This window comes from Candoia aspera, chromosome 14, assembly GCF_035149785.1.
Source record: "Candoia aspera isolate rCanAsp1 chromosome 14, rCanAsp1.hap2, whole genome shotgun sequence".
Taxonomy (NCBI): Eukaryota; Metazoa; Chordata; class Lepidosauria; order Squamata; family Boidae; genus Candoia; species Candoia aspera.
Window position 1 is genome coordinate 5163695 of NC_086166.1, and position 115892 is coordinate 5279586.

Below are 115892 nucleotides of genomic sequence, written 5' to 3' on the forward strand. Positions count from 1 at the left end.
TAATTTACAGATAGTTTGAATTCTCACAAATGGTTACTTCAAAGCCTGTGGTTTTCTTTAAACAATCAGCAGAGGCCTGTCAACGTTTGAGACTTACCAGAATCCTGCTGTCCTCAATTTTGAAAGAGAAGCAGGTCTCAACCTCTACAGATACCGATCCCTCTATTTATCATCCTTTGGCAGTTCAGATGATCGTATCACTGGGAACTTTTTTTGGAGACTGCTGGTACTGACATTGTAAAGGCTTGAGTTTCTATTTTCACAGCCTCCACACTGAAAGCTATTCATATTTTTTTACAAGCAAATGCAGACCATCTTATCAGCTTTTCCCCTTCCCATCATTATCAGCTGTGCTTGCATTCAGGTATGGTTTTAAATCTTTGCAGAATGCAAAGCAAGGAAAATACGTCCATATAGGAAAAGAAAAAAAATGTCAAAAGAGAACTTGTAAGTACCTAGCAACACCTCATGGCCTCATCTTGATACAGAGAAATGTACTGATATTTTAAATGCTTAGAAATCTCTTGCATTTAAAATACTCCCATCTTCACTGGGTTCTGAATGCCTGGTTTGAAATCCAGTTGCTACTGACAAGGCAGAAGCCAAAATCTCTTCCCTCCATCCCTGAGACGTATTTTATGCAGACGCAAGATTTCATCACAAAATAGAAAGATGTATTAAGAAACCTAACAGCAACATTCAAAATGTCATAAAACGAAGAACACGAATTAAAATTAGAGCAATTAGTGAAAACACAACCAGCAAACAGCTCATTTTATAAAGGCACACAGGGAGAAGCTACTAACTTCATTAATCCATTTGAAACGTCTTAAAACCTTTTTTAGATCAAGTTTTTATAACACAACACCGCTCTTTTTCCATCATAATCCAAGGTACTATAAAAACACATGCTCAAGATAGTGTCTAGAAAGTGTTTCTCAACCTTGGTCACTTTAAGATGTGTGGACTTCAACTCCCAGGATTCTGGGAGTTGAAGTCCACATATCTTAAAGTGGCCATGGTTGAGAAACACCGGTCTAAATAATTGATATGCAACATGAATTCAAGGCAGAGAGACTAGTTCCCTGCTTTTCACTTCTGTGGCTGAATAGTATCACATATTGGAAATGGTTCCAATCCAGACTCATTACTGATAATTTAATAAAAACCATCCATTTTAAAAGCATCTGTAGAATAAAAGAGCTTTCATTCTGTTAGAAGTGGATCTTTCAAGCTTTACACTAGTTTGAATGAGCACAGTGCCATTTTGTTATTGACACTTAACAACAAGTGTTTGTTTCAGAATCTGCAACAATAAATATTGTAGATGTAAGATTTTTTGCAGCATGCGTGTGGGTGAAGGGTGGGAGAGAGGGGAGGATATGAATTTTATCCTATTCCAGCTTAAATGTCTCAGTTCATTGAAGTACCACTTTTCTGGGGTACAAATGGGAATATTCCCATTTTTAATTAAGGCACAAATTGCGCAAATGCCATTGAGGCATTTATGACTCAGAATAGCTCCAACCAGTTGATTCAAGGTGCAGAAGCAGCTGGTCACAGTAGACTGGGGTACGATGTTTGTGTACAACTGCTTCAATTTCCTTTGCCAAGCTGTCTGGATAGAGAACACCTCCTTCTTTCAAAGTATCTGCAAAACAGAAGTGGCTAGAGTTATGAAAATGGCTTGGCCTTCACTTGCCGCCCTTTTTCCAAAACGCAGGTTTACCCCCAACAGTCTTCAAAAACCATTTCAGAACACCAATGAGCCGTAACTATTTCATGGAAGTGTGCCGTTAGGAAGTTTGAAGAGATTACCAACATACATAGAAACGGCCATCCTTCTCACAGAATAATTTCTCAGAAGTGTTTCGGATATTTCACAAGAATGTCCTGACACAGTAAAGAAACTCTTCTTTCATTTGCTATGCTGGACTGCAGCACCAGAAATAGGTGCTTCACTGTATTTTATTAGCCTGACTTATAACGATTCCCTTTAATATGTGGGAGGGGGTTGTACCATTTTAATTTTGAAAATTGTCTAGAGAAGACTATACACTTAAAAGACATGAAAAGCAAGACATGGATTAACTTAAATTTTATTTTAAAATCTCGGAAAATAATAGCTTGTTGAACAGCAAAACTACCTAAAACAGCAGATTGGATGTTCTGGTCAGGATCATCCAGGTGAACTAACAGGTCTTGATAGAGAACCTCGATGTTGGTTTTCAGGAGGGCTTTTGTCTCCGGATCGTTCACACATTTGAACCAACTGGTCAAGGCATTAGCGGCTGCCAACCGGACGTCATGCGAGACATCATCCAACCGCTTTAAGAGTTCTGAAAAAGAAGCGGCAACGCAATTGCCTGGACTTCATGACCAGGGCAATTTCCACGTGGCAAAGAAATCGCTTCACGCTACAGCAGCACAGAGAAATAAGATATCTTCAAAGTTCCTTGCATTAATTTACCTGAGTTTTACTTCTTTCCTTTTCTAAAACTGCCTAACTTAAAAAAAAGAGAGAAAAGATTATGCCAACCACCGTGACTCTTAGCTGAAAAGTGTTTTCTTGACCCAGCTTTAACAGAATAATTTTCTGTTAAACGATACATTACATTTCTCGCATACGTAGGAACTAGTTGCTGCCTTTCCGCACGTGATCCTTCATACAGAGGAAATTAAACCAAAAAAACCTGAGTTATCAAAAGCTATGGTGGGTGCCGCATAGATTCCCTGATACTTTTGGCTATGACAACACCAGGCATTCTCTCCATTTAGCCTCACCTACGTTTTGTTGTTACTTCTTCCACAATTTAGCAGACCAGAAGGAGAAAAAAAAACCACACACATCAAAGAACTGGACTAGCTCTAAATCTGTGTTTTTCAAACTTGGCAACTTTTAGATGTGTGGACCACCTCCCAGCTGGCTGGGGAATTCTGGGAGTTGAAGTCCACACATCTTCAAGTTGTCAAGTTTGACAAATCCTGCTCTAAACGGTCAGGTCCCCATTCTAGGGAAAGGCAAAAAGTCAGACCTTGTCTCTGCCATTCGTCCCTGTAAGATACCTGGGTAAATTTTGCTGAGTTCAGACTGTTTTCTGCAGTCGTCTAAAATAGTTCTGACAATTTGGCAAGACATCAAACGGGTCATTTTGGAGTCTTCCTCCAGTGTCACAATGATATGAGGCATCAGGGCATCTTCAACATTTTGGAACTGAAAGCAAGAAAAGAAATCACCAGATTTAGGAAAAGGACCTGTGGCAAATAATCGGCTTTTGGCCTTTGACTCATTATCTCAGATAAAATCTATTATGGAGAGAACCCATCAGATCCAGCTAAAAGTTAAGAGTTGGGGCAAATGTTAACCAGGCAGATATTTAAAGCGAAGCATCCTTCCAGCAGTCATCTAACTGTGGTTTTATTTCTGTATTATATATTTGTCGTGAATGGGCAAGAGAGGCAAGATGTGGCAGTATATAAGTTTGTAAGTTCCTCCTCCTTGTTTTAACCACTGTTGAGCAAAAAGTTCCTTGTTTTCACTGGAGGGGAAGAGATTTGCTAAGGGTACAAGAAACAAAATGGAGAAGCGTGCGAATTGGTTTGCTTGTTCCTGATTTTTACTTGGAAGTTTGTTGCACTGGGTGCCCCCTACCACTTTTTTTTCCCCTTCTAGTTTGTTTAATAGCTGTAGAAAATTCATCTGTGAAATTACACAGCAAAGTCAAAAGCACTGCACAGCCCCAAGAGAGGGACTTCTGAGAAATTATGTTTCTCAGACTGCAGCAATCATGTGTTGCAAGATGAAGACTGAAGCAGAGAGTTTTAAAAACAGTTTGCGATGTTGTGTCAGAAGGAAAGACAAAAATAAAATTCCAATACAGGCAAGGTCTTTGGTGTGCCTAAAGCAACGCGTGGGATCCCAGACACTCTTTATGGGCCAGAATCATTCTGAAGAGCTGCCATTTCTGCATTCTGAAATCCAGAACACATTCATTTCAGAAGATAGTGCATATATTTTGGAAATGAAAGCAGCTAATTTAATAAGCATCTTACCCCACTGCCCATTAGACATGTTTGGAAAGGGTGACTAATTTGTTAAAGTTAGCATTTCTTTATTACTCCAGAAGATGGTGCTCATGTCCAAATTTCTGTTCAATATCCCATCTCAGTCTTGTCTTGCAAACATTAGTAATCAAATCTATACCTGCATTTCTCCTTTCTCTTGCCTCCCACCCATCTATATTCTACCTACTTTGTGTTAAAAATTTCTGAGTAAGAAACAGAAAATTTGCATCTCATGGAAAACCAGAAGGCCATGTACACCTTGTGAGGATTCTGTGCCTAATCTTCCAGTGATTTAGCCTGACAGTTAAGTCAATATTATTGTCTTGGCTGTAAGCAGCCACAATATCCAAATCTAAACAGCAACACTAAGTTCTTCTACAACAGACCACCCAAATCATGAAGGAGAAACGTAGAGTTTTTTGCCCCTCCACATACTTTCCACTGGAGACGAAGGATTGGTGAAACAGTTTCAATAACAGCTATTTGCAAACCTAATCTCTCTTCAGACTTGTCCAATCTTCTTTTATAGCCATCAAAAAACCCAGAAAGAACACTGTCAGTGTTTTCATCCCTGCCTGCTGAGATCTGGATTTGAAGGGCAAAATGTGATTTGGGGCATGCAACTAGGAACACCTCAAACCAGTGTTTTTGAAACTTGGCAACTTTCAGATGTGTGGATTTGAACTCCCAGAATTGCTGGCTGGGGAATTCTGGGAGTTGACGTCCACACATCTTAAAGTTGCCAAGTTTTGAAAACCCTGCCTTGAACTAACAGGATCTTTTTCTGGGATTTCAGAACTGTGATGGTGGATAGGAGGTTGGCACATAGCCATACTGAAAAAACCCATGTGCTCAGAGACTGGGACGTAGCCATAGACTGATTTGAAGATCAATGTCCCTGATTAAAAATACTCCAGGCATTTTCAAAGCCCAAAGGGCAGTCTCTCCAGTAAGAATCCTACGGACTGAGGCTTGCCAATATTTTTTTAAAACCAGGTTGACTTAAAGTTTAACCAGGCTGTCTTAAAGCTTGCCTACTGTAAATCACATTTTGTCCTTTGAATCTGGATCTCTGAGCAGTCCACTTCTGTTTCATCTCTCCTGTGTTAAAAGATCATTTTCAGCTGTTTTTAGTTTTAAAATACTGGAATTTTCAGAGGATTTAATTGGACAAGAGGTGTATCAGTCAGCCTAATGGTTTGGACTCATTTCCCAAGATGATGAAAAGTAAGAGCAGGTTGACTTCTCCCTGAACAATTGGATAGAACCAGCATGTGCCTTTGAAGTTAAAAGGAGATTAGAAGCTTGCCTTTTTTGAAAAAATGCTCAGATTTCAAACAAACTCCCCCACTCAGCTCTACACATCTGGAGGGTTTCAGATTGGGGGAGTTAAGACACCATTATTTTCTTGCTGGCTCACGGCTGACTCCTTTCTACCTATAGCACAGCTTTTATTTTCGGGCAGAATCACAGCCCAACCTCTCCTTTCTAAGCACTGTTCTGGCAAGGGTTTAAAACTATTTTAATTTAATTTCATAAGCTCATATGCTGCCCGGTTCATTGTAGATTCCAGGGGGCTTATATCCAGCACAAAAATAAACAAACGTATAACTAAACAAACAAATAAAAGCAGTCACAATAACTTAAAACCTCACCTCAACCCTAGAGGGCCAACCCCCACTTGGCACCTGCTTGGCACCCCTGCACCGGAGGCTCTTTGGAAGGGCACAGTTTTAATGCTCCTCTGGAACAACAGTAGGAAAAGGGCCGAAGTCACCAGGCAGGTGACTATGGTGATCAGAGCGAGGGAGCCGTGGTCAAGAAAGCCCGCTTCTAGGCCCCCTCTCCCTCCACAGCCTGAAGCTGGGGGCTCTGCAGCATTCCCTCCCAGCTCCAATATACTGGATGGGTGGATTCCACTGTGGAACTAAGACTAAAGCATAGATAGCTGTAACCTGCATTTCTAGGTGACAATATTTCTTCCTGGGTTTTCACTGGGGCCGATATGATGTGGTGTTTACCTCTGCTGGAGAAAGAAGTTCACTGTAAATCAGAGCCCAGAGGCAAGCTACAGCCGTGGTGCGGATGGCAGCTGCTGTTCTTCCAGCTTGCCACTGAAGATTAGGAGACAGGATGTCTTTTATCACAATCTCAAGGTAGTTACAGAACTGCCTGGAGCCAAAAACAAAGAGGAGCCAAATAAAAAGCTTTGTGCAAACGTGCTGGAATGGCTGGGAGGATGAAAAGGCACATTTTTAGACTTGAAAACAAGATAGCCCGAACAGGAAGAACGGTGCATGAACGAGGGGGGGGGAGCCTAATTGATGACAGAGTACGTTAACAATATTTCATTACTTCACATTTCTTTCGAGGGGAGATAAGTGGACTTTGTATAAGCAACATTTCTCGAAGAGCAGGAGAAGGAAGGGACCTGTTCCCCGCCCTCTTCCTAGGCCCCTCACTCTCAGGTTGAACCCAGCCCAGGTTAACCTGAAGCAGTTTCTGTGCAAAAGGATCTAACCGGAGGGGGTCCCAGGGCTGCCTGCAGCAAACTATACTTTTGAATAGCAAAGGAAGGCAAGATTATTAATAAGGAGTGCAATCACATTAATGGCATTTACGGAAATTGTCATGGGATAAATAAAAGTAAATAAATTTTTGTCTTGAGCTTGCCTATAATTGGCAGTGGGACCACCATGTGCCGCTTAAGGGCCGGCTTGGCTGGCCTCCACCACCTGTGCCATATGTGCCTGCCGCTCTGTTAAAGACCAAAATACCATTTGCTGCAGGTAAAGTTCACTTCTGATGAACCAGCGAAGCTTGCAAAGTTTTCTGTGGGGCACGAATCAGTAAGAAGCAGAACCTTTCCAATGTTCCAACATAAATGAGGGCAGACTCGTTCTTATTGTGCCCTCAGTCTTAGAAGGACATTGAGAGAAAATTCCAAATATGGAGATAAGAAATATAGCATTTGAAGCTGAACAATATCAATGTTCAGCTGACCAAATTAAACTGGATGTTCTTTCTTGCCACACTGATGATGACATTCCTATTTTCCTAGGACACAAGGTCACTATTCAGATCCTCTCCCCCCACTCCATCCCCACAGGATAATTTCAGCCTTGATCACAGGAAAAAAACACTGAAGTCAATACTCAGACAGTGGGAATGATGTAATAAATCTCCTTATTTTGACAAGAGTTTGTACAAGACACATTATTTATTCATTATACAGAATATCTAGTTTCTAAAATAGTCCCAGGAATATATGTAAATAATTTATAATGCAAGTTTGCTCAGGTCCTCAAAGAAGTTCTTTGAGCATCGCCATTTTTAAACTGCTACCTTTGGTTAAATAAGGCGGCTTTTCAAAGCTCAAGCTGTTTTCATTTTGAACAGATTCTGATCTCTATTACCAACTGATTTCTTGACTGCCGTTTGATTAAGAACCCAATCAAACAGTACCTGGATGCATGATTTTGCTTGTCTTCTGCTACCCAAGTGTTGTGTGATTGGCCACTGTTTTGGATTCTGGCAGTAAATTAATGTGAAGTAAGCAATTGGCTTTGTAAGAGAGTCCCCAGCATACTCGTACATGAAGTGTGTCCATTGGTCACAAAATTGGGGACCCCTGTTGTACATGCTCCTTCCTCCAGCAGGTGGCATGTAAGAACCAGCTGCCGAAAGGCTGACAGGTCTACACTCAATAAAGTCAGAGCATAAAGGCAGCCTGGTCCAGTGCTTTGCTCCCAGAATGGCTGAGTGCCTCTCAGAAGTCATTGTTCTGTATGTTTGGTGAAAAACATTAAGGGCAGGAGAAAGAATTTGCAAAGGAGAGGTAGTAGGACAGCTAGCTTATTTCGTGTACAGTATTCCTGTATAAAAACTGCTCCATACAGCATTGCTTTCCGGCCCGCTGACAGACAGTCTGATTTATGGGAGATGTTGCAACTCTTGGTGGAAACCCGCTGGATTTAGTGATTGGTTTTCAAGCATCCTGCAAATATTGCAAGGATATTCTGTGCAAAGAATTAGTTCAACTTTCTTGCTATCCAATGTAGAGGAATACAGAGATGACCCTGAAGAAGGAATTGAACACCGGTTTAACCTGGAAAGGGGAGAGGGGGTGAGAAAGGAACTCAGGACTGTCCTGCCTTGATTCTCTTTAGCATTGTAGTTCCAGGATTCACTGTGGTGTCTGTTTCCTGACTCGGCCTATTGTGAAGAGCTGACATCCAATTGCCCCAGTTGCTTTCCTAGGTCTGATGTACATAAAGTTGTTTAATTTGGGGGGGCTAAATATTATCATTTTACAAAGTCCCATCCTGCCCTCCTCATTATATCCTTGTATGATTTTTGCAAACTTATTTTCCTCATTTGGACAGAGTTTCCATTTCCTCAGGGAACCTTATATTCGCTAATAATGTCCTTGCCCCTGTTCATTAACTGTGATGCTGATCTGCATTTCGATGTCTCTCTCCTAATCTGCATTATCTAACATGTATTTGCCTTTGACTAATGCTTGTCCTTTAAAAAGAAAAATTCCACACACAAATTAACATATATTTGCTGATCCTTCTAGCTAGAAGTGAATACTTAGGATTTCAAATTTAAATACATTTAAGATTCACCTGGGCTGTGGCAGCTTCTTGAAGCAGCTATACAGCCCTTATGATGTAAGGGATTTTTTTTTTGCAGGCTATGAAAATGTATTCATATTCTTTTTCCTATATGGCATGCAAAATGCAAGTACACAAAATGTTGTATAACAATGCCAGTTTTTAGCCAGATAGCTATGGAGCAAAGAGTGACTGTGCTTTGCAATCTCCCCAAAGAACAACCACACAGACTGTCATGTAATCAACCTGAACCAACTTTTCAAAAAGACTATTTTACTGCAATTATATTATTATTATTATTATTATTATTATTCACCATTAAAAACAACAGAGCTGTTTCTTCTTTCAGGTGACTGTTTGGCTTCAAGGTGGTCTAGGCTAAATGACCCATGGGAACTCTCACATTTTCAGTAATGGCTTATTTTAATCCCTTAAATAAAATGTGTCAAAGCCACAAAAGGTAGGCTTTAGCAGAGCCACTTACTCCCCTGCCTTGGAATGTCTTCCAGGGAGGTGAGTAACATTTAAAAACATGCCATTTTTAATATTTCTGAAGTAAAATGGGAATAGCACCGGCAAATGGTCCAACAAAATGAGACATCTGTTCAAGAGCTGTCTTAACAAGGGATTCTGGAGCCTGCCAGTTTGGACCATTAGCACAGTACACCCAAACTGTTGCCAGGTAATAGGCCTATTGTATGGCTCAAAACAATATATATACCTGTTTAAAAAGATGCAGCAGTCATTCAAACCTGGCAATCTGACTACTACTCAAAATGAAATTTAAATGGCACCTTTCTTCTCTCTGCCACGGACCTGGGCTGGACCCAATATTAGTAACTACTGATAAAGCCACATTACTGAGCTTGCAACAACAAAAGAGGGGATGAACAATTTTAAACGGTTACGTTTCAAAAGCAGAAGGTGGGGGGAATTCTTTGCATGTGAGTTCATGAAATAAACTAAAGACCAAACAAGAGGAGCAGCGAAGTTACAGCCTTCAAGGTAGTGCTTGAAAATACAAGGTAGCAAATTTTGCAAATTCCACTGGAACACCAACCAAGACCCAGAAAGAGTCGTTGCCACAGCTTTCTTGTGTCATTCATAACCTTCATCTTAAAGACGTAATGACCGTTTGTTGCACCGATAAGGGAAAGGGTAGCCATCTGACTCTAAACCAGGGCTCATTTGACTTGCAGAAACGTTCTGAAGCCATGCTGATCTAAAGCGAGTAAGACATACTAACTCTCTTTCAAGAAAACAGAGGAGAGGGAAGTCTGTTCCTCTTAATAAAATTCGTAATCCACACAGGTCCTGTTTAAGCCGAGACTCAACTTCACCCGTTAATATCATGGGGATTTTTGTTTCATAATTATTTCTCTGGGTCCAACGAAATCTGTTCTATGCTCTTTCATCCTCAGGGCCAGCAGGGTGATTCTGACTGATCAGGGGCATGCACATACTTCAACCCTCTTGACTTTTCTGTCCTGCCTGCAGACGCCTCTGGGTTTTCTTAGGATTCTTCCCTTACTGGAACCCAAAAGCCCAAAAGAAATCAAGGCACCCCCCCCACAGTGCCCCCCAAGCCCGCTGAGGCTGCACTAGTTAGGGTTATGATGCCGGAACAGCTGCTTGTCAAGAGACTGGCAGGCCTGAGATTTGCTTCTGGCTCCACCCCAAGGGCTTGGAGATTCCGCTAAATGTCCACATCTTCATAGAGGGCTGAGAGCAGAAGAGCGTCTTCTGAAAATGCTTCCCCCATCTTTTGTCTTTCTCCAGAGCCACGTCCACCCCATTTCAGATTTATCTCCCTTTGCCTCCCCCACCCCCACCATTGCTTCATCCTACATCCAGCACACAACTGAATTTACTGCCAGAAAGAAACTGCGTCTCCCTAAGCAGTAAGGCTGCAACGTGTGGGTGCCTCGGGTCAAACAAGGGCCAGGGCTCTTTGGCCGAGGCCAGCTGAGAGCACCGCTGCTTTCTTTGATTTGAGCCGGACTCTAGAGAGGAAATGTTTCTGGAGGGAAAAATCTCCCACCAAAGCTGAACGTTTTAGGGGCAACTTTTCTACGTAGAAAGCTTCTCGGCTTGCACCATCGCACGCACAGTTCTAAAACCATAAACACAAGTTGGGTGGCAAAATCAACGTAAGTGGAGGTCTGTTGACAAGCTTTGGACCGTGCTTACTTCTGTCCTCTCATTAAGCCAACCCCATTTTGTTCCGGTACAATTTTCCCGTCTCTGTTAGGGTGCCTTCTTGGCCTCCTCCAACTGGGCCTTTATCCTCTACCTGAGAACTGTTGTAACTCTGAGAGAACCAAATCACATCGCGTCTTTAGACATCAGATGCAAAGGCCAAGGGGGCAAGATATCTAAAGGACATGGAATCAGGCTTACCCTTTTGAATTGACCGTCTCGCTTGGTTTCTGAAGCAGCTGAGATAACACAGAAAATAGCTTCAGACGCATCCGAGGGTCCCTGGAAGTCTGAAGGCACGTTTTGAGAACGAAAACAAAATCCTCAAGAACGTCGGCAATCACAGGGCCTAGGAAGAGAAAGTGGAAGTCGTTGTTCAAATTAGCATCTTAAAGAAGCAAACCCCTAAAGCAGTGTTTCTCAACCTTGGCAACTTTAAGGCGTGTGGACTTCAACTCCCAGAGTTCTCCAGCCAGCAAGGGGAACAAGCTAGGCTGGCTGGGGAACTCTGGGAGTTGAAGTCCACACGCCTTAAAGCTGCCAAGGTTGAGAAACACTGCTCTACAGTGTTTCTTTTTTATTTATTTGGACATGGAACAAAAAGCTTCAAGAGAGAAAGAGGCAAGATAGAAGTGGAGCCAATTCTGGCAATCGAAACTCAGTTTAATAAGCTGAATTGTGGACAAATGGCTGGATGTGCAGCCCTGCTGGGACTGTGAATAAAACATCGTCTGTCCCCATTTCATCTGGAATAGAACATTTTAGCAAATGGCGTCGGAACAAGCCAGGTACTTCAAACCTGCCTTCACAGCACGTGTTCAATGGATTCCAGAGCAGAGACGTTCCCGCTCTGCCTGCTTCCCATCTTCTCACCTGAGTGCGTGGCAATTACATCCAGTTGCAGTAGTTCCGGTGAGTAGCAGCTCCAGCGATCATGAGCTGAGGACACCCATTCCATGAGCTGAGGTATGTGCTGCTTGTACAAGCCAGTAACACCCTGTACGTGCTGGACCTCGGCCAATGCAGTCATTGCCTCCTCTAACTGTTGGATGGGGCAGAGACAGGAAGAATTGAAGAAAAATGGAATAGATGGATCGACACAGACACTGGGGCTGTGCAGTGCTTTGGATCTCAAAGGGAAAGGGCTTGGGGAGCATGGCAGGTGCTTGTGGGGCATCTGTGGGTAGTTCCTTAAAGCAGCTGCATCTTTTCCTCGGCTTCTGCAGCTGCTGCGCTGCAGTCCTGGGAAAATACACATTTGCATTACGGAGTTAGCCACAGGCGCAACTTGCATCTCCACCTGCACTCTGAAGCACCTCCTCCCCCTTCAGATCCAAAGCACCGTACAGATAGAGCCCACTCAGGTAGACCAGAGCAGGACATCAACTCTGCAGGAAGGCTAAAACTATGTTTATTAAGATTGGCTGTAACAACCGAATCTTGCAAGTCGGATTACGCTGGACCTCTTCCTCCTTTTTACACTTCAGTGAATGTTACCTTATTGCTCTAGACTTAAAAAATGTTTCAGCCCCTTTTGCCTAGGTAACGGCTCCTGCATATCTCCAAGGTCCAGGTCAGCTTTTTCAACGGCCATTTTTGCTGGCAACCAATTCCTCAGCTTTAGTGTGCACAGTTCCTTGTTCCTGCAATCTGGCCTTCTTCGTTTTCTGCACCTCACTCAGTATGCTCCCTGGCCTGTGAAGTAATTGTGTAGTCTCACATCTCTATGGCCCAACTGCCATTCCATGTGAGCTGCTTGATCCCAACCAAATTGCCTTTCCCCTCCTGCTGCTCTTAGTGATCAATTTCTGGACCCACTTGGGCAAAACCAGACTGTCCCTTCCTCTCTGTTGCACAACTCTGTGTTGGGACGATAAGCAACAACCACCACTAGAATGTTGAATGACTGTAGTTAAAGACTGTTCAAGATATGCAGCAGCCATTGACATCTGACCTTATAGAATGTTACACATTTCTTTAAATGTTTTGAACTATTTGATTTGCAATGATTTGAACTAGAAACTTACATCTGATGGATTAAAACACACTCCTCTCTCTCTCCAAAGAGGCTTGACAAGGAAACGTAAAATACAAAGCACGCACGCCCCTAAACATTCCAGCATTAATGAAAAACATACCATTAACCTCCAAAGACAAAACAACAGCAGCAAATAAAATACAAGATAACAAAGGAAAAGAAAAGCGGAGATGCTCATGGTACTAATAAATGTATTGGTCATCAGGACCAAAAAAACTGAATCTTTTTGTTCTTTCAGGTGAATGCCTATTTGAATCCTCTTAGCAATTTAAGACTTGCCTAATTAGCTTCCTTTTCTTTAAAACATATCTATCCAGGAATCTATTATTTTTTTAAAAAATCATTATCCCAAGACTAAATGCTTAGGTTCTCTTGTTCTTGGACAAGTCTAGGCACCCTGATTCCAGAAGTCAAAAGTATTCTTCTGACCTTTTTGTGCATACACTGCTGTAATGTTAACCTGCATTCAATTTACAGTTTTAAACTTAAGTTTCAAAATTATTACTTTGGGGGGAAATTGCCTGTCAGTGGCAAAGGGCTGTAAATTTCCGTGTCGTTTATCGTGCCTAGAAGCAACTGAACAGGAAGCCAAATAGCCATTAATTGAAGGAGTGAGTCTGGCACTGAAGTTTGCATAGGCCACCAAAGAGTTGTATGAAAAGATGGCAGCCTGATTTACTTGGAATTTGACTGGAGAAGAAAGTGATTTACGGTGGCATGATAGCCATAAAAAAAGGGGGGGGCAGCCATTATCAGAAGCATCTCAGGCGGTGGCCTCTGATTTTAAAGGATGCCTAAAACATTTTAAAGCTTAGCACGGGGGTGGAGGTGAAAAGGACAGCTACTGAAGAAAATTCTGCTGTACCACATCCTGAGACTTAGCCTGGAAAGGGACAAGAAGCTTGAGAGACAGTAAGGATTTATTTGTAAGTAGGATCAAAATACCAATATAAATTGCAGCTGATTTGCTTATGATTTTGTAGGCATGATACACCCGGGCTACACTGTTTCATTCATCAATACTCAGGGACTTGCTCTAACTTTGAGATGCTGCTTTGGTTCGTGCTATGACCACCCCTACTCTGTGTCAGTTTGGGGGGTAACTTCCGAAGTCCTGCCATAAGACATGATCCAGTGCATAATTAGCACTGATAATGACTCTATTCTTGATGTTCAGCTTTTTATCTGACAGCTTATAGGAATGCCAAAGCTCAAGGGTAAAACGCATGCTTCGCACGAAGGAAAAAAAACACCTAATTCTGCGCTTGGCATCCCTGTTGCAAAAATGTCAGGGGGCCAGATCCAGCCAAGGACGTGACTGAAAGTGTTATTAGCCGCTGTCCATTAGGCAAGATCACAGAATTATTGGTCTGATTTATTAGAAGATTTGTGGTTTAAAGAAACACTTTATAGGGCCAGGTATAGGACGCGGACTGAGCATTGCCAATTCTGTACTTTGTGCATCTGTGGTGTGTTTTGTTTTTTTAAGTAGCTTCTGTTAGTCAATTTTGGAATTGTGAAAATGTGTAGATTAACATTAACAGCTTGTTCTCGGTGCTGAATCGCATTCTGCTTAACACGACAAAAGAACCCAACAGCAGGTATTCAGGGCTGTTACCTTTACATGTAAACATCCAGCACTTGGCATTGCTATGATGGTCACCAGAACCTTGGTGAGTTGGAGGCTTATTTCTTTGCAGTCTTCTTGGCACAGCTCAGTTAGAGCTTCCACACAGCAAAGCAGCTGCTCTAAATAAAAGACCTACCAAAACACCAAAAAGAAGTTATTTTTCCACCCTTCCCAGAAGACCATGGAATTACTTTCACTCCCTGCTTTGTTCTGCTTTAGTCAAGCCATCTGATGTGTGCTGTTTCCCATGAACATTCTTGGCCATGAAAGCTCACCTGCCTCTTCCTCCCCCATCTCCAAAGGGACAGACTAACAATGTACCCACAGATGTCAAAGCACCTGTCATACCTACAGAGAGCTCCCTGGACACAACCATTACATAAAAAAATATTTTTTTTAATAGATCAACTCCCACAAGGTACCCTAAATCTTGTGAGATGTTAGTGTTCTCACATAAGATTTCGGGATGAGATTGTGACATCTCCCAAGATCTGGAGATCTCATAAAATTCAGGCATCACAAGATGGTGGTGCCCACTGCTTGAAAAGTGGCTGACCCCTGACCTGACTGTGCTACTAAGTATTGGGACAGTTGATCCCAGTGGGAGCATAGAGGTCACACTCGGTGTCAGAAATGCTGCCCCCAACCTGGCTGTGCATTTAAGTCATGCAGAATTCCCCAAAGGGGGAAAAGGTCCTTTGGATCTGATTTTGATGCACTTGGACTGTGCGTGCATCTGAAGCCAAAGGCGTGAACCCGGAGAAGATGTCTATGGACTGAAAAGATCGCAACGTGTGTTTAGTTGCAGGTTATTCGGGTTTCCCCTTACCTCTTCAGTCCGTTGACTGACTTCAGGGCTGCAGAGCGTGTTTCCGAGGGGCACCAAATGAGGTTGCAAGACTTTCCGGGAAGAGCCTTGGATAACTGCTGCCAGGATCATGAGGTAAAATGCTATCGCTGCTCTTTCGAGATCAGACAGGATTAATTTCAGAGAGACTGCTGGGCTGACAAAGGCTCCAATTAGTTTTGCTGCTTTCAGACACTGTTTAAAAAAAAAAAAAGGAACAAAAAAGCCGGCCATGTTATAAGATGCTAAAGACCACATGAACTAAACGGATCTATTTTTCAAAAAAAGAATGGAGGATGACGACTGTTTTCTTTCTTTTCTCATGCTTGAGAAATGGCCTTTCCGGGCCTTCTGCTCCTTCCCTCATTCACAATTATATGCACGTGGAGACGGTTTCATTCAGGTGTACCAAGAAAACTCAAAATGAGCACTCTTATGCCTTCTTTCAGCACAACCTCTCAAACTTCTCCAAGAATTAACAGAACTTCTCAGCCCCTGTCAGGCAGAGGCCCACAGAATTTACGGTATCCCTTTCACAGAGCTGTTCCTCTGCCAGCTTTGAACATAGAAAAGATTCTCCCTTAAAATGGTTGGTTATAGGGCCTAAACTGTGCTTGCAGGACTATGCCTTATGTCCTTTTCTTTCAAAGAGGAAGAGAAATGGCAGAGCAGCCCAAGACCGAACAAGAGGGAAGAGGTATCTTCCTTCTGGCTGTTAACAAGGGTCCCGAAGAACATGCATCTTAGGCATCTGCATCTTGGATCCTGGTTTGATAGAAGCCAAGATTTATTCACAGCTCACAGTTTAGCCTATCGTTATGTGACAGGGATAGGGGAAGCTGTCTAACAGGGAGTCATTCTCAGCATTGTCCCCACTCACCTGGAAGTGTTCTCCAAGGATTCAGAGAAGAATTTTTTTTACTAGCTCCTACCTGGAGATGCTTAGGAGTTGAACAAACAGAATATACAACTCAGGCTTAAAAGTTTGGCCTCTTCTTACCTATAATGGCCAACAGATGCCTCCAGTTATATAATTCTGCTGTTGTTAGTCTCACATCATTTCTACTGACAGATACAGTGTCTCCAGAAAGCTACGAGCCTGTCCTAAGGATGAATCGTTGACAGCCTTTTCTGAAATCCCAGATGGCTCATGAAAATCCACATTCAATTTTTTTCCAGAAGCGAATGGCTGCTAGATTCCCTTGCAGTCCACTTAACCATTTACCACAATGTTAGAAAATGGACAATAGGTCCTCTCTTTCTTTGGGCTTTGCTCTTTTTCCCCTAGAGCAATCCCCCTTCTTACTACCAATAAGTATTGTGAAACCAAAATATACCATTATTAAAATTGGGGTTTCATTTTAAATATATATCTGCTGCAAATAACAAAAGGAACTCCTGTTTCTTCAACACAGACAAGGAAACCAGCAGGCTGGGCGCATGTAATCCTCCTGCTTCTGAATCTTCATCAGAGCTATCACATACACATACCTTAATACTGTGGGAGGATTACAGGCAGAGAAGGAGAAAGAGATAATATGGTGAAATTAAGTAGAAAGGTTGTGAACCATGCATAACTTGCAAATGGAATTTATCCCCCAAAGGCATTTACACTTTAATCTCCTGCTTATGATTTTTAAGAGGCTCTTAATACTCTACCTTGGCCAGCACCACAGGTGAAGCACAATTTGTACAATCTCATCACTGATCGGTACAATAATCAAACAGGGCCCGTGTGAAGTTTCTCATATGCCTTGACCCAGCAAAGATGATTAAAAAATTAACGGCATTGGGGATATCAGCCCCCATGCATTCTAAAAGCAGGTGGGGCAAAAGGGGGTTGTGGAATTTGGATCCAGAAGGTTTTATTATCAGCCATGAGCCTACTGATACTGTGGGATGGAAAATTCTCTGGAAGGGAAAGCCTTCAAGAAACAAGTTGGCTCCACACCTCTTTGTTCCTGCTTCTGTGCGTAATCTATGATAAAATTAATAATCACAGCTCAGGTCAAACCATGATGGGCACCACAGTCAGCGTTAAACATTGTGTTGGACTGGTACTGGAGAAGCCTAGCTTCAGTCTGCCCAGAGCCATGGAAACTTGGAAGGTGACTTTGGGCCAGTAACTCTCTTTCAGCCCAGCCTATCTCACCAGCTAATTGTATGAAAAATGGGAGAAGAGAGGATTTTGCATGCCCCCCACTTACTGAAGGAAAGTGGTGGGGGTGGGGATATAGATCTAACAACCAGGCAAATAATAGACAATTTCTCTTCCCCAGGGATGTTTGTCTCTCAAGCAAACATGTTTATGCATTTTATTTGAGTATGGAAAATTTAGCCATACAATATTTCAGTACCATTACTTTTCCACTTAAAAGCTAAATAACACAAGGGAAGTGCATGCCATTGGGTTGTCCTGTCTTAAAATCCTTTAAATTTAAACCACTCTAAATGTGGTTTACTGCATTTTCCTGTCTGTGGCAGAGGGTTGAAGAACTATTTAGCTATTTAATCAAGTTATATGGCGTGCAAGATGTCACCATTTGTTTATTATATATACTTGCTAAATCAAATCTCTTGTCAATTTTAGGGTGGCGGAACATCCTTTCCCTGGCACAGCAGATTTGAAAGGGGCAAACTTACATTGCTAACCACGCTACTTTCCTCATTGGCGCACACGCGGTACAACGTCCGCAGGAGGAGTTCCATGTGCTGTGTGATGTGGTCCTCTGCATGCTGTAACAGTATAAACAGGAGCTGAGATGCCTTTACTCTGGTGCCTTTGACCCAGTCGGTTATATCATGGCAGAGGGCTGGAAGGATTTTGAAGATGTTTCGGGTTACCAGCTCTCGACATCCCAGTTCTGGACGAGTTACTAGGTGAAAAAGAAAGGATGAGAGAATTCAGGGAGAGGCAATGGCGTGTAAAAATATGTCAAGCTCTTCTAATATTCTTGATTTTGCATCTGAACAGGAGGGAGGTAGCTGGGTAACCAGTACGAAGGCTTGGGGATATTCCATGCCAATGAATTCCTGCCCCCAAATTTCACCCTAAATTGTAGATACCGGTTTAAAACCAGTTAACAAAGCAACAGTTTTTACTGACCCAAGGATGAAATATACTGATTTCATCAGCTGAAAACTGTTACATGAGGAGTTTCATTGATTACTATATCTGAAGTTGCTGTTCTCTTTTTAATTCTGTTTTTATTGTTCTGGTTCATCGTTTCCATTTGTTTCTACTATTCTGTACCACTTTGGAGATATTCTCGCTTTCCCCCTCTTACAGACACACACAAATATGGAGATGCATGGAAGATACACATTTTGGAAGTGAAAATAAATGAAGTTTTAATACTAGAAGTGGTTTTTTTTTTTTTGGTAAAATGATGCTGCCTCAAGAAAGAAGATGATCTAAGAAAAAAAGCCTTGGAGCATCTCAGTCTTGCCTGTGGCTCTCTGCTTGTGTGGCTATACATTTTTTTTTTAATGAAGCAAAAGTTAAAACAGGATACAAAAACACAGGGGTGTTTGCGAAGCATCTACTTAAAGGGAGGAATCTTCAAAGGCACTCTGAGCTACGATTTCTCTTTGTCATGGAAGAAAGCATTCGGATTATAGAAATTGACAGCCAACAACAAAGAGGTCAAAGGCAGAAATCTTGCTGAGAAGATGAAGATGGAGAATGGCGTCCTATTTGACCAGAGGCGCTGGTTTTTTCAAATGATTTTGACTGGCCCTTTTCAACAGTTCCCTTCATTTCTGATGCACAAATACAGCTATTTCATCGCATATCTCACTGCTGTCAAAAGCTTCTTTCTCTCCACCTTTCCTTAACTTGTCTGCACCCATAGCTCAAGGCAACGGTTTTTCCCTCCCCCCTTTCCATAGAAAGTCGGTCTATTGTTAGGATGGCTTTGAGTTTTCTTTCCTTCTCCCACTGACCTGCAATCTCTGTCAAACAGAGATCAAAGAACAAAAAGACAGAAGTGTCAGGTTCATTAGCTTGAAGCTAGAAGGACTGGGGTGAAAGAGAATCCTTAGAGGAGAAGCAGGGATGGAGAAGGAAACTGACAGGTGTGCCTTTTAGAGGTAAAGGAGTTCACTGTTCCCAAACCATTAAACAAACAACAGATATTAATATATGTTGTTTAAAGACAAATGTTGGAAATCAAATTGGAACTGTAGGGCAGAAAAATTAGCCCAAATGACATCAATAGGCCAGTTAAGTTGCATCTGAATTTCTGTGCATGTCAGTGAAATTATTATTATTTTTTTGTACTGGACCAAAACAAGGAGAATGGAAGATGAATTGGTAGTCTTAATATGGGTAAAGCTGCTAAGCTTTAAGTTTCATTTCTGAACTTCCCCATGCATCTTCAAAGCCATGAACTAGACAATAAGTGAACACAAACACACTCTCACATCCGATTCTGTGCATCCTCTGACTGCATGAGAAAATATGTGAAATGGAATCCTAATCCCCCATCCTCCCTTAGAGGTCTTTGTCCTTCTCCAGTTACTTAAAGAAAAGGAAGTGCTCTTTCTCAGTTTCCCAACTCAGACTGGGATGAATGCATAGGGACCCTAACAACAGCAGAAATACAAGTTGAATTTAAAAGATCTTGAACGTGGAAGAAGATGTTGTCTTAGGATTCAGCTTCTTGCTGAACTTTGCCACTCCTGCCTCCATTAGAGATCACACAGCCTAAGTAAGAGCACAGGCTGTTCAGACTGAGACTGAAATGTGATATGATTTAATTCATCATTGTTAGAACTACTTCAATGATTTCTCTGTAACTTGATAAAAGAAATCTGAGTAAGAAGAGTAAATTTATGCTCAGGCAGAGGGATTCCCCTGTGCTCTTCTCACCTTTGGACACCCCCAAGCTACTATGAAGGCTTCTCTAAATCTCCAGGAGATGTATGGTCCATGGGGAATAGGAGAATAGCAGAGAGAATGACTGGTTACAGCCCTTGTTTTTAGAATATGGGATATTCTAATGTGTCTTAGTTTACTACATTGGATTAACCTTTCGATGGAACATTTATTTGGGCTATAAACTATCGCAAATATTTTCTCAATTGGCTGTTTTCAGAAAATGTTGAAACAAACTTTTACCAAAATTAGGAATCCGGAAGATGTCCAAAATTCAAAGTAATTTATGGCTATCGCTGGAGAGATGCACTGGAATGTCAATAGCCAATCTGTGGCATAGATCTCACACACTGGCATCAGCAAAAGGATTGCAGGCTTGGTGATGCCTACCTACTCAGCTCTCCTGCTCCCAAGTTCAGTTAATTACAGCAAAATTGCACCAGAACATGCTTACATACTGCAGTGACCACGAGAGCAATATTCTTTCACATTTAGCCTTGCACTGCGGCGCATTTGCCAAAACGACTGCCCACTGCTTACGCCCCACATGTTTAAATTTAGCAGAGAGAACAAGAACCACAGCAGAAAACAATTTGAAACTTCTTAAGGGAAGGGGTATAAATTTACTCGGTCAAATTCTAAAAGGTCACACAATTAGCTGTTAACTTTTTTTTACCAGAGAGGTAATCCGAAAATGTCACAATGCTTCTAAACCAGGGAGATGCCAACGTCAATAATAAACAGGTTGAAAATTAGCAGGCCGTACCAAGACTTGTTCTTTAACAGTAGCGGTATGCCAATCTGCTGATCAATCTGCTAGAAAGCTGTGGCACTTCTGGTTAGGAGCTGGGGCAAATACAAGCTTTCAGAAAGCGCATCGCATAAAAAGCCTGCTCAGTTAGGCAGACTTTAGATTACACTTATGGAAACTGACAGGGCTATCTTAAGGAAAGAGCTAACCACTGTCCATTTGGAAATGTAGTAACAAACCCCCCCAAAAAGTGCTTCTATTTGTATCTTACTTCGTTTTTTCCCTTTGAGGAACAGTGTTCCACATACCTTATCTTAAAAAGGTATACATTAAAACCTTGGGGAAATAGTTTGCAAAAAAGTCAATTTGCACTGTGAGCATTTTACATTATACTCACATCCTGGAGGATAGTAAGAAGGCACAGCATAAAAATCAAGTTTATCCTTAATATCGTCTTCATTTTCTTTTTCCCACTGCAACCCAACTTTCTTCCAGTAGGTTAAAGCCAGCTCCCTAAACACAAAGGAAAATAATCACAAGTGTTGTCAATTCTATGCAAAATACACACGTTTAAAAAAAAGTTGCTTAAGAAACTGGACCTGCAACAATTAAAAAAAAACAAAAAACCACTCCTTGGAGGTAATGTCTAACTAAAGCGCCATTCCTAAAATCATGATGATGTGTGAGGCATATCAGGTAATAGTTTGAATATCTGGATAAACCCAAACGGATTAATGAGCAGACATGGATTTTCATACCGACTGCAGTTAATTCAAATGCCACATTTATCAGAAGAAAACAAGAGTTCACCCATTCAGCTGACTTGTCCAGCTCACTTGAATATGGGAATGGGGTCGTGTAACTCCCCAGCACATACTTCCCCAGCAATGATCTGCCACACCTGCCTGCCCTCCCCTCTACATGTCTGCAAACGGGAAGCCGTTCAGCATACAAGAATGCTTCTTCACTACCATGCAGGTTTTCTGAGGGTACGGAAGCTTCCATGCGGAAATGTTTCCTCTTTGTCGATGTCAGTTAGACCAGGCTGAGTGACATGTAATGCCAGGAGTACCCAGCTCTTTGCTCAATGTAAGAGCTCTACCATCTGCATGCAAGTTTAATTTCACATACATGATAACAGCCAGTCTGGTCATGCTAAGAATTCTGGGAGTTGCTATCTAAGACACCCAGAAAAAAAACTGGTGTACGGGTGTGTTTGCCGAGGTGGTCAGTGATATCAAAATGGCAGATGCAACAGAGCGATCAAAGCCTGATCCCTTTTCACAGGCATGCAATGTGGCACATGTAAAACAAGGGGTGGGAATTCAGTTGCCCGGCTGTGCTCAACCCTTTGAGGTCACTGACTGTCCCCGTGGACACCCCTGCTAGTGACAACTATGCAGTCTGAATTTGACTTACTTATTCTCATGCATTTCATCAGTCAGGCCACTGAGTAAGAGAGGGATTAACTTATGAAAACACGAATAGCGATCCCGCAGGTGCAACAGCCATTCCCCAACAACGCTAATAACAGCCTCTCGGACCTGAACAAAAGACAAGGCGGGGGGTGGGGGAGCAGAAACCTGCATCATGTATTCCGCTTGCAATTTCAACCAAATCAAACTAACGATTTTGTAGCAAAAGACGCTGACAAAAAACGTATACAGCCACTCCTGATTTTGGGGGCTACCTCATTTAGCGAGAGTAATGATAAAAAAAATCATTTTCTGAGCAATACACGCATTTACTACCGAATTTTGTGTGCCCCCACAACAAAAGCCTTTGGTATGAAACTGATTAAGGTCTGGTCAGTTTCAGGCAGCCAGAGGATTCTAATCAGTTAATTAAGGTCACAGAGTTGACCTTGTTAACTTGTGGTTGGCACTTTTTAGGCAAGCACTAAAAGCAGCTCAGGTTGTTTAAGCCACCTCCCTGCCCTGTGAGGAGACAAAAAAGGGGCGAAAAAAGGGGTCAGCCACAGGACACTGTACCTGAGAAATTTATCTAAATGAGATGGCAGGAACCAGTGAACTTTGTAGCATCTCTCTCTCTGTCATGTGTTCACTTAGTGACCATTTTGCTTCCGATTTAAGGAATGGATTGCAGTTGCTAAACGAGGAGAGGATGTACTGGGAGTAGAATTGTCAGATCAACTAGGGCTGGGCAGAGTGTCAGAAATAATTCAGAAAAGGTGTTTTAGAGTGTGCAGGAACACGAATGTGACCTGTGCCTTCCACTCTTCAAGGAGTGGTATGAGATACGACTGCTTTAAAAAGTTGCAAGCAGGTTTGTTTGCTCTTTGAAGCCCTTATTTGGAATCTGCAGCAGTGCACAATTATATCTGCCAGCTCTACAATCTATGGACTCATTCCTCAGGATTTGCAAATGCTTCTTGGCTGGCTGACCAAAACAAAATGAACAAGCTGTAAACATCGCGTACATTATCTCTAACGAAGAACTGGATTGCTCAAATCTTTGCAGACCGTCTGACATTGTGGCCAACTACTGATTCAAAACACACTTCTCTCCATAATCAAAGAAAAGCAATCCATGAATTTAAGGCTTTTGTTACAAAATTAATGAATTAAAATCTCGCCAAATATTACCTGTGGAATGTCATCAAAACACCGCTGGGCTAGATGTGAAAGCACATCATCCAGAGATTTCACATTGCCAAATTGTATCACGGCTCCTGTGGCATGAATGACAGCAACCCGGACCTTGTAGTGTTGATGGGAAATTGCTTGCATTAAAGGATTGATCAAGCTTTCTGACTGCATGTGAAAATGATCTGGAAGGGGGAAATGTTTTAGTTACATCACAGCTGCGGCTGGAAATGCTAGAGAAGAGCCCGCTAAATGCAAGGGTGGGGGTAAAGAGCCATCATAACTACTTCGGGGTCTGGTCCGCAAATTGTTCTAAGCCATGCTTGGTTCTAACTAAGGCTACCACCACTCAAAACAAGGATTACCTTGAACTGCCCTAAATCTACTAAATGCTTTCCCAAATGGGGCATACTTGCGATGTACTGATTTGTAACTCCCATCCTCCTCCAACAGCATGGCCATTGGTCACTAGATTATAAAGAACACATCTGGAGGCCTTCCTCTGAGGAAGACTAGCAGAGCTTGCCCTTTACTTTCCACCCTTCTCCTTAGTGAGGAAGATTCAGAGTCTTCCCCAACCCGTCACCCTCCTCAATACCGGCAGGAGACTCTGAGTGCTGCAGTGTTCCCCCCCACCCCCCAGCGGAGATCTACCTCCCATCCTCCAAATTACACGGCAATTTCGAGATTCAAGACTCTCCAGCAAACTTGTAGCTCGCAATTTGGAAAGTTGCAGCTCATACATCTCTATAGAGAGCCAGTTTGGTGTTGTACTGGAGGTGCTGGCCCAGAAACCAGGAAACTGTAAGTTCCAGGCCTCCCTTTGGCATGAAAGCGGCCTGGGTGACTTTGGGCCAGTCCCTCTCTCTCAGCCCAATCCACCTTACAGGGTTGTTGTGGTGGGGAAAAGAGGCAGCAAGAGCATTAGGTATGTTCACCGCCTTGAGTTGACCTATATGTATTATATATTTGCGCCTTCAAGGCAGTCTTGACTCCTGGCAAACACCTGGACAAATCCCAGTTTTCTTGGCAAGATTTTCAGAAGTGTTTTACCCTTGCCTCCTTCCTAGGGCTGAGAGAGAGGGACTGGCCCAGGGGCACCCAGATGGCTTCGTGCCTAAGGCTGAGTGAGAGCTCAGTCTGTCTCTAGCCTGGTGCCTTAACCATTAAACCAAACTGGTTCTCTCTATATTATTCATACATACATATTATTTATTTATATATATATATATACACACACACACACAGACACACACACACCTACATATACATAGTATATATACTATATAGTGAACCATACGTACATAATATATATGTATTGACCCACATGTACATTATATTACATATACTGACCCATATGCGCATAATATAAATTGTCACACACGCACATGTATGTACATATGTCCTATCTATCGATCGATCGCAGAATAAAAATCTTGTAATAATAATCCCCAAGGGAAGGCCGGCCTCTTCCAGAGGGCTGGGGGGGTCCCAACTCCCCCGATCCCACCCCTCCAGCAGGGCCCCCCGGGGCATCTCCGGGGGCTGGGAGATGCGGCGGCGGGGCGCACCTGGCAAGGCGGCGGCGGCGGCGGCGGCCGCCTGGCAGCCCTCGCGCTTGGCCGGTGGGAAGGGGTCGAGCAGGGCGCCGCGGAGGACGCCCACCGTCTCGGGCAGGTAGGGCGCCAGGGCGCGTCCGTCGCAGCGGCGCAGCAGGTCGGTGAGCAGCTGCAGCAGCCCGAGGCGCAGCTCCTCACAGGCTTCGCCGTCGCCGCGGGGCAGGCCGAGCCGCTGCGCCAGCGTCGGCATCAGCACGGGCAGCGCCTCGGCCGGGTCGGCGCCCTGGCCCAGCCCGTGGCGGAGCAGCTCCAGCGCCAGCTCGCGGCACCGCTCGGCCGGGTCGGCCACCAGGCAGCGCGCCAGCGGCCGCAGCAGCGCCGGCCCGAAGACCTCCCGCAGCGCGGGCGGCGGCGGCGGCCGCTCCACCAGCAGGGCCCGCAGCTCGCCCAGCGCCCGCAGCCGCGCCGCCCGCGACTCCTCCTGCAGGCCGCCCAGGTGCCGCGAGACCGCCTGGCCGAGCTCGGCCGCCGACGCGCCGCGGGCCTCTTCCCCCGGCTCGGCCATGCTGCCGGGCCGCGTTGCCGGGAGACGGGGCCGCCGGGGCCCGTTGCTAAGCTCCCGCGCGGCGCTTCGCGGCAGCCGCCGCGCTTGACGGCGCGCTTGACGGCGGGGCCGGAAGGCCGGGCGAGCTTCTCCCTCTGGCTTCCTCTGCGGGGAACTTCAACTCCCAGAATTCTCCAGCACGGCTGGGAATTCTGGGAGATGACTACTGTATGTGCATTTCTATCCTCATAGGCCGTTTATGGGGAATGTGCTCCTCAGTTTTGACCTTGCAACAAGACGCTTATGAGGTTACTCACAGGGAGGCAGGCAACTTAGCAAACACTCTATGCTCAAATCAGTGTTCAAGGCACCAGCAGATTCAAGAAACTGTTTGCAAAAATGCCTCCTTCCATCCTGCTTTTTTGCAGTATTTGAATGACATTTTTAAAAAAAATAATTACTATCATGCTGCTTACCTGAATGACTCGTTTATGGATTGCAGATGTGTTCTTTGGCATAATTACTGCTGCAAAATACACATTTTAAAAAAAACTTTAACGGTGATACAGTGTATACAAATATAAATAGATACATTCATTTTCCTCTTTTAAGAAGTATATCAAAAGTACTCTGTGTTTATGTTTTTATTTCGCCTTATTATAATCCTTTTATTTAAAACAAAGGTATATATTAAAAAAAGGTATTATCTTTGAATGAATTACTGAGGTGGTGCAATTTACTCAATAGGACATTAGTAAGGATTCCAAGCAGAGTCTATTCAGTTATTTTTATGATACTAAAAAAGTATAAATTTTTGAGTTTAATGCCAAAATCTCCACTATGTTATTGTTTATAAATGTTTAAAAAAAGAAAAACATAAAAATAATATAGGTAAATATTTGATTTTTGACTTCCCCTTCTTTGTCTTTCAACCAACTTGCAGTGCCTGTTGATGGAAGCTTTAAAATCCAAACTCTAAATGTTTGTATCTACCTGTTGTGTAATATGTAATATACATGGAAGCCAGTCTTGCTTAAATTTACACACACAGACAGACATGCTGTTAGTTTTGCCATAGCTGTGTATTCTCCATGGTTAACTTTTCAATCTGACTTTTTTTCAAGACTGCAAAGTTTATCCTCACAGATGTGAGATCTTAATAAATTATGGTATTTTTATAATATGTTCTGGAATTATACCTAATAAAAGAAATTGTGGTTTCATTTCCGATTTGATCCCCAAAATTGTCTGGATCGTGCTATGGGGAGTTCTGGGAGTTGAAGTCCACACAAGCCGGCTAGGGAATTCTGGGAGTTGAAGTCCACACATCTTCAAGTTGCCAAGGTTGAGAAACATTGTTCTAGAACAGTGGTTCTCAACTGATGTGCCGTGGCCTGCAGGTGTGCCATGGGCTTGTTTCTAATGTGCCACAAGACTTTTGCCTTATGCTATTTTTTAATTTTGTGTGTGTGTATTACAGTATGTATATTCTGTATAACATGTATATTCATGCATACCAGGAATGAGAAGACTTCAGTAAAGAAAGACAGGTGTGGTTGGGAAAGTGAGAGTGAAAAAAGGGGCAGAAGGGGATGGCACTGAAGGATGCGGGATGCAGGAAGATTGAGAAAGAGAAGTGTTTAGTGCAAAGGGAGAGAATGAACAGGATGAATGGGTAGGGGTTGCAAGAGGTGGGTCAAGGGAGGGAGTGAAAAGGAGCACAGAAAGAAGGTGCTGGTTTCATTGGAGCTTCTTCCAGAAGATCTCAGGGTGTTTATAAATCAATAAGCTGGTGCTTCTCTGTTGGGAATGGATGATAGCTAGAGAGCATTCCATTCAACTGCACCCTTGGGGCTTTGTTGTCTTCTCATAAATAGACCATGTTGTCCCAAGAAGGTAAGCATAAACAACTTTTCACACATGGCTTGGCTCCCTGGTAGACTTCAATGAGTGCTCTAGGTCACTGCTCCTCAAACTTGGCCACTTTAAGATATGTGGACTTCAACTTCCAGAATTCCCCAGCCAGCCATGCTGGCTGGGGAATTCTGGGAGTTGAAGTCCACACATTTTGAAGTTCCCAAGGTTGAGAAAGTCTGCTTTATATGTTTTAGACAATTTAGCTGGTGTCATATACCAGACACTTCAGGCAAAACCAGTTCTTTCATTGGGGAACAAGGGACTTGTCCAGCTCCCACCTGCACACCCCTGGACCTTAATTTCACCCCCTCAAGGGATGCGATTCCCCCCAGTTGGGAATCCCCAGCCTGGCAGCCTCCAACTGAATGCTGGTTCCTTTCCAGCCTGGTTGTTTTCTCCCTGCAGGAAAAAGAGGCTGAGCTTGGTGTGACAGACAACTTCCTGCGCAGGGAATGGTGGTTTGAGCCAGAGACTTTTAACGCTTTGTGTGCAAGGGTGGGGGGTGTACATTCGGAGGGGGAGGGGGAGGGGGGAAGATAGGCAGTGAGATCATCTAAGGACGGGGGTGACTGCCTGACTCCATTGTCTTTTTTGCTGGGGATTTTCCCGAGAACACATCCGGAACATTGGGGGGAGGGGGAAATCCCCCCCCCAAAGCTACCTAGCAGCTGGAAGAGATTTCTACTGCGAATAACGGGGAGCTGGAAGAAACTGCTGTCTGAGCCAGATACCAGGTATTTATATACTCCTTGCCCATCCAAGCCTGCCCTTACTCCCCCCACCAAAAAAACCCTTCTCTCTTGCATATATTTGCATTCTCTCTTTCCATCCATCCTTCTTCCCTTGTTTCCCCAGCAACAATGGCTGAGATTTAATTCTGCACAAAAGAGCTGTTGCTGATGGAGGCAAAGAACGAAAGGTGGGGGGGGGGGAGGCTGAAGATTCTTCTCCCCCTCCATCCAGTTAACAAGGGAGAGAGGCAAGCATGCTGCGGGGGGGTGGGGGGGAGCTTCCTTGCCCCAGCATTTAAAAAAAATAATCAGGGTTGACAGTCCTGGGTTGCTCTTCCTAATGCCATAGCTGTGGCTTGGGATGATGAGAAAAAGGGGTTTTTTTTCCTTCTGTTTTTGCAAAAAAGGGAAGTAGGGATCTCCCTACTCTGCCCTCTTTGAAGACAGTAGAATACTCTGGATCGGATTGGATCCAAAATTTAATTCCGATCCTGCCCACTAAGATTCTGTTGAAGGCACCGGGTAGTTTCTGAGTGGGGAGGATGCATTTGGCTTTTAGAAGCCTTGTAGATCGTCTTCCAAAGATGGCTAATTTTAGCCCACCAGAGGGGTACCTGGTGGGGGGAGGCGAAAGTGTTTTGAATATCGGACTCCAAATCCATGAATGAATGATGTTAGAGAATCTGCTTTTCCTCCCTTGCACATTCCAGGGAATGTCACAGAACCTTTCTTTCGGATGAGCTTGGCATCCAAAACACCCAGAAGGGTAGACATCATTTGTGTAAACAAATGTGAGAAATTCAGCTTGTTGGTTTCAGTGAAAAAGATGTGTCTTTCTCTCATGTGAGTTTATTACTGAAGTAACCATGCTTTCTCAGGAGTTGACAACATCCAGGACTATACAGAAAGGTCTGGGGGTTTTGGGTCTGCCCACCACTTATGCTGGGGGATATTTATAAACTGTTTAGAATTTGACAACGGTGCAGCCATTTGAACAATATGGTAGATTTTGAGGCCACAAAGGGGGGAAAAAATCCAATTTCTATGAGCCAAAGTCCCAATATTCTTATATTCCCCAATTTTGAATGGCAAGCCTGTCTCTCACGAGCCTGCAAAAGCTGTGGGTTTTGGGTTCCAGGCTGCACAAGTAGGACTGGCTTGGATAAATAGAGGCTGCATTTTCAGTAAATCTCTGATAAAGAGCTCATGGCTTGTAACCCATGGGGCCTTTGCAATGTGACCACCTTGGTGCTCAAGAGGTTTGAATGATATCACGCCCTATATGCTCCAGATGATTTCAGAGGGCTGAACGTGGGTGGCTGTTTGGTCGGAGGAAAAGGCTCCGTCTCCATGAAGAATTTGGAGATGGATGTCGTTCCTCCTCTCAAGTCCCACCACCTCCTCATCCAGGGTTGTCGTCAGTTGACCCTTACAAAGATGGCGGCCGCTTCCTCCTCCTGCAATGGAGAAGAAGACGAGAGCTTAAAGGGATGTGAGATCTACGTTCAGAAACACAACATCCAGCAAATCCTGAAGGAGTGCATCGTGAACCTCTGCATTGCTAAACCCGATCGGCCGATGAAGTTCTTGCGGGAACATTTTGAAAAGCTGGAAAAGGTGAGTGGCTCTCAAGCATGGGCAGGGGGTCAATGGGCTGCTTTTTTAAAAAAAAGAAGAGTAAAACTTTTCTGACATTTAGAAGCTGCTTCATATTGAGTCAGATTCTAACTCAGCTGGCCCAAGGAGGCTGCTTTCTAGGCAGGACCTGTTCCAGCCGTAACCGGAGATGCCAAGATTTGAACTAGGGACCTTCTGTAGGCAGAATGGAATTGTTCTCCTTTGCTTATCTAATCTCTGTCACCAACACTGACTGGCAGCTGCTCCCATGATTTCAGCAAGGATTTTTTTCAGCCTCACAAGCATGTCAAGGATCAAGCTAGGATCCTTCATTAGGTAAACAGTAAACAGGAATTTGCCCTCTACTGAATCTGATCTAGTCCATTTAGCTTCTGTTGCAGACGCTGACTGGCAGCACCTGAAATGCTACAGTTCAAACTAGGATCCTTCTATAAGGAAAGCGGAGACTATTTTATACCTTGGCTATTTAACTCAGTATTACCAGTACTGGCTGGCAGATGCTTTCAAGCTCTCCTGACAACAATTTTTCCTAGTGGGAGATGCCAAAGGTTGAACATGAGATTTCTATAGGCAACAGACCTCGTACTGTATTGAAGCAGGCCATATCACCTCTATTGCTGACACTGACTGGCAGCAGCTGTCCAATGTTTCAAGTAGGAGGTCTTTCTAACTCTCTCTGGAGGTGTCAGGGATTAAACCTAGCACCTTCAAAATGCAAAATGTCACTGAGATGGGGTCCTTTCCTTAAGGAGAAAATAAAGGTACCTGTTGGCATCTCCAAACGGGATGTGACAAGCACCCCATGCAAAAATTAGGCTGTTTGCCCCCTCCCCCCACTCCAGAAGTGCTTGGGGACCACTTACAACTCCTTGGTGGCCAGTTGCCAGTTCCAGATATTTCTTCTGGTCCTTGGTCTTTAAAGACTGTTCTAAACTTGGAAAGAACAAGGGGCAGGAGAAGTTCCTGATAGTTGGCTAATGATCAGGTTGTTAAAGCAGATGAAGTACCAATATTTGGAGGCCCATCCTATATTACAGAGCAAAGACTCTGGGGCAGTGTTTCTCAACTTTGGCCACTTTAAGATGTGTGGACTTCAACTCCCAGAATTCTGGGAGTTGAAGTCCACAAGTCTTAAAGTGGCCAAGGTTGAGAAACACTGCTCTGGGGCATGAATATTGAGAGCAGAGTTTGAACTACAGTATCCCTCTTTCGTCAATCTCTGGTTAGCTAAATATAACCTATGCCGTGCCAATGGGCAAGTCTTTTGTAAATAACGCATATTAATAACAGTCTACACTGTGTGTTGTATTTCCAAAAGAGCCTTTGAAGAAATGCCCAAGGTAGGAGTAACTTCAGTCCATGGGAAAACAGCTTAATTTCCTAATGTTGGGATAGCTTTCTAATCAGAAATCTGCTTAGATCAGCAAAACGAATATATGTGTATTTATATCCACACACATGCATACACATGCACAGACACACTTTCCTTCTGGCTTTAGTTTTGAGTCTCTTCTGAAAAAAAGGTTCAGTAGCAACTAAAAAAAGAAAACAAGCACGAGAGTTTAATAGTAGAGAGAGAGAGAGATAAACAGTGACTGCGTCAACATTGTTTCCATTGTTTGTCAGTTGTATAGATCCCTCAGTAGGTGGAGAACATGAATAGATCCCTCAGTAGGTGGAGAACATGAATAGATCCCTCAGTAGGTGGAGAACATGAATAGATCCCTCAGTAGGTAGAGAACATGAATAGATCCCTCAGTAGGTGGAGAACATGAATAGATCCCTCAGTAGGTAGAGAACATGAATAGATCCCTCAGTAGGTAGAGAACATGAATAGATCCCTCAGTAGGTGGAGAACATGAATAGATCCCTCAGTAGGTGGAGAACATGAATAGATCCCTCAGTAGGTGGAGAACATGAATAGATCCCTCAGTAGGTGGAGAACATGAATAGATCCCTCAGTAGGTGGAGAACATGAATAGATCCCTCAGTAGGTAGAGAACATGAATAGATCCCTCAGTAGGTGGAGAACATGAATAGATCCCTCAGTAGGTGGAGAACATGAATAGATCCCTCAGTAGGTAGAGAACATGAATAGATCCCTCAGTAGGTGGAGAACATGAATAGATCCCTCAGTAGGTAGAGAACATGAATAGATCCCTCAGTAGGTGGAGAACATGAATAGATCCCTCAGTAGGTGGAGAACATGAATAGATCCCTCAGTAGGTAGAGAACATGAATAGATCCCTCAGTAGGTGGAGAACATGAATAGATCCCTCAGTAGGTGGAGAACATGAATAGATCCCTCAGTAGGTGGAGAACATGAATAGATCCCTCAGTAGGTGGAGAACATGAATAGATCCCTCAGTAGGTAGAGAACATGAATAGATCCCTCAGTAGGTAGAGAACATGAATAGATCCCTCAGTAGGTGGAGAACATGAATAGATCCCTCAGTAGGTAGAGAACATGAATAGATCCCTCAGTAGGTGGAGAACATGAATAGATCCCTCAGTAGGTGGAGAACATGAATAGATCCCTCAGTAGGTAGAGAACATGAATAGATCCCTCAGTAGGTGGAGAACATGAATAGATCCCTCAGTAGGTAGAGAACATGAATAGATCCCTCAGTAGGTGGAGAACATGAATAGATCCCTCAGTAGGTGGAGAACATGAATAGATCCCTCAGTAGGTAGAGAACATGAATAGATCCCTCAGTAGGTGGAGAACATGAATAGATCCCTCAGTAGGTGGAGAACATGAATAGATCCCTCAGTAGGTAGAGAACATGAATAGATCCCTCAGTAGGTGGAGAACATGAATAGATCCCTCAGTAGGTGGAGAACATGAATAGATCCCTCAGTAGGTGGAGAACATGAATAGATCCCTCAGTAGGTAGAGAACATGAATAGATCCCTCAGTAGGTGGAGAACATGAATAGATCCCTCAGTAGGTGGAGAACATGAATAGATCCCTCAGTAGGTAAAGAACATGAATAGATCCCTCAGTAGATAGAGAACATGAATAGATCCTTCAGTAGGTGGAGAACATGTATAGATCCCTCAGTAGGTGGAGAACATGTATAGATCCCTCAGTAGGTGGAGAACATGAATAGATCCCTCAGTAGGTGGAGAACATGAATAGATCCCTCAGTAGGTAGAGAACATGAATAGATCCCTCAGTAGGTGGAGAACATGTATAGATCCCTCAGTAGGTGGAGAACATGAATAGATCCCTCAGTAGGTGGAGAACATGAATAGATCCCTCAGTAGGTGGAGAACATGAATAGATCCCTCAGTAGGTAGAGAACATGAATAGATCCCTCAGTAGGTGGAGAACATGAATAGATCCCTCAGTAGGTGGAGAACATGAATAGATCCCTCAGTAGGTGGAGAACATGAATAGATCCCTCAGTAGGTGGAGAACATGAATAGATCCCTCAGTAGGTGGAGAACATGAATAGATCCCTCAGTAGGTAAAGAACATGAATAGATCCCTCAGTAGGTGGAGAACATGTATAGATCCTTCAGTAGGTGGAGAACATGTATAGATCCCTCAGTAGGTGGAGAACATGTATAGATCCCTCAGTAGGTGGAGAACATGAATAGATCCCTCAGTAGGTGGAGAACATGAATAGATCCCTCAGTAGGTAGAGAACATGTATAGATCCCTCAGTAGGTAGAGAACATGAATAGATCCCTCAGTAGGTAGAGAACATGTATAGATCCCTCAGTAGGTGGAGAACATGAATAGATCCCTCAGTAGGTGGAGAACATGAATAGATCCCTCAGTAGGTGGAGAACATGAATAGATCCCTCAGTAGGTGGAGAACATGAATAGATCCCTCAGTAGGTGGAGAACATGAATAGATCCCTCAGTAGGTGGAGAACATGTATAGATCCCTCAGTAGGTGGAGAACATGTAAAGATCCCTCAGTAGGTGGAGAACATGAATAGATCCCTCAGTAGGTGGAGAACATGAATAGATCCCTCAGTAGGTAGAGAACATGTATAGATCCCTCAGTAGGTAGAGAACATGAATAGATCCCTCAGTAGGTGGAGAACATGAATAGATCCCTCAGTAGGTGGAGAACATGTATAGATCCCTCAGTAGGTGGAGAACATGAATAGATCCCTCAGTAGGTAGAGAACATGAATAGATCCCTCAGTAGGTAGAGAACATGAATAGATCCCTCAGTAGGTGGAGAACATGAATAGATCCCTCAGTAGGTGGAGAACATGAATAGATCCCTCAGTAGGTGGAGAACATGTATAGATCCCTCAGTAGGTGGAGAACATGAATAGATCCCTCAGTAGGTAAAGAACATGAATAGATCCCTCAGTAGATAGAGAACATGAATAGATCCTTCAGTAGGTGGAGAACATGTATAGATCCCTCAGTAGGTGGAGAACATGTATAGATCCCTCAGTAGGTGGAGAACATGAATAGATCCCTCAGTAGGTGGAGAACATGTATAGATCCCTCAGTAGGTGGAGAACATGAATAGATCCCTCAGTAGGTAGAGAACATGAATAGATCCCTCAGTAGGTGGAGAACATGAATAGATCCCTCAGTAGGTAGAGAACATGAATAGATCCCTCAGTAGGTGGAGAACATGAATAGATCCCTCAGTAGGTGGAGAACATGAATAGATCCCTCAGTAGGTAGAGAACATGAATAGATCCCTCAGTAGGTGGAGAACATGAATAGATCCCTCAGTAGGTAGAGAACATGTATAGATCCCTCAGTAGGTGGAGAACATGAATAGATCCCTCAGTAGGTGGAGAACATGAATAGATCCCTCAGTAGGTGGAGAACATGAATAGATCCCTCAGTAGGTAGAGAACATGAATAGATCCCTCAGTAGGTGGAGAACATGAATAGATCCCTCAGTAGGTAGAGAACATGAATAGATCCCTCAGTAGGTGGAGAACATGAATAGATCCCTCAGTAGGTAGAGAACATGAATAGATCCCTCAGTAGGTGGAGAACATGAATAGATCCCTCAGTAGGTAGAGAACATGAATAGATCCCTCAGTAGGTGGAGAACATGAATAGATCCCTCAGTAGGTGGAGAACATGAATAGATCCCTCAGTAGGTGGAGAACATGAATAGATCCCTCAGTAGGTAAAGAACATGAATAGATCCCTCAGTAGGTGGAGAACATGTATAGATCCTTCAGTAGGTGGAGAACATGTATAGATCCCTCAGTAGGTGGAGAACATGTATAGATCCCTCAGTAGGTGGAGAACATGAATAGATCCCTCAGTAGGTGGAGAACATGAATAGATCCCTCAGTAGGTAGAGAACATGTATAGATCCCTCAGTAGGTAGAGAACATGAATAGATCCCTCAGTAGGTAGAGAACATGTATAGATCCCTCAGTAGGTGGAGAACATGAATAGATCCCTCAGTAGGTGGAGAACATGAATAGATCCCTCAGTAGGTGGAGAACATGAATAGATCCCTCAGTAGGTGGAGAACATGAATAGATCCCTCAGTAGGTGGAGAACATGAATAGATCCCTCAGTAGGTGGAGAACATGAATAGATCCCTCAGTAGGTAGAGAACATGTATAGATCCCTCAGTAGGTGGAGAACATGAATAGATCCCTCAGTAGGTGGAGAACATGAATAGATCCCTCAGTAGGTGGAGAACATGAATAGATCCCTCAGTAGGTAGAGAACATGAATAGATCCCTCAGTAGGTGGAGAACATGAATAGATCCCTCAGTAGGTGGAGAACATGAATAGATCCCTCAGTAGGTAAAGAACATGAATAGATCCCTCAGTAGATAGAGAACATGAATAGATCCTTCAGTAGGTGGAGAACATGTATAGATCCCTCAGTAGGTGGAGAACATGTATAGATCCCTCAGTAGGTGGAGAACATGAATAGATCCCTCAGTAGGTGGAGAACATGAATAGATCCCTCAGTAGGTAGAGAACATGAATAGATCCCTCAGTAGGTGGAGAACATGTATAGATCCCTCAGTAGGTGGAGAACATGAATAGATCCCTCAGTAGGTAGAGAACATGAATAGATCCCTCAGTAGGTGGAGAACATGAATAGATCCCTCAGTAGGTAGAGAACATGAATAGATCCCTCAGTAGGTGGAGAACATGTATAGATCCCTCAGTAGGTGGAGAACATGAATAGATCCCTCAGTAGGTGGAGAACATGAATAGATCCCTCAGTAGGTAGAGAACATGAATAGATCCCTCAGTAGGTGGAGAACATGTATAGATCCCTCAGTAGGTGGAGAACATGAATAGATCCCTCAGTAGGTAGAGAACATGAATAGATCCCTCAGTAGGTGGAGAACATGAATAGATCCCTCAGTAGGTAGAGAACATGAATAGATCCCTCAGTAGGTGGAGAACATGAATAGATCCCTCAGTAGGTGGAGAACATGAATAGATCCCTCAGTAGGTAGAGAACATGAATAGATCCCTCAGTAGGTGGAGAACATGAATAGATCCCTCAGTAGGTGGAGAACATGAATAGATCCCTCAGTAGGTAAAGAACATGAATAGATCCCTCAGTAGGTGGAGAACATGTATAGATCCTTCAGTAGGTGGAGAACATGTATAGATCCCTCAGTAGGTGGAGAACATGTATAGATCCCTCAGTAGGTGGAGAACATGAATAGATCCCTCAGTAGGTGGAGAACATGAATAGATCCCTCAGTAGGTAGAGAACATGTATAGATCCCTCAGTAGGTAGAGAACATGAATAGATCCCTCAGTAGGTAGAGAACATGTATAGATCCCTCAGTAGGTGGAGAACATGAATAGATCCCTCAGTAGGTGGAGAACATGAATAGATCCCTCAGTAGGTGGAGAACATGAATAGATCCCTCAGTAGGTGGAGAACATGTATAGATCCCTCAGTAGGTGGAGAACATGTAAAGATCCCTCAGTAGGTGGAGAACATGAATAGATCCCTCAGTAGGTGGAGAACATGAATAGATCCCTCAGTAGGTAGAGAACATGTATAGATCCCTCAGTAGGTAGAGAACATGAATAGATCCCTCAGTAGGTGGAGAACATGAATAGATCCCTCAGTAGGTGGAGAACATGAATAGATCCCTCAGTAGGTAGAGAACATGAATAGATCCCTCAGTAGGTGGAGAACATGAATAGATCCCTCAGTAGGTGGAGAACATGAATAGATCCCTCAGTAGGTGGAGAACATGAATAGATCCCTCAGTAGGTGGAGAACATGAATAGATCCCTCAGTAGGTAGAGAACATGAATAGATCCCTCAGTAGATAGAGAACATGAATAGATCCTTCAGTAGGTAGAGAACATGTAAAGATCCCTCAGTAGGTGGAGAACATGTATAGATCCTTCAGTAGGTGGAGAACATGAATAGATCCCTCAGTAGGTGGAGAACATGAATAGATCCCTCAGTAGGTAGAGAACATGTATAGATCCCTCAGTAGGTGGAGAACATGAATAGATCCCTCAGTAGGTGGAGAACATGAATAGATCCCTCAGTAGGTGGAGAACATGAATAGATCCCTCAGTAGGTAGAGAACATGAATAGATCCCTCAGTAGGTGGAGAACATGAATAGATCCCTCAGTAGGTAGAGAACATGAATAGATCCCTCAGTAGGTGGAGAACATGAATAGATCCCTCAGTAGGTAGAGAACATGAATAGATCCCTCAGTAGATAGAGAACATGAATAGATCCTTCAGTAGGTAGAGAACATGTAAAGATCCCTCAGTAGGTGGAGAACATGTATAGATCCTTCAGTAGGTGGAGAACATGTATAGATCCCTCAGTAGGTGGAGAACATATATAGATCCCTCAGTAGGTGGAGAACATGAATAGATCCCTCAGTAGGTAGAGAACATGAATAGATCCCTCAGTAGATAGAGAACATGAATAGATCCTTCAGTAGGTAGAGAACATGTAAAGATCCCTCAGTAGGTGGAGAACATGTATAGATCCTTCAGTAGATGGAGAACATGAATAGATCCCTCAGTAGGTAGAGAACATGAATAGATCCTTCAGTAGGTGGAGAACATGTATAGATCCCTCAGTAGGTAGAGAACATGAATAGATCCCTCAGTAGGTAGAGAACATGAATAGATCCCTCAGTAGGTGGAGAACATGTATAGATCCCTCAGTAGGTGGAGAACATGTATAGATCCCTCAGTAGGTGGAGAACATGAATAGATCCCTCAGTAGGTAGAGAACATGAATAGATCCCTCAGTAGGTAGAGAACATGAATAGATCCTTCAGTAGGTAGAGAACATGTAAAGATCCCTCAGTAGGTGGAGAACATGTATAGATCCTTCAGTAGGTGGAGAACATGAATAGATCCCTCAGTAGGTGGAGAACATGAATAGATCCCTCAGTAGGTAGAGAACATGAATAGATCCCTCAGTAGGTGGAGAACATGAATAGATCCCTCAGTAGGTGGAGAACATGAATAGATCCCTCAGTAGGTGGAGAACATGAATAGATCCCTCAGTAGGTGGAGAACATGAATAGATCCCTCAGTAGGTAGAGAACATGAATAGATCCCTCAGTAGATAGAGAACATGAATAGATCCTTCAGTAGGTAGAGAACATGTAAAGATCCCTCAGTAGGTGGAGAACATGTATAGATCCTTCAGTAGGTGGAGAACATGTATAGATCCCTCAGTAGGTGGAGAACATGTATAGATCCCTCAGTAGGTGGAGAACATGAATAGATCCCTCAGTAGGTAGAGAACATGAATAGATCCCTCAGTAGATAGAGAACATGAATAGATCCTTCAGTAGGTAGAGAACATGTAAAGATCCCTCAGTAGGTGGAGAACATGTATAGATCCTTCAGTAGGTGGAGAACATGAATAGATCCCTCAGTAGGTAGAGAACATGAATAGATCCTTCAGTAGGTGGAGAACATGTATAGATCCCTCAGTAGGTAGAGAACATGAATAGATCCCTCAGTAGGTAGAGAACATGAATAGATCCCTCAGTAGGTGGAGAACATGTATAGATCCCTCAGTAGGTGGAGAACATGTATAGATCCCTCAGTAGGTGGAGAACATGAATAGATCCCTCAGTAGGTAGAGAACATGAATAGATCCCTCAGTAGGTAGAGAACATGAATAGATCCTTCAGTAGGTAGAGAACATGTAAAGATCCCTCAGTAGGTGGAGAACATGTATAGATCCTTCAGTAGGTGGAGAACATGTATAGATCCCTCAGTAGATAGAGAACATTAATAGATCCCTCAGTAGGTAGAGAACATGAATAGATCCTTCAGTAGGTGGAGAACATGTATAGATCCCTCAGTAGGTAGAGAACATGAATAGATCCCTCAGTAGGTGGAGAACATGAATAGATCCCTCAGTAGGTAGAGAACATGTATAGATCCCTCAGTAGGTGGAGAACATGAATAGATCCTTCAGTAGGTAGAGAACATGTATAGATCCTTCAGTAGGTGGAGAACATGAATAGATCCCTCAGTAGGTAGAGAACATGTAAAGATCCCTCAGTAGGTGGAGAACATGTACTGGAATGCTTAAAATGTCATGTGCTCAACTACTCTACTATCCTCAGAATGCTAAACCCAAAACACATTCAACCATGGCCACCAGTTATGGTCAGGTGCCACTATAACATCTTAATTTTGGCTTTTCGGGCACTGCAATGTGGTCTTGCTTTCTACTGATCTTCATTCCGGAGCAGGCCTATCCCCACCAGGTAATGGCGATCGTTAATCCCCAAACCCATGGTGGAAGAGGAAGTGGAAATCAGGTGACCCATGTGACATCCCACAAGCACAATAGAGATGCGTTTACTACAGAACGCCCCCCCCCCCTTTTATGCTTATGAGACAATGCTGAGTTGACCCCCTGGTAATTCCAACAATTATTGTGGGTAATAATAAATAAACAACGGAGGAAGTAGTGTTAAAAATGTCACCCTGAGCTGTTGGAGCAACAGTGAGATATCACTCTAACAAAGAAAAAAAATCTGATTGGTTTGTTTAGCTTTTGAGGTTTGGAAATTATAGTATGTGATTGACGTGGTTCTTGATGCATATCCTGATATGTGATCACTATTATTTTTTTCAAAGCAGCAACTGCAGAGGGAATCTTACTGTTCTTTCTCCATCTAAGACAACTGGTGAAGTTGTCTTTACACCTGTACAATTCAGGGTGGCCCCCTGCTAAAGAAGTGGATTGAGTGAATGAGGTTCAATGGTGCATACGCAACAATTTAAATGGTTAAATTGTGCATACGCAAGGCTGGCTGGGGAATTCTGGGAGTTGAAGTCCACATATCTTAAAGTTGCTGAGGTTGAGAAACCCTGCCATTGAGGAATCTAATTGGTTTATGGATTGTGAGACAAGCAGTGAGCTGATTGTGAGCTGAATGTTCATATAGGACACCTTCAACCAATCAAGCTCCAGGCCCATCTGGCTCCATTAGGACTCTGTGGAGGTTTGTGGGCGGATGTCTTGGACTGCGTGACCTCATAAGGCAAGAACATCTGCCTGAAACATCACAAAAAGAACTGTACTCAAGAGTCCAGGGTGTTATGGTAACTGAGGATTGGACAAACCAAGAAGTGGTTGGGTTCCGTTAGGCAGGGATGAATGAAACCGACAGGAGTACCTCCCCTCTCCTCTGCCATATAGGATGGGGTTCAAGTGTCCCCTTTCACGTGGGCACCTTTGTAATGCACCATGCTTACACACCCTTTTGCCCTCTTCCTCTGAGCGACTCTGCAAATCAGCCTTTGAGCTGATCAGCTTTGCCAGCAAGAATCAGGCTGCTTGGTAGCACCAACACGTTTTCTACCAACCAGTCGATTGGGGGGGAAATGTGCAGAGGTCCTGTCCCTACAGGCTGTGCATTCTTACAGCTGAGGACTGTACAAAGCCTTCTGGCTGGCAGGTGAAAAGGTTGTAGGAAAGAAAGTGGAACTATTAGAAAGAGATTAGGCAATGGGTGAGGAGTAGCAGTACCTCAACCCAGAAGTCTGTAGGTTGAGTCATGGCAGCTGGATTTCTTTCTTTTTGGTAGAAACGTTTTGCTGCTTGTCCAAGCAGCTTCTTCAGGGACTTCTGACTGAAGAAGCTGCTTGGACAAGCAGTGAAACATTTCTACCAAAAAGAAAGAAATCCAGCTGCCATGACTCAACCTACAGACAATTCCACCTGGGTGACTGAGAATCTTCATCAACCTCAACCCAGAAGGCTTCTCTTTTGTGAAGACTCTCATCCATCTGACAATCAGAGCCTGGAATTTAGGGTTCAAATCTGTGTCAAGACAGTACAGCTAGTTCTCAGCAAAACCAAGGTCAGAGTTCAGGAGCCTGTTGAGATAAGGAAACATCAAGGAAGTAAGTTGTAAAAGGAATCCAGGGAAAACTCAGAGATCAAGGTACTCACTGCTAGCTTCTGATGCTGACTGAGCAACCAACTTCACCTGGAGGAGTTTTATCTGCTGAACTCTCAGAGCCCCATCCAAAAGTCGGCTGCAGTTAATCTATGTTCCTGTAAACCCGGCTCCCAAGGACAGATATTACTCTACAGTAGAGTCAGCCTCCTATTCCCAAGAAAACCTTTGCTTCTGATCCCTTAGACAGGCCCACCTATACTGAAAGGCCACTGAGGTTGCACCTGCTGCTGCTGGTGCTTCCTAACATGGAGGGTTGGTTTGGATCCTTCCTCTGTGTCAGAGAGAAGATCTTTGCATCTAGAAGAACAGTTCCTGAAGATTACAGCTTCCTCTGGTGAAGTCTTCTTGGTCAGCCCCAGATTCTTTCTTGGGTTCTCTTGGTTTGGAGGGACCCAAATCTTCTTGAAATCCTCCAGGGAGAGTAGGGGAGAAGAAGCCCTAGGTCCTTGGAGAGCTCTCTTATGGGTCTCTTAACCCAGTAAGACAGGGTTAGTGGCACTATTGGCTGGACCTTTCTTTCACCAGGAAAGACTTTCTAAATCCTCTGCCCATCCAGGCTGACTAGGGTTGAAGTCCAACGCATCTTGAAGGGCATCACATTGGGGAGTCCTGGATTAGAGTGAAAAGGAAGGGCTGTACTACAGCATCTCTTGTTGAGATGCAGATGAGTTACAGGCTGCCCTTAGCCTGCCCTGGGGGGTGGGGCAAGCAAACCATACAGCCCCTCCATCTGGGTTTGTTGTTCAAGGTTTAGCTCTTTTTTTCCAAGCGAGATGCCAGCCTAGCATTGCAGAAAGCCAACTCTGGTACCCAAGATGTATGTTTTGAGATTCCTCTCTCTTCTTCTCCTCCTCCTTTTATTCCTCTTTGTCTCTCTTTGTTGCACTGTATGCATGTGTTGTGTCTGTGTGCGTATTTGTTCCTGGGAATGTCAAGTCTTGAAACTCCACGCACCAGCATGAAAAAGAAGGAAGGATGTTGAAAACTAAGTCCAGGGGGGTAACTGCCAAGCCGAGTGAAGACAGTGAGAATATGGTTGAGGGTTCCATGCAGGTCAGTGGAGCAGCCTCTGATGACCCAGGAAACACAGTCATGGGCTCCATGAACATCCGAGGGCCAGCCAGCAGCTATGCAGGAAAGTCAGTGATGGGTTCCATGAACATCAGAGGAGGCAAGTCGCTGATGGGTTCTATGCATATCAAAGGACCAACAAGTGCCCTCCCAGGTTCATCGCTGACAGGTTCCATGAAGGTCAAAGGACTGGCAAGTTGTCCTACAGTGCAGGACACAAGAAAGCATGTAAGTGTGGTGCAGCAGTGGGAAGTAAAAACAGAGGGGTTTGTTCGTGGCCCATCTCACCCTAGTTGGAAAATCACATATTGCCTGTGTATTGATAAATACACTTAAAGACTTGTTTTGCCCTGCAGTTGACTCACCTCCTAAATTACAGCCTGGCTTATGAGCAAGAAGGATCAAAAACTGCAGGCCAAGAGGTAGAAGCCACAAGGATGCCATGCACGCCGTGATGCCATTGAGCAAAGGACAGAATTTGCACGATGATGCCGTGATGTGCATGACCTCACTTGCCCCTTGCCTCCACCTGATAGATGCCCAAGTTTCCTCCCTTAAGTGGTACCCCAAAGGGGCAAGCACTTGCTGATTCAGTCCACTGGGAAAAAAAAAAACTGGGAATGTTTCTTGGGAATTGGTTTGGTGTGTTGCAATTGCTAAAGCCTATCTTGAGGGGTGGGGGGCTGGGGGGAGACAAAGGTGGTATTTAATAGCTAGCATTCCCTTTTGAAGTTCTTCCAGGACTGATGCAGAGGGGGAAAAATCCATAGTGTTAATGTTGATTTCTAGAGTTTGCACAGTGAAGTTTCTCAGAGGAGGATAAAGAAAGTCAGCAGAGGTAAGGAGGAAGGAGAAAATGTTAGTTTCCTGGAACCACAAAAATGATGGAAGAAGCAATACTGGTTGATGGTTGCAAATTTAATTTTGAATTTTGCAAGCCAGATGTCTGCAATGTGATTCCCCCACCCTCTTAGTCTGGACTATTTCTCCTTTTATTTGCAGCCACTGGTCAAGTAGGACGGGGCTTGTAATCTGGCAGATTGGGAGATAAAGTCTTCTAGTAGACAATCTGTGTGGCGAAAAAACCCCCCATAAAAGCAAGCTAGATCCTCCTGCCTACTATGCAGCTCCATTTTAACATAGCTGGTGAGATTAGTTCAGTGTGTCCCATACACCCAGGAAATGGAGTAAACTTTGGGTAAATTAATCACAGGGAAAAGTAAATTGGGAATGGAATAGTTGCTAAAATATATGAGCTGGGTCCTCCCATTGTCTAAGGATCATGTGGTTTGATTCTTCAGGACCTGTGTGAGTCCAAACATTCTACTGTCTAAGCTTGACGGCTGTGTGTTGTGTGACTCCAGCTAATGTTGGTCGCTTGAACAAACCATGGTCATTATGAGCAAGGAGCATCATAAACCAATCATAAATTTTAATTTTAAATCATAATTTTAATCATAAACCAATGACCAAACAAACTAGCAGGGGCTTAGCATAGTATATGAGCCCAGTCCCCAAGCTTTGCAGACCCTCAGGCTATGATTTAATGTCTCACTTTCCCTGTTTGGTCTCTACAGTCTCTGGTGTTGTAAAAATTCCCATTATTTCCTTGTTTAATTAGATGGTTAGATGGTTGACTCTGCTGTAGGAATTCCTGCAGACTGAATCTGCACTGAATCTCAAGCAAGGCCGTCTTGGCACTCAACGCTAATAGGATTTTGGTTGGCCCAAGCATGTTCAAAGAATGGAAGGGACTCAGTCCATCCCTAATCATATCATATCTGCACTTGTGAATTACAGATGTCATTCCATTATAAGAGAGTTGTGTGCTGTCATGGCAACACTGTGTGTGTGTGTGTGTGTGTGTGTGTGTGAAGGATGGGTGATGTTCCTTTGATCAGGAGTTTAATGGAAAGATTTTCAGGAATCCACGTCTGAGAAGCGGTATTTCAAAAGGCTGCTTTCGGAAAACGTTTATTTATTACTCCTTTACAAGACTTGGTACAGGAATTTATGGGTGAGGATGAGCGTGTGTGTATCTGTGCTGGCAAAGAGGGGGGTTAAAGTCCCTGATCTATGGGATATGCCTTTTTTACAAGCTTAGCTGTGGATATTGGTATACACTTGCGACTTGCAGGCGTCAAACATCCGATCGGAGCTTTTATACCTAGCAGTAAAATAGCAAGGCATGGAAATGCTAGCCTGTTTATTATTTGCACCAGCTGTCATGGGAGTTTTGTAGTAGAGATGTTCTTTTAAAGATACGGACAAAAGAAAACTCTATGGTAACTTGCTTTTTAATATTTCCTTTTTGAAGTGGGGTGGAGTTCTTTGAAGACATAGATAAGGGTTAATCCCGGTACAGCTTCTAGAACATTTCCCTTTTATTCCGAAGGACTGCCCTCTGCTATTTCAGCAGGCACATTGTAAGAGCCATTGATTTTTCGGTTTGAATATTTTATTTAAAGCTTTTCAAGTCTGGCATTCTCTTGCCAATCTCAATGATCCTTGTTACGGAGGAAGCATCCTGCCAAGTGTGTTTTGAATCAAATGCGGGTGGGGGGGTAGGAGGGTGGGAAACCAGTAGAGTTGGGGATGTTGAATAACCAATTGATTATCAGTTGATCCTTGAACGGGGTGGGGTGGGGAGGGTGTTAGCAAAAACGAGGAGAGTCTGTGGCAGCCTTTACAAGCTGTCCTCAGATGTGTAAAGGAGTCCTCTGCAGGGACAGTTCAAAATTTGAGGTCGAAGTATTTACGGCATAGATATTTCCAAGCCGTAGAGAGACGGATGCTAACTCTCATCGCGCCCACCGCAGTGTTTTTCCACCTGGAGAGCCTCCTATGCAGAACAGAGAGATTTTTCTTGTGATAAGTGGCTTCTCAGCTTCGGGGAGCTGGTGAAACCCGCTGCATTTCTTGGTCATGGCCCCAAGCCAGCTGAATTCCAAATATCCCGTCCTTCAGATGACGGAGCTGCCTTTCTTGCTGGGGGGGGGGGGGCGGGGGTGGTGGAGAAGAGGTGATTTTGAAGATGAGGAAGTGTGCTGGCATTTGGCAGGAACAGTTTGGGATGGGGAAGGCCCTCCTGAGAGAAAAACAGGCAACCCTGAGAATTTCTGTCCCTCTGCTCTGCTGTGGTTTCTGAAAACATGGTCGATGTTGTGGGCCAGCAGTCCTTAACTGCCATCATAAAGGTATGCCCTTTCCTTATCCCCATTTCTTCCCCAAAGGTGATGCTGCTGTGTCACACCCCTGGGCTTCCAGGGAGAGCTGTGCATGCTTGAGTGTGTGATGCCTTCGTTGGTAGATCCGTAATAACAACGTGCTGAAATTTGCCTTCGTGTTTCTCAAAAGTTTTCTTCTGTTATGGAAGAGGATCCTAGTTTTCTACTTCATTTTTGGAGGGCTTGGGGAGGTCTTTTGTGTTTCCCTGGATGCGGGGCAGTGTGAACTGACTTTCTTGTGGGAGGAGGTTCTATCCGTGGCGTGATGTTTTTTTGTGCCACATCTTTCCCTCTGGATCCTTCTGGGCTGCCCATATTTCCCAGAAGAGAATTGTAGAATCATAGAATGATGGCTTGGAAGGGAGCGCAAGGATTATCTTGAACAACAATCCTCGAAAACCAATCCTTCAGAGGAGGCTGTTCAGCCTCTTCCTAAAAGCCTCCTGAGATGGAGAGCCCACAAACTCTGTAGGAAGTTCCACCATTTACAGATCTTACCATCAGGAAGCCTGTCTTTATGGTTAAATGAAAATGTCCAGTGGGAAGAATTCTCTCCTCTTGTCTTTCCTTGGAATTAAATGGAAAAGTGGGAAGCCAAGGAGGCTGATGTTGCCCTCAAGGTCATTCACCCATACTTATTTTGGCCCTCTTCTCCCTAAGGGTAAGAACACCACCAAACTTCACCAAAAGAATAACTGTTGGAAGTTAATCCTCTGCCAGTGAATTGAATAAGAATGAGTAGGGGAAAATGTTGAATGGTCTTCCATAGCATTATTAGGTATCTTTGTAGGCTTACTGTGGGGTATCACATCTGGAAAAAGGATGGCCTGAGTTTAGACTAAGAGTCTAGCATTATCTACCCATATCTGAGATATTCCATGGGAAGAATTACTCTGGCCTGTAATGTACATTTCCAATACTGGCTCTCTTCACAAGAGGATCGTAGACATTGTTGCTAAGAAGTATAAGTACTTTGAACATGGATTGTTCTTGGACATTTAGGGAAGGTGCCACTGAATTAAGGAACAGCTTAAGGCACTTCACTTTTTTCCCCCTCTTGTTACCTCTGATGAGCAAACCATAACTCATTTCCTGAATCAATACGACCAGCTGATTAAGATGATAATTAGCCACATGTCTGCCATCCGAGCCACTGATATCCGATCTGTTTCCTCCTCCGCACCCTTCTATTTAGTAGACACATTGCCTAAATTATCTTCTCAATGTAATACGAGAGCAGTCAAAAGACTTGGAAGAGGTTTGGGGCTAGCACACGGCACAACAGTGCATTGTGAAGCACAGTCTGGTGCTGAAGTGTTGACTGTCCCCCACCAGAAAGCTGCTGTGAAAAGGAAAATGGCAAGTGGTGGGATGGATGGATGGATGGATGGGCAAACATCTCCCCATCTATTGTTCTCCAGTGGCTTGGTATTTGTTGGACCCCTCTCCCCCAAAGATCCTGCAAATCTCCCCAAAAGCAATAATTTACAGTCATTGTTAGCTTGCACATGCATAATGATTTGGGGGTTTGCATTTCAAAGAGGCTCCCACAGTCAGTCCAATCTGGGCCCTCCTCCGTAGAAGCTTAACTACATAAGAATTCAGTGGCTTTTTTCTTTTTACAGCCCCATCATTGGATTTTTGCCCAATGGAAATGTCTTTCAAAAAATCTCATCCGTTCCAGCTCAAGTCTGGAACATGCAAATATTGACTTGGCTAAGGCTTTGTTTCAGAAAAGGTGGGAATGAAGACTAGAGGGAGAATGTAGAATTTCATGGCTATAATAGTAGTAAGCAACAATAACAAAATATATCTGGCTTCCTTTCCTCTTCACAGGAAGAAAGCAAACAGATTCAGGCTTGGCAGAAATCCAGCTCACAGTCAGATTCTCATGATGATGAAGTTTCTCCACCACCACCCAACCCGGTGGTCAAGGCGCGACATCGAAGGGGTGGTGTCAGTGCTGAGGTCTACACAGAAGAAGATGCAGTTTCTTATGTCCGGAAGGTAATATTGTTATGCTTGGACGGTTGCTACAAATGATGATGAATTTGTGTTTTAAGATACATCAAAAGCCAGTCTGGTGTAGTTAGTGGTGAAGGCACCAGGCTAGAAACCAGGAGACTATGAGTTCTAGTCCTGTGTTGGGTGCAAAGCCAGCTGGGCGACCTTGAACCAGTCCTTTTCTCTCTGCCCTAGGAAGGAGGCAATGGCAAACCAGTTCTGAAAAATCTTGCCAGGGACTTGTCCAGGCAGTCGTCAGGAGTCAAAAACTGGCTTGAAGACACACACACACACATCAAAAGACAGGCTTCTAGGAAAGCAGAACTTTTTTTACAGACTGAGGACTGCCACTGGCCTTTGAATGGTGGGCTGTGATTTTATCAATTTGTGTTTTTATCAGAAGAGCACACCGACAGATTCTCTCCAGAATGTCTGCCCCAAGCCAGCTTGGTCAGGTCCAAATGGTGGCCATCATGCTCAAAAAGGTTGCATGGATGGACTCAGTGACGTTCGCTCCTGATTTTCAATATCAAGTCTATTCTATAGGCCCCTGTCCCAGGGTTTCAATGAAGTCCACCTGGCAACCATCCAACATTCGGAGCCAAGTTCAATAATTAATGTATCTTGCTGCTTAAGATGCATTTGAAGAAGTAATATTTTATAAAGTTCTGCCAGATGCTTAATTATTTGCTATTCAGCCTTTTCAAAATATTCCCATTAGATGTTCCTTGCAAGATAAGTCTGTCTTGCTTCTGGCCTGCCCCATTAGTTCAATCCAGATAAAGAAATATTGATAAGTTAATTCAGCATTTTCTAAATGATTCTTGATACTTGGGGCACAACTGGTTTTTATTTTAGATTAAGCAATTTAACAATTCCCACAATTCTCACAAAGCCACACCTGGAAGCTTTCAGAAGCTTAATTTGGGATTGGAATTATGGAGTTGCTTTGTTGTGCTTTTCTTAAGTTACTCTAATTGTGTTTAGCCACTCCATGAAGTAAACTGCAGTTCATGAAACTCTTAATAAAATTTCTTAGTCTGAAAAGATGCTACCAGATTCCTGATTTCTGGCTACCATAGATTAACATGGTTCTCCTACAATGTCTACAACAGGAGTCTTGGCTGATCTCTTACAAATCATCTGGAGTTCTACTCACTCCTAACTTGCCCTTCGGTTCCTCCTCTTTCTGTTCCAGGTTATTCCAAAGGACTATAAGACCATGACAGCCTTAGCTAAGGCCATTTCCAAGAATGTCCTGTTTGCTCACCTTGATGATAACGAGAGAAGGTATGATGGAATCCATTGGCTCTATTTTACATGATGGTTGATGTCATCAGGCATTAGTTCAAGATTTCATGGCTCCTTGTTCCCACCAAACCTTTGGGTGGAGTTCCTACAGCTTCCCAAAGCTGTCCCAAATTAGAATTTGTTAATGTGAAGACATGAAAGACCAGCTGGGGAGAAAATTTAATTTTAATGACATCTCTTTCATTAATGAACCATTCTGTTGTATGTAACAGAAGAAATTTAAAAAAAGGATTGATATGTATATGACTGTATTCATAATGTACATAACATTAAAATGAAAAGGGAAGGGAAAAAAGGCTTGGAAAGTTAGGTCATAAATGAAGAAAGTCCAAAAACTTGATTTCTTATGGGTCCTTTTCATCCCCAAACCCCACTAATGCGTATGTTAAGGAATGACATGTGTCAACTGCCCACTGCTACACATTAGACCTGTTCTTCCAGTGTTGTGCAATGATTTTGTTTTCCAGTGGCAAAACATACAAGCAACCTGTTTAAAACATTCTCCAGCATATAAAACCCAAATTTTCTTTCCTTATAACTTCATCTTAAAATCACAGGACAATCACAGATAGCTGGACAGGATTGGTTTGGATGGCTTTTGATGTTGTACTGATTCACAGATGAACCGCCAGTGATACTTGCCCTGCCTGGGATAGCCAGAAACCTTGGGTTTGTCACCAGCTTGTAATTGCAAGTGAGCCAGGAGGAAGAAAGTATTATCGACTTGAAGAATATATTGATTATGTTAATTTTTAACAGCTTTTCATTTAGTTTCTGCCCTGGTCATTAGGCACTTTTTGATTTGGGATTTTTCTTCGTTCTTTAGTATTTGGTCTGGAAAGTGCCAGGCATTTATACGCTGGATGTATCCTCACCCTAATGCTAGGCATGGGTGTTGAATATCCAGATCAGCTTTCAGCCAAGATGTGGATTGCATAAAAACTCCCCCCCCCCATAATATTTTGTCTCTGTAACAAACATTTGACCCTATGCTTCCCTCCCAATTCTTTTCGCTCCGTCAGAACTTTCAAAAAATTATGTTTTCTTCTTCTTTTTTAAAACAGCAATGCATTATTACATTGGTGTGCATTATTACATTGGTGAATATTGCATGCAGTTCTTTACAGTTTGAAATGTTGGTGGCATCCCACCTGGTAGACTAAAGATTAAAAGACTTGTTTGAATCTTTATTTAAATCACTAGCAGAGATATATTAAAAACACAAGAGGAATTCAGGGTCCTTTCCAACAACAACTTCAGGGCAATTCCTGTTTAATTTTCCATGTTTGTAGATTCTTCATTGCACTGTTGTCCACATTAGCTCTTAAATCCAGTTGATCCAGCTGCTGGTTTACTTTAGTGGGTTTATTTTGGGATAACATGGTTGCCTTACTTTCTTGACCTGAACCACTTTGCATTGTGTCAGGCAGCTGGTTTAGCCTCATCCTTACAAAAATGTAACCATTTCTAAGGTTTCCAGAAATAAAGGTGGTCTTTGAATTGGCCACAACAGCTGGAACAGTCTGATGCACCATGATCTCTCAGCTGCCACATGCAGAACAGAGACGGGCAGTAATAGAATATTTTAAGCATTTAGTAATTCCAGATTTGTCATTTTTTAGAAATATGCCTGTGTGTTGGGAGGGAAGGGAATATTGTATTTTAGGAATGGGTAGGAACTTTGGAGTGCTGGAAACTGGGGCCACGGACATCCCCAAATGGTGATGGCTTAAGTTTCTGGGGGTAGGCTGGCTTCTGTAATTAACTTTACCAGCATCCCTGTTGTGGCTTCAGAATTGTGGAGGTGGAGGGACACAGCATGAGATCTCTGCTTTTTAACTTTTGAGCATGAGGGATTCTAAGGGGCAAACAGCTTCCTTAAGCCTTGTGGACACTTAAAACACCCTTTTCATAATGAAGAATAAAAAAAACATATGAAGCCCATTCCAAAACAGGTCCCAGTCCTGCTTAGCTTGGAAGTTTGACCCTGATGGAATTAATCTGTTTCTGTGCTAAGCCACAAAACCATGTTTGGCAAACCTCAAAGATTGGGTTCACATATCCGTTTAAGCCATGGTTTCACTTAGCCATTTTTCACTGAATAAAGTATAATAGCTGGGTTGCAGAATGCTCTAAGCCAAACCATGATATGTGAAGCCAACCTCTCTGTTTTCTCACTCTCCTTCCTTAACATTGAGCTGCCCATCACTTCATAGCATGTAGTCCTTCCTCATCCTGGCATTTCTGGGCATGCTGACTTGGAATTCTGGGGGATGAAGTTCACCCCATCAGAGAAGGGTGAGTCTTGGTCATAATAGGGTGACCATTTCACTCCCTGCCACCTGGTGTCACTGTATTCAAGATCATGCTGTTATTGTTCCTATTTTTTAAACAAGAAGTGAAGCAAACATGTATTTGGACACCCACACCCATAAACTCAAACACACAGCTAGATCTCTAGGCGGCCATTGTGAAGATCAGAAATACAGACCACCATTAACAGCAGTGTTGGTGGTGGTGAGAACATGCACCCACAAGATCCATGTCGTTTCAGAAGGGGTCCCCTTATTTTTCGAGAACACGCTACAAAAGCTGCTGTTGAATTCCATGCAAAGGAAAAGTTCTCACGCTGTCTAGCTTCTAGCTGGTCCAGAGCTGGACAGTTCACAATTGGTTTTGGGAAACAGGAAAGCAAAGAGCCTGTAGCTCAGTGCCAAAACCTTCTGTGTATAACAAAAGTTCCAGGTTTGATTTCTGGCACCGCCAATAGAGCTGGGGAAATTCCTGTGCCCCAAATCCTGGAGAACTGCAGCTAATCAGTGTCAGCCACATGGAGGTTGAGGGACCAGGGACCTGATTTAGAAGAAGGCCACTTCCTGTATTTCTTCTTAGCTGCTATTCTTAGCTGAAATTTTGTATGTGGAATCGCTGCTGAGGAAGGGAAGTGAAACCTCTAGAACCACCCCTCCTTAGACGGGATGAAGCAGCCCATTTGGGTGGTGATGGGTCAAAATGAACATAAGGTCCTGCCCTCCCAAGCGGTTGTCTGGAGCATTTAAGGTTATACCTCTGCTTCTGGAGTATATTGGATCTCTACTCTGTAGCTTTGCACAGGCAGCTGCGAAGGCCATCCCGTAATTTTTTTAAACAACCTCTTCTGAATGAAAGCAGTTGGAAGAGTCAAGTGAGGAAAACAGCAATTCTTCCTTCCACCTCAAGCATCATGTCCTTCTGGACTTCCCTGGAAACACCGCTGCCTTTCTCTCATTTCCCTTCTTCACATTGCGCTCAGCTTCCTTACAGGCTGTGTGGCAAAAGACCGTTCTTAGGACTACCGTTGGCTTTCCCGAGTGGCCCCGATTCCTTTGTACCCTGTTTCATCAGTGCTTCTCACCCTGTGGAGCTGCTCAACAACTAGATGACAGGATGTGACCTGGAGGCCCAAGGACCTTTAGGACAATCTTAGTGACTCTGACACTGCATTTTGTGTGTTCCAATCACTGTACCCTACTTGCCCTACCCAGGACGCCAGGATATCGGTTACGGAACAAACATGGGTTGGGGATGTACTAACCACCCAGCTAGGTGGGCGAATGCTTTTGCGAAGGCAGACGGAGAGAAATCCAGCAGGTGGTGATGAAAAAGGCAGCTTGAAGTCACATCTGGAGAAATATGCTTTTCGCTCTGCGTTCCTGCAGCTGTTTGGTCCGCGCTGTTCTGTTTTAACAGTCAGAGCTGTGGCCTTTCCTACCAGATCAACTGCAAGTGTTCTTCTTCCCCAACATCTGCCCAGAAGCTGTGTGTTTTCTTCTGCAGACTCCCGGCGTTCAGATTAATGTGTCTCCCCCAGGGATTGGATAGAAGCTTGCCTACATGTGCTTACTCAAGGTGGAGGCTGAGAACATTGCTAAAACAGATGGGAAGGCCTAAATGTCCCATCAGATGTATGAGAGGAGGAGGAGGAGGATATTCATGGCTCAAGGAGCGAAACTTTGGCCTGGAAGTCGTCATGACTTCTCCCAGATGGGGCAGAGGGAAAGCATGCTGTAGAGGTAGTCCTTGCTTAATGACCACAATTGGGCCTGGAATTTCAGTTGCTAAGTGAAGCAGTCATTAAGCAAATCTGACCCAATTTTATGACCTTTTTGCAGTGGTTGTAAAGTGAATCATTGTGGGTGTTAAGTGAACCGTGTGGTTGTTAAGCAAATCACATGGTCCCCCACTGATTTTGCTTGCCAGAAGCCAGCCAGCAGGGCAGAAAATGACGATCACATGACCACAGGACGCTGTGATGGTCATAAATGTGAACTGGTTGCCAAGCACCCAAATCGTGATATGTGACTGTGGGGATGCTGCAATGGTCATAAGTGTGAGGACCAGTCGTAAGTCGTTTTTTCCAGCACTGTTGTAAGCCCGAACCGTCACTAAACAAATGGTTGTTAAGTGAGGACTACCTGTATTGATAGAAGTGATGGCTATGGGAGTGTTTGGAAAGAACAAAGCCTTTAGGACAGGGTCATAGTCAGACAGGGCACACCGTTGCTTTGCAGAGGTCCCAGATTCAAAATCCCCAACATCTCCATTAAAGGGACAGGGCTCAGGTGGTGGGGAAAAGCTCCTCTTGAAATCCTGCTGCTGATCAGCCAACAATAGTGGTGACTATAGGCCTGAGGATGCATCTGGTGAAAGCTTGCTTCATAAATAACTCGGTTCAGTTTATTCTGACAACACTTGATCCCAGAGCAAGGGCCACACGGGTTTTTGAGGACCAAGTGCCTCCTTTGGTTTTTGAGTGTCTGCATCCCCCAGAACAAGCAGGAAGAGGGCAATGGACCCCTTTGTCTTTGGTACTAACGTGCAAGTGGAGATCCTACAAGTCTGTTAAGTCCAGAGCCTAAGGGTGCCTTACTTCGCCCATGACCAAGAGGCAAGTAAAGAGAGCAGCCCTTCCTGGAATACCCGGGTAACCAGGCAACGTTGCATGGAGGCAGGATCATTCCAAGAAGCTCAGTTGAGGCAGACATCTCTGTGCGAAGCTCTTAGCATCAAAGAGAGACAGACGACCAACCAGTCCTTCAGCTACTTTGTGCACTTAATAAGCCAAGCAGGATCCCTTCTGCTCTTCCATCGATGTTTAAGGAAATCCCTCCACTTGTCTGTGTGACAGAGAGCAATTTTAATTTTTATAAAATGGGATCTGGCCCAGTGTCGATCTGTTCTATCAAGCAAGGGGGGAGGTGGTCTAAGAATCTAGCAGGCTGCTGGGGGGTTCCTGGGAGACTTCATGGATTACAATCTGGATCTTTCCCTCCACCAGCTTCAGTATTTTCATCCAAGCCCTCTGTATCCACAATCTTCTCAAGCTGACGTTGGGTGTTGATTTCTAACCCCCAAACTTGGTTTCTGCCCGTCGTCCCTTGCAGTAAAATTCAGCATGAATGAAGTCTATGAAGCTCTATCAGCTGAATATATTCTTGTGAATCATTTCCTTTCCTTAAAAACTCACTTCTCCGCTTCGCAACAGCCTGGCTTTATTGCTGTGTTAATCACCTTCTTTTTTCTCTCAGGGTTACTACATCCTTAGATGCTCCCTTTACTGTAAGTGGTCAGCAGTCACAATGGAAGGTGGACTTTGGCATGATATGTACAGATTTTATTTGGATTAACGCATTCTGGGAGGACCCAAGTGTCCCCTTGGGAATCATAGTTAGTTTTCACCTCTGTCATAGAAGGCCGTAATCACTGTTAAAGCCCTGTATGGCTTGAATCTGGGTTATTCATGAGCATATTTTCATCTGCAGGATTTTCTCCTTCTCCCCCACCTCCAACTGATCCCTGCAAATCTTTGAGGAGGTTCACCTCCAATTTGTCATGGACTTGCCTTGTGGTGACTAACGATAGTCTTCTCTGTAGCCTCCTGGCAGGAGCTCAAGCATAGACCTCTGACTGTTTTTGAAAGTCCTTTTAAGGCTTTGATTATGGATTGGTTTTGAATTTCAAGTTTAACATCTTTGGTTTGAACTCTTGACTGCCTGTTATTACTGTTAACGCACCAGCTGGCTGTGGGTAGGCCACTGTATCTGAGAGTGACATTTGAACCCAACAGTTCCCTAAAAGATTTGCCATTTTTGTCTGTCTATTCTTTGGGGAACAAGGCAGATTTTTTTAAGAGAGCGAACCCAGCTCGACCCCGTTTGGCCAGCCAGGAAGTGAATCAGTTCACTTGTTTAGCAATCATATGAACAGGAGGCTTATGTACAAGTAGACTGACGGATTTGGGAACAAATGGGTGAATTCTACAGAACTACAGACTAAAAAGGCAAGTTGATGAGTGATGTAAAGACAGAATGAAAAACACTGGAGAGAGAGAGTTGGTGGAGGCAGCTGAAAGTTTGTCTGGCTTAGAATAGCCTGGAAGTGGGAGTTAAAAAAAAAATAACACTAGCTAAGATGAGACCATAGGCTGTCAGCCCAAAGAGGGTTGAATTTCTAGTGTGATCTCGTCTTCCTTATGAGCTCAGTTGTGTTTTCACAGTTGGCACTAGAACTGAATATTGACTAGTTCCTTCCTTTCTCACTCCACACCCCATCACTCATTCACCCTTTAAGTACCATCCATAATGGAATCCTGATTGGCTAGCTACTTCTTCTCCCTGCAGGAGAGAGGGAAGCCCTTTATTCCATTCAATTCAGGATATTTACTTTCCTTTTATCCTCCATCTGAAACAACATGGTTGATTTTTTTCGCCCCCTTTGACCTAGGGACTTGAGAAATGTTGCATCTTTTTAGCAATCTTAGCCTGGCCTCCATCTTCAGTATGTCCCTTTGTACTTTGTATTGTTGAGGTTAGAGCAGTGTTTCTCAGCTTTGGCCACTTTAAGCTGTGTGGACTTCAACTCCCAGAATTCCCCAACCATTCTGGGAGTTGAAGTCCACACATCTTAAAGTAGCCAGGGTTGAGTAACACTGGGTTAGAGAGTCATACGTTCCTGATTAAGGAAAGTCAGTTCCACATCAAGATGCCTGTTAGGAGGTATTCTGAGAAACTGATGCTTCCATATGAAAAGATAGAAAATAGAATGTTAGACTGTGAAAGTGACCAAGCCTGTTAGTTTCTCCTGTCATCTGAATTCTGCTAAATGTGGGATTATAGAATCAAAATCACAGGGATCTCCAGGGTATTCTAGTCCAATCCCCTGCCCACTGCAGGAAACTTCATACCATTCTGGACAAATGGCTGACCAGTCTGAGGCTCGCATGTTACCCTAAGCTGTGGTTTGTTTTAACCATGAGTGGATGACAGAACCACAGTTGGCTGGCTTCACGTACTAGATGAGCCCATAAGTCAATAACCTGCATTGTGCATTTTTTAGTCCTGTGCATGACTCAGGGCAGCATCAAAGGAGACAACTATAAATGCCTTCACTTTTGGGGCTAAGTCAGGCTTTGTCAGAAAAGCCACGTGGCTAAGCCATAAATTATGGTTTCCAAACCACATGGCTGGATTTACATTAAGCCCAAACTAAACAATTCGTGTGATGGTTGAACCCGATGCACGAACCCTGCTAGTGGGTAGGGCTACAGTGTTCAACCTTACTTTATACGCAAGCTTTCTTGGTAGTAAGTTTTCTCCTAGTTTACTCACAGAAACACCCAAGGCTTCTAAGGGCAGAGAAATCAAGAGATTTATGTGCACCAGAATTGGCTGGTCCATCCACGCAAACTTACTACAGTTACCTAGAATGCTACATTAAGCAGAGCACCCAATTTCTTCTAATTCATAAAAGCCTTAAAACACAACCCTTAAGAATTAACAGATCAGAAGAAAAAGAATTGGGGGCTTCAAATAATCACATAAAAATACCTTAACTATAAAATGGGCTAATTTGCAACATTCTTCTTTTTCACCCTGCAGCATCTGCCTCATCATGGGAGTCAAATGCCTCTTAGCTGATTCTGAGTCTTTAACAATGTAAATAAAATCTTTCCAAATTAGATTCCTTTTACAAAAAAACATGATACCCAGTTCAAGGAAGAAAAAGGTCAGATTTTTAAAGAATTGCCTTTGGGGCTTGGGGATGGAAATGCTAACTTCAACATTGGCTGAAGGTTGCCATCTGAGTGAGCCCACATGAACGGATTTGGCCTTTCAGGAAGGGAAATGTACCAATTTTTGGTACAAATGTGTCTGAAGCAGTTTAGAGAACAGCACTATTCTTCACAGTGGCCAGTTTGCATCTTGTTGGAAAGCCCAGAGGATGTTTGCTGATTTTTATCATTTGGAGACATTGGGGAATGGTTTAGTCCAGACAAATGCCCAGCAGAAGCATCTGAAGGAGCATCTTCAATATTTACGTAACAGAGTGTCAGCAAACACACAAGAGGCCCAGGACAGATGGGACTTCTTAGTTACGAGTGATGCTGGAACTTTAAAAAGGTATTTATTACTTGGGACAAGTGTGAGGTGATGTTCGGAGCTGCTGTCATGGATATTGCATCTTTCCCTGCTTCTGCTGGTACCACGGTAGAATATGGTTTGGGCTTACTATGGTCTGTAAGCCCTGGCTTAGGTTTGGCTTCTTGTGATGTACAAAGCTAGCCTCGGTGGCTTAGCATGATGCATGAACCCAGCCATAGCTTAATCAACATTTGTATTTCTTACCCATAATTCAGCGTGATCTCTGTAGATTTAAATCCTGATTCAGGAAGGGTCACAAGTGAGGATATAAACCTCTAAAGGGGGTCTGCTGTTGATTATGATTAGATTGTGTCTCATTGGGGTGGCCCACAATGCTATACTTGGTTGTAAGATTTTGTTCCAATATGATTTGTTCCATTGGTTAAACAGGCATGGTGAATAATTGGGAACTTAGCTAGATTAAGATACCGAATAACAGACTAGGTTCAGTCACTGCACTGAATCATAATGTGGCTCGTTTGGATTTGACTGAATGGGTGATGCCATTGTGGGGTGTAAACCAGGGTTGATGACTAGAGTAGTGTGCAATCCAGACCAACTGTGGTTTATTCAAGTCACAGCTAAACAAATTATGAAATAGTGTCACGTGTGAACCCAACCACTGTGATAACTGGTTACTGGTTAGATTGTATATTACTGATGTAACCTTTAAAGACGCATCTGGCCAAACCACCTCTCTGATGTAGGAATGATAATCTTCCACTCATCTTTGTACCGGTGTAAATGATAAAGAAGATTCACACATCATGCTAAACCAAAATATAGCTTGATTTTGGTTTTGCAAACCCAAGCTATTATGGGTTAAGGGTTCTTCAGTAATAAACCTTGAGTCTTTCCGATTTGGTGGCCTTATGCTGTAAGTGTATGAAATAAATGCATACCTTAAGTAAACAAGCCATGTCTTAGCCTAATGCATGAATGCAACCCATAAAGTTGGAACTTCAGGTGAAAGTCTAGTTCTTTTTATGCACGTTAAAACTTGCAGTTAGTCTTTGATCTCTACTATAGTCTTCTTTGGGGGGTGGGGGAAGAATCAAATATGATTTTCTTAGGGAAGGCAGCTGGGTCCCCTAACCCCACCAATGATCCCATCGGTAAAGTGTTCATGTCTGAACAAATTCTTCTCTTTATTCTCTTATCCATTTAACAGAAAACTTCCCATTGCACATAGTTTGCTATTCCTGCCCCCAGCTCCTATTTAGAAGTTAGACTCAGATTTATTGTGACAGAGCATAGTATCATAAAAATGCACTGCACTTTCTACGTGTGACCTGCCGTTAGGAATGTTCTGATTGCCAAATGAAGAAGCCTGGGCAATGGTTGGCTGTCTTCCACCTGTAACATTCTGCTGTCAGCAAGGTTATCAGGATCGGAGTTGGCCTAGCACACTTGTTTTTGGGGTCATTGGTGAAGTCAGATTCTGGACTTAGTGGGGATAGAGGGGATGCTTTTTACATTCTAAGATATATTACTTGGCTTATTTAAAATTGTAGCAAATCTTCCTTCCTTCCTTCCTTCCTTCCTTCCTTCCTTCCTTCCTTCCTTCCTTCCTTCCTTCCTTCCTTCCTTCCTTCCTTCCTTCCTTCCTTCCTTCCCTTTAAAAGAAAAAGTGTCAATATATACAGCAGTGTGTACAATATAACTTGAAAATTAATAATCCCCATAATGAAAACTAAAGTGGGGGAAAGCCTTCTGGCTTTTGGGATTTTATGAGATTCTCGCACAGTTGTTTCTTTGGACTGATCCATTAGGATTCTGTGATTGGGTGCCCTTTCCTGCTTCTTTGAACAATGATCCCAGTCTTAGAAACCATCACTGAAGCATGAGCAGAAGGCCTTGTGTTTTGGTATATAAAGAACAGAAGAGCTAGCAATCAAGATCTGATGGAAAGGCAATGACCATTGCTGGTTTGAGTTAGATGTAAGTGGTGACACATGATCCCCATTTTCTCCAGCCTCTCCAGTGCATTTCCTGCCTGGTTGCCCTCTAGATGTGTGGACCAGTTCCCAGAATTCACTAGCCAGCATACACACTGCTAAGAATTTTGGAAGTTTATCCATGCATCTGGAGAATGCCCAGGTTGGGGAAAGATGTTTCAGAATTTACCTGTTATCTAAACCCTAGTTCTGAGCTCCAGGCGTCCTCTGTGGAACCAAAATAGATTTCTAGCTTAGGGATCATAACAACCTGAGTCCTAGGCAGAATTTTTTCTACCCTGTGAGGATACGATCCCTTCAATGCAAGGTGTCTCAACAGGGTTCCGTGGCACCCTCGGGTTCTGCAAGAGGTCACTAGGGGTTCCCTGGGAGATCAGGATTTATTTAAAAACGTATTTCAAATTCGGGCAACTTCACATTAAAGAGCTAAGTTTCATTCTTTATTTTTAGGTTAAGAACACTGTGAATGCATCTAGACAGGCCTACCCATGAAGCGAATATCATAATTTTGTAACTTCCGGCCTATATTTGAGCCTGAATGTGCAGGGCTTCCCTGAGGCCTGGAAAATATTTCAAGGGTTCCTCCAGGGTCAAAAGGTAGAGAAAGGCTGCTTTAATGGGTGAGATCAGTGACTGAGCTGGGAAGATAGGGAGCTGCCTGAATTACTGGGAGAGCTCCTATTATATTTTAATGTTTCTTTTACATGTTCATCCATTGGCTGCTCTGAAGGTCTTCAGCTGGGAGAGTGGGGTATTCAATAAAGATAACAAATAATAGCATCGCTCACGAAACGTGAGGTGCCCTTGGGGAAGTCGTGGGCGTTTGATGCCCTGGGATGTATCTTTGTCTTGAGCAATCCAAGTTTAACAAAGCGAGAAAAATGCAGGACACCTCTTTCTTCTCTCAAGGAGTAATCTACAGCTTATGATGGTTCTTAACTAATGAATTTGTGACAGGCATTTTCCCCTTCTCCTGAGCTAAATGTGTCAGATGCCCCTCCCTTCCTTTTCTTTTTATGAAAGATACACCGAACGAACGAGGCACTTCCTTTAAAAATACAGATCCTTTCTGAAGGACTCAGTCATTGATTTCCAACCACTGTTAAAATGCCTTATTCAGGAACTTTCAGACTTTAGGAAATCTTTTTGACCTCAGCTTGTCTTGGCCAAGAAATCTTTGTATTTCTGCCAAGAAGGAAATTGACTGTAGTGATGAAGATTGGAGAGACCTATTCTGGGATGGCTTTCCTCAATCTGGTGACCTTGGTTGCGTTGGATTTCAGTTCCCATCATCCCAAGCAGCATGGGGGAATGGGGGAGAATAACACTGTTTAGCCAGAAACAGACTATTCCCAAATTTTAGAAGGAATGGCCCATCTCATAGAACTGTACCCTAATTATAGTGCTCTTAAGGACTTGTACTAAGACTTGGACTAAGAACTAAACCCCAAGGCAATTGGGGTCCATGGAAGCTGAGCCATGCAGATACTTGGGGTATCAGCTCCCATCTGCCCCAGATTGTGTGGCCAATGGCAGGAGGAACACATGGAGACTCTCAGGTGGACTGTTGTTGTTGTTGTTGTTGTCGGTTGCCGCCGAGTCGTTTACGACTCATGGTGACCATATGTACAACAGAACGAAATGCTGTTTGGTCTTGCACCATCTGCCTGACTGTTCCAATGTTTGCATCCCTTGTTGCGGTAATCGTATCAATCCATCGCATTGAAGGCCTTCCTCTTTTCCGCTGGCCCTCGACTTTACCAAACATGACGTCCTTTTCAAGCGATCGGTCTTTCCTGACGATGTGCCCAATGAATGAGAGTCTGAGCCTAGCTATCTTCACCTCTAGGGAACATTCTGGTTGTATTTCTTCTAAAACTGGTTTGTTTGTTCTTCTGGCAGCCCATGGTATTTTCAATAATCTTCGCCAACACCACAATTTGAATGCATCAATTCTTCTTCTATCTTCCTTTTTTAATGTCCAACTTTCACAGGCATATGTGGGCTATCTCTGTGGACTGTCTTGCAAGCACAATGTGGCTCACCCCATCATCAGGAGTGGATGCAAGGGAGCCAGGTCGCTGTCTCCCTAACCGGAGCACTTGAGATGTAGTGGCTGTACAACTGGATTGGGACAGGGAGACCCAGGATCAATGTCCCACTTGACTTTAAGGTTCACGAAGGGATTTGGAGAAACCCATTATTTCTCAACCCAGCCTTCTTCACTGGGTGATTGTTATGAGAACAGTTTCATCCCACAGCTAGCCAGCTAGCCACACGTACCCCGCCCCCAACTTCTGGAAAAGGATCAAGACCAGGAAACTGTTCCAGCAGGGGGGAAATCAAAACCTACTAGTTAGGGCCACTTCCCAAGTCTCTCGCAGGCCTGTCTGTGAATCACTCTGAGCCCGTCTGGTGAAATGATAACTCTTCAGGAATACAGATAATGCTTTAGATTTAAATTTATGACCGGGTGTTTCCTCGAACCAAGCCTGAGTGGATTTTGGAACTGCTGGACAGGAAATAAGCTAATAATGGGATTTTTGCAAGGCGAAGTTTTCCCATATATGGGAGTAAAACTTGCCATAGGTTAGATGCTGACCTCCCGTCTGTTTGGGTGAATCTTTTCCCAAATGTCTTTGTTCTCCTCGCTCCTGTGGCACAGGGAGAAATGTGCTGTTCATCCAGGCTGCAGAATCCTTGGGAAGGTCACTTTTAGATTTTTATTCATTCATGGGTGTTGCATCATGACACAAATCACAGAGGAGCATTTTTGCTACCAATATGCCAGTGGATTCAGTTTGTTTAACCCTTACTCTCTCCTCTTCCAATGACACACAACTGTGTTCCACAAATCCACTACAGAAAGAAACTTCTCCCTTAACCCTTCCTTCTTATTCGTCTTCCTTTTTCTTGTCCACATTGCAATGCACTCTATTTATTTTTCCTACCCTACTGTGGGCTTTCTCGCACTCTCTGAAAGGGTGCAATATTGCGCTAAGCTATTGTTGCAAAAATTGTGGTCCAGGAATGGTATGTGCCATTCTAGAATCCCTTTGTGATCCCTAGAGAGCACAGAGCTAACCTGTTTGGTTCCCTTTTTGACGTTTTCGAATATTGGAGTGGGGGGGAGGTCTTTAAGAGGCAAAATGGATGGCTTAATGCTTGCAGAAGCTTATGGCATCCTTTTCAACCCTGAACTCCCCCCCTCCCAGATTCTGGCCCTGTCCACATTTGTCATGTGGCTCTCCATGTGCTGTGCAAAACCTAGCATGGCCCCTGAGCTGATGGTATTTGCATATCCCAACACTGAAACAGCCATTGTTGGTTTGATTTTGGCTTAGTGCAATGGATGAACCCAGCTGTTGGGTTTCACAAACCCTGATTCATGGTTTAGTATGATGGACTTCTATAATGGTATGTTGGAATAACCTTGGGAGACAGGAGAAAGAGCCTCAGACTGGACAACCGTCTTGTAAAAGATATCTGAGCCCACAAAAGGAGAGGAGGTGTGGGAAGCATTTCAGAAGGGACCGTCTCAGTGTTTCAGAAGGGACCCTCCCTGGTTTTCTGGAGAGTAAAAGGAGAGGAGGGGAGAAACACTTTCACACTTGCAAGATTCTGCAATGTAAACCGTACAATAAAGATTCATTGGTATTCATTGTTGTGCTTCTTGTCTAGATCACCCCTGAAAGGCTAACAAATTCGTGGTTCAGCATAATGTGGCTGGATTTCCCCGCCACGTTAAAGCACTGTTTCTTTTTTCCCTTCGCAGTGACATATTTGATGCCATGTTCCCTGTTAACCATATTGCCGGAGAGACCGTGATCCAACAAGGTGAGCTCCATGTCTTGAGAGGAAGCATCCGTGTTGCCATTTCCCATTTATCACCTGTGTTAGAGAAAATGTGCCTGCCTTGATTCCTCTAAGGATGTGGAGGAATCCACTGTTAAGTCTCTTCTGCAAAGTTTTGGGGGAAAGTAGCAGATTACATAAAGAAGATTGTGCGACAGAAGCTAAATTTTCAGAGGATAATATTCTTTTGAACTATATACCTAGTCATGGGATTTGAAAACTGGACAGCGTAAATGGGTTCTCTGTTTCCTTACTATGGCCGAAAGACTAATATTGCAGCATTGGGCAGATAAATGTACGGCCCCATTTATCCAGTGGATTGAAGGCCCGGCTGCAACGGCTACTTACGAACCGATTGCCAGTAGATATAGACTTTGGGTGGACAAGTATAATGAAATATGGGACTCATTTATACAAAAAACAGTAGGTTAAAAAAACCCACCATGATAGTCATATCAATCTATTAGAAATGTATATGTACTTAAATAATATTTGCATGAGATAAGTATATATAGGATTGTAATTCTTTACTGTTCTAATGACATATTAACATGTTTTCTTTTCCTTTGTTGCATTTCCTTCACTTTTTTGTTAAAGCACTTTTTATGTGGGTTTTTTCCCCCCTTCTCCTCTGTTTGTAATTAAAAAAAAAAAAAAGACTCTTCTGCAAAGGTTGAGTTTATGGATGATGGGTCCAAAATGGTTCATTTTCTAAGCAGGAGCTGGGGGCGGGCTTCAGTCCTTCCTTCGTACCTCCCCACCAGCCGTTTCCAAACCCTGTTGGCTTCCATTATGGACACTATGCAGGACACTGGGTTCAAGGGTGATAAGAGGCTTGGGACTATACACACTTCATTTATTTATTTATTAAATTTATATCACCGCCCATCTCCCCGACTTTCCCCAGGATTGTGCTGCAGGTCCTCACAGTGTCAGAGTCACCAACTGTCAGTGCAGGAATAAAATTCCCAGTCCAGTGGCAAATTTTATGCAGGTAGTCCTCGTTTAGTGACTGCCTTGTACAACGCAGTTACAACGTGATGGAGAAGTAACTTTGCGACCAGTCCTCGCCAAGTTCTGTAGAGCAAAGGAAAACTGAAGTAAGATTGTAAGCACAGCGGCAGTTTCACTTAGCGGCCACTTTGCTTAACGACTGAGTTGCTGGTCCCGATTCTGGTCACTAAACGAGGACTACCTGTGGATCTACAGGTGGATGAGGAACCCCAGCTCCACTCAGTCTTAGTCTGAATTCCTATACTGAACAGGAGGCTGGGCTTAATAACAGAAGCACCCCTTCCTACTTAGGATTCTCTGATTAAGGAAAATGGAGTATTTTCAAAGCTTGTGCAAAATCATGCGCTGGGCTTTGTGGGCTCTGATCTGTTTTTCTGTTTCCATGCAGGTGATGAAGGTGACAACTTCTATGTGATTGATCATGGAGAGGTGTATGTAAGTCGCAACTCACTTCTTTGAAGGACTTCCTTTCCCCCTCTTAAATGTCCTTTTTTATAGACATTTGCTTTTGTTCTGGCTGAGATATGGATGAGGGAGCTTCTGACTCCCCCTTACTGGAGGAGTAAATAGGAAAGGAATGTGTGAACTCTATTCACACATTGCTCTAAGCCCTGATGTGATTTGTTTGGTGTTGGTTTAGTTATTTTAGACATGGTAGTTGCAAGCCAGGTTTATGTTAGCATTCCTGTGTGAACTACCCTGGTTTATTGAACAAAGCCAGGTCAGCGCAAACCCAGCTTCTCAAGAGATATGAATCCAGGTGCCTTGAGCAAACCACAATGCCAGAACAATGTACTTTGTCACCTGAACCCAACTGACTTTGTTTTAAAAGCCCCACTCCCTCCCCCCCACCATCCATGAGTCCTAACCCCAAAGAGGCTTGAAGGAGGCTGAGAAGACATTTCAGAAGTGATTTTCCCATGCAGTCCCATCACGAGCCAAACTTATTTGTCCGTATGAAGTCAGTTAATGGCATATCATCAGCCAACAAATTATTTTAGGTTTAGATCCTGTAGTAACCATAGCTGAAGGCCATGAAGTTTACACCCTAAACAATCTCAAGATGGAAGGCTATCAAGATGGAATGTGCCTGAAGGGCTGGGTGAAACCGGAGCAAACTGTTTTTGGTAATCATCTAGGATTAGGTTACCTATCTCTCATGGCTTCCATAAAGAATAAGTGGGGAGCCTCAGGCAGGTGGTTTTCATCTTCAGAAAACTCAATTTGCTTTTCAAAACTTGCTCTGAAGGGCTGAAACTTCGCAATGGTGATGCTTGAAAATGATGGTTTCCATCCTGGCGGGTCAGGTGGGCCTGGACATCCGGCCCCAGGCATTGGTGAGGAAAGTTATGGAGTGGCTGAGAACAAATGCATTTTTAAAAAAAAATGAGCTTTGATTTTGTATCCAGCAAAGTTTGGAATTGGGAGATAAGCAGGAACAGAGACCTTGGATGGCCGGCGCTGGTTGGTTGTACACTATGAATTATTGATTTTTTAAAATTTTTACTTCATTCTAGTTGGGAGGCTGTTGAATGCTGCGTTGGGAATGTTCACCCTGAAAGACGGCTTCTCATAATAATGATAATGTCTACTATCCTTACTATTATCCTCCTTTTTGTTACTGTCACCAACATCTAGAAGAGCCGTTGAACAAAGATGCCTCCAATCATTCTTTTGGCATTTTCTTTGGAATGATTCTTTTCTTTAAAAGGATGAGGTAGATGATCTTTCTGTGGCTTCCTAGATAATATCATAATACGGTCTGACAGCCCTTTCCCACCCGGGTTCTATCTTAAGAAGCAACTTGCATATTTTAAGCCACCCACCAGTGCCTTGCAGCTATTTGGGGAGACATAGCGTCTTTTTATGGAAAGCCCTTGTGTGTCAGGAGGCCATCTAATTGGCATTGCTGGGAATTGAGAGCCTCCCCCCTCCATCACAAAGTCACTGGCTCCTCAAGCAATCCATCTGACTCATTCTTCCTACTGGGGAAGGTATGATCTCTCAGTTTGAAGCCTGCCACATTGGCAGGGCGAGGAAAGGAGAACATACGGTTTAGTAACATTGCAAGGATGGTGATGCTGATAACTTTAGGGTAGCATTTGTTTTCGGTTTTCAGATCAGCGGTGCCTGATTTGAACTTGTTGAGGAGCACCAATTCTGGCCTAATCTGAGGCCGGAGGAGAAAGATTGTCAAGGAATACCCAATGATTTCAGTGAAAACCTATTGTATATTTGCCTTGTTTATTTTGCAAATGACTAGATGGTCTTCCAAATCCCTGTTAAGAACTCACATGCTTTGTGCCAAGCCTTGGGCAAAATCTTAAGAGATTGCCATGAAGCAACACACGTAATTGATCCATTTTGGAGGTTCCTGAAAATGAAGGATCATAAGGCTGCTTCAGAGCCAATCAAGTGGCTGATATGAATGTGTTGCTGCCATGGTGGGGCGGGGTGGTGGTGGTGTCTATTGTGTTTTTATGGTTTTTAATTCTGTAAGCCACCCGGAGTCACCGTGTGTGAGTTGGGCAGCCTTATAAACCTGTTTAAATAAACAAACTAACTAACCCCAGACCGGCTAGATTTATACATACAGTGACCGTACTTTCTTGTGGAATAAATAAATAAATAAATGAAGGATAAACCTGAGAAAGGGGCAAATCTGAAAGAGGTTCACAAGGATTTAATAATAATAATAATAATAATAATAATAGTTTATGTTTATAACTTTGCTTTACAGAGGAAAATTCAGGAGCAAACCCAAGAAAACAAATAATTAGAATAAAGAAATCTAAAGGAAAGCTTTCTAAAATAAAGGACTGTCCTTTATAATAAAGGATGTGTGGTCACTAAAACACACCCGCACATCCACACACATGCAGGCTCAGGTTTTTACTAACCCAGCTTCACATGTGGCATGACAATACCTGCTAGTCCTTCCCCTGATCTGACCATGATCTTAATCACTTCCTGCCCTCCACCTAAATGGAAGAGATCAAGAAGAGCCACCTTCTATTGCTCAAAACTTTAACTCTGGAAATGGGCTGCCAATCCTCAGCGTTTTGCTACCTAATGTTGAGGCAATGCGGGGAGTGGCAAAAAGGGGGCTGGGGGCTGCATACCCTCTGACCCACAGATTTCCCCACCCTGATCTGTAAGAAACCGAGAAGCAGGACATGAGTGCAGATATCTCCTTCTCCTTGTGAAATGTAATTGTCCCTAATAAACAAACTGGTTGCTGGTCCCTTTGCCTGCTCTTGAAATCTGCGACGCTGGGGTCACAGTTTGATCCGCAAGCTGTAACAAGACCCGGCTTGTTATTTCTGAGTCAGAAACTCCAAATATGGAACGTAAGTCCCACAAGATAGGAGATCTGTTCCGTTTTTGTGGTCAGGCTGCAGGCTCGGTAGCTGTGGAAACAGGCAGTCTGCCCAAACATTTTGGGTCAAAATAGAAATAACAGGCTTCCCGTAAAAATGTTGAAAGTACCTGCTCTGAAGTGTGGGTTTCTGACAGGCCCAAAAAATAAAAAAATAAAAATAAAATCCCTAATCCGTAGTTCTAAATATAAACCCTCCGGGTGGCTATTTTAATTTTACAACCCTTGCTGATTGCTGTTGTTTTTTTTTTACCCCTTCTGCTCTGCAAAAAGAAACGTGGTCAGCCAAAGTTTTCAAAATAGAGACTCAGGAGGGATTGGTTTGGAAAAAATATTTTTGGAAGAAAGTCGGGGGACAGTCAATAACCTGCTAAAAGCTGCATTTTTCCTGCAGTTTCAGAGGTCGCCTTGTAAGCCTGCAACAACGGGCTGGGCCTGAGGACTTAATGCATATATTAATGTCTCTGTCTATATAATGAATATATATTGAGGAGTGGCCTCAGAGGGAGTTCCCACAGAAGTAAGTTCCACTGCTTACTTTGTTCAGTGGGCCAATGCTGGACTGAGGCTGGGTCACCAGGCTGATAAGTGAGTCTCCACCATCTGAAGGGTCCAAAGCATCATTGCCTTGTGCCATATTTTTTTCTTTTTCTCAATGGTGAATGGAAAAAGCCAGCTGTGGGCAAGGGAGCATATGGTGGGAGGTCCAGAGCATCTTGTCCATGAGCCACAAAAAAGCTGCTGTGTCCACACAGAATTATTCACATTGACAGGGTGAGCATGGCCATTATAAAGCCTCATTCACCAGAATTTAATTCTTCCCCAGGTGGTTCTCCAATGTCCCAATTGGCCCTTTGAGGGACAAAGCCACTGGTGCAAATAAATACAACGCTTGTGGCTGGTTCTTCCCTTTCACCCTGCTAGATTTCTATTTAACTTTTTAGATGAAAACAAAAAGTAAAAGATTTGAAAGGACAGGCAAGTGTGGTGGGCCTCAAGGGAGGCATATGAGGTACTTTGCTACCTGTAGGCATCTCACTGCCTGTCTTTGGTGTCAATGAAAAGTAGGGGATCTTTTGCTCAGCAAAAATGTTTTGGGTATCCCATGCATGACTGGGGTGGGCAGGAGAAGAAGTTGTGCAAAATGTTTCAGGAAGAGTATTCTGCCTGCCTGTACCATCACCGATAATTGGAGATACAGTAATGGCTGAATTATGGGTCGTGCTGACCTGGCTAACGAAAGAAAGATGGGTTAAGTGGGGCCTATTGCGAAGAGAGCCATGATTCATATCAAAAGGGATGGAAAACAATAGAGGTCCAGAATGTTTTTGATCTTCGGAAAGCTGCAGGCTTTGGCAGAATCATCCCTCTTCATATTTGGGTATCGCCAGCTCTGCATTCCTTTGCGACGACATGAAAGTGAGAGAGAGGGAGGTGGGAGGTGGGGGTGTGTGTGAGAGAGATCTTTGGCTACTGTGTAGATGGGCTCAGCTGCTTCAGCAATAGAAAAGGAATTTTGGCTTGTTTTTAACCCACGTTTGCACAGTCCTGTTGATAGACACCTCAGCCGAGCAGACCCATGAGCTCAGGGTTTTAAGTATTGTTCTGACATAAGTCCTTGATCTGTCTGGCATAGATGTCTACAGACAAAAAAAAAAAGGTAGGGGGTGTCTTTTAATTGTGTCATTGTGGCAGTGATGTTGATGGACATCCACTCCCCAAGCCCAGGGAGGAACAAGAAGGGGGGCATCAGCTCAGAGGATAAGGGTGAAATCCAGCTGCATTCACATATCATGCCAAGCCTGGGTGTTTCCAAAACTACCTATTCTTGCACAAGCATAAAGGCCTGATTTGCCCATCAGGATGGACTTCAACTCCTACCAGCACGACCCAGTACAGGATCTGTAATCAAAACTAGGCTTCAGGTTCCTTACTTCTGCACTTAGCAACCCCCTCCCCCCAGTGATGGTATGGCTTAGTGCAGGGGTCCCCAAACTCTTCAGCTCATCAATCCCTTCATGAAGTTTCAGACTGTCCATCGACCCCAAGACATTTATTATATGAAAATGATCTAATAAAGACTACTTTAACGAATAGTGCTCCAAAAAATAATGATAATAACAATAATGGATAGTCCCATCGACCCCTGGGGGTCAAAGTTGACCACTTTGGAAAACCCTGGCCTAGAGCTTTGGGTGACCTGGTCTCTGGGTTAGAAGAAAAGAGGTCTGGCCATGCAGTTATGCTTAATATCATGTCCTGGTGTGTAGATGGATCCCATCCCAAAGTATTTGCTTTCCCAAAGTTTTCTTTTGCTTTTCCTCCTAAAAAGGCAGTATAAAGCCTCCAGCTTTCCTTTCCCTGTAGAGTCCTCTTTAAAGTCTCTTTTTCCCCTGAAATATTTGCTTCAGACTGTCAGTCCATCCAACAGCTGGTGCTACCCAAGATGAACTAGGAATCCAGGAATTTCATTGGGGGATTATCCATACAACTCTTTTGTTCACGGGGTAATATCTGAACGTTGGGTAGCAAATTTGGGTTGCTACATATCTGGGAGTGGGGGCAAAACTGTCCCCAAAGAACAGATTTTAAAGGCTTTTATTTCATGTGTCAGAAAGTGCCCCTTACAGAGTTTCAATTTCTTTCTACCTCTCTGCATTTATTCTCAGGAAACCAAAAGGCTAAAATAAGCTGGTGTTTGTTTAACTTTTAACAATTACTTGTTAAAAGTTCCCTGAAGATCTGCCCCCTTCCTTCCTTCCTTCCTTCCTTCCTTCCCTCCCTCCTTCCTTCCTTCCTTCCTTCCTTCCTTCCTTCCTTCCCTTCCTTCCTTCCTTCCTTCCTTCCTTCCTTCCTTCCTTCCTTCCCTCCTTCCTTCCCTTCCTTCCTTCCTTCCTTCCTTCCTTCCTTCCTTCCTTCCTTCCTTCCTTCCTTCCTCCCCTCCCTCCCTCCCTCCCTCCCTTCCCTTCCTTCCTTCCTTCCTTCCTTCCTTCCTTCCTTCCTTCCTTCCTTCCTTCCCTCCCTCCCTCCCTCCCTCCCTCCCTCCCTCCCTCCCTCCCTTCCTTCCTTCCTTCCTTCCTTCCTTCCTTCCTTCCTTCCTTCCTTCCTTCCCCTTTTCTTTTTCTTCATCTCCCAAGAGGCAGCTCATGCAAGTAAATGCAGCAGAGCTGAACTTGCAGGCAAAGGACAGAATGACAGGACAGCTTATCATCAATGTACTTTCCCTTCTTCACAAAATGTCTGGTGGAACGCTGAGGTTGAAACCTGTAGGACCATAACTTCTCTGCAGTATGTCGACCTTTGGGGTAGAGGTGACCTTCCTCTTTGATGGGATGGAGACTCCAAAATTGGCCCTTTTATCTGGGAAGCAAGTTTTTAAATTCACAGACAGAAGGATTATCACATGTCCTTATGGTGGCCTTTTTTTGCCCTCAATTTTGCCCCTGGAGAAGGGGTTGGCACAGCTTCGGTGTGGCAGGCTTCCCTAGATGGGTCTCCTGAGACAAGCTGAGCTAGCATAATCCCCAGCCTGTCTGGCAGTGGGGAGGGTGGGGGTTGTAGTCCAGCATATCTGGAGAATGCCAGGTTGAGGAAAGGTTGTCTTTGAGAAGGGTGAGCAGTTTTAATGGGGGGGGGGGGCAGGCGAAGGCTGCAGCACTCCAGGCAATGAAGCAATGAGATTTCTCCTATTGCCCATGAAAGAAGGCTTCTCTATCTCTGATTTTTAATTTTTTTGCTAAAGTCTTCCTCAAGTTGTATTTTCTTTGGCAACAATTCAGCTGTTTCCACTGTTATCTTCTGTGATTTTTCTTTTTCTTTAATTTCCTAGTTCCTCCTACAGCCCTGGAATTTCCAGGGTGGTCTCTATCAGGGGGTTCTTGATCTTTAAACCAGACTTTAAGTCAAGGCCACCTTCAGATAAAAGGGTCTCCTTTCCTTAGCAGGATCACCAGCCAGGGATTGTAAGTCAACAGTGCAAAAATGAATGAACTTTTGAAGGGAAGGGAAGAAGGGATGTGGGATGTGTGTGGAATCTTATGTAAGCGGCTTGCTAGATGTTTTGTTGAGTTCCTGTATGAACTGCAAGTTTCTTCTCCTTTGAAGTCTTGACAGTGTTCATAAAAACAAAAGGGGGGTGGGAAGTGTCAGTCCCTGTAGGCATCTCTCTTGGGACAGAGAACGTGTGCCATCAACCAGGAGCTGAAAACTCAGTGCAAATGCAAGCATTGTGATAAACCAGGAAGCCTTGAAATTCACTCTGCCCACCAAGATTATTCCTCCCCAAACCAACCTCCCCCTCCCCACTTTTTGGGTGACTTTGTAAGGCAACGGCTCTGCGATTGTCTTTTTGGAGTGTCAACTTCCAGGGACTGTTAAACCAGAAAGCTTTGTATGCTTGTTTGCAATGCCCCTTTTGGAGAGGAACTGTTCCCTTCTCCCCTCTTTTGCTTCCTTCAAGGGCTAATTTGCTGTTTTGTTGCTTAATTAGGTGTACGTGAATGGAGAATTAGTGACCAGCATTGGAGAAGGAGGCAGCTTTGGGGAACTTGCTCTTATTTATGGAACACCACGAGCGGCAACTGTCAAAGCTAAGACCGACCTCAAACTCTGGGGAATTGACAGAGATAGCTACCGACGCATCTTGATGGTGGGTCTTTGAAAAACCAAGCTGCTCCCTATTCTTTAGGTGACCCCTTCCAAGGATTCCCTCAACCCTTGTTGCAACCGTTGGTTAATGTGGGGAAAGGCTCTTGAAACATTGGCCTGGGGTATAGGGCCAGCTGTCTTTACAAGATAAAATGCAATACGCTGGTTTGTAGATGGTTTATAAAAGAGAAAACTGTCCAAAACAAGGCAAAACTCTATTTATGGGCATGAGAACTTACAATCAAATCTAAGTATGAAGGCACAGTTCTGCTGACCGAACAAGGACTTGTAGCATTGATGAAACTCTTAATATTTATAAATATTAATATTTACTCCTTCTACTCCAGAGGTTTCAAAGCAGCTTTGCTCAACTTGCTACCACCGCTGATGGGTTGGATGGGACATATGGAGTCATACTCCCAACACATCTGGAGACACCAGGCAATGGAAAGATGATTTGGGTTGCTGACCTTACATGGCCTTCCTCTTTGTCATGACAAAGGCCATTAAAACCTGCTAGTATTGACTAATCACCTTTGAAAAGGTGGAGGTAGCAAATGACTTTACAGGCAATTCAGAGGAGACCAATGCCACTTGTCCATGATATTTCATGCATTGAAGCTTAAAATCTGATAAGGATTGGTTGATCTTGTGTGTTTTGGGCAGATAATGATGACGACAGTGATTCTGAGAATTAATTTTCATTGAAACTTATCATTCCTCAGATACTATATGAGGATGTCACTGGTACCTAGGTACCCATGGGTACTGCCTTTCTGACCCTTACTCTAAAATAGTCATATATCTCACCATGGACTGGGGGATAATCTCTGGTGTCTACTCAGGTATCTTCTAAGCCTCTTCTCTCCATCTCCATCTACTTCATCTTTGGCACAAAGCGCTCATATCGACGGCCCACCCCTTTTGTTTTCCCACTCTCTTCCCTTTATTTTATCCTTTTAATGTCCATCTTTTCATTATTTGGAGCTTTTCTGCCCTTCCCCACTGTCTACCGCTGATGGCTCCTGCCTTCAGCAGCTTCCTCCCACTTCCCTTGGAAAGAGCTTTAATGCTTCCAGTGTAGTTCCAAGACCCTGTTTTCCAGCAACTTTTCAAAGGCTGCCTGGGGATGGGGGAAGAATTGAAAAAAATCTCAGGCTGTTCAGAACTGTCCAACTTTGTGCTTTAATCGAAGAAAAATATGCAAATATGCGAAGCATCTTTTTCTCAGTCTGGTGCCCTTCAGATACATTGTACTTATGCCTGTTGGCTAAGGATTTGAAAGTATGTTGGACTACAACCGGAGGCTGGTTTAAAGCATTTCCCATGTCCACAGTGGCCAGTGCTGGGACCTATGTTTCTTCTCACTTTGTGTGCACATCTTTTCTGCTCAGCTAAGAAGTTACATCCGCTGCACAGTTCAATCTTACGTAAAGATGAAAATAATTCTGTTCTGAGACCCACTATCTCGTTTTGAGGTTTTCTTTGGAAACTGGAGCCCAGTAATATTGTTCAGTCTTCGTTGGTTCGGCTTCTGAATTCAAGGCAGGGTTTTTTGGGAAGTGGCCAGTCCTCCTGGTAGGGCAGAGTCAGGGACCATGAATGGGAGGTAGGGTGGATGAATGGAAATGAAACTTGGAAGTAGGAGAATCAGATGCTGAAAGGGGGAGATGCCAGAAGGAGAAAAGATTGATTGGAATAGCCAAAGGGGGTTGCAAAAAACCACACAGGACAGAGACACAGGAGTGGGTGGGAGTGTGGAGTATGCTGTGGGACGCGATGGAAGTCTGGAGTCTGCAGATGGTTTAATTCAGCCTGATAAGACTCAGCTTTCCATAGCTGTGGCTCCTCCCTCCCTCCCTCCTTCCCTTCCTTCCTTCCTTCCTTCTTTGAATACATATATCTTCCTTCCTTCCTTCCTTCCTTCCTTCCTTCCTTCCTTCCTTCCTTCCTTCCTTCCTCCCTCCCTCCCTCCCTCCCTCCCTCCCTCCCTCCCTCCCTTCCTTCCTTCCTTCCTTCCTTCTTTGAATACATATACCTTCCTTCCTTCCTTCCTTCCTTCCTTCCTTCCTTCCTTCCTCCCTCCCTCCCTCCCTCCCTCCCTCCCTCCCTCCTTGAATACATATATCTTCCTCCCTCCCTCCCAAAATGCCTGACCTGGATGACTCAAGAGCACATGGCAAGGTTGCCATGAAAAGCACAGAGGATGGTGAGTCTTCTTTGGTCATGCTGCTCTTCCAATATGATTTATTTCTCAGGCAGATAATTCCCCTTGATTGATGGCGGAAGTAAGAAGAAGAAGCATTTGCGGCTTTTCCGCCTTTCTCCTCCTCCCTCACCTTGCACCTGCTGCATCCTGATCTAGGGCATAAATTTCAAGAAACTTCCTTGCTGCCCCTGCTGTGCCCCCATTGGGGGCTGTCCTAGTAGAGGCTGGTATGAGATGGGGGTTACAGTCAGCTGCATTCCTGCCTTTCAGGCTGCGGGGATTCACAGGAGCCTCTGTAATTTTCCTGTAATTTCAGACTGGCAGGACTGAATTATTTCTTTCACCAAGCCCTTGGAAGCTGTTTCTTGGGTGGTTTTATGATATTGTTGATTTATGCAACTGTGGCATTCATTCTTTGGTTCAGCATGTCCTTGTCTGTTGCCTATAGCTCTGCTCAAAATGCTGGTCAGAAGTAAGGTTTAATAAAATATTGAAAGCAAATAAAGGCCTCAGATAAGAGTTCCAAGGGGTTAGTGAGGATTTCAGGACCAGGTAGCCCTCTATCTGCTGTTGCTTCATCAGATGTAAATCAAAGAACCATAGAGCTGGACAGTGTAGGAGGACCATGAAACACAGAGCTGAAAGTTTAAGAGGACCACAAAACACAGAACCACAAAACTGGGAAGCTTAGGAGGACCATGAAGCACTGAGCTGAAAATTTAGGAGGACCATGAAGCGCAGAACCAGAGAGTTAAGCACTGCAGAAGAATAATGGATCTGAGCAGGAACTCTGGAATATGCATATTGATATAAATTTAGTAGCCCCCTTAGAAGGACAATCTGAATGCAATTTTTTAAAAAAGTAATCCAACCAGCAGTTGGGGTTACTTATTTATTTATTTTTCTGTCATATCCTACACCGCCCATCTCGTATAGCAGCAACTCTGGGCAGTTTTCAAGCAAAGGGTTCTTGGTTCTCCTAAATGTCTTTTAGAACATGAAAAGACAAAACCGACAAATATTTCTTCTATTAAATCTGCAGTTGTTTGCGTCCCAAAGTTTCCCTGGGGCATTTCATTCTTATGCCAATTCCAAACCCACCACGGACAGGGTTAGGGATCGCACCACCCCAAAGAAGACATCTCGCCAAGGTTGGCAAGGGCAGCCAAAGGGAAGGAAAAGAAGCAGATTGTGCGCCGTCACTCCCCTTCTCCGTATTTCAGAGCTGATTGAAGCTGGCCGTCTGCTCTACCTCCCACGGCTAAGGGTAATTGTCCCCAAAAGGGGAATGAAAAGGACGGTGCAGGAGATAATGAACAGGTGTTTAATCAGGGATTGGCCACAGAGAGAGATTCTTGGTGCCAGCAGCACTGAAGAGCAATAAGATATTCATCACTCCCCTTGGCCTGGTTTGAGGTCTTTGGACCGTGAACTCTTTCTGTTACATTCTGTTGCCAAATGGAGTTGGTATCCTCTCTCCTGTTTTCCTTCCCCACATTAAGGCATTTACTAAGCTCCACATGCTCAGACATTAATCGACCATCGAGCATCGCCTCCAACCTGGTGCATCGCTCAGTCTTTTCCCTGTAGCGAAGCTGATGACTCTTCCCTCTCCTTGGGATGGTTGCCCGCTAGAGATCTATCTTCTGAAATGTTTCCGTTGGCTCCTCCCTTTGTCCATTCCAAGCAAAAATCCATCTAGCTTGGAGGAGAGGGCCTTGGAAAAGCGATAGCAGGCCCAAAGCTCCTAATACTGCGAGGCATTCTGTAAATCACGGTTGAGTGTTTTAATCTTACTTCTGAACTTTTCGGTGAGTTGGGATCATCTGGCAATGAGATGACCAGACGGAGCCTAAGGCTGCAAGTGTGGTGCTTTGTTAGACAAGCCAACTGAGGCTGCCATTTTCCTGGCCTGTTGCACAATGATGCATTTGCAAGGACTAATTGAAATGGCATTTGCTTTTATTTTTCAGATGCATATCAGGTTGCAAACTCTGGACTCACTCACTGCCTGTAAATCTTTATTTTTTTTCCAGGCTTGCTTGGCATTGCTTTTGTTCTTTTTTCTTCTTTTCTACAGAATATTTGTGTGTTTTTTTCTCCTGCTTCATTCTTGCACTTGTCATTTTATGTATATAAAATCTCCCCCCGTGGCATAAATGCCTGTGAAGATTGTGCAAAGTTGTGGATTAGATTCCCCAAAGGTGCTTTGCGACACATGAGGGTGCAAAGGGTTTCCTCTGCCCGTAACCCTTTAATCACCTTTCCCCCTGTGTTTGTGCAACATCTTGACAGTTGCGTGATCGCAAGGAGAGATGCAACTGCTTTGTAGGTTTATGCATGCTACATACTTTTAGTTGGGGATCTCCAGGCTTAAGGAGAGTCCCAACGAAATCCCAGCTAAAAGTACGTACAATGGATTTGGGCTACCGTTATCTCAAGAAATCCTTGACACCTTCTCTTGACCGTCAGGAACATTTGAATCGGCATCTCCAGGATCAGTCTCTTGCAGCAACTTTAGAATTGATTTCAGGTGCCGCAGGTGACCTGGAGGCTCCCATTGGCTCCCTTCTGTGTATAGTTTCGATCAGAGACACATGTACAATCTGGAACAGAATTGCCCCAAGCAAATCAGAGCACATGATTTAATGGAGTTGTCTTGGGATCAGAGACAGTAATATATAACAGCCTTCGGAAGGGGATCAGTCCCTCGCTCCATCAGGCTATTATTTATCCTTGGCATGGCATTTTCCCCTGAACAGAGCATAGCCCCACCAACGAGATCACTTGTATTCCCATTTTATGGCTGGTAAACACACGCACACAGCACAACACTTATTTATTTATTATTCAAATTTTGTTACCACCCATCTCCCCCAAAAGGGGGACTCTGGGTGGTCCCATTATGACTTTCTTAGGGGTCAGCTCGCCATCAGCTGTTCCGGTCTGGCAATTCTGTTTGGCGGGCATCCTGTGAGATTTGCGACTCCGAGAAGCCAGACAGTAGAGTTTTGCTGGATGCCCTGGTACTTTTTACCTCCCTAACTGAATCCCCGCTCTGGTTTTAATTACCTCTTCCAGGCTGTGGGTGGGAGGGTGAGCGCCCTGTGCTCCGTGATTACGGCTTCTTAAAATTCTTCTACAACCCACGGTTGGTTGGAACACAGGATGCATCATCCGGATGGGCTCCCTCACCCCCACCCCCACCCTGTCGGCTTGGAGCAGACACCTGCCTGCCCAGCTGTTAATGTCTGCTGGCCAGTTGCAACTTCCCAGCCCGGATTGGTGTGGGAGGGTGTCCAGTTTTCCATCCTTGGTCCCGCACTGAGCTGTCAGCCTGTGTTGTATGCATGTCTCGTCTTTACAGGGCCGTGGGTTCCTTCCAGATAATCCACCGAAGAAGGGCTGGGTTTTTACAGGCCTGGGTGGTTCAGCCACCCGCCCGGCCAGACAATCCCAAGTCTGGGTTTGCAGCACTTTTATTTTCCCAACTCAGTGGGGAGGGGAAACCATCTGCTCCGATCCTCGATGGCTTCTTTGGAAGTTCCCTTCCTCGTTGGGGAAGCGTTGGACTACAGCCCCCATCTGATGTCCAGCAGGGCTGAAGGGCATCATATCGGGGTGCTGCCTTAAAGGTGGGGTGCACAAACGGTGAGCTTATAGTGCCTTCAAAGCTTGAGCTGCAATCGCTACAGCTCCAGGCAAAGTTGCTTGGCATTGTAACTGTTGAGGTAACAGAAAGGGAGGTTAATAAATAAATAAGATTTAATTTTTACTGTATTTACTCCCTCCACTGAGCTGGTGGGTGGCTAGGCTCCCCCAGAAGTTAAGCTCAGGGGGCCTTAGAGCATTGTGCAGACCAGGCCACTCATGAGACCCTCATATGATTGATTTGCTTGGGTAACAACACAGAATGTGAATAAAACTGTTTAACATTATTGCAGGGTTAGGATTTACTGCAGTGTTTCTCAACCTCAGCTACTTTCAGACAGAGTTTTGGCTGCAGAAAGGTGGGCCGGAGCAGGTGTTGAACATGGCTAGTTGTTGGACGGGGGACCACCAGGACATCGTCAGAAGACACCTCCTGGACAAAAGGCAATGGCCAATCCATTCCATATCGCTGCAAGAAGACTATATGGAGGTGCTTCTGTGTAGTTAGTGGGACTGAAGTTTGTTCCAAGGGACGCTTCGCTGTCCCTTTGGTGACATTTGGGTTTCACGAAAGTAGGAAATAGGGAAGGAAAGGTTACGGCCTGGGCCCCCAGCAGCTGCCAGGATCTCCAGCCGTTGGCCATGCCGGTTGGGAATCCTGGGGGCAACTGTCCCAGCCATTCTGGAGGATGCCGGAAAAGCAGAATTAATGCCTGTGTTGAATAATGCCTTTGCTTTCTCTCGTCTGATTCCTTGTCTCCTAGAATTTCTCTAGCCCCTCCCTTCTCCCTTTATAAGCAAACATTCCTGCTTGTTTATGGCTTAACCAGCCAAATTGAGAAGGGGGGAAAAAAGGGTCTGCTCCTTTGTCTTCCTAAACTGGCAAGGAGAAAGCTGGGAAGTGTCTGATTATCTGCTTAACTCCAGGTCCTTTTAGATCTGCAATTACAGGCTCGAATCAATTCTTCACACTAATTAGCCCATCAGGACGTGGATCATAACTAGAGTTCTTTTTGTTTTTGAAGCTGCTGGGAAGGGAAGGGTGGGCCTCCCCATTGCCCGGACATTGTGCCCCCTCCACCAGCGTTACATTCCACCAGCTTAAAAGAGCCATGCAGCCCGATGCAATTTATCAATCGGCGGGCCAATGAGATCAGGAGTATTTATTCTTGAGTGTTATTTCTTGCTTTGTGTCTTGATACTTGAAATCACCTCTGAGGTTGACAGTGATGTGGGCAGCATTAATTCTCTCCCCTCCCCTTTTTTCCCCCTTCTCTTTCTCATCAGGGCAGCACACTGAGAAAGCGGAAAATGTACGAAGAATTTCTGAGCAAGGTTTCCATTTTGGGTGCGTAGCTGTTCCCCTTGGGGAGTTGGAGAGTTGACTTTGCTTCGATGCAACATGTGCAGAGTCGAATGGGCAAAGCCAGACAATAGACAATAAGCCTGGGGTGGGGGTGGTAGTGGGGGAGGTCAGCCATAAGCACAAGAGACACAATTTCCAGTTTAAAGCTGACTCAACACCTCACATTGGATTGCTGAATGTTCAACCCCTAATGAGGAAACTACGGTTTACCAAGTCTGACCACTGGCTGAAGTAGAAGGTATCCAGAAGGTGAGGCCAGGAGCCCACCTGCAGATGCCCAGAGATAAATCCATGATCTTTTGCATACAAAACATGGACTTCTGAGCTCCATCTTTCCTGCCAAGGAGGATGCCACAGAAGCCATGTTGTCTTGCACCGCCAGGACGTGAGTAGCAAGACTTCACCAGCGCATCTCCATGGCTGCCTCAGAGTCAGAAGGAAAGAAGATGCAAATGTAACACGACAAGATCCTCCTGAGCTGAAATGTTCTTCCTTCTGCTGCTCACTTCACCATCACAGGGGAATTTTGAACAAGCATAATCCTTCCTGGAAGATATGAACTGGCACCCGTTTCCTCCCCTCTTATAATCGTTGTAATTGTCTCTCATGTGGGCAGTTGGAAAGCTGAGAAAGTGTGGAGAGATACGTGCCCTAAACGATTAGCTTTTCCAGCTGACAGGTGGGGACCTAATAATCTGTTCCCAGCAAAAGCATCTTGTTTGAGCACTCCTCAAGTTGTTTGAACAACATGGTCCTTTCTCTTTAGTAGACTGATTTTCAAGCAAGCAACTGCCCGAATCCTTGTGGTTGTGCTAGCTGGGGCTGATGGGAGGGATAGTACAACCCAGGGAGAGAATCTCCTCCCACCCCCCACACATTGGGGTTTTCCTTCCCTGAGCTTTGATTGATGGGACAGTTGCAAAGATCTCCCCTCCATTGCAGAGAAGGGTAACGCTGCAAGGCCTTGCAGTCAAATTTTCTTCTGATAGTTCCCATCCCTTTCAGAGAAAAACTCCCCAGGAACCAAAGCTGCAAAGGTCTGGGTGGGATTTGGGACTGTGCCAAGAGTTAGGACCTCTTCTCCTGGCTCTTTCAGAAGGAAGAGCATCATAAAAATGAAGATTGCGATAAAGCTGACAACAACAACGACTGTCTAGCCAAGCACCAACTCAAACAGGAAGAATTCATAGAGGACTGGGAGAAGAGTGGCTCCATGTCCTACTCTGCAGAAGACAGCCTTCTCCTTGATGGACTGCCTGGTCCAAACTCATGGCATGAAACTCATGGCCCAGCACTATGGCTTTTCAAAGAGGCTGGCTGGCTGATTTATTTATTCACTTGTTAGATTGATATCCTGCTTTTCCTCCAGGAAATACTTCTGTGAGGTCGGTTGAGAGATCACAAAGGCTTCATGAGAGCTCATGAAGGCCAAAAGTCAAAAGTCCCATGAGACATCATGCTTGATGGTAGACTTGAACCTGAATCTCCTCTAGTCCTAGACCAACACCCTAACCCTGCCCCACAGTGACACTTGTGATCCTTGCAGCTCCCATTCACATCCAGTGGAAAATCTCTGGTGAGGATCCAACTGTGGCTGGTTGACACATCCCGTTAACGCATTGCTAGTACTGACCATTGTTTGTTGAACAAGCCACGGTGGTCTAGATCACACGTTAGGCAAAACCATAAGCTAACCACACATTACGTGAAAGCAGAACCAGTCACATTCAGTGCATTGGGATTCCAGTGGGCAAAGTGGATCTGGTCAGAAATGTGTTTTCGCTTGCCTGCCTTCTCCCATGTTTAAAACTGGGTTTACTTGTGCCTTATTATTATGTTCACCAATGACGAAAAAACATGCTTTAAACTGTTGGTGCTTTCATTTTATGTTGCTGCCAAGCTTTTGCAGGCTAACCAGGCAGGAGAGGGGGAGTAACCAATGGGGGGGGGGGAGGAGGAAGGAAATGTTTGCATTAAAAAGTTGCATCTAGATAATATATTAATAATAATAATAATAATAATAATAATAATAATAATAATAATAAAAAAAAAAATACAGCTGCCCAATCCTGCAGATGGGACAGCTAACAAAAATAATTAAAACAATTAAAAACATAAACAATGAAACAAGATAGCCTGAACTAAAAGCAACCATTGAAACAAGCATGACAGGGTCACCCCCACCCCCCAACCCAGGCCTGGGACCACAGCCAGGTTTTGAGAGCTTTCTGGAACCCCAGGAGAAAGAGTGTCATCCGTATCTCTGGAGGGATGCTGTTCCAGAGGGTGGGGACCGTGACAGAGAAGGGACACTTCCTAGACCCTGTAAGGTGGCAATGTTTAATAGAAGGGACCTGGAGTGCACCCACTTAAAACGAAGCTTGGCAATGGCAGAATTTCTGCAGGTCATACCTTTGTAGAATCTGCAGGGGTTTGAAGGTCAAAGGCAAAAGCTGCATGAAGGATGTAGAGATGAAAGGTGTTCTTATGAAGGTTTTTAGGAAGGTTTTCTCAAAAGTGTTGATGAAGATCTGATCTTGGCTGAACAGCCAAGGATTCAATTAATTTGCAGAGTTCTAGGCTGCTAAAATGGGGAAATCAGACAGATCCTGCTGAAGGCAACCCTTAGGACCCTACCAAATGTCACTGATGACCTCTTTTCCCACGCTGGGACCCTCTAGAAGCCTTGGACTCCAGTGTTCATAATCCTCAGCCACCGGTGTTTGGTTTTGAATAAGTGGGCAGGCAGGATGAGTGTCAACTTGACCTGCCCAAAGGTCTGCTGGGTTGCTAGAGGCAGGCGGGTAGAAGAAGAAGCACAACCTTCACTGTCCTGCTGCTTTTTTATCTCTTAGGATCCCTGGACAAATGGGAGCGCCTGACTGTGGCAGATGCCCTAGAGCCTGTCCAGTTTGAGGATGGACAGAAAATTGTGGTTCAGGGGGAGCCAGGGGACGACTTTTTCATCATCACAGAGGTAAGCCTGTCGTCTTCACGCCAGCATCTTTCCCAATGGTGTCATCAAATGTCGGCCGTCCTGTAGGGCGTTCTCCTAAATGTGGCCGTAGCTTAGATGTTAACTACTGTTGGGTACCAGGTATGATTCCAAGCCTCAGAAGGGTGAGACACCCAGGGTTAGCTGTCTCTCAGTCACCACCACTACTACTGCCAATTTACTTGTTTGTTTGTTTAATTTCTATAGCCGCCCACCTCAACAAGCGACTCTGGGCAGCTTACAGTCATAAAAGCCATAAAACAGTTGAAATAATTAAAACAATGAAAAATACAAAATAGATCTACAAGGCCACCAAACAGGGCCGCAACTGGGGGCGAGCAAGCGGGCCATGTGCCCCGGGCGCCGTGCTGGGGGTGTGTGTCAAAATGAGCGCTGGGGGGGCATGCCAAAATGGGCGTGGAATCCATGTTTACCCTGGGTGACACAGACCCTAGTTGCAGCCCTGCCGCCAAGTAAGCAATGCATGGATACTAATATAGCCAAGAAACGGAGCCATTAACACGCTTAGGGCCGCAGGCCTGGGCACATAGCCAGGTCTTCACGGCCTTATGAAAGGCCAACAGGGTTGGGGACATCCTGATCTCTGAAGGGAGAATATCCCAGCGGGCAGGGGCTACAGCAGAGAAGGCACGCCTTCTAGTCCCTGCCAACCAACATTCCTTGGCTGATGGGACCCGTAGCATACCCAACTTACCAGATTGAATTGGTTGGGTAGAAACAACTGGGAGAAGACGGTCCCTCAGGTAACCCGGTCCCAAGCCCTGAAAGGTGACAACCAACCCCTTGAATTGCACCTGGAAACACACCAGCAACCAATGCAATATCCACCCCTCCTCCTCCCGGCTCATGTCAAGGATAGAATGTGGTCTTCCAGATATTGCTGAACGACAGCTTCCAAAAGCGCCAGTCCATAGGAAGGATGCTGGCATTACTGTTCGGTAACATCTGGAGGATGGCATGTTCACCACTGCCTTGGACGCAAGGCCTGCAGCTACAGAAATGTTTTTCTTGGCTTTGAATCTGCACAGTTGATGGAAACAACACAACATACTTTTTCATAGAGTGTGCTGCCCAGCTGCTAAGACTTCAGTGTCATTTTTGGTAGTCACACACGAGCTGTTCATTTATTCCTCTTGTCTCGGCTTCCCCACTGCAGAGACCCAGTTGCTCTTTGTGGGGTAGACCCTAGACTTTTCTCCATTTGTTTACATAAATTAAATTTAGAAACTGAATTCAACATAAATTAAATTTAGAAATTTAGCAACCTCTCACCAATTTGACTGAATTGGAAAGCTAACAGGATCCCATCGGATTAGTTCTTGGGTGACCATCCACCAGGAAAGCTCCATGGCTGTAGACGTGACTGAGAAATCAAAACAAAAAAAACAAAAACCCATCTTGGAAGGAAGAATGGAAGCAAAGGTCTTCTGCACAGTAGCCGTGAAAATTACTCCCATGTATCCACAAAGTCACAAGGATTTGAGCTTGACTCAAGGGAGCTTTTACTTTATTATGTACTATTGGATTGGTCCCATGGACTCTAGAACCTAGCTCTCTTTTAGGCGTCCCATAGAACTGCTTTACCCTGCAAAGAATCCTGGGATTTGTAGTTTGTTGAGCCATGGAGAAGTCTCTAGGAGAGACACTTAACCTCACTCCTGTGTAATCCTACAATTCCCAGGACTGTCTGCAGAGAGACCGGATGATTGATCACCCCATTTTCAGTCTCCATGGAAGGAGATGCTCACTGACGCCACAATCCTGTTTTTCTTTTTTTGTCCTTCCTGGTTCTCCTCCCAGTTTGGGGCTGTAGCTTAAAGGCTCATTCCATGAGGATTTACAGCCATAACATGCCAAGAGAATTTAGCTCTCTGGGCTGAAACACCAGGGGGTCTACTTGTTTCCCACTTCACAATATATACACCAACCTGCTTGTCTCCTGAGAATTGTGCTAGGCCGCCATGCAGGGAGAGATGTGAGATGCTGGGCAGGGAGGGCACATGGTGAAACTGGAAAAGAACCCGGCCCTTGATTGTCTCTGTGCTAAAATGTTCTTTGCTGGAGCCTGTTAAGCCCATTGCATTCTGTTTGCTGCGCCTGTGTCGTCTTAGTTCAGCCCTTTGGTGGCACCAGCACAAAAGAGGCTGAACAAAGCCTTTTGCAACAAAGGGATTGCAAAAACAGAAGGCTGCAATGTTCCCTTGCCCTCTATCCAATATTATTTCTCAGGTTACATGAACAAGTGGTTGTGTTTTCCAAAGCTGCGTTAAGGGCCCGTCTGAACTCGGGCACCATGTCTGTCTATTAAGGGTGCCCAAGTCTTTTCATTCCATCTAGAGCAGGGTTTCTTAGCCTTAGCAACTTTAAGATGTGTGGACTTCAACTCCCAGAATTCCCCAGCCAGCCATGCCCAAGAGAAGGGCAACTTGGGGGCAGAGGAAAAGTGGACCTGACAAGAAATGGCCAGGGGGAGATCGCCTGAAGTTCACATATCCATCCCAAACACCCAAACAACAGAAAAGAAAGTCTAATGCAGTGTTTCTCAACTGTGGCAACTTTAAGACGTGTGGACGTCAACTCCCAGAATTCCCCAGCCAGCCTGGATGGCTGGGGAATTCTGGGAGTTGACGTCCACACGTCTTAAAGTTGCCACAGTTGAGAAACGCTGCTCTAGAGACACTTCAGCTCCTGTCTAATGGGTGTGCTTATACATAAACTTTCCAGGCGTGAGACGTTTCAGTTCAAGGGATCAGGAATCAACAATGGGCAAGACATCCCAATAATGGTAAACAGCAATGGTTTGAACAGCTGGTGTTCCTAAAGAATGCCTGAACGTCTGCTTCGTTTGGTGAAAACTGGGGATGGGGATTGATGTTTTTTCTCTCCCAAACCCTTGTCGTTCTGTCTGCCTTCAGACATTTCTGAGATCCCATTTCCCACCCTGTTTTTCACCCAACTTCAGGTTTTCCCAGCCTGGGCAGATGTGGAATGCATCTGCTGGATTTTCAAGGTCATGGAATTATCCCATTTGAGATTCCTGGCACTGAGGCTTAGAACCTTAAGCTCTGTGCAGGGATTGTTGCCATAAAGAATTATGATTTGGCAGGGGGACCTCTTAGCAGATGCGCAGCTCCAAAAAAACAAATTTGTAGCCATATCATAAACGGTACTTAGTGCTCTGGGGAGCTCTGCCGTTTTGATTTCCTCAAAATAAATGTAAGTGTGTGTGTGTGTGAAAGGTACTTGTTTTAAAGAGCCAGGGTGGGATTTCTCAGTTTTCCAATCCAGCCCAAAAGAAGTATAACACCAGTAAACAGGAGTTGACATACTAAAAGTGGAATATATATGCACAGGGCTATGTGCAGATGATTTGGGCTTTGCATGAATATAGCATCTCTCTGCTAAGAATTCAAGGACCCGTGTCCTTCTGGCTTCTGCATAAACCTGATGCTTTAAGGACTTGACTCCTTAAAGTTTATCAGGTTAGTTATCTATCATCACCATCATCGTCACCATCATCATCACCAGCCTTCAAGTAAAAATCTTGATTCTAGGCATCCACCTGAACAAGTCCCTGCTGTTTTCTAGGCAGCATTTTCAGAAATGCTGAAAACTCTTTTGCCCTTGCCTTCTTCTTCCTAGGGCTGAGAGAGAGGGACTGGCCCAAAGCCATCCAGATGGCTTCCATGCCATGGGCAGGACTAGAACTCACAGTCTCCTGATTTCTGGCCTAGTGCCTTTAACCTCTACATCCAACTGGCTCTCAAAAAAAGTTAACTTCTGCTTTATTGAATAGCAGGAGGTGCCAGGTTCACACAAGCTCTAAAACGCTTCTCCCAAATCATTCTTGAAATATGTAGAGCCGTGTTCATTGGCAAAATGCTAGCAAACAATGAATGGAATGTTGGTGAGCAAAACGTTGGTGGGCAGCAAGGGCCCCTGGAGTTGGTGGACACAGGAGAGGTCTGAAGAGTTGACCTCTGTCAACCAGAAGCTGATCTTTATTATTCCCTCCAGGCAAGTAACATGAAAAAGACAGTTATTAAGAGATCCAAGACATGTTTAGTATCTTTCCTTGCGCAGCCCCGCTGCAGAGCTGCTTCTCCACTAGATGAGAAAAGAGACAACTTTAGCTATTGATTGGGCAATTTCTCATTCAAGTGCCGTGTGAATCTTCAACATTTCCAAAGAAATGGCCTCTTTGCTTGAGATGAGAGAGGACCCATGCAAGTCAAGATTAGCAAAAGGGGGCGCTAGGAACAGCGGCCTGACTTGGCCAGAACTTGGCAGACTGAAAGATATCTTCAGAATGTATTGCAGCCAGCTCTGGATAGTCCATCCTGTTCCCAGAAGCCCCTCCTAGAGATGGAGTGAGTGCAGGTCAAGTGGTGGATAAGAAGGGCCTGTTCATTTCTCCCTGGATTCTGTTGATTTGGGCTGATTCAGGTGACCATGGCCTTGGCCAAACCCAAAATAGCTAAGTAGGGTCTCAGACCTGGTTAGCATTTGGAGGGGAGGCCCACGAATTCTGGAGCTACAGGCTAGACGGGGAAGTTGAAAAAAAAATTATCCCCAAAGTAGGCAGTGATTGGGAAACCAATTTTATACTGCTGTCAAAACTATGTGGGCTATAATCACCAGAAATCAAGCTCAGCTTGATTGAGATCCAGTTGGCCTATTGGTTTTTCTTTTTAGTCGTATGGCACAGCAGTTCGGTGTTCATGCTGCTTTTTCTTGCTGGGAAACCCTTGTGAGGTCCAGCAGCCAGATGTGTGGACTATTTAGCCGTGACAAGTCACGTTGCCCGGGGTGCACCACGAGGAGCCTAGTCTACATTGCACAGAGTTGGGCTGCAAGAGAGGGACTGGCCCAGGGTCACCCAGCTGGCTTTTGTGCCTAAGGCAGGACTAGAACTCTCCTACTGCACCTGATTGGCTCTTGGGCTGAGAGAGAGGGACTGGCCCGAGGTCACCCAGCCGGCTTTCGTGCCTCAGGTGGAACTAGAACTCTAGGTCTCCTGGTTTCTAGCCCAGCGCCTAAACCACTAGACCAAACACTGGACCAAACCCTATTGGTTAGGATGCTGGGCTAGAAACCAGGAGCTTCTAGTTTTTCCTTAGGCATGGAAACAGGCTGGGTGACTGTTGGCTAGTCCCTCTCTTTTAGCCCAACCCACTTCATAGGGTTGTTGCTGTAGGGAAAACAGGAGGAGGGAGCATTATCTATGCTGCCTTGGGTTGTAAAAAATGCAGCCAGATAGCTAAGAGGTGCAAGAGAAACCAGGTGGCTGGGTTTTCTCTCTTTCCAAGTCCTTGCTACTGCCTCCAGCATCTGCTGCCTGGGAACTTCTCCACTGTGTCTCATGGCAGAGTGCCATCTGAGTCAAAAGAAGCAAAAACGGTCTTTCCATCACCTTCCTCCATGGGATCCTTTATAACTGGAGATGCCAAGAATTAATCCAAGGACTTTTAAAAAATATTTTTTTGCTTTAGTAGCCACTGAGCTGGAGCCTTGCTTTGTTTTGAACTTTGCAAAGCACCTTGAGCTTATATGATGGAAGAAAGGCTGGAAAGAAAGAAAGGACAAAAGCTGAGGAGGGAATTGGGGGATTAAAGAGAAGTTCAATCAATCCAAACCCAGCTGGAGGAACTTCTAAGCTTCTGTCATCATGTCATAATGCCTCTCCCCATTCCCCTCCATCTAGCCTAAAGATGCTTAATTGAATACAATAAATATGATTACTCCCTATGTATTTATTTCTTTTCTCCTCCTGACTTCTTAAAAGAGATGCAATCTGGTGGCAAGTTTTGGAGGGTCACTGAGGTCTTCATTCAAGGTTTTCAGTGGCCTTCAGGAGCAAAGGTGGCCCACCTACTATAGAATCTCTGCATAATTAACCCGTGCAATTCATTCTCACGACTTGCGGCGATGACGTTAACTTAGATGACTTTAAAAGAAGGTCGGATAAATTCATGGAAGGCAGGGTGATCAAAGAGCTTTTAGTCCTGAGAATTCATGCCTCTGGTTGCAGCTGCAGAGGAACCACAATGGGAGAGGACCGTCTTCAGCTTGCAGTACGTACCGTTGAGAAACAAAATGCTGCTAGGATGGGCCTAGCATGATCCAGCAGGGCTGTTCTTATATTCTTCCATTCTCTGTTGGGGGAAGGTGCCTGTGAATGAGAACTGTGTCTTGGAAACACCAATGTGAATCTTCTCCCCAAGGTTGACTTTAGCAAGCAATGCCTTGGAGGAAGCCCTCCTGACTGAGCTGTTGAGAATCCAAAGTTCACAGCTGTGGCAAGCCATCCGGGCTTTTTCAGGTCCCATCCTTCCTCTGTATCCGATCCTTTGGCTATAGTTAACAGCAAGTCCCATATATGGTCTGAAATTATGCCATGGAACACTTTACAGAATGTGAAGGGAGCTGCCCGCGCCTTTCCTGCCCTCGTTTCTACCGTCGAATATCGGTTACATGTTGAGAGCTTTGCCATGCTGGATTAGCACTTGGGCTCCGTGCCACAATGTTGATGGGAAGCCGTTCAAACAGCGATAACTTGCAGACTGGGAAGAGAGAAGGAGAGTGTAGGATGCATGCAATTAAAAAAGAAAGTGAGAAAACGATGCCAAATTATTTCACTTAATTTATCCGAAGGCCCATTTTCCACATGTTTGTTTGAGCTCTTCCACCCTTCCTGAATCATCTTTGCATGGAAGTCTCCTAAGAAAGTCCCTAAAGGCCCGCACCAGATGCGTTTAAATTGGGGGTGCATCACCTTAGATTCCATGTTACATGTGTCCCCCCAAGCTTAAATGTGACTTTCAAGTGCCCGCCCAGAACTGCTAACTTGTAATGCTGCAGAGGGAGAGAACTGGGGAGTGAGGGAGGAAGACTACAAGTAGTCCTTGCTTAATGACCACAACTGGCACTGGAATTTCGGTTGCTAGGCAAAGTGGTCATAAAGCAAATCCAACCAGATTTTACAACCTTCATTGCACTGGTTGTGAAGCGAACCACGTGGTCATTAAGTAAATCACACAGTTCCCCATTGATTTTGCTTGCCAGAAACTGGCCAGGAAGGTTGAAAATGGCGATCGTGTGACCATGGGACACTGCAATGGTCATAAATGTGAACCGGTTGCCAAGTGCCCAAATCGTGATCACGTGACCACAGGGACACTGCGACAGTCATAAGGGTGAGAACCCGTTATAAGACTTTTTTTCAAAACCTTTGTAAGTCCGAACTTCACTAAACAAATGGTTGTTAAGTGAGGGCTACCTGTAATTGCACTCGTATTTTATCAATTTCCAGTTGATAATTAAAGCTGAACTTTAATTCCGAACTTGTCATTCCTAGGCATATGCTCACACTTAGCCCAGTACTAAAATAGATAAGAGTATTAATCTAAAGTTTCTTGCGGGGACAGGAAATAATACATGCTTTGCCCTCTACCAGATTTTTTGTATGCAAATACACTGTTCTTAGGTTTTTGAAAGTGATATTTGTGTAGTTTATAACAGTATAATTTTCCTTAGCTCTCTTGACTAAAGCAAATTATAAATCTGTGTCTTTTCTCCTATGAAGTATGTGGTCAACTGTGTTTTTCAAAATGAATTTGGTGCTGGGTATGTATGGGTAATTATGTTTATCTCCTGTTTTGGATGATAAGATGAACTGGCCAGTTACGAAGGAAGGAAGGGAGGGAGGGAGGGAGGGAGTGGGAAGGAAGGAAGGAAGGGGGAAGGAAGGAAGGAAGGGAAGGAAGGAAGGGGGAAGGAAGTGTGGCAGAGTGCTAGAAAGCCTTTGGCCCAGGAGAGATCAGAAAAGTCACACACCAGGCATTTCTATAAAAATAATTTTATTTACAGAAAGCAAACATATTTAAAGGCTGTTTGCTGAGAGGAGAGATTTCTCTCAGCTGCATATTCTCTTCAAGCCTACACAGAAGGGAAACTGAAACTAAAACAAGTTCAGGCAATTTCCTCCCTTAGGCAATGCAACCATTAACACTTAACCTGAGGACAATTAAATTCGACCTCTTCACCTGGCCAGAATGATTACTTACCATAGTAACCTTAATCTGTAGTAGAAAACATATTAACAGGAAGGAAGGGGGAAGGAAGGAAGCAAGCAAGCAAGCAAGCAAGCAAGCAAGCAAGCAAGCAAGCAAGCAAGCAAGCTACCTTCTATGGCCCTCTTGACATTTAACCCGAGCTTCGGCACATGAAGTGTACCAAGCCAATCTGCAAATCTCAAACAAACATTGTCTGGAGAAATCAGCAAAATCAGAGCCCACCTCACTGTGCTCTGTTTGAGGCTAATCTCTTGAAGAAATAAAGTGGGGTTAATGATTAATCAGGAAAGATGAACATGATTTCCAAGGAACCATAAGCACCAGGCAGAAAACTGTTTAAAGTCACCTTTTCTTGAGGAGGGGGGTGACTCCCAACCTCTCAGGAACACAGCAGCCTTTCAAGTGATCCTTGTATCCTAAGCAAACAAAGGCTGTCCTTAGATCTTCAGATATCTCAACTGGCCTCTGTTTCCCCTGGTTTCTAGCACTTGTCCCTCGTAAATGATTTCCTGTTTCGCCCTTAGATTTGACTTTTGAGAATGCCTGGATCAACCCCCCCTTTTTTCAGAGGCGATGTGAGATGTTTGGTTTAGGTTTCTTCCCAGGGTCTCCCTAGACGAGTCACTCTGGGTTGTTTTGATAACCCATCTGGCACGCTGCTGTACATTTCCTAAAATCCCATTCCTTGCCTATTTCCATACGGACAAAACAAAGTGTTCTTCATTTATACGGAAGGACAGTCAGGATGATCAGGTGCTAAGAATGAAATTCCAGGAAGAGAGATTGAGGAAGCCATTAAGCTTCAAGAAGAGAAGGTGAAATAAGGAATGCGATCCTAAATCCTGTGTAAAAATCGGAGTCCAACAAACTGGGCACATCGTGTGAGCTGAATACATTTGCTCTTGTAACCTTTCCTTGGATAATTCTACTTTCGCTGCTTTCCCCCCAATCCATGGTCTTTCTGTCTCTTTTCAAGGACGGGCAATATAAAACCAGGAGAATAGGGGAGACCTGGTTTAGTGAGATGTGAAGATGTCGAGCTAGGAACTGGGAGACCCAGGTTGTAGTTCATCCTCATCTCATTGGGTGATTTTAGGCCACCCACCTTCTCTCCACCCAACCTATTTGACAGGTTTGTGGCAGGGAGATATAAGGAGTTCTTGGTACACTAAGTTCCTGAAGGAAAGGAAGGATAGAAATCTAATAAATAGGTAGATGGGTAGATAGCTTGGTTGCCTGTAAAATGACTTCTCATCTACCAATGCTTGGTCTACTTTCATTAGCCTTGAGACATTAAAATAAAGTCAGAGTTAAGAAGACTTTCATCCCACAATGTCCTGGAGATACCGAAATCAATCCATCAATTTCTCCCTCTCAACATTTAGAGCAATGAATAGGGTAGGGCTGGCTTTTAGCTCCACATCTGGAAAGACCACTCCATCCAAGAGTATAGCATCCCCCTTTGGGGGGAGATGGGCGGTGGCTAAATCTGAGGAGGAAATAAATAAATAAATCATCCAGAAGTAAGTTGAAAATATTGGGCCCTGAATGAAACATGAAATACTGAACCAGTTCTTACATTTTAACTAATTTGGTTGACTGCCTGGATGAAAATGTCTCCATCTGATCATCTCAAGTCATCCTACTTTGGATGGTTCCCACTGCATACACCCTGTCGGAAGGCCTTGACTGGGGGTAGCATGTCTCCAAGTTCCTTTGATATCACCTTGATTGAGTCATAATGCCTGATTCTACACCTCACGCTGCTGTTTTAGGGGATTCATTTCTTACCCAACTTCCTCACTGGCTTCTCTGAAAGAAAGCATTTCAAGGAGGTTTGGAGAGCCATCTGCAGAGGTCACAGGCTTGGGAGGGTGATGGCCACCCAGTAATGGACAGGACCACAGTCCAAAATGATCGAAGCCGTCCCTTTTCTCTCTTGCTTTCTGATACCCTTCCCTCCCCATGCAGTCCAGTCTGAATGATGACCTCCAGATGCCTCTGGAAGTTCTCCATCCTGTTTTCAAGCCATGCCACCCCTCTCCTCCCCTGCCCCAAGCTTCCTAGATAGACTTTTCTTTACCCCTCCTTAAAAGGCAAGCGGCCTCCTTTTCACGCCAGCCATTGCACACTGGAATATCCCCATGAATTCCGTCCAACCAGCTTCTTCCACCCTGTCGGAAATGTCTTGCATTTCCTGTGCCTAATCCAGCAAAAACCTTGGCCCACTGGGTCGATGACCCCATCACCAATCCACAGCCAGGAGCTTTCACAACCAAGTCTTTGGGTGGGTTTCTGCTCTATGCCCAGTATTGTCTACCAACCGCTGGTAGAAGTAGCAGGACTGCCATTGCAACGTTGTGGGCTTCCAGTGCTGCTTCTCCATTTAATATTGAATGGGTAGGGACTGAGCTGGGATGTTCTATCCAGCTACTTTTAACACAATTTTTTTTTAAAAAAAAATTGCCTTCATTGTCTTCACATTCAACCTTGCCAACTTGTTGTGGGGGAGGCTGGCAGCTTTCTGTGGCGTCTGCACTCCGAATACAGTAACTGTGAAGGTCAGTTCCAACGATGAAGAGGCAATGAATAAGCTATTATTGCGGGCAACTTTTTTTTTTCTTTTTAAATGTTGACTCAGTGGACATTTCCTGGCTTCAGAGAAAGCAGAGAGAATGGGGCGCTTTGTCTAGGCGAAGAATCTTTAAAATGCAACGTTTCCCCACTGCCATCTCTCGTCCTTGCCCCTCCTGCAACTTTTATGGCCTTTGTTTGCTGGCATGTGTGAAGGAAGAAAATGGAGCTTTTTCTGGCGTCGTGCCACTGGCTTGGTAGGGAAAATTCTGTATTGGGGCTGTTAATGCTGTTGTTTAGGGTCCTTGCAGCTCAAAATACCTTTCAGGTGTTGATCCGATGCAGTGAACCTGGTTGGCTTGTTCTCCGACCGTATTTCCCAGCTCTGTTTTGCGCGGCTGGCAGATTTTATTGCAAGAAGATTCTCTCTGTAGTGGACTTTTTCTTCCTGTCTTTTGGTCCGGGGTTTATCACAAACCCAACTGCCAAACTGAACCAGTGTGAGAAATCAATGGGAAGCTGAGATTGAACTGCAATCAGTTTTAGAAGGGAAGGGTGAGTCTCCTTCTCTTGCCTTAGAGAGCTTCAGCAGAAAGAATATTGCTGAAATTTTTAAAAAAGGAAATATTTGTGTGTGTATATGTATAGGTATATGTATAGGTTTCCACTATATGCTTCGCTGCTGCTTGTTCATTCAAGATTTGTTAAAGAAGCTACAATTCTACAACAAGCCAAATAAGTGACATGTTGAAAGATTGGTTGGGTTCACACAATGCACACTAACTTTATGACTTAGTGTGTTGTCTGCCATATATAAGTCAAATATTTGCCATCAGGCCAAGGTTACCTTTTAAAAAATCTGTTCAATTGTGTCCGATTCTCAGAGACTGCTTGGACAAGTCCCTGCAGTTTTCTTGGCAAGGTTTTTCAGAAGTGGTTTGCCATTGCCTCCTTCCTAGGGCCGAGAAGGCGTGACTGGCCCAAGGTTGCCCAGCTGGCTTTGTGCCTAAGGCGGGACTGGAACTCATGGCCTCCCGGTTTCTAACCTGATGCCTTAATCACTATGCCAAACTGGCTCTCAGGGGTTTCATTACTGAGTTGCGATTTGGACCTGGGTCTCCCCAGTTCAGTACTCTAACTAATCTAACCAAAGATGGAGTCCAGGCTGCTTGTAAGCCATGGATGTGCTTCCCAGCATCCATTTCACATGGCCTCCAATTGGTGATTTCCAACATAGCATCATTTAATCATTGGCTTTGTTCACAGTTCAGCTAAATAAGTTTTTCCCCTTTCACTGCACCTCCCAGAGTTTTCCAATTAACTTGGAGGACGACCAGCACAGGGGCTGGCTTATTCCGAGTAGACAAAAAGGAAAATTGGGGTGTAGTAAAGGGGCTCCCCCTTTTTTTTTTGAGTCTTACTGGCAGGGGGTTTACTGGCAGGATATGGTTGAAAAAATCAAGATGGATGCCGTGATGCACATAAAAAACAGGCAGACCTTTGATCGCACCGTTGTCACAGCCATCTTGACTTTTTGGACCATCCTCTGCAAACACCCTTGCCTACTGGAAAAATGGAGCAGGCCCAGAAGGATGGCAACTGAGAAAGCATCACCCGTTCTTAGCTGCGAGCCTGCTAGCCTGAGTGTGAGGTATCTCAGAAAGCAGTTTTTCTTGGCACACAAAAACTATTAGCCAATAATAGTCAAAGCCTATAGACCCCATTACAGTAGCAGGCTGATTCCCTTCCCCTTCCCTGATTTGTAAGGAGTGGGGAAAGGGATCAAGGAAAAGGAATTTCCTGGTGATTAATAGCCCACTGGGTGGAGTTGCGCCTGAGCTGTAACCCTGCCCTTTCGCTGATCCTTCGGAAATGCCCTGCGGCTGAGTTGTTTTTGCTGCAGTCCATTCTTGATGGGTTGTCATCCCGAAAGGCATTTCTCCCTTTTTCTTTCCGTTCTGGTGGCTATTTCTGGGCATCCCCAAATACAGCAAGGGAGCAAGCTAGCTTTGTTCTTCTTCCTCTCCAGGGAGTATGACTTGCAAAGGGCCAAAGAAGTCCTATTAACAAGGGTTGGGGAAGATACAAGGAAGGGTGTGCAAGACTCACCTTCTGGACAGCCAGGAGTGGGGTGAGATGCAGAGAGGCTTCACAAACTACCTTCTGTTCCCTCTCCGTTGGTCAATCCAGCAAGTAAGCTGACTCAGAAGTTCTTCTAGAGTTGAGGGAAGGTCATCTGACCAAATCTGGCCAAAGGGATCAAGGTGGCTTCCTTCTTCAGGCAGATGGTTTCTCTGCCCTTGCCCTGTTTTACCAAGCTGGATGGTGTCCCTCTATAGTGGCCACCTTGTCCTACTACCCACCAGATCCTGAAACTAAAGCAAGGTTTCTCTCTTAACCCAGGAAAGATCCAGGAAAGGAGACTGAACATTTCACATACTTAACACCAGTCAGTCCTCTGCTGCATTATTCCTTGTAGCCAAGCCTTCTCTAGTGTGAAGAGATTTCCTCTTAAGTTGCACTCTTGACAAAAGAGCCTTCTGCCCCTGAAATAGGAACTTCTTTCTAGGCCCACCACTGCCTTTGCTTCCAGGAACTGAAAAGGGAATGGAGAGGATCAGGGATCACAGCGGGGTTTCATGAAGGTCAATCAGGGATCACAATAGAGTTTCACTAGGGGCTATCAGAGACCACAGCAGGTAACATTTAGCTGTTTGGGCTAAAAATCTTCTTATGGATGCTTGCAAGCAAAAATTACATATTGCAGCTCAGTAAGAAATGATCTAGATGTTTTAAGAAATGTTTTCGTAGGGCATTTAATAGTAATGGCTCCCTTGGGTTGGAACGTGGTCCTCAGGAGCTGCCGGACGATCTCCTTGTTTGGCAGTCACGTGATGTATCTCTACTCTAGGTCATTGTTTTCAAATAGTGCAGATTCACATGGAAGGTTTCTTAGCTGTAGTGCAGATTCAGTGTGAAAACAAGGCTGCAACTTGCTGTCACTAACCCAGGAATAAGGCCCTTTGGTAACTGTGGGCTTTCAAGTAAACCTACATGGGCCTGCGCTGCAAGTCGTACTTTGTGAAGCATCAGCAACGTATTGCAGAAGTTTGAAATACGGACAGACAAAATAAGATTGGCTTTCACCTAGTGCAGTGTGGGCAGATCTTTAGGTGAGCACCTAACTGCTTTTGACTTCAGCTCCCCCAAACCAGCTGCAGGACTGCATTAAATACAGCAATTATTCAGTAATTCTTTTTTAATTCTATTTTTCTATAGATTCAAGATGAGTTAATGTGGGGTTCCTAGGGAGTCTGTGGCAGAAATAAACTCTAGAGTTCTTGACTTTTCGGCAGCTCTGGCCGATATTTTAGAAAGGAACATGTGGTTATCCAGAGCAACATAATTTATAGTTTAGTAAAGAAGTCACCCATCCTTCCTGTTGCTTGGAAGCTGGTGCCTCTTCAGACTGAACCATGCTCGTTGTTTCATCCCATTATTGCCCAATTAATTTTCATGAACCAAGAATAGCGTGAATTGGTGGATTCCAAGAAAGGCTTTGCTTTTGAAATCCAAATCCTGAGGCCCATTCAGGCAACTCTATTCAACAGGGTAATGATTATAGCAGGCAAAAAGCTGGAGTGTGTTTGCAAGCAAAGACTGGCGAAATTGAACTGAACTGGCTCCAAATTACGCTGGTGTAGAGTTTAAATGAAAACCAGCTGCTCTGTCTTTTAAAAACATTTTTTTTTTTTAAAAAAGGGTCTTAAAAACATCACCTTGAGGTTGAGTTGAATCTCAGAGCATCTGCTGGAGCAATTAGGGTGTCGCAGTTTCCAAACTTGTAATTTTGATGGCTTGAGCTTCAGCCACTGCTACAATTGAAGCTAATAATGACTATGAGGCATAATGTCGGTCTCATCCATTTCTGGTAAATTATCAAGCACGTGAACGAAGGGAGCAAACATTTGCACGGCGAATCTGTTTTGCTCTTCTCGGATTCGGCCCAGTTGCTGCAGCCAACAGCGATTTCCATTGGCTTTGACGTGACTTGGAATTCACTTTTGTTTGGCTCAAGCTAAGATAGAGTTGGGCATTGAAAAAAACAACTATTTTCCATAGTACATTTAGTCAACTGCTCGGTAATCGAGAGCCAGTGTGGTTTGGTGGTGAAGATATTATGCCAGAACTGGGGAGAAGCAGGTTCAAATCCACCCTCAGCCACACAGAAGCTCCTTGGATGACCTTGGGTCAGGAATTCTTGCTCAGCCTAACCTACTTCAGAGGGCTGCGTGGAAAAAGTGTCAGGAAAGATTATACTACCTTCAACTCCTGGAAGACTCTCATCTAACCTCTTAGGAGTAACTCCCCAGTTGGCCGAATGCAGAAATGGTATGAAAATGCAATCATGTCCACATTATTTTAACCTATTAATATTCCAAGTTTATCTTGTTCCATTTTAAAAAAAAATCAAACAAAAGTAGTAAAAGGGGGGGGGGCAAGGTAGAATTAAGAGCCATTATGTCAATAGTGAAAGAAAAAATGCCTAAATGTATAGGTCATGCAGGTCAATGCTCACAATTTGGCATTTTTAATATCCATGTAAAAAAGAGGAGGCATTCTATTCAGAGTCTGAAAACGTATTATTAAAAATGCCAAATTGTGGGCATTGACCTGCATGACCAATACATTTAGGCATTTTTTCTTTCACTATTGACATAATGGCTCTTAATTCTACCTTGCCCCCCCCTTTTGCTACCTTTGTTTGATTTTTTTTTAAATAGAACAAGATAAACTTGGAATATTAATAGGTTAAAATAATTTAGATGCTATTGTTGATGATGATGATGACAATGTTTAAAAATGTGATTCGTAGCTTGTCTCCCTGGTTGGAGCTCAAAATATTGCTCAGAATTGGCAGAATGGATGTTGGGATGCAAAGATGGCTGGAAAGTTATGAAGCTAAAATAGCAGTTCTGGGAAGTTTAGCTATCACTTGTGTTGTGTTCGTTTTGTTTGTGTAGTGCCTTGTTCTACAACCCAGCAAAAAATAGTTTTGTTCTAGCCTGGGCAATAGGTGCAGCCCAGGTTCTTGACCCACCATCTTTACCAGAGCCCACAGCCTTCCCCAGCTTGGTGCTGGACTATAACTCCCAAAAGTCTCAGGTCAGACAACAGGAAGGAAGTTGGGGCTACCCTCCTATGGTGCTCGCGGGCTTCTTGGGCAGCTGTTGTCAGTTGTGAAAAGCTGGACTAGATGGACCTCCACCTGATCACGTAGAAGTCACCACTGCATAATTAGGTGGACCTCAGCTCCCAGCACTGCTGAGTCCAGAAGTCTACATGTCTGATGGGCAGTCAGGATGAGGAAGGTCAGTGCAGAGCAAGTGTTATATTGCTTGGTCCCTGAGACCCCTGTCTATCTGAAGACCTTCAGAACTGCTAGTTTAGTAGGGTAGAGAACCTATGCTGCTCTGACTGACATGCAGATACAAATCTCAGCATCCTTCGTTACTAATCAAGTTGACTGGAAGTTTTCTGAAAGACTACTGGTTGCCCGTTCTTCCTTTACAGAGTTAAAAATTAATGTGTCGTTTCAGTTGACTTCAGTTTTGGAATTGCTTTGTTAAGGCTGAATGCTCATGCTGGAAAGAGGAGCAGTTGATCTTGATATATGATGAATTCAGGTTGTTCAGATTCCTAATGCCTGGCAAATTTGAGAAGGAGATTTGACCTCACAACAGCTCCAGGGGCAGAAGGGATCACTCTTCAGGCTAATAAACGTTTTGCAGTCAAAACAATAAATCTTCCCTGATCCCAGGAATTCCTGAAAACAGTTCCCGGGTAACTGTTACTATTTTCACTTCTGGACTGAGTCAATCTGAGCTATATGTTGTGAGAATGACAGGAGCTGACCTAAAAGCACTCTGCTTTAGCCACCAATTCAGAAGCCTTCTGTGTCCCAACTCTCAAGGTCAGGCTTTTATAGCAGAGCAGCAATCTCATGTGTTTCTTAATGGTTTGCCAATACAGTAGTGATACCGTGCGCTAATAATAATAATAATGTAATAATAATAATACATGATGCCATACTTTAGAGTATTAGCGATGGATTGAAATGTCTAGCCTAACAATTTACAATCCTTTCTGAAGTCATGATATATTTTACAGGGCAATAAATATTTCAGATGGTGGGCTGCCTGTACCTATGTTTCAAAGGTTGGCCTACCAGGTGAGAATTGGATCCTGTGTGCCATTTATTCACCTGATACCCCCCAGATTAATGATTTCAGCAGTTGGCAGCATATAAGTGAAATACAGGAAGCCCTCGCTTAACAACCATTCGTTTAGTGACAGTTGGGACTTAAAATGGTGCTGAAAAAACGGTTTATGACTGGTCCTCACACTTACGACTGTCGCAGCATCCTCATGGTCACATGATCATGATCTGGGTGCTCGGCAACAGGTTCACATTTATGACCATTGCAATGTCCCATGGTCATGTGATCGCCATTTTTGACCTTCCCGGCCAGCTTCTGGCAAGCAAAGTCAATGGGGAACTGTGTGATTTGCTTAACCACCACGTCGTTCACTTAACTCCTGCAGTGATTCACTTAACGACTGCTGCAAAAAAGGTTGTAAAATCAGGTTGGATTCACTTAATGACCGCTTTGCTTAGCACCCAAAATTCTGGTCTCCGTTATGGTTGTTAAGTGAGGACTACCTGTAAGTTAATTAAGGTGGCAGAGGGAATCCAGACTTTCCCATCTGGTGGGAGGTGGGAGGACACCTCAATATCTTAAGGAGGGTCGGGTCTGTTTCTGAAAACATGATATGGCAAAAAATCTTTCCCAAGAATTTTTCCTCCCTGATTTGATGCAGCCTCTGATGAACTACCAGCTCTGAATCTCTGCTGTGATCTAGCTGCAAGCATTATTTAGAAGATGGAGCGATGAATTGGCAGCCCCAAACTCTGTGTCACTGGGAGTCCACCTTAAGCAGGCACTTATTTATTGGCCTGGCGGCTCCATTATTCAGGTCAGGAAAACAGGAAATAAAGGCTAAAAAAGCCTCTACAAATCTGATCTTTCCGAGAAGCAGTGAGCAGCCCAGTCTATGAGCAATGGTAGCCATTAAGGATAAATTAATGCCTGATTCTATCTCCTTTAGAGCCATCACTCCTCGACCAATTGTGTTTGGTTTTCATAGCTTTGCTAAATTGTCTTGCAGTTAAATGGACAGTGCATTGTCCATTGGGTGCATGGGGTGATTATTAAACTTATTAATAAGTTTAATAAGGCCCCACTGATTTAGGAACAAGGTGGTTAAACCGTGTTCAAAGCTATGACGTTCAGCTTTTTTCTGGAGACCCTCCTGTTGATCTTCAGTGAAAGGTTGAGAATCACGGAACTCCATTGGAATTGACAGGAAACTTCAATTTTTGTGTATCACTGAAGGACAAATAGCTCACAGCGAGCTACATTATCATTGTTTCTACAAATGGCCCTTTGCATCCTCAGCGGATGCAATAAGGTAGATTTGTTGAAATGGAAAAATTCAACTGGAGTTATCTGACTTGCAACTCCGAGTGGCTGCAGTTGATGAACCTCTCCTTTGTGGGGTAGGGAGGACTGAATTTCCAACAAGGTCACTGGGAAAACTCAGCGAGGATGGGAATCTTTGCTGCCACGGCTAAAGGATCTAATCTGCTCTTACATCTGCTTCCTGCTCTCTGGATTTTGCGGGCTCTCATTCTGTCCATAGCAGGCCTGTCCTCTTTAGACAAAGATAGTAAATGTGAAATAATGATAATAACAACAGTGTAAAACAGCCTTTCTCAAGCTTTTGAACCTGGAGGAACCCTTGAAATATTTTTCAGGCCTCGGGGAACCCCTGGCCATTCAGGCTCAAATAGAGGCCAGAAGTTACAAAATTATTATATTCATTCCATGGGTAGGCCTGTCTATGTGCATTAACCATGTTCTTAAACTAAAAATAAAGAATGAAACTTACATCTTTAATGGGAAGTTGCCTGAATTTGAAATAATTTTTAAATAAATCCTGATCTCCCAGGGAACCCCTAGGGACCTCTCGCAGAACTGAAGCATGCCACAGAAACCTGGCTGAGAAACCCTGCTCTAAGACAAGGATAGAAAAATGTTTCTCTGGACTAGGCATTGCCTTCTGCTCTCACATTGATTGGTTTTCCTTTTAACAAGAAGAACATTCTGCAAACCAGCCTTTTTGGGGCTCTTGACAACCTTCTGTTTCTCTGGTCTTGTATGATGTGGTAAAGGGGGATGATGAAGATCCACATTGCCAAGGGTGGACAGGGTTGGTGCAAGCCAGCATTTGTTAAGGCGCAGCTCTGAGGTGCAACTGGATGAAGAGCGTGAATTATTTTTCTTCCGCAACATGCAGAGTGCTTGCCCATCTCTCCTTCTTCTTCCTTCCCTTTCTCTTTTCTACAGTAAGCCTTTTGAAAAACCACTGAGGTGCAAAGGAGTTTCTTTCCCAAATAGCACAGACGTTGTTGGAAGGCATGATGAGTGTTTTGACCACAATTTAGGCCACGTTGGTCGTAGGTTTCCTCAGGGTGGCAAGGAGGAAAGGTGACACCATGTGTGCCTTGACATCATCACCCAAGTGGTGCAGATGCTGTCACTGGTGTCATTTGTGTGCCCATGTGACCTCATGGTGGCTTGTACCCACAGTGATGGGAAGATGTGACAGTGTTGCCTGAGTTCTAACATTAACCCATCAGACTCGGTATATTTGAACGCTGTGCACCCACAGAACCTCTGTAGGACTGCTGGTGAAGCGATGCAGCTTTGCTTGCACTTGAGTGCAGCAAGGATCTGGCAAAGATCTCACAGCAGGTGCGTTGATGCTTCAGTGCTCTGAGGAGGGGCACTTTTTTTGCAGGAACATGAACGCTTTGCACTGTTGTTGGCCTCCAGAATGGTAAAAAAATGCTAAATTTAGCAAAATCACATTTCCCCCCCCAAATTTTATAATGAAGTAGATGCTGTTTAAGAAAAAAACAGAGCTGGGGGAACCCCTACTGCTTTACCTTGAGAATACCCATTTCTCCTGTATTCCCGAGAATGTATCTACAACTCTTAAGTTGAAAAGGCGCTGCGTAGGCATCTTTTAATGGAAGAACCTCAAGATCTCCTGCAAAGCATGTATGAAACAGCCACTGCCCAAATTTAAGCAAAGGCACACAGTGTTTCGGTGATATGTACCTGATCCTTTTGGTCTTATCTTCCAGGGCACAGCATCTGTCCTTCAGCGTAGGTCTGACAAAGAGGAATATGTAGAAGTTGGGCGCCTGGGGCCATCGGATTATTTTGGTAAGCTCCATTGAATGGGCTGTTTCAGAAATACAAGGAAATATCGGCTTTGGTATTTATTTACTTATTTATTTTGTGCCAGAAGCACCTACCAAGGCGCTTCTGTATTGAAAGGATCTGCCGGTGACGTCACCGTTGCCTGGGGGACGCCCAAGGGTGCTCCTTTCATGTCCCTGTTATTTTCCCACCAAAGTGGTACCTATTTATCTACTTGCATTTGCCTCATTGCATTCTTCCTATGGAAGAAGAGGATCTCTCAGTGCATGGCATTCTTCATAGATGGGAATCACTAATGCGTCATCAGTGATTCCTGGAATTGTAGAACAGCATGTCATACGTTGGGCAGATCTAAGTGTCTCCCAACCCCCCCTTGGATGCAGAGAGCTTTCATCCCTCTTCCCAAGTAGTTATGGGGGTTGGGGATTATGGATGTGTCATACAACCTTGCCAGTTGGGAATTATGGGAAATTTTATCCTCTGCATCTGCAGAACCCTCTATTAGTGTTAGATATAAAGGGTAAAGTATTGTGTAAAAATTTTAGACAGTGCACAGGGTGGTGTTGAATAGGCATTCTTTTGTCTCCCATGATGTCCCCTGGGTAGAATATGATCAGACTCAGTGTTAGTAAAGAAACAATGAATAGTTGAGAAGAAAAGTTGGGGAGAAGACCTTAGTGTAGGTTACAGAGAAGAAAAAGAGTAGTGGATCAGAGAGGGATAGGGGGTATGTGATCACTTCAAGATAAAGGATTCCTCCAGTCCAAAATTATTCCACTATTTCTTCCTTAGCAGATTTTAGTGGTGATGATGTTGATGTCTGGATTTCTTGTTCAATTTGCCAAATAGGGCAGAATAATTGCACAATAAATTCCAGGTCTGGAAACATCTAATGATATTAACCGAGATCAAAGCCAAAGGCATGTTCTCCAGATGTATGATGTTGATGCTACATTTCTTCCCACTTCCAGGGGAAATCGCTCTGTTGCTGAACAGGCCCAGGGCTGCTACTGTGGTGGCCCGCGGGCCCTTGAAGTGTGTTAAGCTGGACCGCCCGCGCTTTGAACGAGTCCTTGGCCCTTGCTCAGAAATCCTCAAGAGGAACATCCAGAGATACAACAGTTTCATCTCTCTCACTGTCTAAAGTCTTTTTTGGCTCCTCTTTTATGTTAAAACCTGTGCACTTAAAAAAAAGCGTTCTGTGCCGTTTCATAGCTTTATGAAGAAAAGGAGAGGCACATTCATTTTATGCAGATGTATTTAAGTGTTCATGTCTGGTGCAGTAGATATTGAGTCACTGTATATTGTTAAGGGGACAGCAGATAGCTGGATGTCAGTGATTTTAGGGAATCTTATACTTTTTTTTGCACTTTGAGTTACATTCCAGATTTGTGTGTCCCCGGCTTCTCCAAATCTCTCATCATGCAATGTAAAATCTCCAAATCTTTATCTGTGCAATGAAGAACCAGCTTGGTGCGTGCCTCAACTTTTATTTCACCTGGTTGTGCTGATAAGCCAACTCCACCCTTACTTCCTCTGGAGAATTTTTAACAACCTAAGATACTCATTTTTAAACACCTCATCTAGTGAGACTAGATAACCCATATGATAAAATGGAGATTAATGGACACGTGAAGCCATAAAGCAATGTAGAAATGGCCCATTAAGACTTCCAGACATTGTATCAAATACAAATTTTAAATGTGACCCAAGGTAAAAATGATAGAATACCCAACTGGAGGGAAAAGTCCTATCAACTCTGTTGAGTTTTAACTCAAGATAAGCGCAGCACATTTTGTTTTTTGTTTTTGTCTTGGCATACAGCCCTCGGCATGCTACTTACAGGCTATTTTAAGTCTATTTAAAAGCAAAGGTTTTGGCCTGGAAGGAATTGTATTCTGGCATCAAGTCCCTCTTTTGGGGGAGATGGGCGGTGATAGAAATTTGATAAATAAATAAATAAATAAATAAGCAAGCCTCTCATCTGGTTGACAATGACTAGAATGAACCTACATCATCCTGGCCATTATGTGGATGGATGGAGGGATTGATGTACATACCAGTGTTTTTCAAATTTGGCAACTTTAAGATGTGTGGACTTCAACTCCCAGAATTCCCCAGCCAGCATGTATGGAGTTCAACTCCATGCTGGCTGGGGAATTCTGGGAGTTGAAGTCCACACATCTTAAAGTTGCCAAGTCTGCAAAATACTGGTATGCATCAATCAATCAATCAATCCACACACATAAAGTCTATTTCCTATAAAATGTATTAGTATTCTGTTCTCTGTGCATTTTTTAAAAGAAATCTTTTGTTTGCAGTTAATGCTTACTTACCCTTTTATTTTCTTATTACATTGATGTGATGCACGGGTAAAACAAATTAATTGACTGGAGAAATATGTAGTAAATTTTGATCGCTGCCATATGGTTGAAGCCATCAGCTTCAGAGTCTAGTTTTGCGGATATAAAAAGACTTCCACAAAAATAAAAGGAAGGGGTACCATCAAAATTGGTAGAACTCAAGGCTAAGTTGTAAAATAAATGGAGAATTGATTCAAACACTCCCTATTGCATTGGGACTACAGTTCCAAATTTTTCAGTTTGCATGGCCGACAATATGCAGTCACAGAACACCTAAGACGTGCCAGATGATGGAAAACAGCATGAAATATCATGGCTGAACTGGGCTGTCCTTGAATTGGCCAAATAAGGGCTCTCCTTCAGATCAAGAGAACTACAATTTTCCAAAGAAAGGAATTGTTCAAAATTGTTCTTCATTGGGTCTATCCTTTCAAATTCTTTGTCCAGTTCTGCATACACCCCCCAACCCCACTCCCCCAAAAGATTCAGAGAACCTGGAGTAGGTTCAGAGAAGGGAAGCATAGATGATCAGGGGACAAGAAACTCACTCTGAGAAAGAGAGGGTGAGGGAACTGGATCGGTTCTTCCTTGAGAAAAGATAAAGAGTGGCAGGTGGTAGTATTTATTAAGGACACAGGAGAAGGTCTGCTCTTTTTCTCTGTCACCCCAGAGTGTGGAACAGGGAATAATGGATTAAATTGAGAGAAAATCCAGTTTCCAGTTGAATATTAGAAGAAACTTCCTCCTAGTTCAAGAGTGGAAACAGTTACCAAGAGATCTGTTGGGTTCTCCTTTGCTGGATATGTTGGACTTTAATTGGCACAGTGTAGGGAGTAGGGCTTGTGGGTCTCACTGGCTCTTTCCAGACCTATTAGTAAAGGTGGAGCATTGTCTTCTGAACATTTGGAACACAGTCTTGGTTGAATACTTCAGTATTATTTATTTCAGTGTGACTTGGGCATGCCTAATCTTTGTGGGTTGCATCCATTCTTTGGCCAAAATGACCTTGCAATTGTTATGATAACTCTTCTGATGGGGTGGGTGGTGGGGGAAGAGGCCATTGGAAATGAAACCCACAGCATTTTCTTGTATTTTTAAGCTGACTGATTGGGACAGAATGGGGGACATGAATAAAATCCCTGGAACTTAAGAAGTGCTCATGAGTTTATTCAAATCTAGAAATGTCCATTAAGGGATTTGGGTAGTTGGTGAGACAGATGCTTCATTCACATGAACAAAGAGAGTTTGGAAATTTGAGTCCTCATTCGCATTTCTATGGAGTTTAATGCAGGACAATCAAGGGAGTGAATTCCATGTTGGTGGTTGGTACAGAAAGTAGAAAAGTACAGTTTGAATTCTGCAGCCAACCCCCCCTATGTCTGTTTACTCAGAAGGAGCTCCGGCCCAATTGTCTGGAGGAGCAAAGCTCTAGATATATTACTCAACTAAGAAATGTTTGTAGGGTGCATTTTTAGCCAATCTTTTAAAATCCTTCACCAATTCTCTTTATTAAGAATTCATTTGGCTAATATCTCTCACCTATAAAAGTTGAAAGAACTGGTCATCCATGGATGGAGCAAGTGTCTAATGCAGCCTTTCTCAGCATTTTGACCCTGGAGGAACCCTTGAAATATTTTTCAGGCCTTGGGGAAGGAACCCCTGCCCATTCAGGCTCAAAGATAGGCCAGAAGTTACCAAATTATTCTATTCATTTCATGGGTAGGCCTGTCTAGATGCATTAACAGTGCTCTTAAACTAAAAGAATGAAACTTACTTCTTTAATGTGAAGTTGCCTGAATTTGAAATATTTTTTAAAATAAATCCTGATCTCCCAGGGAACCTCTCGTGACCTCTCATGAAACCCATGGGTGCCACGGAAAGCTGGTTGAGAATATCTGGTCTAATGTCTTTAGAGTTTGCACTCAACCAAGCCGGTCTACTCACACTTCTGAGGCAGCACGTAAATGTAGAAGTGCATCAAGTGCATCAAGGCAGAAAGTTTCCATGTTTACACAGCTCACTAAAAGGAGTTCAAAAGCATTACACCATTTAAACATTGTTTTTAAACAAGGACATGGGGTGAAATCTTTCAGGCTGAGAACACTGGAGATTTCTGGGTGGGGAAGCCTTCTAAACAATTCTGTGTAATAGGAATGAACCCCACAATCTGTGGGTTTTTCCCTGGCATATGTATGCCACTTTTCCCAGAGATGGAAAGATTGATCTCAAGTGCTGGCAACCAAATGCTTTAGCATTCCTCCCCTAATCTGCCTGGGCAATGGTTAATATCATTCTATTTAATGGTAGGCTGGCTCAGTTGTTAGGAAAAATGGAATGTGAGTTCCAGTATTGACTTGTCCCCAATCCTCCCCTAAGTATTTTGCACTCCCATGGCACTGTGAAACATGACCACAGTGCAGATTCAAAAACTAAGATTGTTCATATCCTCTCTCTGAAATCCAGGTTCAGAAATAGTATGTGGGAGAGTTAAGAGCTCACCATATTCTTTTTAGGATATGAACTAAGCGGTTTGGTCAACGGCTATGACTTTTTCATTCTTCTCAGATTTTTACCAAAGTGAGAAGAACTCAACTCTTTTCCTCTAGCCTTCTCTCCCTCGTTCCCTAACAGCCGATGCAGAAGAATGAAATCTTCCTTCATGGAATTTCATTTGATTATCTAAAACACAAAGGTCACTGACGTTCATCATATGGACAACATGGCTGCCTTGTTAGGGAGCAACAAACAAATAGTGGTGGTATTCATGGAATGCTTCTGAACTTCTCAAAATCATCTTTGTAGGTAGCAGAGGACTGCAGAAAATGGTCCTTCTATCAGATCACACATAGTTCTTCTTTTCTTGAGGGTGTTATTTCAGTTGGGGTTCCCCATCTGCCTATGCAATCCTGATTTGCATAGTACTTTTCTCCATCCAGTCAATATTGTAATGGAAAGTGGACAAAGTGGGTGACTCAAGTAACAGTCAGGCTCACATGATCACTAACATTATTATTATTATTATTATTTTGCAAAAATAGTTCACTGCTTTCCCTTTGTTCTTAAGGAGCCTGGGAACTTTCTGGCCAGTTTGTTGGGCTGGGTGAACAGCAAATGGAATTCTAGCTGAACTTGGCGATGAATCAAAGTGGCTTCTTCTCAAGAGCCCTGAGGAGAACGTTCTCTTGCTTTTTCAGTTGAGGAAAAGACAATGTCTTTGCTAGGAGCACACTCAACCTTGTGTTTCCTTTTTTGGTCAAGACTGAAAGAACTGGTTCCGGGAACTGAGCCATTGCGTTGGGTGATGGAAAGACCCTTTTGAGAAATGGGGGACGGATGATTGTGATGAGGCCAATGCGTTATTCACCAGGCACAAGGCAGACACCTGCCAGGCTCTGAAGATGTGGAATAATTACACTGGTGGGAAGAATGAACTGCCACCCACCTTCCAACATTGGTGGCTTGGCCAGACAGCAGTGAAAGTCAGGAAAAAATGGCCTATTTATATGCAAACTTTGATCCTTCAAGAGGAATACAATTTCTCTGGAGCAGATGATAATCCCCATATATTGATGGCAACAATATCCATATTAATTGTATCTACTTGGAACCTGAAAAGGATGCCAAAAGCTTCATTTATATATTTTCAATTATACTGGATAAAAATCCAGGTTGTGATGTCCCCTTTGGCAGGTGGGTAACTAGAGTCTGAGAAAAAAGTTTCCCGTAAGACTTTCATCTGGGGCTAAGAAATAAAAGTAAATTTCAATCCTTCCAATGTCTTCTTTAGGTAAAGAATGGCATGATTAAACAAGAAGTCAATTCATATGCTTGCTGCTTGCCAAACAGATTATAATAAGATTAGCTAGATTTTCTGCATCAGAAACTCAGTGGTATTGATTTTCAGGCATTAACGACAAATTCTGCTTCTCTTCCCTTGTATATCAATAGTTGCCATAGGCTATAAAGAAATTAATCCAAAACTCAAATGGAATTCCATAAGACATATGACAAAGTTATTTGAAAGGGGAACTTTGCTTATAATACCCAAACCCACATTTTCATATCAGCCCAGAAAACCTTACAGAATGCTCCTCCACAGAGAACTTCTTCATGCTGATCCTAAAGTACTGTCATTCCCTTCCTTCGAATGTAGCTCTTCTCCACACATTCCTGTGAGTCCTGAAGTTCCTCTCCAAGGAGGACGCCTTTAATGAGTGTAGCAATTTGCATTTGAGATTGGCTTTAGAAGCAAGATACTTCTCCCTGCTTCGCTTTCTCTTTGGAGGGTTGGTATAAATTTCTTCCCATGTCTGTGGAGCCTGAAGACCATTCCTTCCAGGGGATCGATGTGTCCTCACCTGGAACGACATTGCCTGCTCCCCTGTCTACCTGGGCTCAGAAGCACTAGGGAGGTGGAGAGGACCTCTGAGAGTGGAGATCTCTCTCGCATTGCCAAGAGGAAATCCAAAGGCCAAAATGTCCTGTGGCACCATTTCAGGGACGATAGGATGTCAACTTTAAAAGCCTTTAAATAAATACCCATAAACAGGTGGAATGATAAGCAAATTGTCACTGCAGGCTTCCATCCTGAATCCCATTTCCCTGCGAGGAACTCCCATTGAACATGTCTAGGTAGCTCTGCGCCAGTACAAGGACACTCTCAGAGCACACAAACCATTAAATTAAGTTCCTGTCTGGAGTGAGGAGAAAAGACCAGAAATCCCGCCCGAGTCCATGTGATACCATCTTTTGACCCCCTGGAAAGTTTATCAAGCCAGGTTGACTATTGCAAGTTCTGTACTTCCTTATTTATCCAGAACATTGTAAAGCACTTCACCTTGCAAAACCTGTTGCACCAGATCTTTTCTCGTAGACTGGGGCCCTTTCCTTTCTCCCCCCACCCTGCCACCTTGCTGGCCTCCTCTCTAATGCCCCAGTTCAAGGAGCAGAATGAGTCTCCTTCCCTTTCTGCATCTGGCAGGCCTCCATCTCGGCTCCGCCAAGTCAGCCGAGCGTCACGGTGTCCTGAGCTGGAGGGGTGTGACTCATTTGCATATCTTATTTGCACATTATTTGCATACTGTGGGCATGAAACCACTTAACACCAGGCCAGAGCTGGCAGATGGACTGCAGAGCCCACGGAACGCCCTCTGCATCGCTGCAACAGCAGCAGGGGAGAAGGACTCACTGAGGGAGTGTTTGGGAAGAGCCGTGGTTTAATTGGTGGCTTAGCCGAGATAATCTTTAAAGCTGAGCGAGGAATGAAAGCACTTTAGAAAGAAACCCATCTCACATTCAGCAAACTGGGGATAAATAAACCTTGAACAGAATAAACGCCATCCAGATCATTACTGTAGGCGGAACGGAATAAAAATAATTGAAGGATTTCAGGAAGGGCAGGAAATCCACTTCTGGGTTGCTGTGAAAGGCACTTAAGCATCAGGGCCTGCAGGTGATGGCAAGGGGTGGGAGGGTGGGGACAGATGGACTGCAGCATTGTGGTGCAAGCCCCACCCCTTGCACGTGCACTGTGATGGTGCATGCACACCCTAAAGGGTTTGCAGTGGGATGCCATGATGTTGCTTTTGTGATTGTGGCTCAAGCAGCCAGATCCTACGACACTGCTGTGTTCAAGCTTTGCTGGGCAAGGACTGTGATGGGTGGGACGATGCTGTCAAACAGGCAGGGCCAGCTAGGAACTGATACTGCTGGACAGCAAGACCTGTAAAACGGCTTTGCAATTTCTCCAAAAAGGTTCCTCTCCTGCTAAAGAACCATCTGTGTTATACCAGCCTTTCTCAACCTTTTGACCCTGGAGGAACCCTTGAGATATTTTCCAGGCCTCGGGGAAGGAACCCCTGCACCTTCAGGCTCAAATATGGGCTAGAAGTTACACAATTATTATACCCGCTTCATGGGTAGGCCTGTCGATACGCATGAACCGTGTTCTGAAACTAAAAATAAAGAATGAAATTTACCTCTTTCATGTGAAGTTGCCCGGATTTGAAATATTTTTTAAAAATAAATCGTGACCTCCCCGGGAACCCCTAGGGACCTCTCGCAGAACCCGAGGGTGCCACGGAACCCTGGTGGAGAAACCCTGCTTTAGGTTATCAGATCCTTCCCAAGAATCTAGGAAATTGTCAGTCTTGTGAGGTAATCCAGACAGGAAGCACGCCCAGATGAACTAATTCTAATTTGTTGTAAGGTTACATTAACATTACATTAAGTGCTTTTCCAGGGGAAAGGATTGCACCATGAAAGGCAAGGCATTCACCCAGACCCTTGGCCGCCCTGTCACTTGGAATATACACGCCATTTCCCTCTTCCAAATTTAAGGTGCTCATAAAGCTGGCAGCCTTGTTCAGATGACTTGAGAATTAAAACTTCAAGAGCATCGTAAGACTGGATGTGTATATGATAAGGCAAAGAGGGGCAACCTTTCTGGCCTGCTGGATGGATTTGGAATTCTGAGGACATCTCATGGACTTGCTCTCCACTTCCATGGAGCAGAAGAGACTGTACTACCCCATCGAGCATCCATGATCCTCCCTGAGAATTTCAGCCCAATTCTGCTCTCCTTGGAAAGCAATTTCAAAATCAAATTCTCTTTCACTCAAGGGAATGAGAATCGGTCAGAAAACGCAGAGAAACGTCTCTGCCTGGCACGAATGGAGCCCTTTCCCATTATTATGTTTTAATTAAGCCAGGATGTGTCATCAAGGCAGGAGGAATCAGCGTCCGTGCCAGGGGAGAGATAAATAGCCTCGTCTGCAGAAAGAGAATTGCAAGAGAATAAGATGGGCTTCATTCCTTGAAGCCCTGATCCTGCTGGAGAACAGATCAAAACCACAATTCTTCAGCCAGAGTGCAAGGAATTTTTACATCATGCGTCCTAAAGATTTATCACTCTAGGCAACTTTTAGAGTCAAGCTGCATGTTTCAATTCTCTCTCCAGGTCTGGCCCTTTGCTAAGAGACAGAAAAGCCACTGCTGGGCTTGTGGGGCAGCAGAAACAGAGAAAGTCCTAATGTTCCATGCAAAGAGGTTGGCATCAGCTAAACATCTGGGGAAGGAACAGGATGGATGGGAACAGCCTTCAGACCCATCTCATCACTTTTGCCTGAAAATTCAAGGGAAGGACCCCTCCAGTGCTTAGACATCTGCCTTTGCCCTTGGCTGATGGGTTTTGAACTGAGTTTCCAGTTCTGCTGGCCTGTCTCTTCTTTGATATTGATTTCGTGCTCTCCAGATCCCCGGCCAGATGTTCCAGAGGGTGCCTCCAAAAGGGAAAGGCCATGGCCCTTCGTGCTTTGCTGAACTACAACTCCCCAGCATCTTGCATGACTGGCCAGGGGTGTCCACAGAGGGTTGTCCGAAAAGTCAAGAGGGTGATGGCAACAGCGTGATCAAAGCTCTGCCTGATTTTTATGGGTGTTGCGATGCTCGTGAAAAACAGGCAGAGCATTGATCACACGGTTGCAGCCACCGCCTTGACTTTTTGGACCACACCTTATGGACAACCCTGTGACTGGCCATGCTAGATGTGGCTGCTGGGAGTTGTAGTTCGGCAACATCTCAAGTGTCAGGGGTTGCTTCCCATCCCTCAGACTCCTTGTTCTAATTCTCAGCCCCAGACTTGCCTCTGTGCCCAGGACCCTGCTTTGAGGGAACAGGAGGAATTCTGCATCAGATGAACACTTTTGACAGAGTAGAGGGACAGTACTTGCCTCCTGTCAGATTTTGACATGAGATAGGCAAAATCCAGAGGAACATTGTTGGATGTTGTTTTGGGGTGACCAGAGCACTCCTTCCTTCCTTCCTTCCTTCCTTCCTTCCTTCCTTCCTTCCTTCCTTCCTTCCTTCCTTCCTTCCTTCCTTCCTTCCTTCCTTCCTATTAGAATGCTTCTAATTCTTCCCTGTTCATAATAGAGCTTTTTTATTACCTTTCTTTCAACAACAGCTGGCACTGGTGGTCATCAGCTCTCCCTTTTCCCTGGCCTTTTCCAGTAGCCTTCTGTTCACTCCATCAGTGACCAAAATATAACCTTTGGTTCCCCTGTTTTAGCCTCTGCTAAACACTTCAGTCCACAACTTCCCTCAGGACCAAAGGGGAAAAAAGTGTGTGGAATTGGCTAAAAGGGGAAAATTCCTGTTTTCATGACATGTGGAAAGACAAGGAAGAAGAAAACCTTTGCTCCTGAAAAGTAAAAGGGGAGAGGTATAAGAGGAAAGCACATCCAGGACTTTGTTGAGCAGCAAGTTTCTTTTTGTTTCTTTAAAAATGGTCCAACCTCCCTTGAATTTTGTGGGGACCACCTTGGGGTGTGCCAAAATCCCAGTATTATCAGGGAAAAAAAAATCATAGACTAGTGTCCCATGTGCTGTGATGCTATCAGAGAAAATCACCACCCAAGAAACTTCTCTGAAGCCACCCAGGAGCTTTAGAAGCATTACCTCCTGATTTTTGAATAACATTTATATTGATCAGAAGTGTGGCTCTCGGGGCTTTAGGGGAGATCTTCATATCCCGTGATCTCTGGGACAGATGTCTCTTGCCATAGGGCTCAACAACACCCTTCTTCTTCCAGAGGCCTCCAAATGTGGTTCCCCAAATCAAAATGCTGAAGGTCGCAGAAAAAGGGGAAATAATTAAACACATTAGCAATATTGAATGTTAATGACATTTACCTGCAAATGCAATGCAATCAAATTTAACTTCTGCCCTGGGCTGATGCCTTTCTCGTTGGAATGTGGCTTTTGCATCAGCTCAAGGCCAGTTGAGTCTTTGGTCCAGAAAAGTGTGTATCAGGCTCCAGCCTAGTGAATAACACCACATGGATACATCTTTAACTCCAGTGACTATTGCCAGGTTGAAAGTACACCACCCTGGCCCTGAATTATCTTCACAGAACATCAGAAAAATGCTACCTGCCTTCAGTCCAGATGTTCTCACCTTAAAGTAGATTTTTCCAACTTGCTACCTTCCAAGTATGTTGAAGCGACAAGTTCCTGAATTCCATGCCCACATGGCCCACAGCTCTAAAAAGTTGCCCTAATGCAGCTTGCAGTGATGGGAAATTCACCTAGTGAAAAAGGTATGGGTTGAGGAGAAAAGGTCAAGGACACCAGGAACACTTTGGTGGAATGACCCTGATTCTACAGCAAGTTGAGAAAAACAGCCAAAAAGTATAAGAGAAGCACAGAAAGTTGTAAAAGGAAGGTTGGAAGAAAGGTGGATGCAGAGAGAGGAGGAGATGAGCTGAGATGGGCTGCTGGAAAGGAAGGGGAAAAGGGATCGAGAGGTCCAAGAAGAGAGGAGGGGTTACATGGTCAAACACCAAACAAAGGGGAAGATTTGCATACATGCCATTCCCTTGGGCAGCCTACCTCCTGTGTGAGAGTGAAAACTGGAACAGAGTGGTCTTGCGCTGCTTCAGAACTTGAATCAGAACTCGGCTAGGTAGCTTGCTTCCTGCACTGATTTATCTTCAACCACAAAGCTGAAGTTCACACTTAGAACTTCAGCAAAGGACATGCTCTAGGGTGAGCATTTCTCAGGAAGAGTTGCTGTCTTTAAGGGATGATGCCTCTGATTCAGAAGGCAGAAGGCAGTCATCGAGCCTTCCATAGCTTGGTCCACCATGAATTGGTCCAAGTCTCTTTAGGTGGACCTCTGAACTGATGTAATGGGTAGAAGGAATGACCTTGAGGAACAGGAGGAAGACCCGCTACCAAGACAAGGGTCAGATAAGAGAAACCTGAGTCCAGGACAGAACTGTAATCTGAGAAAGCATCTCAGACAGGACCATTCCTAGTTCTCATGAAAATAGAGGGAGGGAGGGAGGGAGGGAGGGAGGCAGGGGAAAGCTCATTCACACTTGCAAGATTGTTACCCTAACTGTATAATAAAAACAGTATTGGCTTGCATGACCTTGGTTTCCTAGCCTGGTCTGCCTCTAAGGGCTGACAGTTGCAGACCCTGTCCTTGAAACAGCAGCATCACTCAGCCACGGGATGTGGCTTGGATCAGCTGTGGCCCTTCTAAGAATCCAGATCTCCAGCTGCCATTTGGGAGGGCCATCTACTGGGCCAAGGGAGCAATCCATGGTCTCCCCTATTTCTCCTTTCACCCTACTCGATTCTGCTGCCAGAGCAGGTGCAATTTTCTGGTGGGGCCCCTCCCCAAGACATGGCCAAGGCCCTTCTCCAAAACCACAGACCCAAACAGTGCCACAGTGCCACGACTTGCCTGAAGCAGAGCAGTGGAAAAGCTATGCACAACTTAATCTGTCCCCAACCCGTGGCTCCTGGGTTTGTTCTTTCAATTCTCCCCTTTTCTTTGGGAATAAACATCTCAAGCCGCCCAGCTCCTCTTTCTCTCCACGATAAACGGCTTTTCAAATGCAATTTGCTGCCTTCCTTTGCATGAGACAAGTGTAAGATAAAAATGTTCCCCAGACACACTGCAGAGGGAAATGACACCTCAGCAGAACAGCGTCTGTTTTGCGCCTGCCACCCCCAATCTCTTGTGTACCATGGAAACCCAAAATTGGCACTCTGATTTACGTTGGGCAAATTTCAATCCTTGCCTGCTTGGCATAATTGATTCAACCAGCCAAGGTGGGGTGGGGGAGAAAAGCATGGAGTTCTGCTTTCTGGACAACTGGGATTTTTCTTGAAAAATGCCACTCATATTTCTGGGGTTTCAGACGAGAATTTGAAACCTACCGCCACAATCATGAGGACTAGAAACACTGAAAACTGGGATGAGTCCGTACTATGTCTCCTCCTCCTTTTCTTTCATTCCTTAGGCCTGTTATAACACTGGAAATAGGAGCAACAAGGAAGACCAGCACACAGGTGATCCCCACCAACTGACGGATGGTTCCTAGGAATTCTGCAAAGACCCGAGAACCA

At 44.2% G+C, this 115892-nt stretch overlaps 2 protein-coding genes across 5 annotated transcripts; one reads left to right on the plus strand and one right to left on the minus strand.

Moving 5' to 3' along the window:
• Positions 1-747: 747 nt before the first annotated feature.
• On the minus strand, positions 748-25787 carry DNAAF5 (dynein axonemal assembly factor 5). The gene is made up of 13 exons (XM_063314814.1): positions 25206-25787; positions 23635-23819; positions 22448-22572; positions 21426-21541; positions 18042-18274; positions 15381-15593; positions 14540-14683; positions 11757-11925; positions 11085-11232; positions 6087-6237; positions 3067-3214; positions 2148-2339; positions 748-1651 (listed from the first exon to the last, which is right to left on the minus strand). Exons 1-13 carry the CDS (start codon positions 25756-25758, stop codon positions 1506-1508), a joined length of 2523 nt encoding a protein of 840 aa, XP_063170884.1. The 5' UTR covers positions 25759-25787; the 3' UTR covers positions 748-1505.
• A 2468-nt stretch (positions 25788-28255) lies between these two features.
• Positions 28256-104037, plus strand: PRKAR1B (protein kinase cAMP-dependent type I regulatory subunit beta). Of its 4 annotated transcripts, XM_063314894.1 has the most exons (11): positions 28256-28388; positions 29796-30002; positions 47575-47745; positions 48941-49032; positions 63246-63307; positions 64728-64774; positions 72208-72366; positions 79513-79573; positions 82447-82568; positions 102531-102612; positions 103581-104037. In XM_063314894.1, exons 2-11 carry the CDS (start codon positions 29823-29825, stop codon positions 103751-103753), a joined length of 1149 nt encoding a protein of 382 aa, XP_063170964.1. In that variant the 5' UTR covers positions 28256-28388; positions 29796-29822; the 3' UTR covers positions 103754-104037. The 4 variants fall into 4 exon arrangements, with proteins under 4 accessions (XP_063170964.1, XP_063170962.1, XP_063170966.1 ...); XM_063314892.1 differs by lacking the exon at positions 28256-28388 and having other exon boundaries at positions 29721-30002; XM_063314896.1 differs by lacking the exons at positions 28256-28388; positions 29796-30002 and adding an exon at positions 44617-44796.
• The last annotated feature ends 11855 nt before the right edge of the window (positions 104038-115892 follow it).

What these genes read in the sequence shown, in the direction of transcription:
- DNAAF5 (XM_063314814.1), bottom strand. Translation starts at nt 25,758, where the DNA reads ATGGCCGAGCCGGGGGAAGAGGCCCGCGGCGCGTCGGCGGCCGAGCTC. An exon ending in GATGAAATGCATGAGAATAA is followed by an intron (nt 21,542 to 22,447) that starts GTAAGTCAAATT and finishes CTTTGTGTTTAG; the next exon opens with GGAGCTGGCTTTAACCTACT. An exon ending in CATCCAATCTGCTGTTTTAG is followed by an intron (nt 1,652 to 2,147) that starts GTAGTTTTGCTG and finishes TCTGTTTTGCAG; the next exon opens with ATACTTTGAAAGAAGGAGGT.
- PRKAR1B (XM_063314892.1), top strand. Translation starts at nt 29,736, where the DNA reads ATGAAGAATTTGGAGATGGATGTCGTTCCTCCTCTCAAGTCCCACCAC. An exon ending in TTGATCATGGAGAGGTGTAT is followed by an intron (nt 64,775 to 72,207) that starts GTAAGTCGCAAC and finishes TTGCTTAATTAG; the next exon opens with GTGTACGTGAATGGAGAATT. An exon ending in ACTTTTTCATCATCACAGAG is followed by an intron (nt 82,569 to 102,530) that starts GTAAGCCTGTCG and finishes CTTATCTTCCAG; the next exon opens with GGCACAGCATCTGTCCTTCA.